This window comes from Dama dama, chromosome 20 (assembly GCF_033118175.1).
Source record: "Dama dama isolate Ldn47 chromosome 20, ASM3311817v1, whole genome shotgun sequence".
NCBI lineage: Eukaryota > Metazoa > Chordata > Mammalia > Artiodactyla > Cervidae > Dama > Dama dama.
Window position 1 is genome coordinate 39,866,008 of NC_083700.1, and position 144,179 is coordinate 40,010,186.

Consider the following 144,179-nt stretch of genomic DNA (forward strand, 5'->3'; position numbering starts at 1 on the left):
GTTGAGAATTAGTTATTTATCTTGAAAACATATATGTAATTGGTTGTATCTGCTTCATTGTATAAAAGGGAGAGATTTCTTCTGTCTTTGCAACCTCCTAGTGGATTGCCCGGAGAAGGCGAAGGCAATGGCACCCCACTCCAGTACTCTTGCCTGGAAAATCCCATGGATGGAGGAGCCTGGTAGGCTGCAGTCCATGGGGTCGCCAAGAGTCGGACACTACTGAGCGACTTCACTTTCACTTTTCACTTTCATGCATTGGAGAAGGAAATGGTAAACCACTGCAGTGTTCTTCCCTGGAGAATCCTAGGGACGGGGGAGCCTGGTGGGCTGCCGTCTATGGGGTCGCACAGAGTTGGACACGACTGACGCGACTTAGCAGCAGCAGCAATGGACTGCCTGTGATGTACATCAAACTCTGGTTTAATGCTTATTCAGTAATAAAATTGCTTCCTTTCTTTTCTACCTTTGTGAAGAAACTTCTAGGCAGGAAGAATATTTTGTTTTTAATATATCCCCCCAAAAGGGCAAGGGCAGAAACAAAGAAAATAGTTAAGAAATCAATGTGATACTCTAGCAGATAAGTAATGGAGGCTGGCAGCACCTGTAGCAGTACCGAAATGTGAGTCCCTTCTAAACCATTCTAAACCCATCTCATCCAGGCTAAAAATGAAAGTTCTTAAAAAAAAAAAACAAACAAAAAAAAACCTACAGCACTCATTATTTAAGTTTCTTTTCTCCCTTCCCCCTCCTCCCTTCTCTATGACCTCATCTCCCCACTCTGTCAGTCATCTGCTCTAGGGTTCCTTGCCCACACCAAGCATTCTGTACTGCAGTCTTATGTGCTGTCTTCTGTTTTCTGTCTCTGCAGTTCTTCTTCCCCACATCCCTGCAGAGCTGTTCCTCTGCTTTCTTCCCTCTTTATCACTTTCTCAGTAAGGCCTTTTGTGACCAGCTTGGGTAGCCCGCTACTTTTCTCCCCCTTATTTCCTATCCTTCTATGCACTACACCTATTTATTTTTCTTAGCAATTAACCACCATTTAACTAGCAATGTTAATTTTTTTGTCAGTGCTCCCTTTTCCTGATGGTGGGAGCTTGGTATTTTTTGCAACTAACAATATGTGGCCAAAGTTATTCTTTCTCTTATTCTTTCATTCATTTAACTAAAATGTATCTAGTTCTTTGTTATCTGCCAGATATGAACTTAGACTCTAGCAGAAATCAAAATAAATAATACTGATACTATTCATCACATCTCAGACTGCATGACTTTTAATTCTTCTAGCTTCTCAATCAGTGTGCAAGATGCAGAGACAATTTATTCAACTTTATGTGGATTTTTGGAGTATTTTTGTTGTAGCCACGCATTCTGGGAAACAAATTCACTCAGAAGGACAAGGCAGATAGTGAAGTTCAGTTTATTACACTGGTGGGCCCAAGGCAGAGTCTCCTCTTAGCCAAGGACCCCAACCAGTTTTTGTGAAAACCTTACATATCCTAAGTGTATGTGCCCAAACCCACCTCCTCAAATTCTCTGAAACTAGTCTGAACAAAGGAAAAGAAAGATACAATCAAAGTTAACCTGTGATTCATATGCCTGAAGCCTAGGTAGTTAACAGTGGGCAATTATCAATAGGCCTGTGGTCATACCCCAATAAGCATAACAGAATTTATGATTCTATTTGGTTACACAGATAATCAGGGTATTCTTTTAGGCCAGGGAGAGTCTAGGTATGAACCCTGGGGCTCTTCCACCTGGGGGGTCTGGTTTTCCAGTTGGTATGTCGTTTCCATAGATACTGGGCATATAGCTCAGTCCACAGTCCGGCCCAAGATGGAGTTCTGCTTTCAAGATGGAGTCTGTTCTGTCTGTTTCTTCCTTCATTTTCTTTTATAGGTTATCAACTCAAAGAAAAATTTCAATATGAACAGCATAATAAATACTAAGGTATATGAAACCATATACATATGACAATAAAAATGACAATAATATTAAAATAATGAAATAAGATCTAAAAGTCAGTTTATTAAAATTTGCATTCTTGCTGTTTATATAGTATTTTTGGTAATATTTCTTCTTGATGTAGAGAGAGAGATGAAAGAGAAAAGAAGAGAAACTAAAATATCTGGCATTTTTCCCAAGATAGGAAAAAAACAGGAATAATTTGTAATTTCCAATTTAAGTCTCAAACTTTCTAACTAATATTTCAGAGATGAATCGTAGGAAGGATATGTGTACTAAAATTTTAAAGGGGTGAGGGGAATTTGTGCCCATTATTTGGAATTCAGAAGAGTCTGAGTTTTATCTAAATGTTAAATCCCATTAAAATGAATACTAATAAGAATATTAAGTCAGCCTCATTGAAACCAATTGCTATCCAAGAACTACTTGAGCATTTTGTTTAGCATAATGATCATTCCAGAGTTTCTGTGAACACGCTTTTGATTGGTGACAATCCAACAAAACTGAACTTTTTCAAACAAGGCAGTTTAATATTTTCAGAACAGGGAAACGAAAATGACCAAGTTTTTTTCACCGACTTCTGCACCAACACTGGGATCAGTTCTTGGCAGGTTGAATTGTGCCACACATAAGGGAGTGATTTTTTTTTTTTTTTTTAATCTTCCTAGCTAGTTTTTATTCTATGAGCATAAAACATTAAGAAATATGAACTCTAAACAAAAAAGGAAGTAAACATCTGTGTAGGTGTGTGAGTGCATTATCATTGCCAAGTCCTGTCAGACCCTTTGCAACCCCATGAACTGCAGACTTCCAGGCTCCTCTATCCATGGAATTCTCCAGGCAAGAATACTGGAATGGGTTGCCATTTTCTCCTCCAGGAGATCTACCTGATCAGGGATCAAATCCGTGTCTCTTTGGTCCCCTACACTGGCAATAGATTGTTTAACACTGAGCTGCCTGGGAATCCCAAACATCTACCTCAGTTCATTCAGTTCAGTTCAGTCGCTCAGTTGTGTCTGACTCTTTGCAACCCAATGAATCGCAGCTCGCCAGGCCTCCCTGTCCAAGACCAACTCCCGGAGTTTACTCAAACCCATGTCCATCGAGTCAGTGATGCCATCCAAACATCTCATCCTCTGTCGTCCCCCTCTCCTCCTGCCCCCAATCCGTCCCAGTATCAGGATCTTTTCCAATGAGTCAATTCCTCGCATCAGGTGGCCAAAGTACTGGAGTTTCAGCTTCAGCATCAGTCCTTCCAAAGAAAACCCAGGACTGATCTCCTTTAGGATGGACGGGGTGGATCTCCTTGCAGTCCAAGGGACTCTCAAGAGTCTTCTGCAATACCATAGTACAAAAGCATCAATTCTTCGGTGCTCAGCTTTCTTCACATTCCAACTCTCACATCCATACATGACCACTGGAAAAACCACAGGCTTGACCAGACGGACCTTTGTTGGCAAAGTAATGTCTCTGTTTTTTAATATGCTATCCAGGTTGATCATAACTTTCCTTCCAAGGAGTAAGTGTCTTTTAATTTCATGACTGCAATCACCATCTGCAGTGATTTTGGAGCCCAAAAAACTGAAGTCTGACACTGTTTCCACTGTCTCCCCATCTATTTCCCATGAGGTGATGGGGCCAGATGCCATGATCTTAGTTTTCTGAATGTTGAGCTTTAAGCCAACTTTTTCACTCTCCTCTTTCACTTTCATCAAGAGGTTTTTTAGTTCCTCTTCACTTTCTGCCATAAGGGTGGTGTCATCTGCATATCTGAGGTTATTGATATTTCTCCCGGCAATCTTGATTCCAGCTTGTGCTTCTTCCAGCCCAGTGTTTCTTATGATGTACTCTGCATATAAGTTAAATAAGCAGGGTGACAATATACAGCCTTGACGTACTCCTTTTCCTATTTGGAACCAGTCTGTTGTTCCATGTCCAGTTCTAACTGTTGCTTTCTGACCTGCATACAGGTTTCTCAGGAGGCAGGTCAGGTGGTCTGGTATTCCCATCTCTTTCAGAATTTTCCATAGTTTTTTGTGATTCACACAGTCGAACGCTTTGGCATAGTCAATAAAGCAGAAATAGATGTTTTTCTGGAACTCTCTTGCTTTTTCGATGATCTAGTGGATATTGGCAATTTGATCTCTGGTTCCTCTGCCTTTTCTAAAACCAGCTTGAACATCTGGAAGTTCACAATTGCTGAAGCCTGGTTTGGAGAATTTTGAACATTACTTTACCACCGTGTGAGATGAGTGCAATTGTGTGATAGTTTGAGCATTCTTTCAGATTGCCTTTTTTTGGGATTGGAATGAAAACTGACCTTTTCCAGTCCTGTGGCCACTGCTGAGTTTTCTAAATTTGCTGGCATATTGACTGCACCACTTTCACGGCATCATCTTTCAGGATTTGAAATAGCTCAACTGGAATTCTACCACCTCCACTAGCTTTGTTCGTAGTGATGCTTTGTAAGGCCCACTTGACTTCACATTCCAGGATGTCTGCCTCTAGGTGAGTGATCACTCCATCGTGATTATCTGGGTCATGAAGATCTTTTTTGTACAGTTCTTCTGTGTATCCTTGCCACCTCTTCTTAATATCTTCTGCTTTTGTTAGATCCATACCATTTCTGTCCTTTATCGATCCCATCTTTGCATGAAATGTTCCCTTGGTATCTCTTATTTTCTTGAAGAGATCTCTAGCATTTCACATTCTGTTGTTTTCCTCTATTTCTTTGCACTTATCGCTGAGGAAGGCTTTCTTATCTCTCCTTGCCATTCTTTGGAACTCTGCATTCAAATAGGAATATCTTTCCTTTTCTCCTTTGCTTTTCCCTTCTCTTCTTTTCACAGCTATTTATAAGGCCTCCTCAGATGACCATTTTGCCTTTTTTTTCAAGACAGTGGATGGTCTTGATCACTGTCTCCTGTACAATGTCACGAACCTCCATCCATAGTTCATCAGGCTCTCTGTCTATCAGATCTAGTCCCTTAAATCTATTTCTCACTTCCACTGTATAGTCATAAGAGATTTGATTTTAGGTCATACCTGAATGGTCTAGTGGTTTTCCCTACTTTCTTCAGTTTAAGTCTGAATTTGGCAATAAGGAGTTCTTTATCTGAACCACAGTCAGCTCCTGATCTTGTTTTTGCTGACTGTATAGAGCTTCTCCTTCTTTGGCTGCAAAGAATATAATCAATCTGATTTCAGTGTTGACCATCTGGTGATGTCCATGTGTAGAGTCTTTTCTTGTGTTGTTGGAAGAGGGTGTTTGCCATGACCAGTGCGTTCTCTTGGCACAACTCTATTAGCCTTTGCCCTGCTTCATTCTATACTCCAAAGCCAAATTTGCCTGTTACTCCATATGTTTCTTGACTTCCTACTTTTGCCTTCCAGTCCCCTATAATGAAAAGGACATCTTTTTTGGCTGTTAGTTCTAAAAGGTCTTGTAGGTCTTCATAGAGCCCTTCAACTTCAGCTTCTTCAGCGTTACTGGTTGGGGCATAGGCTTGGATTACCGTGATATTGATTGGTTTGCCTTGGAAACAAAGAGAGATCATTCTATCATTTTTGAGATTGCATCCAAGTACTGCATTTCAGACCCTTTTGTTCACCATCATGGCTACTCCATTTCTTCTAAGGGATTCCTGACAGAATGTGGTCCGCTGGAGAAGAAAATGGCAAATCACCTCAATATTCTTGCCTTGAGAACCCCATGAACAGTATGAAAAGGCCAAATGATAGAATACAGAAAGAGGAACTCCCCAGGTCGGTAGGTGCCCAATATGCTACTGGAGATCAGTGGAGAAATAACTCCAGAAAAAATGAAGGGATGGAGCCAAAGCAAAAACAATACCCAGTTGTAGATGTGGCTGGTGATAGAAGAAAGGTCTGATGCTGTAAAGAGCAATATTGCATAGGAACCTGAAATGTTAGGTCCATGAATCAAGGCAAGTTGGAAGTGGTCAAACAGGAGATGGCAAGAGTGAATGTTGACATTCTAGGAATCAGTGAACATCTCCCTAGCTAAAGCCAAATGGTAAATAATTCAAAAATGCCATTTTGACCTAGGAAAATCCCCCAGTGAGGAAATTAGTTTGAGTTCCTAAATTATGTAGAAGGGCTGTCTACGCTAGTTGAATTCATTCAATGATTGTTCAACTTCGTGACTTTATGTTGATAGAGCTAAAATAAGTCCTTCAGTTAAGGGCAACAGTTTGTAATAGAAAGAAATCAGTATTTGAAATTAGAATAATTATGTCCTTGGTTTCTAGACATGTAAACATAGGCAAGTGAGGTAACATTAAACTGAGTCTCTCTTCCTGCTCAAACTTGAAATAATGATAACACTTCCTACAGTGTAACACTGTTAGTATGTGTCATATGAGATGGTGCAATCATAAGAACCTTGAAAATAGTAACCTATGGTTAAAATTGAAGCATATTAATATTCAAATTATTGAAACATTGATTTTAAAGTATCAAATAAGTTTATGAATGCACATATAATTTTCTACTTTTTATTTGGCCTCTAGGGATGCCATAATAATCTATAAAATCATTTAAAATGTTGCAATAACTCAAGTAACAAAAACACCCATTCTTTTTAGAAAAAAGAACCAGGTAAGTGAAGGTCAGGTAATTGAAGGTCAGTGTTGATAGGAACTAAGCATGAATTATTAACAACAGATAGCTAATGCCTACATCCTAGTTTATGATAAACTCATGTGGAAAATTAATAAGTAATATATTATAAACTTAGCACTTATTGATCATGAATGTATTATCATCTTGTCATGCCCTTGTTTAAGGGACTGACAAAGTAAACTCTCTGCCTTAGGAAGAGGGATATATTGAAGAAGGTAGAAGCCATATTCACACTCCTCACCTCATTCATTTATTCAATAAAATATTTATTGAGTTCCTCTTTGTGGTAAGACAAGAGGAAACCCTAATAGAAGGTTTTATGCCTGAAAATAATGAAAAATGGGAAAAATGTGGAAGATGCATTTGTATGTATGCATTCATTCAGTAAAAATTGATTGAATCTGGGACCATTCCAGTCAAAAGAGACACAGAAATAAATAAGATAAGCGTTATTCTTGCCATCTCAGAATTTACAAAGTGATCATTAAACAATTATTTACAGTAAAGAAAGATGATTGTTGTGACTAAGAAAAGCAGAATAATATGGGAACATAAACCTAAACTTAGTCAGTGAAGTCAAAGACAAGAACTGAAGTGTGATTCACCTGAAGTGTGATTAGGTAATGTGGGAGGGAAGAGTGTCCTCAGAAGAGAACACTTGTGCAAATTTTGAAGGAAGGTCTCCCCTTTCCCCGCCCAACTAAGAAACTTTCTTCATTAAATGTCACCCTAGCACCTTGCACTTCCTTAACACTCTACATATTTGCAATTATTTATTTTAATGCCTATGTTATCAATCATTTTCTAATTTCTGTAAGGGGAGGGAAAGTGCCTCATTTATCACTGTATCCCACCTCTTAGGGCAGGGGTGGTTATTTCAAGGAGCTTGATAAATAAAAACTAAATAAAATTTAGTTAATGAAAGAAGTTTAGTGAAGCTAGATGTGAGAACACTAAAAGTAGTTTGGGGAGAAATGAGATTGGAAATATGGCCAAAGGCCAGATCTTTATTCTAATTTATGGGAAAGCCATTAAACTATTTTATGAAGAGCTGATTACAGTTGTGAGTTCTGGAAGATTACTCTGGCTAGAGAATAAAGAAAAGTTTGGAGAAAATCTCACCAGCAGAAAAAGACACCAGTTAGGAGATTTGTAATACTTCTTGTGATTGATGACGGTGACCTGGTTTAAGCTGTAATGGTAAATATGAAGAGTAGTGAGTGGACTCTGGAAATATTTAGAATGCAAAAAAAAAAAAAAAAAAAAAAGGCCAAAGATATAGATATCCTTACTTCAATTCTGCCTTTGTCAGTTTATTTATACCACAAAAATAAACTGAATATCTAATACAAACACAATTGTGAAGACATAAACCCACAGACATACTAATAAACTATTATAATTTCATAATATAAATGCCATAACAGAATAAGTACCAAAAACAAATAAAAAAGAAGCATAAGGAAACTAACATTTATTCAGCAAATATTGATTGATATCCATCATGTACCAAGTACCATATCTGAACCTGCCTTCAAGAAATTTATAGTAACATGAGAAACTCAGATTGGAATAATAGTTAAAAGATTAAAAACAGCTAGCACTTACTGAGTTCTTATTCCAAGTCAGTCACAAGGTTAAATACATTTCTTGCTTTATCTTGTTCATCCCTCCTGACAAGCCCATGATAACAATGATTATTCTTACTGTCTCCTTTGCTGGTTTATCTTCTTTTCCACTATTGTTTAAGATCAAATGTACTAGGACTCAGCCTTTGGTCCTTTTCTCTTGTCTATCTATACTTATACCCAAGGTGATCTTATTCTTTCCAGTGATTTAAATACTTCTATGTGCTGTGACTCCCACATGTGTATCTGCTACTCAGACCTTTTGCCCAAATTCCAAACTTTTGTATCAGCTACCTACTGGGTATCTTCTCATATGGCCAAAAGGAAGTGATAATACTGTCCCAAACCTGCTTCATTATCAAGCTTTCCCATTTCAGTGGATGGTACTGTCCCCTTAAAGTGACTTTGGGTCATCTTTGATCCCTCTCTTACCGTTATACTTTACATGCAATCTTGTCAGGGATTCCTATAGTTGAGTCTTCAAACGATACTCAGAATCTTACTGTTTTTCACATCCTGCATGCTTCAGCCTTGATCTGAACCACTATTATTTCTTACCTTAAAAACAATTAATAGCTTCCTAGTTGGAATCTTAACCTTCATCTACCATTTCTTCCTTCATTTTATAGTCCATTCACACCAGAAAAACACTATAGCTTCACTTTCTTCAGAAAAAAGCCACAGCCTTCTGAATGGCTTATGTACAGGATCAAATAGTGTCTTCCAAAAGTGTATGTCTGTTTATAACCACAGAATGTGATCTTACTTGGAAAATATCTTTGCAGATAAAATCAAGATAAGGTAAAATCATAGTGTTTTAGAGTGAACTCTAATCCAATGATTTGTATCATAAAAAGAAGGAAACTTGGACACAAAAACACACATGGAGAATACCATGTGACTATGGAGGCAGAGACTAGAGTGATATAGTGATAAACCAAAGAATGTCAAGGATAAAGACTGTTGGCAACCATCAGAAGCTAGGAAGAGGCAGAGGATTCTTCCCTCCATCCGTGAAAGAAAGCATGGTCCTGCTAACACATCCATTTTGCAATTCTAGTCTTCAGAACTGTGAGAGATTAAATTTTGTGTTGTTTTAAGCTTTAAATTTTGTGTTGTGTTGTTTAAATTACCTGATCAGAGGTAATTTGTGATGGTAACTGTGGGAACTAATACAACTTAGAAGGCCCTGTGTGATCTTCACTCCCCATCCTCCAACCACATCTCTCACTGCTTTTCCTCTTGCTTACTCTATTCTAGTCACCCAGCCTCACTACTTACTTCTTACACAGAATAGGCATCATGGTGCCATAGGTCAATTGCACTGCCTGACATATCCTCCTGGAATGCTTTTCTATTAAGTGTCTGGACAGATAACTCCTTTATCTCTTTCAAGCCACTGACCAGCCAGAAGGCTTTTGATGAAACTTATTTCATCACCTTCTTTTATTTATTTTTGAAATTTATTTTATTGAAATATAGTTGATTTACAATGCTGCATTAGATTCTGCTGTACAGCAAAGTGATTCAGATACACACACACACACACACACACACACATATATATATATATATATATATATATATATACACATAAAAGAAGGAAATGGCAACCCACTCCAGTATTCTTGCCTGAAGAATTCCATGGACAGAGGAGCCTGGTGGGCTACAGTCCATGGGGTTGCAGAGTTAGACACTACTGAGCAACTAATAAACATAAGTATATATATACATATGTGTGGTAGTTATATATATATATATATATATATATATATGGCTTCCCGGTGGCTCAGACAGTAAAGAATCTGCAGGCAATGCAGGAGACTCAGATTCAATCCCTGGACTAAGAAAATGCCCTGGAAAAAGGAATGGCTACCCACTCCAGTATTCTTGTCTAGAGAATTCTATAGACAGGGGAGCCTGGTGGGTTACAGTCCATTGAGTCACAAAGAGTCAGACATGACTGAGCAACTAACACTTTCACTGTTTTCATGTGTGTGTGTGTGTATATATATATTTATATACACACAATATACATTCACTTTCATATTGTTTTCCATTATGATTTATCACTAGATTTGAATATAGTTTCCTGTGCTCTATAGTAGGACTTTGTTGGTTCTCTATTCTATATATAATAGTTTGCATCTGTTAATCTCAAACTCCTAATCTATTCCTACCCCACAACCACCTTGGCAACTACAAGTTTGTTCTTTATGTCTGTGAGTCTGTTTCCATTTCACAGATAAGTTCATTTGTATCATATTTTAGATTACACATATAAGTGACATTATGTGGTTTTAATATTTCTGTATCTGACTTACTTCACTTAGTATGATAATCTCTAGGTCCATCCATGTTGCTGCAAATGGTATTACATCATTCTTTTTTATGGCTAAGTAGGAGCTAATAGTATTATGTACCATATCTTGTTTATCTATTCATCTGTTGATGGACATTTAGGTTGTCTCCATGTCTTGACTATTGTGAATAGTGCTGCCAAGAACATAGTATATATATATATATATATATATATATTTTTTTTAATTGTACTTTTGTATGGATATATGCCCAGGTTTCCCAGGTGGCTCAGTGCTTAAAGAACCTGCCTGCAATACAGGAGACACAGGAGACACAAGTTCTATCCCTGGGTTGGGAAGATCCATTGGAGAAGAGCATGGCAACCCACTCCAGTATTCTTGCCTGGAGAATTCCATGGATGGAGGAACTTGGTGGGCTACAGTCCATAGGGTTGCAAAGAGTTAGACACAACTGAAGTGACTAAGCATGTACACATGGATATATGCCCAGGAGTGAGATTGCTGGGTCAGACGGCAACTCTCTTTTTAACTTTTTGAGGATTCTCCATACTGCTTTCCATAGTGACTGCACCAATTTACATTCCCACTAATAGTATAAGAAGGTTCCTTTTCCTCCACATGCTCTCCAGTATTTGTCATTTGTAGACTTTTTAATGATAGCCATTTTGACCAGTTGACCAATTTATTTTATTTTATCCTGTGTGTTTTTATTTTATTTAAATTGGGGTATAGTTGGTTTACAATACTGTGTTAGTATCTGCTGTACAATGTGTCCAACTCTTTGCAACCCCATGGGCTTTACAGTCCATGGAATTCTGCAGGCCAGAATACTGGAATAGGTAGCTGTTCCCTTCTCCAGGGGATCTTCCCAACTCAGGGATCGAACCCAGGGCTCCAACATTGCAGGTGGATTATTTACCAGCTGAGCCAACAGGGAAGCCCAAGAATACTGAAGTGGGTAGCCTATCTGTTCTCCAGTGAATCTTCCTGACCCAGGAATCAAACTGGGGTCTCCTACATTGCAGGTGGATTCTTTACCAACTGAACAATGACATGTGAAATGTTGGACTGGATGAATCACAAGCTTAAATCAAGATTGCCAGGAGAAATAAAACAACACCAGATATGTAGAGGATACCACTCTAATGGCAGAAAGCAAAGAGAAACTAAAGAGCCTCTTGATGAAGGTGAAAGAGGAGAGTGAAAAACCTGGCCTAAAATGCATCATTCAAAAAACTGAGATCATCGCCTTCAGTCCCAAAACTTCAGGACAAATAGATGGGGGAAAAGTGGAAACTGTGACAGATTTTATATTCTTGAGTTCCAAAATCACTGCAGATGTTGACCACAACCACAAAATTAGAAGACACATGCTCCTTGGAAGAAAAGCTATGACCAGCCTAGCAGAGTATTAAAAAACAGAGACATCACTTTGCTGACAAAGGCCTGGTTTTCCAGTAGTCGTGTACAGATGTGATGTGGGAGTTGGGCCATAAAGAAGGCTGAGTGCCAAAGAATTGATACTTTCAAATTGTGGTGCTGGAGAAGACTCTTGAGAGTCCCTTGGACAGCAAGGAGATCAAGTCAGTCAATACTAAAGGAAATCAACCCTAAGTATTTATTGGAAGGACTGATACTAATGCTGAAGCTCCAACACTTTGGCCACTTGATGTGAAGAACCAACTCATTGGAAAAGACCTTAATGCAGGAAAGACTAAGGGCAGGAGGAGGAGGAGTTGGAGATGACGAGATGGTTAGATAGTATCACAGACGCAGTGGATGTGAATTTGAGGAAACTCCAGGAGATAGTGAAGGACAGAGAAGCCAGATATGCTGTAGTCCATGGGGTCACAAACAGTCAAACATGACTTAGCCACTGGACAACAATATTTTCTCCAGTAGTTCACATTTCGTATTATAATAGTTAAACCATGCCATAAATCCTTTCCAACTAACTAATCTCCTAATGAGTAGTGTATGCACGCTCAGTTGCTTCTGTTATGTACGACTCTTTGCTACGCTATGGACTATAGCCTGCCAGGCTCCTCTGTCCATGATTCTCCAGGCAAGAATACTGCAGTGGGTTACCATGCCCTTCTCCAGGGGATCTCCCGGGTTCAGGGATAGAACACACATCTCCTGTGTCTTCTGCATTGCAGGTGGATTCTTTACTGCTGAGCCACCAGGGAAGCCCCCTAATGATAAACATTATTCTAAATACTACTTTCTAAGTACAACAATATTAAAACCTTAAGTCCATTAACTATTTAAAAAATAAATCTTCCCCATTTTGACAAGATTATGGAAGTTTATTAGCAACTTTTTTGTTTTATCATCTCCAATCTAATTAAAAAAACACCAAGAAAGAAGCAGTGAAACATGGAACAGTGCAGAATACAATATTCCACTGGGAAAAATAAGGTATAGTCTTCTGATAGAAGAGATAAAAATATTGAATAAATGATCAAATACTGAACAAAGAAACAACTAAAACATATCAAATAGATATATTTGTTTAAATGAGAAAACTAGGGACAGCATATAGAGCAGTCCCCCTTATCTATGATTTTCTTGCTTTCAGTTTCCCTCAGTCAATCACAGTTTGAAAATATTAAATTAAAAAATCCAGAAATAAGCAATGCATAACTTTTAAATTGCACCATCCAGCTCCATCCAGCCCAGGATGTGAATCATTCCTTTGTCAAGTGCTTCCTGCCCATTAGTCACTTAGTAGCTACCTTAGTTATCATATCAACCGTCAAGTTACAAAAGTGCTTATGTCCAAGTAAATCTTACTTTAATAATGGTACCAAAGCACAGGATTAATGATGCTGGCAATTCGCATATGCCAAAGAGAAGACATAAAATTCTTTTAAGTAAAAAGAACAAAGTTCTTAATTTAGGTTTGCTAAGATCTACAATAAGAATAAATTTTCTATTTGTGAAATAGTGAAAAAGTAAAAATGAAATTGGTACTAGTTTTGCTGTGGTACCTCAAACTGCAAAAATTGTGGTCAGTGCATAAGTTCTTGGTTAAGGTGAAAAAGGCATTAAACTTGTACAATAAGATATTTTGAGAGAGAGAGAGAGAGACCACATAGTTTTATTAGCATATATTGTTATAATTTTCTATTTTATTGTTATTGTTTTAATCTCATACTGTGCCTTAGACTTTGTCATAGGTATGTATGCATGCATAGGAAAAAGCATGAATACATAGGGTATGGTACTATCTGTCTCTGGTTTCAGATAGCCACTGTGGGTCTTGGAAATGATCCCCCATGGATAAAGAGGCACCACTGTAACAATAGAATTTAAAAATGGGAATTGGAGTAACAGTCTTAAAAAAAAACATTTAGGAAACTTGCAATAGCAGCAAAAATCACTACAAGGAAGCAATTTAAAATAAAAACTTGTAGTTTGCCTAACTTAGATCTACTTTATCCTTTAATTAATTACATGCTCTTCAAAATGATAAAATAATGTTCTCAGAGTACCCAAATAATTGAGTGCTCTTGAATTACATGGAATAAGAAGATTACATTTTTTATTATTTTACCCTCTTCTGAAATTGGTGTAATGCTTGTAAAAAGATATTCACTTGACAGTTCTAAACATGTAAGCCCTCCATTAACCCAGAAAGCAAGTATGGAATGCAAAGGAGATTCCAACAGTTTTGCATCAGCTCTGTGCATGCTAAATGCAGTTCCTTTTGGACCACTTGTAAAGTGAGAGGCTCATTCAGTTCAGAGACCATTCAGCCCTTTTTCCATTGCTAGTATATTCAGGGAGGAAGCTAATTAACCATAAATTTGTTAAATTATTTCAGCTCAGAGAGACTCTCCAGAGACGTGTTCCTTAGTATAATGGTGAATTTATTTTAAGTGTGATGTTGGCTGAAGAATATTAACTTGCTTCACCCAAGTTAATAAAATAAATTGACTATTTATCAGCCCAGTATTCTTATTTAACCTTAAATGACATATCTCTATTTCCATGGTAGATGACTTCATTTTCTATAATCTATGTATGACCTAAACATATGGTATAGGAAAAAGAGGCACTCTAACCTGAAAGCTGTTGTTCAAGTAAGTGTCTATTTAAAAAAATTACATATTTAAAAGTTTTACACTTAACATCCATGAACTACTATAGAGACCTGAAAAATGCAATACATATTTGACAATGATATCAAAGAAGATATTGCATATTTTATAAGCCTTATTTAAAAATATTTAATATAAAAAAGACAATTTTGATTAGATAAGCACCAAATCCATTACACATTAATATTTCCCAGCACAATGTTCCCAGATTTTAAAACATGTCCTTGAGACACAGTTTACACTGCTATTAGTAAGGCACAGACTGTGGGAAATTTCATAAAACTTGGGGATGGAGATTCACAGATAAGAAAATTACTCCATGGTATCAAGTTCCATTTATCATTTCAATCCATGCCAGTTTTACAAAATTTATGACCCAGAGAAATTAAAATTAGGAAAAAAAATTTCCATTAGGATATAGTGGTATTAGGAAAAGTTATACAAGATTTAAAAATCAAAAGAGAGTATAGCATGCCCTTTCAACATTGTATGAGGGATTCTTTAATTATTTAAGAAAGTTTATCTGTGTTGACTTTTATTTTTAGACTCTTCATTTAGAGCATAACCATTCAGAATTACAGGTTAACTTGTGGATTTATGTCTGATAGAAAAAAAAATCCCAAGGATTATGCTTTTATTGCCATTAGGAAATAAAGTAGTTAAACTTTTAATTGCATTTTAACACTATTTTTGTTCAAAATGTCTACAGATTGACAGCTTCTCAATATGATTTTGTTCTACCCTTTAATCTTAGTTGTTACATCATGAATTAATAATTTGAATAAGACTGTTAACATGTGTCTTTTTTTAAGAATCATATTTTAACTACTTGAAAATTTTATTCTGGAAATTAAGTAGAACTTTCAGAATAAAGAGACTTGAGTTCTACCTTTCCCTAATCATCTTTCTAGTTGCATGATCCTGAGCAAGCTGCTTAATTGTTGAATCTCAATTTCCTTATTATCTTAGAGAATATAATATAAACCAAAATAATGCACAAAGCACAGGATTTAACACAAGTAGAAAATAAACTATAGCAAATTATCAATATTTTGATACTTCAAATTTTATACCTTATACCAGAACTTCCAAACTTTGAAGAACTTTATATCATCTTCGCAGTTTGCCACATTTAATTTCTTTACAATTATATATTTTAAGTATAATAATATTTTAGAAGATTAATCTCTATATTACTACCATAAATGGAAACTAACATCAAAAAATAATCAGACCAAGATCAATAAGGACACAGAAGACTTGAGCAACACCAAGAGAACCATTGGACCTAACACATGTACAGAACACTCTATCCAGTAATAGCAGAGGGCATATTTCCCTCAAGTGCACATAATACCTTCTCCAGGATAGAACATATGTTAGGCCACAAAACCAGTTTTAATAAATGATGAAGTACTAAAATTTCATTAAGTATATTTTCCAATCACAATGGAATAAAATTAGAAATAAACAGCAGAATAAAATTGGGAAATCCAATATGTGGAAATTAAATAATACACTCTTAACAGAGACTAATTCAATTTGTTAATTAAATAAAATAAATTAAAATAATTTAAATAAAATTAAAATTAAAAATAATTTAAGACAGTTGAAAATGAAAAACAAACTCATCCCAAAACTTATGGGATGCAGAGAAAGCAGTGCTAAGAGGAAAATTTATAACTGTTAATGCTTATATTAAAAAGGGAGAGCAATCTTGAATCAAAAACTTAACCCTACTTCTTAAAGAAGATAAAGAAAAACAAAGTAAATTGAAAGCTAACTGAAGGAAGTAAATGGTAAAGATTAGAGCAGAGATAAAATATAGAATGAGAAACGATAGATCAATAAAGTCAAGAGTTGATTCTTTGAAATGATCAACAAAATAGACAAATCTTTAGCTAGATTAAGGTATGAAAAAGAGAAACTCAAGTAATATCATAAATGAGCAAGAGTACATTACTATTGATTTGAAAGACATAAAAAGGAGTATTTGAGAGTATTTATGAACAATTTTTGGAGAAGGCAATGGCACCCCACTCCAGTACTCTTGCCTGGAAAATCCCATGGACAGAGGAGCCTGGTAGGATGCAGTCCATGGGGTCGCTAAGAGTCGGACATGACTGAGTGACTTCACTTTCACTTTTCACTTTCATGCATTGGAGAAGGAAATGGCAACCCACTCCAGTGTTCTTGCCTGGAGAATCCCAGGGATGGTGGAGCCTGGCGGGCTGCCATCTATGGGGTCGCACAGAGTAGGACATGACTGAAGCGACTTAGCAGCAGCAGCAGCAGCAGCATGGACAATTTTATGCCAATAAATTGCACAACCTAGATGAAATGGATCCATTACTAGAAAAACAATCTACCAAGACTGAATCATGAAGGAAAAGAAAATATGTAATCAGTAATCAGTAATCAAAACCTTCCAATAAAGAAAAGCTGAGGACCAGACAGCTTCACTCACAGATTCTTCCAAATATCTAAAAATTACCACAAATCAAAGTTGGAGGTCTCACACTTCCCAATTTCAGGATTTACCACAAAGCTACAGTAATAAAGAAGTGTAATATTGGCCTAAAGACAGACATATATACCAATGGAGTAGAATAGGGAGCCCAGAAGTACAACCCTCACAGATATGGTCAAGTGATTTTCAACAAGGTATCTAAAATAATTCAAGGGGGGAAAAGGCAGTCTTTTCAACTCAAGTTTGGAAAAATTAGATTTCCATATGCAAACATGAAGTTGGACTCTTACCTTACACCACATATAAAAATTTAACTCAAAATGGATCAGAGGCCTAAATATAGGACCTAAAACTATAAAACTCTCATTAAAAAAAAACATAGGACAGAAGCTTCATGCCAGTGGATTTGGCAATGGTTTCTTTGATATGACACTACAAGCACAGGTAACAAAGGAAAAAAACAGATAAACTGGGCAACATCAGAATTAAAAATTTCTGCACACAGCAGCAGCAGCATCAGCAGCACATAAAAGTACATAATCAACAGGGTGAAAAGGCAATCCACAGAACAGGAGAAAAGATTTGCAAATCATATATCTATTAAGGGGTTAATATTGAGAATATATAAAACACTCTTAAAACTCAACAACAAAACACAAATAGCATGATTCAAAAATGAGCAAAGGTTTTGAATAAACATTTCTCCAAAGATACACAAATGGTCAACAAGTGTAAAAAAAGATGTTCAACACCCTAATTATTAGTAAATTGCTAATCAAAACCACATTGAGATATCATTCCACATCCATTGGGTTGACCATCATCCAAAAACCTGAAAAATAACAAGTGTTGGCAAAATTTGGACTTGGAGAACTTGGAGCCCTTATGTACTGCTGATTGGCATGTAAAATGATACAACTGCAATGGAAAATGGTCTGACAATTTCTCAAAAACTTAAAAATGAAATTATCATGTGATCTAACAATTCAGTCTGATTATATACCCTAAAGAAATGAAAGCAGGAACTTAATTACAAAACTTCACTTAATATGCTCATAGTGTCTTCTACCACATGTTAGTTAAAGAAAAACATTTTATGGTGAATACAAAAAATCGGTACAAACTTGGTTATTACTGGTAAAGATTAACTATGTATCATACATATAAAATAGGCAGTTCAGTTCAGTTCAGTTGCACAATTGTGTCCGACTCTTTGCTACCCCATGGACTGCAGCACGCCAGGCCTCCGTGTCCATTACCAATTCCTGGAGTTTACTCAAACTCATGTCTATTGAGTTGGTGATGCCATCCAACCATCTCATCCTCTGTCATTCCCTTCTCCTCCCACCTTCAATCGTTCCCATCATCAGGGTCTTTTCAAATGAGTGAATTCTTCACATGAGGTGGCCAAAGTACTGGAGTTTCAGCTTCATCATCAGTCCTTCCAATGAATATTCAGGACTGATTTCCTTCAGGATTGACTTCTTGAAGCTCCTTGCAGCCTAAGAGACTCTCAAGAGTCTTCTCCAGCACCACAGTTCAAAAGCATCAATCCTTTGGTGCTCAGCTTTATTTATAGTCCAACTCTCACATCCATACATGACTACTGGGAAAACCATAGCTCTGACTAGATGGACCTTTGTTGGCAAAGCAGTCTCTGCTTTTTAATATGCTGTCTAGGTTGGTCATGGGATTCCCTGGTAGCTCAGACAGTAAAGCGTTTGCCTACAGTGCGGGAGACCCGGGTTCAATCCCTGGGTCAGGAAGATCCCCTGGAGAAGGAAATGGCAACTCACTCCAGTATTCTTGCCTGGAAAATCCCACGGACTGAGGATCCTAGTAGGCTATAGACAATGGGGTCGCAAAGAGTCGGACACGACTGAGCGACTTCACTTCACTTCACTTCAGGTTGGTCATAACTCTTCTTCCAAGGAGCAAGCAAGGAGCAATAGGCAGTACCAAAATCTAAAATCTATATAACAATTTTTAAACTATATAAAATGCCTTTACTTATAAAGGGATTGCATTGTTATTGGGCATTATATTAAAACATACAGCCTGAGTAGAGGTTTTGAGTCAGATAAATGGGAGCACAAATCCAAGTTCTGCTATGTCTCTTATCATAATTCAGTGCAAGTAACTTAACATGGCTTCAGTTTCCTGGCTTGTAAGTAAGGGGAATGGTCTCTACCTTCAATAAGCTGTTTATCTGTTCTTATATGCATTCATTTTTTAAAAATCATTCAACACATTTTTTGATTGCTTGCAGTATGCCAAGCCTCATTCCTGCCATGGGACTATAGGAATGCTGTCATGGACTTTGGAATGAGACCACTAGGAAATTACTAAACAAAGAAATTTGTAATGTATCAGGCAGTAATCACTGCCTGAAAAAAGAAAGAAAGAAAAAAAAAAACCACAGAAATTTTAAAAAGTACTTGGGGCATTGCACTATTTCAGATCACAACAAACTGTGGAAAATTCTTAAATAGATGGGAACACCAGACCACTTGACTTGCCTCCTGAGAAATCTGTATGCAGGTCAAGAAGAACAGTTAGAACTGGACATGGAACAACAGATTGGCTCCAAACTGGGAAGAAATACATCAAGGCTGTATATTGTCACCCTGCTTATTTAACTTATATGCAGAGTACATTATGAGAAATGCTGGGCTGGATGAAGCACAAGCTGGAATCAAGATTGCCAGGAGAAATATCAATAACCTCAGATATGCAGATGACACCACACTTATGACAGAAAGTAAAGAAGAACTAAAGAACCTCTTGAAAGTGAAAAAGTTGGCTTAAAACTCAACATTCAGAAAACTAAGATCATGGCATCTGGTCCCATCACTTCATGGCAGATAGATGGGGAAACAGTGACAGACTTTATTTTCTTGGGCTCCAAAATCACTGCAGATGGTGACTGCAGCCATGAAATTAAAAGACGCTTGCTCCTTGGAACAAAAGCATATTAAAAAGCAGAGACATTACTTTGCCAACAATGGTCCATCTAGTCAAGGCTATGGTTTTTCCAGTAGTCATGTATGGATGTGAGAGTTGGACTATAAAGAAAACTGAGCTCAGAAGAATTGATGCTTTTGAACTGTGGTGTTGGAGAAGACTCTTGATAGTCCCTTGGACTGCAAGAGGATCCAACTAGTCCATCCTAAAGGAGATCAATCCTGGGTGTTCATTGGAAGGACTGATGCTGAAGCTGAAACTCCAATACTTTGGCCACCTGATGCGGAGAGCTGACTCATTTGAAAAGACCCTGATGCTGGGAGAGATTGAGGGCTGGAGGAAAAGGGGACGACAGAGGATGAGATGGTTGGATGGCATCACCAACACAATGGACATGGGTTTGGGTGGATTCTGGGAGTTGGTAATGGACAGGGAGTCCTAGCGTACTGCAATTCATGGGATCGCAAAGAGTCAGACACGACTGAGTGACAGAACTGACTGATAAGGCTTATGTTCTGTTGAAGGCTGAATTAACAACCTCTCAAATCTCCAAACATTACTTTGTGTGTCAAAAGAGGTTTTTCAGATGAGATTATGTTAATGATTTTGAGATGGGGAGATTATTCATGATTAGTTGGGCAGGGCCAATTAATCAGAAAGATTCTTTTAGGAGGAATTCAGGGGGAGTCAGTGTGAGGAAGAAGACCATGTAGTTATAGGAGCAGAAAGTGAAAATGCTATGTAATGCAGGACCAAAATTCAAGGAATAAAGAAAACCTTTAGAAGCTGGAAAAAGTAAAGAAATGGATTAACCCCTAGAGCTTCCAGGAGAAAAAACAAAGAACAAAACAACAACAAACCAGCAACACAAAAAAGACCCAGCTCTACCATCGTTTCGAGATTAGACCAATAAGACTCATTTCATTCTTTTAATCTCAAGAACAGTAAGCAAATAAATGTGTGCTTCTTTAAGCCAGGAAATTTGTAGTAATTTGGTAATAGCAGCATTAAGAAACTACAGTGTAGTCTAAGCAATTAAAAGTTTAGAGGGGATGGAAGAAGATAGGAAAGACTGGGTTTAGACCCGCATTTGGAAAATCAAGTAGTCTATTTTTGAACATACTACATTTGAGATGACTTTCAGATATCAAAGTAGAGATGTCAAGTAAGATGTTAAATATATCTACAGTATAGGATAATGCTCTTGCTGGATAAATAAATTTGGAAGTAGTTAGCATATATGTTTGGTATTAAATCCTTGGGTCTGAGAAAAATCACCTAGGCTATGAGTATAGTTGGAAAAAATGTATCGAAATGCCAAAACCAGAGATTCTTTAAAGCTTGGAGACAGAAAACAGGATAATTCAGAAAACAGTAGCTAAAGACGTGGAACAAAAGGCTAGTGTTCTGAAAACCAGGTGAGGAAAATATTTTAAGGAAAAGTGAATAATTAGCTGTGTCAAATACTGCTGATAGATTAAAGAAAGGGCTGAAAATTGACCACTGAATTTAGCAACATGGTGCTCACTGATAAATTTGATAAGAACCAAAGCTGTGTATTTTTAGTTAAAGCTGTTCTGGTGAAGGTAAGGAGCAAAGATAAATTAGTTTGGGCTCAGGAGAAAACAGGACAGAGAAAATGGAGGTATTAGTTGGAATACAGTATTGTTGAATGTGCAAAAGGGAATGGAATCAAGTTTACAAGTCAAGGAATGTAGCTTAGGTAAGAACATGGGAAGTTCATGTGTTGTGAGAATTAGTGAGCTAATACAAGTGGAAAGCCCATATATTTGCAAAAACTAGTTGCTCGGTGAAATGTATTATTATTAATATTATAATGTTATTAACATATCTAGTAATCTGTGAAAACCCAAAAGAGTGGGACTGGGTGGGAGGGAGGTTCAAGAAGGAGGGGGTATATGTATACCTATGACTGATTCATGTTGATATATGACATAAACCAATACAATATTGTAAAGCAATTATCCTCCAATTAAATATAAATAAATTTAAATTAAAAAAGTAATCCTTCCCATAATAATGAGTTACATCAGTGTTGTGTCTATTTTACAAATAGATGATAATTTAAGTTAGATGGGTGTCCTAGGTGCACTATACAAACTCACTTTCCAATATACTTTACAGTGTGGGCAGAGTGGCATAATGGAAATATTATTTGTCATGAAATACAGAGAACTTGGATTTGAGAAATATTTTTGTCAATTACTAGTAATATGGTTTTAATAACTCAATTATTACTTCACTTCTTCATGTACAAAATAGCTAATGATGTCTCTCCTACACAACATTGCTAAGGGGACTAAAGATCCTGAACATGAAAAATTTTTGTAACTGCTTGACAGTTATAAAAAGATATCATAAAACTGGGACAAATCTCTTTCTCTGAGAACTATCCTTAGAGGAAATAAGTCTGGAGTTTGACTTTTATTAAAGACTGAAAGCTGCAAACAGATAGAGAAAGTGATTCAAATATAAGAGACATCATGAAAGCAATTATTTGACATTCGAAAGAAAACTGTATCTATGGATGAGACAGAAGGAAAAGTAACATAGAAAGGCATGAAAAGCCAAACCTAGATCTATATTTTTAATATTTGAGAAATGCAGAGATGGAGGAGCAGACAGTAATTGTGATAGAAATGTCATTCCTGAAATATTAGTGTTACATATGTTATAGTAATATGGGTAAAAGAAACCAAGGGCCAAGTAACATGATAATAAATTCAAAAAGGATGGGGTACATTATAGAAGTTCAGTCAGCTATCAATCACATTGACAATTATTTAAATTGTCACTAGAAAATGCTATATCTCAGTGTCTTAATTAACATTCTTCCTTTGGTGATCTCACTTCCTAGTACTTTAAATATTCCCAAAAGACAGAAAAACATGAGACACAGCAGGCCTCTCCCCAGCCCCCAACCCCAAAACACAAACATCATACAACAGAAAGGCATGGATCTTCTAAAGGTCTGTATCAGAAATTTTGCTAATGGTACCAACCACAGTGTTACTGTGAGGATCAAAAGGTGAGATCCTGTGACATAGGTTAGCATAATGGTTGTTTTGTAGTAAGAACTCAATAAAAGTAGACTATGGTGAATTGAAAGCGTTTCCCCTAAAGTCAGGAACAAGACAAGGGTGCCCACTCTCACCTTTACTATTCAACATAATTTTGGAAGTTTTGGCCCCAGCAATCAGAGCAGAAAAAGAAATAAAAAGAATCCAGATTGAAAAAGAAGAAGTAAAACTCTCACTGTTTGCAGAAGACATGATCCTATACATAGAAAACCCTAAAGATCCACCAGAAAATTGCTAGAGGTAATTAATGAATATAGTAAAGTTTCAGGATATAAAATCAACACACAGAAATCCCTTGCATTCCTATACACTAACAATGACAAAATAGAAAGAGAAATTAAGGAAACAATTCCATTTACCATTGCAACGAAAATATTAAAATACTTAGGAATATATCTACCTAAAGGGGCCACAGCCGAGAGGATCTACCCGACATCCAGTGTCAGGGGCGGCGGCCAAGAGGAGCTACCCCAGGTCTGAAGTCGGGGGGGTGGGTGAGAGGAGCCACCCCACTTCCGATGTCAGGGGCAATGGCAGAGAGGAGCAACCCAACCTCCAAGGAGCAGCGGCTGTGCAGGCATAGGCGGGCCAAGAGAAGCTATTCCACGTTCAAGGTCAGGAGGGGCAACCTCGTTCAAGGTAAGGAGCAGCAGCTGCGCTTTACTGAAGCAGCCGTGAAGAGACACCCCAATTCCAAGGTAAGAGACACTTAAGTAAGATGGTAGGTGTTGCAAGAGGGCATCAGATGGCAGACACACTGAAACCATAATCACAGAAACTAGCCAATCTGATCACATGGACCACAGCCTTGTCTAACTCAATGAAACTAAGCCATGCCGTGTGGGGCCACCCAAGACAGATGGGTCATGGTGGAGAGGTCTAACAGAATGTGGTACACTGGAGAAGGGAATGGCAAACCACTTCAGTATTCTTGATTGAAAACCCCATGAACAGTATGAAAAGGCAAAATGATAGGATACAGAAAGAGGAACTCCCCAGGTCGGTAGGTGCACATTATGCTACTGAAGATCAGTGGAGAAATAACTCCAGAAAAAATGAAGGGATGGAGCCAAAGCAAAAACAATACCCAGTTTTGGATGTGACTGGTGATAGAAGCAAGGTCACATGCTATAAGAGCAATATTGCATAGGAACCTGGAATGTTAGGTCCATGAATCAAGGCAAATTGGAAGTGATCAAACAGGAGATGGCAAGAGTGAACATCGAAATTCTAGGAATCATGGAACTAAAATGGACTGGAATGGGTGAATTTAACAGATGACCATTATATCTACTACTGTGGGCAGGAATCCCTTAAAAGAAATTGAGTAGCCATCATGGTGAACAAAAGAGTCCAAAATGCAGTACTTGGATGCAATCTAAAAAACGACAGAATGATCTCTGTTCGTTTCCAAGACAAACCATTCAATATCATGGTAATCCAAGCCTATGCCCCAACCAGTAACACTGAAGAAGCTGAAATTGAACAGTTCTATCAAGACCTACAGACCCTTTAGAACTAACACCCAAAAAGATGTCCTTTTCATTATAGGGGACTGGGATGCAAAAGTAGGAAGTCAAGAAACACGTGGAGTAACAGGCAAATTTGGCCTTGGAATACGGAATAAAGAAGGGCAAAGGCTAATAGAATTTTGCCAAGAGAACGCACTGGTCATAGCAAACACCTTCTTCCAACAACACAAGAGAAGACTCTACACATGGTCATCACCAGATGGTCAACACCGAAATCAGACTGATTATATTCTTTGTAGCCAAAGATGGAGAAGCTCTGTACAGTCAGCAAAAACAACCGGGAGCTGACTGTGGCTCAGATCATGAACTCCTTATTGCCAAATTCAGAATTAAATTGAGTAAAGTAGGGAAAACAACTAGACCATTCAGGTATGACCTAAATCAAATCCCTTACGATTATACAGTGGAAGTGAGAAATAGATTTAAGAGACTAGATCTGATAATCAGAGTGCCTGATGAACTATGGACGAAGGTTCATGACACTGTACAGGAGACAGGGATGAAGACCATCCCCAAGGAAAAGAAATGCAAAAAGCAAAATGGCTGTCTGGGGAGGCCTTAAAAATAGCTATGAAAAGAAGAGAAGTGAAAAGCAAAGGAGAAAAGGAAAGATAGACCCATTTGAATGCAGAGTTCCAAGAATAGCAAGGAGAGATAAGAAAGCCTTCCTCAGCGATCAGTGCAAAGAAATAGAGGAAAACAATAGAATGGGAAAGACTAGAGATCACTTCAAGAAAATTAGAGACACCAAGTGAACATTTCATGCAGAGCTGGGATTGAAAAAGGACAGAAATGGTATGGACCTAACAGAAGCAGAAGATATTAAAGAGGTGGCAAGAATACACAGAAGTGTACAAAAAAGAACTTCATGACCCAGATAATCATGATGGTGTGATCAGTCACCTAGAGCCAGACATTCTGGAATGTGAAATCAAGTGGGCCTTGGAAAGCATCACTATGAACAAAGCTAGTGGAGGTGATGGAATTCCAGTTGAGCTATTTCAAATGCTGAAAGATGATGTTGTGAAAGTGCTGCACTCAATATGCCAGCAAATTTGGAAAACTCAGCAGTGGCCACAGAACTGGAAAATGTCAGTTTTCATTCCAATCCCAAAGAAAGGCAATGCCAAAAAATGCTCAAACTACTGCACAATTGCACTCATCTCACACTCTAGTAAAGTAATGCTCAAAATTCTCCAAGTCAGGCTTCAACAATATGTGAACCATGAACTTCCAGATGTTCAAGATGATTTTAGAAAAGGCAGAGGAATCAGAGGTCAAATTGCCAACATCTGCTGGATCATCAAAAAAGCAAGCGATTTCCAGAAAAACATCTATTTCTGCTATTGACTATGCCAAAGCCTTTGACTGTGTGAATCACAATAAACTGTGGAAAATTCTGAAAGAGATGGGAATACCAGACCACCTGACCTGCCTCTTGAGAAACCTATATGCAGGTCAGGAAGCAACAGTTAGAACAGGACATGGAACAACAGACTGGTTCCAAATAGAAAAAGGAGTACATCAAGGCTGTATATTGTCACCCTGTTTATTTAATTTATATGCAGAGTACATCATGAGAAACGCTGGGCTGGAAGAAGCACAAGCTGGAATCAAGATTGCCGGGAGAAATAGCAATAACCTCAGATACGCAGATGACACCACCCTTATGGCAGAAAGTGAAGAGGAATTAAAAAACCACTTGATGAAAGTGAAAGAGGAGAGTGAAAAAGTTGGCTTAAAGCTCAACATTTAGAAAACTAAGATCACGGTATCTGGTTCCATCACTTTATGGGAAACAGATGGGAAAACAGTGGAAACAGTGTCAGACTTTATTTTTGGGGGCTCCAAAATCACTGCAGATGGTGATTGCAGCCATGAAATTGAAAGACGCTTACTCCTTGGAAGGAAAGTGATGACCAACCAAGACAGCATGTTAAAAAGCAGAGCCATTACTTTGCCAACAAAGGTCCCTCTAGTGAAGGTTATGGGTTTCCTGTGGTCATGTATGGATGTGAGAGTTGGACTGTGAAGAAAGCTGAGCACCAAAAAATTGATGCTTTTGAACTGTGGTGTTGGAGAAGACTCTTGAGAGTCCCTTGGACTGCAAGGAGATCCAACCAGTCCGTCCTGAAGGAGATCAGTCCTGGGTGTTCATTGGAAGGACTGATGTTGAAGCTGAAACTCCAATACTTTGGCCACCTCATGGGAAGAGTTGACACATTGGAAGAGACCCTGATGCTGGGAGGGTTTGGGGGCAGGAGGAGAATGAGACGACAGAGGATGATATGGCTGCATGGCATCATCAACTCGATGGACATGAGTTTGGGTAAACTCCGGGAGTTGGTGATGGACAGAAAGGCCTGACGTGCTGCGATTTATGGGGTCACAAAATGTCAGACACGAATGAGTTACTGAATGAACTGAACTGAAAGAAGCAAAATACCTATATATAGAATACTATAATACACTGGTGAAAGAAATCAAAGAGGACAGAAATAGATGGAGAAATATACTGTCCTCATGGATTGGAAGAATCAATAGAGTGAAAATGAGTATACTACCCAAAGCAATCTATAGATTCAATGCAATTCCTATCAAGCTACCAACAGTATTTTTCACAGAACTAGAACAAATAATTTCACAATTTGTATGGAAATACAAAAAACCTCGAATAGCCAAAGCAAACTTGAGAAAGAAAAGTGAAACTGGAGGAATCAACCTGCCTGACTTCTGGCTCTAATACAAAGCCACAGTCATCAAGACAGTATGGTACTGGCACAATGACAGAAATATAGATCAGTGGAACAAAATAGAAAGCCCAGAGATTAATCCACACACCATGGACACCTTATCTTTGACAAAAGAGGCAAGAATATACAATGGAGAAAAGACAATCTCTTTAACAAATGGTGCTGGGAAAACAGGTCAATGATTTGTAAAAAAATGAAACTAGAACACTTTCTAACACCATACACAAAAATAAAATAAAAATCAATTAGAAATCTAAACATAAGGCCAGAAACTATAAAACTCCTAGAGAAGAACATAAGCAAAACATTCTCCGACATAAATCACAGCAGGATCGTCTATGACCCACCTCCCAGAATATTGGAAATAAAAGCAAAAATAAACAAATGGGACCTAATGAAACTTAAAAGCTTTTGCACTACAAAGGAAACTATAAGCAAGGTGAAAAGACAGCCTTCAGAATGGGAGAAAATAATAGCAAACAAAGCAACAGACAAAGAATTAATCTCAAAAATATACAAGCAACACCTACAGCTCAATTCCAGAGAAATAAACGGCCCAATAAAAAAATGGGCCAAAGAACTAAACAGATATTTCTCCAAAGAAGACATACAGATGGCTAACAAATACATGAAAATATGCTCAACATCACTCATTATCAGAGAAATGCAAATCAAAACCACAATGAGGTACCATTTCACGCCAGTCAGAATGGCTGCTATCCAAAAGTCTACAAGCAATAAATGCTGGAGAGGGTGTGGAGAAAAGGGAACCCTCTTACACTGTTGGTGGGAATGCAAACTAGTACAACCACTATGGAGAACAGTGTGGAGATTCCTTTAAAAACTGGAAATAGAACTGCCATATGACCCAGCAATCCCACTGCTGGGCATCCACACTGAGGAAACCAGAATTGAAAGAGACATGTGTACCCCAGTCTTCATCACAGCACTGTTTATGATAGCCAGGACATGGAAGCAACCTATATGTCCATCAGCAGATAAATGGATAAGAAAGCTGTGGTACATATGCACAATGGAATATTACTCAGCCGTTAAAAAGAATACATTTGAATCAGTTCTAATCAGGTGGATGAAACTGGAGCCTATTATACAGAGTGAAGTAAGCCAGAAAGAAAAACACCAATACAGTATACTAATGCATATATATGGAATTTAGAAAGATGGTAATGATAACCCTGTATGCAAGACAGCAAAAGAGACACAGATGTACAGAACAGTCTTTTGGACTCTGCGGGAGAGGGCGAGGGTGGGATGGTTTGGGAGAATGGCACTGAAACATGTGTATTATCATATGTGAAATGGATCTCCAGTCCAAGTTCGATGCATGATACAGGGTGCTTGGGGCTGGTGCACTGGGATGACCCAGAGGGATGGGATGGGGAGGGAGGTGGGAAGGGGATTCAGGATGGGGAACAAATGTATATCCGTGGCAGATTCATATCAATGTATGGCAAAACCAATACAATATTGTAAAGTAATTAGCCTCCCAAAAAAAAAAAAAAAAAGTAGACCATGACTATTATTATCAAGATATATTGTTTTCTTGAAATAGATTTTTACTTCTCTCAAAAATAGTAATAGTTTTGGGCCTAGACATGTTTTATTAATATGGGAATGTAATTTGATGCCTGTCTGTTTCATCATTATATTTTGGGGTTGAACATATTTTTTAATTTCCCTCACTTCCACAAATAAAAGTTTCATATATGTCCTGCTTGTGGTAATATGCTGTTAAAGCTATAACTATTGCATTGTGTCAATAGTATTCTATAATTTTGAGAGTGTTGTATGTACCATCTGATGTGAGTATATTTCATTAACAAATATTATTCTAAATTTTGGAGACTTGGATGCAAAAGTAAGTCTTCTTTAAAAGAGTTTTAACTGTTCTGATAGCTTATATTAATTATTTCCCCAGGTACTTAAATTAATTCATTTGTGGTAACTGCTATGAAATTTTTTTCTTACTGTGTTAAGTATCTCAGTTGTGTTCCTCAGTGTATTATAAATAAGTGAAAACTTTTCTTCTAGAAATGACCCTAGAAAATGATTGAGAAATTCCCATCAGAAGAGAAAAAAAAAAAAAAAAAGCATGAAACAGATCACAATTACTAAAAACAAATTTAAGGATGCTGAAAAATTACTAAAGTCAGACAACAACTTGAGGAGTGTTTACTAGAAAAAGAAATTCTTTATCCACTGGATAAAAAATTGAGTCCAGTGACATTCTTGCATAGAGATGTTCCCACCTCATCGGTTTGGTTGGTGAAATCACCTTTTTACCTGCTTCAGGTAGGGGACTTGTATCAGAGTGGCTAGAAGAGCAAGTAGAAATTCACAGGGAATTCTCTTGGAAGCAAGAAAATTAGAGAAGAACTAGACAATAAACTCTTCTAATAGTATTGGCTAGCAGCTGAACTAAGAGTGTACAAGAGATCCCAGGGTGATCAGGGAAACTGAAAGCCTGCACAGAGTGTGAACTTTGCAAATAATCCTCAATTCACATAGAACTGGGATCGTAGAAATGAAAAACTTCCTGACTGGAGGTACCTGAGTATAATTTCTGTTAGAATCATTGACTAATCTATAAACTATACAGACGCTGAGATACTACAAGAAAATCAAGCTTAAAAAAATTGAGCAGAGACATCAGTACTCACATGCCATGATAAACACATATTTCACAATGTGAGTGCAATTACAAACAGAATGGTCTTCAGGAAAACAGAGAGAGTCCAGAATGGCTATAATGTATTATCTATCATGCATAATTATCAGCCATGCTCTTTACAGACTACATGAAGAAACAGAAAACTGTGAACAGTAATCAAGAGTTTATTTATTTATTTATTTATTTTTAATTTTTATTTTTATTTTTTTTTATTAGTTGGAGGCCAATCACTTCACAACATTTCAGTGGGTTTTGTCATACATTGATATGAATCAGCCATGGATTTACATGTATTCCCCATCCCAATCCCCGCTCCCACCTCCCTCTCCACCTGATTCCTCTGGGTCTTCCCAGTGCACCAGGCCAGAGCACTTGTCTCATGCATCCCACCTGGGCTGGTGATCTGTTTCACCATAGACAGTATACAGGCTGTTCTTTTGAAATATCCCACCCTCACCTTCTCCCACAGAGTTCAAAAGTCTGTTCTGTACATCTGTGTCTCTTTTTCTGTTTTGCATATAGGGTTATCGTTACTATCTTTCTAAATTCCATATATATGTGTTAGTATGCTGTAATGTTCTTTATCTTTCTGGCTTACTTCACTCTGTATAAGGGGCTCCAGCTTCATCCATCTCATTAGGACTGGTTCAAATGTATTCTTTTTAATGGCTGAGTAATATTCCATGGTGTATATGTACCACAGCTTCCTTATCCATTCGTCTGCTGATGGGCATCTAGGTTGCTTCCATGTCCTGGCTATTATAAACAGTGCTGCGATGAACATTGGGGTGCACGTGTCTCTTTCAGATCTGGTTTCCTCAGTGTGTATGCCCAGAAGTGGGATTGCTGGGTCATATGGCAGTTCTATTTCCAGTTTTTTAAGAAATCTCCACACTGTTTTCCATAGCGGCTATACTAGTTTGCAATCCCACCAACAGTGTAAGAGGAAAAAATAGCCAATAGAAACTGACTTCAAGTACGTTCAGATGTGGGTTTCCCAGGTGGCCAAGTGGTATAGAACCAATGCAGCAGACCTGGGTACAATCCCTGGATTGGGAAGATCTCCTGGAGGAGGACAAGGCAACCCACTCCAGTATTTTGCCTGTATAATCCCTATGGACAGAGGAGCCTGGTGGGCCACAGTCCACAGGGTTGTAGAGTTGAATATGACTGAAGCAACTTAGCATGCACACACGTGGGTTCAGATGTGAGATTTAGAGACTTTGAAGGAATAATTCCTTTATTCAAAGAATTAAAGGAATACATATTCAAATAATCAAATTACTAAATTATTTCAAATAATTAAATATGTTAAGAATAATTGAAATGATCAAATCAATAAAGAATCTTAGTGGAATGATAAGGAATCTTATTGAACAATAAGGAATCTTAATGAAAATTCTAGGACTGAAAAAGGTAATAGTGAAAATTAAAACTTCTCTGATCAACAGCAGATTTACAATGTCAGAAGAATTAGTGAACTTGAAGATAAAGGTCTTCAAATCCAAAGAAAGGAGAAAAATACTTTGAAAAAAGTGAACAGATATTTGGAGGTATGTAGGACAATAGCCAGAGAAGGCAATGGCACCCCACTCCAATACTCTTGCCTGGAAAATCTCATGGTTGGAGGAGCCTCGTAGGCTGCGGTCCATGGGGTCGCTAAGAGTCGGACACGACTGAGCGATTTCATTTTCCCTTTTCACTTTCATGCATTGGAGAAGGAAATGGCACCCCCCTCCAGTGTTCTTGCCTGGAGAATCCCAGGGGCGGGGAGCTTGGTGGGCTGCCGTCTACGGGGTCACACAGAGTCGGACACGACTGAAGCGACTTAGCAGTAGCAGCAGCAGGACGATAGCAAGTATTACAAAATGTGCATAATTGGAGTTCCAGGAGAAAAAGAGAAATATAAAGGGTCAGAAAAATGTTTGAAGTAATAGGGACCCCAAACTCAAAATTTGACCAGGAATATTAACTTACAGATCCAATAGCCTCAAAGAACCTTCAGTTAGTATAAGTGAAAAGGGAACCACACCTAGATGCATCAAGGTCTAACAGCTGAAAGCTAACAGCAGAGATAAATCTTGAAAGTTGTATCACATACATCATGATGATACAATTAATGGCTGATTTCTTGTCAGATACAACGGAGACACAAGGACACTGAAATAACACAATCAGACTGCCCAGGGGACAAGACCTACTAATTAAGAATTTAATAGATAGTGAAATTCTCTTTTATAAATGAATGTGGAATAAAATTATTTCTAATTAATAAAAATTGAGATAATGCTAACACAAGTGTACTGCAAAAAGTATTTATAGAAGTCCATCAGATTGAAAGAGAATGCCACCAGATTGTAATTCAAGTCAATGGCAGGAATGAAGAACAGTAGAAATATTATAAGACAACACTAGGAATGTTATAATGTACATAAATATAATACAAATAAAATATTTTTGTGTATATTATTCATCTATAAATTTCTTTACAAACATTTATTACTGAAGTAAAAACTGTAGCATTGTGTTACTAAGCATATAACATAAACATGTAATGTATATGACAAAAATATAACAAAGGAGGATGTGGTACAAAATTTTTATATTTTATGAAAAGCAAGTTAGTAAAACTTGAAGTGCCTTTGACAAACACTAAAATAATACTGCAAATAAATTGAATGTGATGTTCATTATGTGACTGTATACATTGGGCAAAACTCAACTAGTGGTACTTTTAAAAATAGATTTTTTGTATGTAAATTATTTCAATGAAGCTGACTTTCAAAGAAGTAATTGGGAGATTGGGGTTGACATATATACACTATTTATACTATGCATAAAATAAATAACTAATGAAAACCTTTTGTATAGCACAGGGAACTCGCATCAGTACTCTGTGGTGATCTAAATGGAAAGAAAATCCAAAAAGAAGAGTATATATGTATACATATAGCTGATTCACTTTATTATATAGCAGAAATTAACACATCTTGTAAAGCACCTATGCTCTAATAAAAATTTTTAAAAAGAGGGAGAAAAAAGAGGAGCAAAAAAAGCTTTCTCAGAGTTTTCTGTGAACCAGGATGTCTTTTTTAAATAAGAACAATCATAGGAGCAACTCAAAATTGCCTGAAGTTTGGGAAAATTTAGAAAGCTGTGAATGTTAAACATTTTCACAACAGTAAAAAAGAAAATGTTTTCTTTCCATACTGAACTGCATACTAAAAAATAGGAAGTTAAAGAAAGAAAAAGCATTTTAAAAAATTAATGGGTGAAATTTGGGAATCCAATCTAGGCAAATAAAATATATCTCTAATTCATCTAATATCAGAATGTCCTGAACATTTTCTTTTTTTTACTGAACACATAATTTATATGAAGTATGATGGCAAAAGATTGTCAAAAAGCATCAAGGAGAGTGACAATGCTAACACTTTGACCTCTGTGATAGCACTGAAGATTTTAATCTGACACTACAGCTTTCACATATAAATCTGAATTTAGCAACAGTTCAAATTAAATAATTTAGGAAATGGAATGCTTTTTAAAGCAGCATTTCCCAAAAGCAGCACTCATGGCTTTGTTACAGTGAATCACCAAATGGTAAAAATGTCAAGCTCTCTCCATGAGTGCATCTTTCCTCGACCTGGTAAGGTATTCATAGCACAGATTTTTTTCAGAGATATTTTATTGTTTTTCTACTTTTCATCAGGGTTGGGTTGCCATGGCAATAAAGTAGGCTATCCTGCTGGATTTCACCTTTGCTGTCTTGCTTCATATGGTTCTCTCTCCTCAGAGCAAACATGGTGGATGCAGCACACATACAGATGTCTGATTTCGTATTTCCTCCTTGAGTGTGCTTGGCAGCTACTCTCCTGAGACAGCTGAAGCAGCACTTCACAGACTGGCATTCATCCTTCTCTCTAATGGCTACCATCATATGTCTCACTTGTTTTGTGATCTCTCTTTTAAAAAGGACACAGCTTCTCTTGAAAGATTTCTTTTTCCCGTTGAAAACAGAAGACTTTTAACATTTCAATTAACTTGGCTGTCAGATCAGTATGCCCTTGTTTAATACATGCTCTGTTTAAAGGTACCATCATTAAGTTATAAAAAAAATCAAAAGAGCATATAGGCTTGTCACAAATACAGGTAGCCTGTTATTTAGTGTATAAACACACTAACTTTCAGTCTCTTTCTATTTATTGGGTTAGCCAAGAAGCTTAGTCAGGTTTTTCTGCAATATCATATGGGAAAGTCTGAATGAAATTTTTGGCCAACCCAATATTTGTAGCAATTAACAAATTTTTCCAACTATCTAAACGTCAAAGTGATTCCTGACAAAGGATGCATTCGTTTTTGAAGTGGACTTTCCTCCCTGACAATTTTTTCCCTTATTTTCTATCTATTTCTGATTTCTCAAGTTCAGTTCTACCATGTTTATTTGTATTTAACAGCCAGTGGTGCCCAATAGAATTTACTCATCAGGTGTCTTTTGGTTTGGAATTCTATTTAAATAAAATTTATTAATCCTGTAACTTATAGTTCAAAAATATGATTTTATATATCATTCTTAATATGTGCTTAAGAAAAATTTGCAAGATAAAAGCTTGAAAGTATTTTTAAAGATTTCAGAGTTCTATTTTCTGATTCTCTCTAATTATGTGACTATTGTCAGCCCTATAGGCTTTCTGGGTAGTTCAGCTGGTAAAGAGTCCACCTGCAGTGCTGGAGACCTGGGTTCGATCTGGGGTTGGAAAGATCTCCTGGAGGAGGACATGGCAACCTGCTCCAGTATTCTTGTCTGGAGAATTTCATGGACAGAGGACCTTCATGGGCTACAGTTCATGGGTCTCAAAGAGTCAGACATGGCTAAGTGACTAAGCATAGCATTATCAGTCCTGTCTAGATAATAATATCTACTACATCATTATTACAGATCTCAGATTTTAAATATTTTACTGTTCTAAAATTGATTTCTTATTTTGGTATACATTTTCCCTATCCAGGTGCATAGAATATTCTCCCCATGTTTTTAGATAGTCAACATTGTATATTATTGGACTATAAGACTTTTGCTGGCCTATATGATTTCCTTATCCTCCTTTGTCTATTTCCTTTGCAGAAGCCCTCTGCTCACTTATGTTTCTGAGTGTCTCTCCATTATGGCACCCATTCCCAACTCCAAGAAGTCTATGATCCAAGTTGGTCAAAAATACCATCTACCTGGCCCCTAGTGATTGCTTCATGGATGAGCATATTATCACTTCAGAGCTAGGAAATTCTTAAAGAAAAGATCTCTTCCTGCATGGGAATGTAGATATGAAGTAGTTAGCAGCTATCTTGCTCATAACATGACATTCTCCTCTATGGAATAATGCTAAATAGAGATAAGTTAAGCCAAAAGAGAAAGATATGAAGACAATTTTATGCATATCTGAAACTAGCTTCATACATAAATATTTTATTTACATGTTCTAATATAAGCCATTATTCTAAGTTTGGCTCAAACATCACTTCTTCTGAGGCCTTATCTGCCCACAGTAACTAAAACAGCATCTTTAAGAACCTATCAGTTACTCTTTTACTTCATATTTTCATAATAAGCACAACAAACTGAATTATCTTATTTGAAGTGAAGTGCTGTTTATAGTCTCTTTTCCCCATAAGAATATAAGCTCCATTATGGTACAGCCAAGACCTGGAGCTGACTGTGGCTCCAATAATGAATGCCTTATTGCAAAATTCAGGCTTAAATTGACGAAAGTAGGGAAAACCACTAGATCATTCAGGTATGACTTAAGTCAAATCTCTTATGATTATATAGTGGAGGTGATGGAAAGATTCAAAGGATTTGACCTGGTAGACAAAGTGCCTGGAGAACTATGGATGAAGGTTAATAATACTGTACAGTAGGTGATGACTAAAACCATTCCAAAGCAGAGGAGATGCAAGAAGTCAAAACTGTTGTCTGAGGAGGCCTTACAAAGAGCTGAGATTTAGAAAAGGCAGAGGAACGAGATCAAACTGCCAACATCTGTTGGATCATAGAAAAAGTAAGGGAATTTCAGAAAAAACATCTACTTCTGCTTCATTGACTATGCTAAAGCCTTTGACTGTGTGGATCACAACAAACTGCGGAAAATTCTTAAAGAGATGGGAATACTGGACCACCTTACCTGCCTCATAAGAAACCTGTATGTAGGTCAAGAAGGTACAGTTAGAATGAGACATGGAGCAATGAACTGGTTCAAAATTGGGAAAGGAATATGTCAACGTTGTATACTGTCACTCTGCTTATTTAACTTATATGTAGAGTATATTACATGAAATGCTGAGCTAGATGAATCACAAACTGGAATCAAGGTTACAGGAAGAAGTATCAATAGCCTCAGATATGCAGATGAGCAAATGGCAATGCTTTCTAATGGCAGAAAGCAAAGAAGAACTAAAGAGACTCTTGATGAAGGTGAAAGAGAAGAGGGGAAAAGTTTGCTTAAATCTCAACATTCAAAAAACTAAGATCATGGCATCCAGTCCCATAACTTCATGGCAAATATATGGGGAAAAGTAGAAACCATGACAGATTTTGTGTTCTTGGACTCCAAAATCACTGTGGACAGTGGCTGCAGCCAGGAAATTAAAAGACGCTTGCTCCCTGGAAGCAGTTATGACAAAGCTAGACGTCATATTAAAAAGCAGAGACATCTCTTTGCCAATAAAGGTCCATATATTCAAAGCTAAGTTTCTTCCAGTAGTCATGTATGGATGTGAGAGTTGGACCATAAAGAAGGCTGAGTGCTGAAGAATTGATGCTTTTGGACGGTGGTGCTGGAGAAGACTCTGGAGAGTCCCTTGGACAGTAAGGAGATCAAACCAGTCAATCCTAAGGAAAACCAACCCTGAATATTCATTGGAAGGATTGAAGCTGAAGCTGAAGCTCCAATACTTCTGCCACCTTGTGTGAAGAGCCAACTCACTAGAAAAGACCTTGGTGCTGGGAAAGACTGAGGGCGGGAGGAGAAAGGGGCAACAGAGAAGGACATCGTTTGATGGTATCACTGAGTCAATGGATGGTAATTTGAGCAAATTCTGGGAGATAGCGAAAGACAGAGAAGCCTGATGTGCTGCAGTCTGTAGGGTCACAAAGTGTCTGGCACACCTTAGAGACTGAACTACAACAACAGTGGCAGAATCATTGTCTTGTTCACTGTAATAATTCTAGAGCCTAGCACCATGCCTAGTTTTTAATAAATATTTGTTGAATAGATGAATAAATGAATTAACTAATGAATTAAGTTAGTTTGAGTTCCTGTCAATAGAAACTGAAAGAACCTAAACACACTTTATCTTTCCAGATTATGAAAATAACATAAAAATCTAGATATTAATGATTCTATTTTCTTAATATTTTCTATTTTCACATTTTCATAGCATCTGTCTTATTTCAGGCACTCAAATGGGTTTTCAAAATAGACTAACAGGATTTCTTGCTCCTTAGTCTAATCTTTTGTTTCAGTTTTCACACTGTCACCAGAGTGGTCTTTGTGTGTGTGTGCACACTCAGTCGTTCAATCGTGTCTGACTCTTTATGACCTTCTGCACTGTAGCTCACTAGGCTCCTCTGTCCATGGGATTTCTCAGACAAGAATACTGAGTGGGTTGCCATTTCCTTCTCCAGGGGATCTTCCTGGCCCAGGGATCAAACCTGTGTCTCCTGCATTGGCAGGCAGGTTCTTTACTGCTGAGTCACGTGGGATCTTTAGGAGAAAATTACTGCTATGTGCATATCCCGAGTATCAGAACAACTCCAATGTTGAGGTGCTTTAAACAAGACCACCTCTCTGCTAGCTTTCACAAAATCCATAGGAAAAAATTAAGGGATGCAAGAGCTCCATGTCCTCTAAATAGAATCTTCCCTTCCTCAAATTCTATGTGCCCTTTGACAAGAGTGAATAAGAGAACATAGAACTTTATTATCTTTTCAAGACTCACCCCTTTTTAACCAATTCTCACAAACTTACCTTCACCATTTTTGAAAGCATCGTTTCATTTTGTAGTTTATCTGTTTCAAGCCAGGAATCACAAGACATCTAGAACACTTAATTCAGTCTTTATTTTCTGGATTCTAAACAACATGATGTCTACATGTGGGCAGAGGGGCAACTGTCTTATCCCAACTCCACCTTCAATATTCTTTAAATCAATTTCCTGTTTTATTTTTCTTTTTAGCATCTGTATATTTTATACATTCTCTTTCCCTTTTATGAGGTTTGAATATTAAGTTCCCTTTCATCTCTTCTCAATTTCTGTAATCCTGCCACTAGCTTTCCTGTAACAGTTAAGGGCACCAGTCTGAGGCTGGGCCAACCATGGTATATCATTCTCCTTTCCATAAGAAATGGCTTTGTGTGGTATTCAGTGTAATGATTTTCCAAAGATGCCCATTTCCTAATTCTGGAAATTGGGAATATGTTATGTTATGTGACAGAGGATAATTAAGGTAGTAAGTTCCAGGAGCTGGTGATGGAGAGGGAGGCCTGGCATGCTACAGTCCATGGGGTCGCAGAGTCAAACACGACTTAGTGACTGAACTGAACTGAATATTCATTGCAGCACTATTTACAAAGAAACCTAAATGTCCATCAACAGAAGAGTGTACAAAAAAGATGTAGTACATGTATGAGAAAATGATTCTTAATCACAAGAATATTTTCTAATATAACTCAGATAAAAGAGAGATAAGTGCTGCTTTCATGGTATAAGGCCAGAATACTTATTCATAAGAAATAAAGCCAATGTTACTTTAATCATAGAAATATGATTTTTCAGGGAAACAAAATTATATTCTTGGGAAGGAATTACATCTATGCTTGATTAGATACTTTTGACTTTTGATGGACCAGACTAAAAGTAGCTTTGATAGTAAATCAAATAACTTGTCTTTTTTGTATCTCCACAAATCTGTTCATCCATGACACCACAGCTTATAACTTGTGCATTCACATACACGCACATACACCCACACAAGCATCTTCCTGGATAACCCAGTGGACTGAAATAATCCTTCTCTCTTCATTGGGAAAATATGAAAATACATTGAGGTATTTTTTTTTACAAGAGTTTTCAGTATGTAAGAGAGGGGAAAGTGTTAAAAAGAAATAGTGGTAGGAGGGTAGTGATAGAATAGGGAAGGTTCATAACAGACCCTCTATTGTCATGAGGCCTACACTAGCTACACATTTATACCTTTTGCATTTTGATAAAATAGGAAGCTATCAGGAATATAACATCTTGACCCTCCAAATTCCAAATTTCTTTAATATATAACAAAGCTTCAAAACTATCAGGAGCATATTAAATTCAAAAAAATAAGTTTAAAAACAATGGTAAATCAATATTGTGAAGTATATTCATGTGATTATGCAACAGATGTCCAGAACTTTTCATCTTACAAAATGGAAACATTATACCCACTAAACGATTCTCATTTCCTCCTCCCTGAGTCCCTGACAAACAGCATTCTACTTTATGTTTCAAAAAGTTTGACTATTTTAGATATCATATACTTAAAAATATGATCTCACTTAAACAAGGACTCCAAAAACAGTCAAACTTAGAGAAGCAAAGAGTAGAATGGTGGTTGCTGAGGTAGGAGAGGGGTGAGGGTTGTGGGGAATGCTGGTCGGGAAGTACAAAGTTTTGGTTACACAAATTGAATAAGTTCTGGAAATCTAATCTGCAAAAGTGTGACTGTAATTAATGATACTGTATTGTATAAATGAAATTTGCTAAGAAGATGAATCTTAAGTCTTCCCATCACATACACACAAAGAATGAAATGGGTAATTGCCTGAGGTAATTAAAAAGCAGAGACATTACTTTGTCAACAAATGTTCGTCTAGTCAAGGCTATGGTTTTCCCAGTAGTCATGTATGGATGTGAGAGTTGGACTATAAAAAAAGCTGAGCACAGAAGAATTCATGCTTTTGAACTGTGGTGCTGGAGAAGACTCTTGAGAGTCCCTTGGACTGTAAGGAAATCCAACCAGTCCATCCTAAAGGAGACCAGTCCTGGGTGTTCATTGGAAGGGCTGATGCTGAAGCTGAAACTCCAATACTTTGGCCACCTGATGCAAAGAGTTGACTCATTGGAAAAGACCCTGATGCTGGGAGGGATTGCGGGCAGGAGGAGAAGGGGATGACAGAGGATGAGATGGTTGGATGGCATCACTGACTCAATGGGCATGAATTTGGTTAAACTCCGGGAGTTGGTGATGGACAGGGAGGCCTGGCATGCTGCGGTTCATGGGGTCGCAAAGAGTCAGACATGACTGAGTGACTGAACTGAACTGACGGAATGGATGTTTTAATTACCTTGCTTGTGACGATTATCTCACAGTGTATACACGAATCAAATCATCAAGTTGTATTCTTTGTGTGTGTGAGTGCAGTGTGTGCTAAGTCACTTCAGTCCTATCCAACTCTTTGTGAATCTATGGACCATAGGCCACCAAAGATTCTGTCAATGGGATTCTCCAGATGAGAATACTGGAGTATGGGTTGCCATGACTGCCTTCTCCAGATCTTCCTGACCCAGGGGTCAACCCTGCATTTCTTACATTAGAAAGGGCAGGCCAGTCCTCTACCACTAGTGCCACTAATTTTGTTTTTAATTGTTGATTAGGCCTTAATAAAACTGAAACAAAAATGAGAAAGAATTGGAAGAGAGACCAGAGCTCTCCTTCTCTCCATCATGTGAGGGTGCAACCATCTCCAAACCAAAAAGAGAGCCTTCACCAGGGAGCTGAATCAATTGGCACATTAATCTTAGATTTTCAGCTTCCAGAGCCATGAAAAATACATGTCTGCTATTAAATAAATAAATAAGTAAATACACTATTTAAAAACTCAGCAATGATAGAGGGCTTCACAGGTGGCTCAGTGGAAAAGAAACTGCCTGCCAATGCAGGAGACATGGGTTCAATCCCTGGGTCAGGAAGATCCCCTGGAGAAGGAGCAGCAATAATAGGAGGAGAAGCCCTCTACTCCTTGTAAAGTGAGTGTCAGTAGTACAACTATCACTAGAATGGAGGGCTTCAGGGAGTATCCTGATATAACTGACTGGACATTAAGGGATGATGTGTACCTAAACTACTTGCCAGGGAGCAGCTATAGACACCCTCATTTCAATGGGTTTTACAATTGTCTCCATTCTATCCAAAAAGAATATTTATAGATAAATTCTAAGTTAAGAAAAGAAAGAGAAATAACACCCAGGGACATTGGTTTACATCTTTAACTACCCTAAAGTCTATAAGCTTTTTCCTGGAGGAAAAAAAAAAAAAAAAAAAAAGGACTTCTGTAATGCTTATGTAATGCTGCTTTTAAGTAATTTTAAAATAAAAACTTTGAATTAGTCTTCATGGGATGCCATAACAAAATATCATAGGCTGGGTGATTCAAACAACAAAAATTTATTTCTCACTGTTCTGGAGGCTGGAAGTGAAATATCAAGGTGATATCAGTGTTGGTTTCCAGTAATATTTTACTGCCTTGACTTGTTGCAAGCTTGCTTTTCACCGTGTCGTCATATGGCCTTTGCTCTGTGCATTCACACTCATGGTGTCTTTTCCTCTTCTTACAAGGACACGAGTTCTATTGAATTAGAAGCCCATCCTTATGACCTGATTTAATTCTGAATGTGTCTTTAAAGGTTCTATTTCAAAATACAGTTGTATTGGGGACTAGGACTTCAAATATGAATTTAGGGAAGAATAATTCACTCTATAATAAGCTTCATTTAAAACATAAGTTAAAAATTTAGTTGAAAGTTTTTTAAGTTGAAAGCTTCAAAACTACCTTTAATATGAAGCTAAAAAAAACTCCTAAATGTCAGCTTTAGATTGACATTTAACAGATGTTTTTAAATGTCAAATATTGTCTTGTTCACTAACTTTGGGCTGTTATGAGTGAAGCAATGTGCTAGCCACTTTTGGTTAAATCTTGGAAACAAACTTAGAAAACTAAATTTATGAAGAAGATTTTCAAAAACTGAAATGTTGCACAGGCAGGTGCAGGTGATATGAATTAGCAAATGTAAAGCAGAGACTAGGACCATTATGTGTGAAAATGCCTGAAAGAAAAGGGAAATTTTGAAGTTTAGGAAAAGACAAGTTTAATACATTTTTCTGATGAACAGGCAAGGATAACTTTGCTGAGTTGGTTATTTTCTTTTAACATCAATTGAGACATTATGATAAATTCTTATTTATGCATATGTCATAGTGGGTGACAATCAAGAAAGTCTTATGAAGAATCATAAATTATTGTGTCCCCATCTAAAAAAATCATAAGTGATAATCCTGTGCATAGTGGCACTTAAAAATTTTTATATGTCACTTTCTACTAAATTTGAACTAAATTATATTGATTTGTGTTAATCAACAGACTCATATAATACTATTGACACAGATAATATTGATTACATAAATTTCATACTAATGCCTGTAGACTGAATTTTCCCACTAGAATGTAAAAGCCAAGAGAACAAGAATATTTCTCTGTTTTAATTTTATTTGTAGTTGCTATATCCAAGTGCTTAAATCAGCATATAACACATTTAAGGTGCTTACTGCATATTTGTTGAGTGGAGTATTTATTTAAGTTACACATAAGTACTATTGGTAATAAGATTTTATTACATTGTAAATATCATCCCAAAAGAAATTAGTAGAACATCAAGCAATGATCTAACAGTGACATGGCACATGTCAATGAAAGAAAAAGAAATATCAGGAGAGAAGGAAAAGACAAAAGGTAAAACTGAGGGAAAAAAATGGAAAAAAATCAGTAGCATCAAATAACGAGATGGAGACTTCTTTGTAAAAAGCAGTATATTGTGGGAGACAAGGTAAGGTGTTAGGAAAGCAGCCTGATGTTGCGACAGATATCTCCCCAATATAGCTCTTGTGCCTTGTTTTGGTTATTAGTTCCTATCTTGGAAAATTTTGTAAGACTTTTCTCTGCCTTGAAACAAGTAGAAAAATGACATGATTCATATATAGCCATGTTCCTGGAGCTTAATATCTAGAAGGAAAGTAGTGAAATTTCATTGAAGAAGTGAGGGGAAAGTCAAATTTCTTTTGATAGGATTTAACCAAATAATCCCATCAATGCAAACCGACATTCACTCATCTATTCATTCATTCAGTTCAATTGCTCAGTCATATCCCACTCTTTGCGACCCCATGAACTGCAGCACACCAGGCCTCCCTGTTCATCACCACCTCTCGGAGTTTACCCAAACTCATGTCCATTGAGTCGGTGATGCCATCTAACCAACTCATCCTCTGCCATCCCCTTCTCCCCCTGCCTTCGATCTTTCCAACATCAAGGTCTTCTCAAATGAGTCAGCTCTTCTCATCAGGTGGTCAAAATATTGGAGTTTCAGCTTTAACATCAGTCCTTCCAATGAACACCCAGGACCGATTTCCCTTAGGATGGACTGGTTGGATCTCCTTGCAGTCCAAGGGACTCTCAAGTCTTCTCCAACACCACTGTTCAAAAACATCAATTCTTTGGTGCTCAGCCCTGTTTATAGTCCAACTCTCACATCCATACATGACCACTGGAAAAACCATTGCCTTGACTAGACAGACCTTTGTTGACCAAGTAATGTCTCTGTTTTTTAATATGCTCTCTAGGTTGGTCATAACTTTCCTTCCAAGGAGTAAGCGTCTTTTAATTTCATGGCTGCAATCACCATCTGCAGTGATTTTGGAGCCCCCAAAAATAAAGTCAGCCACTGTTTCCCCATCTATTTGCCATGAAGTGATGGGACCAGATGCCAGGATCTTAGTTTTCTGAATGTTGAGCTTTAAGCCAGTATTTTCACTCTCTTTCACTTTCATCGGGAAGCTCTTTAGTTCTTCTTCACTTTCTACCCTAAGGGTGGTGTCATCTGTATATCTGAGGTTATTGATATTTCTCCCGGCACTCTTGATTCCAGCTTGGGCTTCATCCAGTCCATCATTTCTCATGATGTATCCTGCATGTAAGTTAAATAAGCAGGGTGACAATATACAGCCTTGATGTACTCCTTTTCCTACTTGGAACGAGTCTGTTGTTCTATGTCCATTTCTAACTGTTTCTTCCTGACCTGCATACAGGGTTCTCAAGAGGCAGGTCAGGTGGTCTGGTATTCCCATCTCTTTCAGGATTTTCCAGTTTATTGTGATCCACATAGTCAAAGGCTTTGGCATAGTCAATAAAGCAAAAATAGATGTTTCTTCTGGAACTCTCTTGCTTTTTTGATGATCCAGCGATGTTGGCAATCTGATCTCTGGTTCCTCTGCCTTTTCTAAAACCATCTTGAACATCCGGAAGTTCATGGTTCACGTATTGCTGAATCCTGGCATGGAGAATTTTGAGCATTACTTTACTGGCTTGTGTACATTAATCATTTAAAATTTTACATTACAGACACATGCTGCTATTTTATATTTTACTACCCAAGGCAATAGACATTTATCCTATATTAATATCATAATTACTATTAATAATCAAAATATGCACACTGAAGATAAGTTGCAGACTCACTGAGTATCTAGCAAGCCTGTTTTCTCCATGATTTATCTTGCAACCTGCACTATGTCTCATAATGCTATCATCCTGCTCAGCTGCCTGCCTGAACTACTAGACAATTCCATGGTGCAGCAGTCTTGCCTGTTTGTCCCCACTGTAGAACCTGTCATGGAAAAGTGATCATCACAAATTGCATTCTTAATAACTATGTTGGGTTTCCCAGGTGGGCTAGTGAGAAAGAATCTGCCTGCCAATGTGGGAGACCTAAGAAATGCCAGTTCCATCCCAGAGTTGGGAAGATCCCCAGAGGGAGCATGAAAATCCATTCTAGTATTCTTGCTTGGAGAGTCCCATGGACAGAGGAGGCTGAGGGGCTACAGTTCATAGGGTCGCAAAGATTCGGAAACAACTGAAGAGACTTGGCACTCACACATATGATAGCTTTGTGGCCAAGGAATTGACTGACCATTTTGAGAGTTCTGCTTCATGCTAATGCTGTAGCAAGACTGTGAATGGTCAAAACAATCATGCCTTTTCTTGGGGTATCAGTGAGTCATAAAGAATCAATTGCGTGGCTTAAAGAATCAAAAGAAAATGTAAGAATATTAGAATATGAACATGGATTCTATTATCTCTGCAGATAATAAATATGGAGTTGCTGCCAGGTTATTAGGACTGCCATTGCATTCATGAGTAGCATTTTGCTCTTATGCAGCTAAGATCAAAGTTTTACTCCTTTGTATATTTAAAGAATTCATGATTTACTGAGATTATATGAGTGTGCCTGTGGTCCCTATGACTTGAAAGATTAATAATTAAGATTAACAAATATCAAGTGTTTTATTTAGCTTAGTGTGAAAATGAAAGTGGCTCAGTCATGTCCAACTGTTTGTGACCCCATGGACTATAGAGTCCATGGAATTCTCCAGGCCAAAATACTGGAGTAGGTAGCTGTTCCCTACTCCAGGGGATCTTACTGACCCAGATATCGAACCCAGGTCTCCCGCATTGCAGGCAGATTTTTTACCAGCTGAGTCATCAGTGAAGCCCTAGTTTCTTTTATTGTTATTTTATTAAAATAAAAATCATTTATTTGATGCCATTTTAGGCTGTATGTGTCTGCTCAAGACTTAGTCTTGTCATATAAATATAATATTACCTTGAAACTTCTTTGCTGTAATAAAATAGTTCTTGTACTCTTACTGGCAAGATAAGTGTTTGATATGCTTGTAACTAATTATAGAACAGTGCTTCTAGTAAGACATGGTAAGATATTAGAAATTCTTCTATATAAATAACATGATAGGTTTCTAAAGGTGGACTTCAGATATTAAAAGCTTTTAAAATGCCATTAAACATCAGATTTATGCTTTGGGATTGCTCAATGGATGAGCTATTTTACTACAAAATGATTTTGATACTCCAGTAATTTACTCTTCACCCACTCCTTGGAGCAGATGCTTCCATAATTCACAATACAGTAAACAATGCAACAGAGAATATCTTGAGTAATTTCAGTCTATGCTGTTCTTTCAGAATGACTTTTAATTGCTAGTGGCTAACATTTATTGATTAAATTTATAGGTATGAAACCATATATCCTTAATATATAATAACACATTTCAATATAAGAATAACAGGATATAGTTTTTTTTTACTAGTTAGTATGTATAGTATTGATACATGCTTATCTCATTTAATACTCACATGTTGTAGAAGCAGTTGTTATTGGCTCCATTTTACAGTCATTTTAATAAATACTTTGAGAAAAATGTCATACCTTCAGTTATTGGTAAACTTGGAATTCAAATGCATCTGATTCTAAAGCCTTGTTCTTAATTACTATTTTTACTATTACTATACTACCCACCCTAAAGCTTTTAAAATACTTCAGGGTTCATAAAAAGAACATTTGTGTATTAAATCCCTTTAAAAAATATTTACTTTTGGGATTATTCTATGCTACTTTTCATTCAAGCAGTGATTACCTGCATGATTGAAACTATTTAGAATTTTTTAGCTTCTACTAACTTTTCCCTAATGTAATAAATTCAGTTTTATATTCTTCAGAGCACTAGCTCTTTAAAAATTTTCTCAAAATGTCCTGAAATCTAGAAGTTTGAAAAAAATTTTGATAATATACCACTTCCTAAATATTCACAATGTACATGGTTTTAAAAATCAAAGGATCTTATAGTAAAAAAATATTTAATTTTGTTTATCTCAGCTTTCCAACTTTATTTTTGTTGAAATTTATTTAATATCTTGAAATTGTTAGATAATATTTTCTTAGATGTAATAACAAATATGTATTAAATTTGTTTATTTAAGGGTGAAAAGGAAGGAAAAGAAAGCCTTAGGATAGTTACCCATGTAAAATGTAATTTTCTAAAAATGCATAGTTACTTATTTTCAAATGGCGATATATGTAACTTCTCTATTAAGACTTCATGTGATGAATGACGTATGGATATAAAATAGTTATTACTCCTCTTTTAAAATCGCATTTTCTCCTCCTTATCTAAAATGACATGGATGTGAGGTGACCACGTGAGTTAAATTACCAAAGGCATTATATACCATAAGTGGAATCGAGTGTTATTAAACAAACCCATAAAGATATTTTGCTCTGCACTCTCTTACCAGCTCCAGTCTCTCTCTATTGCTTCTCTTCTGCCCTTTCCCAGATCAGTTCATTTCTATGCAAATGCTTGCCTCTCTGTATGGAGGCTATGTGATAAGGAACCAGACTTTTTCTATAGACGGGCTGCTTATTAAGTAATTCATCCATCATTTACTCAAACAGAAAATCTATGACTACCATCATTTATTCATTCACAATGATATTTTCCCACCTGAGGCAAGGACACTATTTTAATTTTGCTTTAGAGCTAGTGAGCACATCTCTGCTCTATTACGGTCAGCAGCACTGCTTTGCATGTAATGTTCCAGGGGCAGTATTCCTTCAAAGATTTCTAAATTTCTTTTCTCCCCATAGAATGCCATTCTTCTTCCACGTTCTCTGATTTGCCCAATCTTAGCCATTTTTTTGAAGATGTAGCTTCCTTGATTGCTGTAACACATTTTTATTCTGTTAATCTATATCAGACCAGCTGACACTTAAGTTCACCTTTGTTTTGTAGTTTTCCTGAAACAGATGATAAATACCTTGACCACAGTTACTACTTCTAACATGTGTTCTAAATACTACAATATTCTCAGCCCATAATAGATATCCATTAAATATTTGCTGATTTGGAATTATTGAGGTTATTAAGAGATAAATTACAGTGGGAGAAGGATTACCTCAGTGAGAGGAAAGAGCCAAAGTAAAATAGTGAAGGTCTGTTAAATTCATTAAGTTACATTATCTCATAAATGTATGACTTCAAAGAATGTGAGAGTTTCTGGTTGTACATTCTATTAGGAGTCTGTGTAAATTCTTGCGATCCTATGGACTACACGCAGCCTGCCAGACTCTTTTGTCCATGGAATTCTCCAGGCAAGGATACTGGAGTGGGTTGCCATGCCCTCCTCCAGGGGATCTTCCTGACCCAGGGATCAGACCCACGTCTCCTGCATTGGCAGGCGGGTTCTTTGCCATCTGGGTGCCTATATTAGGAGCCTGTAAAGTTTCTAAATAGGAGAGGCAGATGAAACATTAAACTATATTTGTATTTCAATCACAGTTCAATCACACAATTCTATACCTTACAAAATACATATATAAAATAAAATATAATATGAAGCCCCATATTAAGAGCCTAGAAAGTTTCTAAATAGGAGGTACAAATGAAATATTAAAATATATTGTATTTCAATCACACAATTCAATGTCTTACAAGAAATAGCCTTCTTTTGTTTTGCATCTCATATTCCAGTATTTATAATTAATGCTACTTTCAAATCAGTTCTTTTTAAAATGATCACAACCTAATTCTTTAAACATCTAAAACAGTGTATCAGGCAGTTTTATTATGTGGTTAATTTTTGGGCTTCCCTGGTGGCTCAGAGGGTAAAGTGTCTGCCTACAATGCAGGAGACCTGAGTTCGATCCCTGGGTCAGGGATCCCCTGGAGAAGGAAATGGCAAACCATTCCAGTATTCTTGCCTGGAAAATCCCATGGACAGAGAAGCCTGGTAGGTTACAGTCCATGGGGTTGCAGAGTCGGACACGACTGAGCAACTTCACTTTAATGGCATATTTTAAAAATAGCAATTTAAACATCTTTTCTGTGTATCCTAAAACTATGTCCAAAGAGATAAATGAATTACAAATCCAGTTAAGTAAGTAGGCATTATTGCTTATTTCTTCCACACATATCAAGCTAGGCATTGGGTATGAAAAAGTAAACATAGAAATATGGTCCCTTCCTTCTGGAGATTATAATTCTGTAGTGAATATATGTAATAAATGATCCCCCATTCCAGAACAAAGATTGCTGATCCCATGGATGGCAACTAAGACACCAAATAAATAAATAAATATTAAAACATAAAAATAAATAATCAATCAAGGAAGAAGAAGGCAATAAAAAAAGTAATATATAAACAGAAAAAAGAACAAGAAAAAGTAATAGCCAGTCAACAATATGATTACAAACTATAATAAAGCCAATGAAAGGAGAGTGAAGTGCTAAAAGATTAAATAGGGAGAACCTGCTTTGGATTTTTTTTTTTCTTAAGAGACATTTTAAGAGGCACCATTTAAGCTAAGACTGAAAAGATAAGAAAGAACCATTTTATGAATGAAGGAACATTCCAAACTGAAGGGAGAGAAGAATCATGTTAAAGAGAATCTAAATCAGGAAAGGATTTTTAGTATATAAAGCAAAGGGGAATAAAGAACAGAATAAGGCTAGAGAAACTGGCAGAAGCCAAATTTTACGAGGATAATGGGCTAGGATAAGTACAATAGGAGCCATTAAAACTTCTGAACAGGGAAAGAATGATGTTAGTTTAAGTTTTAAAAAGAGAACTAGTTGCTGTGTGGAGAGTATTAGAAAGGAACAAGTACAGAAATATTTCATTTTCTTGAATACTTTCTCCATATGGAGAGGGTTCCCAGTGATAGTCATAAGACCTTATACTTCAGATTCAGGTTCCATAAATCAAATTTCAGACAAAAGCCAATTAACCTCTTCCAGTTCTGCCTCTGCTTTAGCACTCAGTTGATACCTCACATGATGGGCAACAGTAGAGTAGAACTCTTGTTTCCCTAAATTGTATTCTTTCTTGATTTTTGTAATATCACCCTTTACTCAATTATCCTCATACTTTTGTATATTTCTATTCTTTATCCTGTAAGTACCCTTTGCTGACACCTTAAATATTGCTGTTTGTCCACCTCAACCCACTTTTGCCATTTTCATTCTCAGGGTCTGTTTTTCTCTGAGTATATGCATCTGTTTTCATGGCTTTAAATTTTCTTAGATTTATTCATTGAAATACTGCCAAGTACCAGGAACTATTCTGGGCATTATGGATATAATCAACTAAGCATTCATTTAAATCTATCTGTCCATGTACCTATCTCAAATCTATCTATCTACTTATCTATCTAATCTTTTCATCTATTGATGCTTTTCAAATATATATCTCCAGCTGAAAACTATCTCATAAGAGGTTCTGTCCACTGGGTTTCAGGCTCAGATATCCAACTTTTTGTTAAGTTTGCCTAAACATCACATAGATACTGTTTAACTCAAAATACCCAAACAAAAATTTTCTTTTCTCTTACACTTGCTCTTCCTTAACATTTTCCATCTCAGCAGTTGGTACAGCCAACTATTTAGACCCCAAGAAGACATTTTTCTTTCCTCCCTCTCTTTCACTCTTCAGTCAGTCTCCAATATTTTAAATCCAAATTAATTCTGAAGTTAATTCAAGCCTCCATCATCTATTGCTGTTCTATTGCTATAGTTTCCAGAATTGTGTCTTGGATTCCAATTTCTTTTCCTTTAATCAGACTTTTACATCACTCAAGAAGGCTCTGTCTAAAAGGCAAATCTTACTACTCTATTCCTCTTAAAACTATTATCTCATCATAATAATCAAGTAACTTAGCATGACATAGTTGTCTGGCCACCACCTCACCCTCTTCTCTACCTCTAGTCTTATTTCTTGCCAACTGCCCTCAGGCATTTCATGTTCAATATTTTCTCTTAACTTTGCCTGATCTTTGGACTTTTTGCTTTCCATCAGCCATTCTCTATCTGAAGAACAATTTAACATGCTTTAAGGCAGATTCTTCTAAGAAGGCTTTTTTGAAACTGAGTTTGGATTAGATGCTTCTCCTTTGTGCATCTATTTATGTATCCATTCATTTGTTCACTTATAACATCCTTTACTTACTCTTCTGTCTGCTTGTACTTGACACATGCCCATATGTTATTTTTCTTGATAGGACTTGTGGGCCATGAGAGGGAAGAAATCATGTCTTATTTATATTCCGCTTTCTAGCACTAATTTAGTGCCTTATACAACACATGTTTATTTAGTGAGTGAATAATTTACATCGTCTCTTTCACACTTAAATAGTTCAAATATCCATACACACTTTATTATAATGATAATGATATATTTGAATTGCACCTTTAAATTTATGAAATACTTTTACATTTATCCTGTTTGATCCAAATCACTCTATACAAAGCATTAATAGGTTTTTATATTCTCATTTTTAATCACAGGGAAAGTTGAAGTTCAGAGAGATTTATTCAAGGTCAAGCAGCTACTGATGGAACAATCACTCAGAACATAAATTCTTCCAACAGACCACACTGCCTACCTGTTGGAGTGGGGACACCTCCTCCTTGATTCCCTTTTTCTGAAATGCACTAGACACATTACATAACCCAGGAGAGACTAACCTGGTGAACGCAGACAATTCTGTTCAAGTGAACCTGACCTTTCCCCCTTGAGCTCCAGACCTGTATTTCTAGCTACCTGCTTAATATCTCTCTCCTTAGATGTGCCATACAACTTCAAAAGCAACATGTCTAAATTAAAATATGTCTTTGCACTGCTCCCACACTCTGCCTCCCACCCAAACTAGTTTGTCCTTCATATTTCATGATTTCTGTCAATGCTATTTTGTCTTCAGGATTTGGAAATTAATATTACAGCTGTATCTAGCTATTCCTCTCTTGAAAATAAGCCTCTTTACTGATAAATTGTCATTATTTATTGAAAATCTGCCAGATTATCATTCATCCCTTCAGGGCCTTACTGAACAGAGACATTTTAGAGAATTAAATATGGCATGCTGAAAATAGTACTCTCCCCCTGGCATAATTAGATTTAGGCATAAAAATATTTCAGTGACAACCTAAACTGATAAAAGGTGAAAATCTCTAACAATGAAGAGATTATTTTCATTATTTCAATGACCTCTCAAGTGAAAAGTATGCTACTTTTATGTTTCATCTTGCTCTTATTTCAGTTAATTTACTTTATAATGATGAGGACAATAATGCAATCTTGTTTATTTCTATTTATTCCTATTTTTTATCCATGTCTGTCAGTTTTTTAGCTAAATTAATGGAACCAAGGCAAAAGAGATTCCCTTCTGGATTTACCAAGTTTTGTAGTGGTGAGGTCCGTTCTTATGTAATTATTAAAACAAAATATCTTTCAAAATCCAGAAAGCATGAACTAAGTTCAAGATACAAACCAAGTAACTTACTCAGTGTGTGCGTGCTAAGTTGCTTCAGTTCGTGTCCCACTCTTTGTGACCCTATAGACCATAGCTCGCCAGACTCCTCTGTCAGTAGGATTTCCCGGGCAAGAAAACAGTAGTTAGTTGCCTTGCCCTCCTCCAAGGGATCTTCCCAAACCAGGGAGGAACCCATGTCTCTTCTGTCTCCTGCGTCAGCAGGCAGGTTCTTTACCACTAGCGCTACCTACGAAGCCCAACCTACTCAGTAAGGCACACCTAAAATATATTGTGTAAGTAAAGTCATAAATTATATTAATCAAATTGTTTTTATTTGGTCTTTCAATTAGATTTTAGAAATAAAATAGGAAAATTATCCTAGCGGCTAAAATTGAAAAGAGAAAACTGAAGATCCTATGGCAGGGTTTCTAACGACCTTGGTTGGATAGATATTGTAATGTAGCATACAGATACCAGTGCATGGAAGAACTTGTTGCCCCAACTGTTGGGAGGGCTGTCATTGACAGGTTTTAGCCATCAATCCCTTCAGAGATTTCCTAGCTGCATGGTGGCCTACATCCAGTGCTTTCTAGGAAACTGGCTGTCAATTTAACTGATCAATAACAGGAGGGCCTGGCTCCTAACAGAACTGAAAGGCCATTCTAGTTCCTGAGTGATTACTCCAATATGATTTTGATTACCTGAAGCTTTGTTGGTTCTGCACCACAGCTCATCTTCTCCTTCCCAATCTTGTATCCTCACCTTCCTTTTCATAGGTATTGCTTCCTAGCAAATAGCCTGCATGCTAAACTGTTGGTTTCCTCCATCCCAACTCAACTTGGAACACAGGCTCCAAGGAATTTGTCTGAGTCTTCAGGAATTAACTGAGTCTTCTCAGTTAAACATACACTTTAAATTTTGTAAGTATAAGTGAGTTTTCCTGTTTCACATATACTTACACATATATTTCCTAGGTTGCCTTTGTATAAAAAAATATAAGTACCATTGTTCTAGTGTATTGAAGATCATCCAGTTACTAAGAAAAGATGAAATGTGACTAGTTTTAGCCTTTGAATTAATTCTAACAAATTTTGCACAATGACTAATGCACACATATCACCCATTCAATATCTCTCACATTATGAATGGGCAAAAATGAAAATAAATCAATGAATGCTTAAAAGGCAAAAAGAACCCTGCTAGGATAAAAAGAAAAATGATAAACCTTGAAAAAACAGATGACTATTTTTTGTGACCAGGAGACTCTTTCAGGCCATCCTTTTTATTTTTATAATTTTTTAAAGGATAGATGAAAAAATGCCAAGGTAATGATACCCTCTGAAAAAAATTTTTTAAAGGATTGTGATGCACTTTTGAAATTGTGTATGTGAGCTCTTGCCTAGAGTCCTGCTGAATCTTTTTTCAAATTCATAAAGAAAGTCTCTCAGGATATTTCACAGTGTGAGTATACACAGCCTCCTTTCCCTGACAGGTCATTATTGAATATCGTGCTGGGTTTGAGTACAGGGCTGGTGAGTGGCTTCTCTCCCTGCTTCTTCTGTAAATGTATGAGGGGTTCAAGCTTTGGAATCTTAAATGTCCATGAGAGCTCAAAAGGTACCTGGTGATTGATTTGCACTACAGGACAGAGCTGACACAAGAATTGCAGTTGAGTTCAGCAGGATTGCAATCAGAGTCCTTGGCAAAAGTCACAAAGTATGAGTTAGACCATCATGTGGCTGTGACCACCTGCTGCAGGATTTTATGACTCATTACTGGGTAAGACTTTTGTGCTTCCCTTTTTAAATTTTGTAATTAAAAGCAATTTCTTCAAAAGGAAAAGTTTAACAGCAAAAGAACATATCAACCAAGTTCTGACTAAAGAATGGAAACCAACAGTGGGTAAGTGAAACTCTAAGGAGGCATATGCTGCATGTCTAATTAGTTCACAGCCTTCTAAGTTGAGATATATCATAGGAGGGATTCTGTTTAGACCAAAGCTTCTTCCTTTTAATAATGGTATATTTTTCAATCATTAAAATATTAAAGTCCTAGAAAATGTTACAACACACTGTTCATGGTTCACTTTATATAGTTAAGCAATCTCTGGGGAAAATAGGTTTTAAATTCACATTGTTTTAAGAACATTTCCTTCCTATTAAGCTCATTGTAAGAAAAATTTAGAATACAAAAAATATAAAGAAGTGAATGAAAATCACTTAGAACTTTACTACACAAGAAAGTACAACCTAGACTATTGAAAATGTACTAGTAGACCCTGAGGTAGCCTAAGTCCATTAAAAATATTATAAAAAGTAAAGGAAATTTTGAATTGTTGAAAGCTAACAAAAATTTAGGTTGACTAAATTTTAAAGTAAATCAACCACATTTTTCAGAGTTACCTCATATTATTTTTGTTTGTTTGCTTTATTGTTGTTGTTTAGTCACTAAGTCACATCTGCCTTTTGTGACCACCTAGAATGTAGCCCACCAATTTCCTCTGTCCTTGGGATTTTCCAGGCAAGAATACTGAATTACTGAAGTAAGTTGCCATTTCCTTTGCCAGGGAATTTTTGCAACCCAGGGATTGAAACTGTGTCTCCTGCACTGGCAAGTGAATTCTTTTCCACTGAGCCACCAGGGAATCACTTTGTTTATTTAATAGCAGCAAACATAGGTACGTAAATAAAGTTGCTTCAGAGAAATGATTTAAACTGAAACCAAAGCTAATCATAACCAGATAATATAAATTATTCTAAGGGCTTTGGTGCAAACATTCAAATTCAAAATCAAACTCTACTGACATTTCAGTCACATTTGAAGTTTATTAAAATCTTTATAGAGCTTAGCTACATTTACTGGTAATATCTATTGCCAAGTTTTGGTCCTTAATATTGGTCTGGAGAGGGGAAAATATGAGAACTCCCTGCACAAAGCTAAATCTTGAAAAATTATATTCAAACCTTCTATCCCTGATAGTTGTGTGTTTCATTCCTAATATTGAAAGTAATTTTGTGGAATTATTTTTTTAATTTTAGTTTTGCTTTTTACCCTCATGGGTGGTTTTTATTTACACAAATGAATATCCTGAGGTTTAATCTTTAAAAAAAAAATCAACTAATTAAATTTATAATTATAAAAACTTAGTTCATTTTTATGTTTTTAAGTTTAAAGTTTATTTTCAAACTCAGTTTATTTACTTTATTCTACTTAAAAGACTAGCAAATTCTCAAATTATTTTAAAGTTCTTTCAATAATTCCTAGCCCCATTTAAGCTTAGTTATAAACATTTTAGTATTTTGAACCACAGTTAAATTTTTAAAACTTACTTTCTTATATTTTCATTTTCTTGCTACAATTTCCCAACAATGCTTTTTATGAAGCTAATAAGGTACATTTATAAATTAGAATTCTCTTAAATATTATTTTTAAAAAACTAGTCAGGTTTCAACAGCAACCAAAAAAGTACAAGTCTAAAATGACTGGTTCATTAGACATCTTAGTATGAAAATAAAGGGTTTTAAAATGAAAGAACATAGTTGACCCTCTGTGATTCTAGTTTTCCAATTCTCTTCAACACTAAAGGGACAAATAGCAAATATGCACCTAATTTTTACTAAAGAATATCAATACTATGAGTTTTAGCTCTTAGATGTTTTCTTATTTTAAGAAAGATTTTAAGCCTTTCTGGAATTGAAGAAAATGCTTTGCCTAATTTCCTCTATTATTCCTCAAATTTCAGAGGTTAACTTTTTAGACCTACCGTGTTTACATATCAACATTTCATCCATGTCCCTGGATTATCAAAATTATGGCTCCCACCTGGCTTGAACTCTTGTTTGAATTTTGTATTTCTTTTATCTCTGGAGGGCCAGCATGTAGAACTTGGCCTGTGAGGTCACAGGTTGTTGTTCTCTTGCTCAGTCACGTCCCACTGTTTGCAACCCCATGAACTGCAGCACATCAGGCTTCCTTGTCCTTCATCATCTCCTGGAGCTTGCTCCAACTCATGTCCACTGAGTCAGTGATACCACCCAACCATCTCATCCTCTGTCATCCCCTTCTCTTCCTGATTTCAATCTTTCCCAGCATCAGTGCCTTGCAGTAAGCAAAATAAGCTGGATAGCAGAGTCAGGTCTATTCCCGGGCCCAGCCCAAATTGAAAAAATGAATGAAGGCCCATCAGAATCTTGCCAAGTATGGGGATGCAGAGTCCATCCCTGGGTGGCAAAGGCTGGCTCTTGGCTTTCTTCTCCCCTCAGTCAACCACTCCAGGGACAGCTTATTGATGAAGTCTGACAAAGGGGAAGAAAACCAACGACATACCTCTGGAGATAAGTGAATACATTTGCTCCCCAAGAGCAAATTTTTTCCATTTGAATGGAAGGAAGCTGTGTTATTTCATACATTTCCTGAGAGTACACAACTCTTGGGATAGTAAAATTATATTTGGCTCAGTTTGAGATATTTCTTTGTTTTCTACTAGGATTAATGTACAATGTGTTTCCCCAGAAACCACTATTTCTCACTTCCCTGACCCTGATACTATAGGAAACAAGATAACAAAAGATGACTGTCAGGATAGCCTTGCCTAAAACAGTCCATACTGAGTTTCTCTCTTGTTCGAATAGACTACAAATTCAACACAGGTAACTTCTAGGAGGCATGTGGACCCAAAGAGGATAATAATATTGTTTTTTAATTACGTTTGAGATTCTTAGAGTTTGGGTTGGCTAATTTCTGGGAATTTTTTGACCTTGAATTGTGATAAATTATCATGAGAATTAGATACAATATTGATCCAATGGCACCAGCAGAATACATAAAACTAGGGTTACAGCTTTTGGAAAGCCTCTTATTAAAGGCTTCTTATTATCATCATCTTCTAAAATAGCATCTCACTTGCATATTAATAAAGAAATAGTCCTTACAAATATGCTTCCTCCCATTTTTCTTGAAACATGTGTCTCTTTTGGTATATCTTTCATCTATTTTTGATAGTGTACAGATAAATATTCTCTTTTACCAGAAAAAACAGATAGCCCAGGCTTAATGATAAATAGCAACTGACAACCCATCTCTGGGTAAAAGAGACTCCATGGAGTTGGAACTAATTTGGAAAATATACACCCCTTTTAACAAAGGGCCCACCATACAGCTCTAGACACCTCTTTTCATGTTGGAATACAAACTCAGCATTGTCAAAGATTTGGATCTTTATGTAAAATCGCCCCATTTTAAATCAATAGTTCAAATTTTTGAAAAACTATATTCAGGTTAAACCAAACACATCAGTAAGATTTAGTGAAACTAGTTTGCTATCGAGTATCTTTGGATTCAGTGTTCCACCACCTTTATAACATGCGTTATCTTAATGCCAGGAGGGCCTACTTGCCTGAGTTTGTCAAATTCTGTAGTAGTCATTTCCCTTATGGGCTTCCCTGATGGTTCAGCAGGTAAGGAATCTGCCTGCAGTGCAAGAAACACAGCAGATGTGGGTCCAATCCTGGATCAGGAAGATCCCCTGGAGATGGAAATGGCAACCATTCCAGCATTCTTGCCTGAAAAATCCCAAGAACAGAGGGGCCTGGTGAGTTACAGTCCAAGTGGTCACAAAGAGTCAGACATAATTGAGTGACTAAGCACACACATGCATTTTTCTATGTTGGGAGTTCAGTTTCCATGCTTTTTCTGCTAAAACTCAAGCCTTCTCTCAGCTAGTGTAGTAAATCATTATAAGCAAATATAAATAATCTTATACCTCATTATCAATAATTGGAAAGTTCTTCCCTCATTCTCTGATTGATTAATTTTAATTTCCCTTCCTTCAGTGTCAAATGTCACCTCCTCTGTAAAGGGTTTCTGAATCAACATTAAGAAATGTCCTTCTTTCCACACTCAGATACTCTATATATCACCTTAAACATAGTATATTTCTATGAAACTAATATGCCCTGATCAGCATACTAGTCCAGGGAGGAATAAAAGCATGAGGAGCAGACCTGAGCTCAACATCATCTTGGAACCAAACCAGTTTCAACTCAGGCAAGATAAGATTACTCCAACAAATCTGCAGAAAGTTGACTGAGGAAAATTATTTTACATTTCTGGGTAATTTGCTATGCAACAGAATTATGGCAATAACTAACTAGTATATCTTATCACAATGGCTAAGTGATCTTTTGACAGCATTGTGCTTCTGGATATAGTAACAATAAAAGAAAAGTCTAATTTTCAGAGAAGACCAAAAAGGAGGCTAAATATAGTTTCCTCTTAATAATTTTACTTGAAACTATTCTGAGAAGAAATACCTGCTCATTTTGATTAAACATATAAATAATCCTTTAAGTTCATGAGGACTTATTGCTCTGAAAAGAGTATTTGCAATTAAAGAAAATCTGACAATCATTACTCACTTTCCAGACTGAACAAACACCTCTAAAAGTATGTAATTTCATACATTCAATACATATTTTTGACCCCCATACAAACACTAAATGTAAAATGAAATAAAGGGATGCAGAACTATTTTGTTGTGGGGTATTAAAGAGGTCATGAGTTCAGTTAAAAAATGTTCTTGACTAGATGTTGAATATGCTTTGGCTATATGAATTGAAAGCACAGAATGTGACTGGATATCTTTAGCAGTCAAGTAGCAGCTGAAAGCAAGCATTAGATATCATCCTTCAGGAAGAATCTATAAAGGAGAGGAAGATAAACCTGAGGATAAAACCCTGGATAACACTAATATTTAAACATAGGGCAAAGGTAAGTGAATGCATAAACAAGAATGAGGACTGCCAGAGAAATAAAAGGAAATTATGGAATAATTAGTGTCATGAAAACCAAAGAAGGAAAGAATTTCAATTAGGAATAGTCAACAGTGTCAAATATTTAAGAGAGCATGGCTATAAAAGGTCAAACTTTCACTAATTTGGAATTAGAAATTCATAGATGGTTTCATAATCAAAATTTCAGAAGAAATAAAGTTAACAAGTGATATTACAGTGTGTTGAAGACTGAATGGATTGTTTAACAGAAAAACTTCCCCTGGAGGTGGCTTTTCTGTAAGTTTGACTATGAATGGAACTGGGATTAAAATGCATGCATCTGACTTCTGCTTTACCCTCACTTATTCATAAATATTCTATTGAGCTACCTTTAATGTCTTGATACATACTTACAATTTTTGTTTCTATACTTTTAAAAAGAATTTTTATATAGTTAATAGTAAGAAGGGCAATGCCAAAGAATGTTCAAACTACCACACAATTGCACTCATTTCACATGCTAGCGAAGTACTGCTCAAAATTCTTTAAGCTAGGCTTTAACAGCACATGAACTGAGAACTTCCAGATGTACAAGCTGGATTTAGAAAATGCAGAGGTCTGAGAGATCAAATTGCCAATATCCATTGGATCATAGAGAAAGCAAGGGAATTCCAAGAAACATCTACTTCTGCTTCATTGACTGCATGAGCCTTTGACTGTGTGGTTCACAACATCTGTGGAAAATTCTTAAACAGATGGGAATACAAGACCACCTTATCTACCTCCTGAGAAACCTGTATGCAGGTCCAGAAGCAACAGTTAGAATGAGACATGGAGCAACAGACTGGTTCAAAATTGGGAAAGGAATACATCAAGGCTGTGTATTGTCAATCTGCTTATTCAACTTATACACAGAGTACATCATGTGAAATGTCAGGCGGGATGAATCACAAGCTGGAATCAAGATTTGTGAGAGAAATATCAATAACCATGGGTACACAGATGACACCACCCTAATGGCAGAAAATTAAGAGGAACTAAAGAGCCTCTTGATGAAGGTGATAGAGGAGAGTGAAAAAACTGGCTTAAAAGTCAACATTCAAAAAAACTAAGATCATGGCATCCAGTTCCATCTCTTCATGACAAATAGATGGGGAAACAATGGGAACAGTGACAGACTTTATTTTGGGGGGCTCCAAAATCATTGCAGACAGTAACTGCAGCCATGAAATTAAAAGATGCTTGCTCCTTGGAAGAAAAGCTATGACCAACCTAGACAGCATGTTAAAAAGCAGAGACATCACTTTGCTGACAAAGATTCATATAGTCAAAGCTATGATTTTTCCAGTAGTCATGTATGGATGTGAGTGTTGGACCATAAAGAGGGCTGTATGACAAAGAATTGATGCTTCAAACTACAGTGCTGGAGAAGACTCTTGAGAGTCCCTTGGACTACAAGGAGATAAATCCAGTCAATCCTAAAGGAAATCAACTCTGAATATTCCTTGGAAGGACATTTGCTGCAGCTCAAGTTCCAATACTTTGGCCACCTGATGCTTAGAGCTGACTAATTGGAAAAGACCCTGATGCTGGCAAAAATTGAGGGCAGGAGGAGAAGGGGATGACAGAGGATGAGATGGCTGGATGACATCATTGACTCAATGGACTTGAGTTTGAATAAACTCCAGAAGACAGTGAAGGACAGGAAAATTTGGCTTGTTGCAGTCCATGGAGTCACAAATAATCAGGCAGGACTGAGCAACTGAACACATCAATCCATTTTCCAGTACCATTTGTTAAAAAGATTATCCTTTCTCCATTGTGTATTTTTGGCACTCTTATCAAAGGTCAGTCAACCATGTATGCATGAATTAACTTCTGGACTGTCTATTCTATTTCATTGGTCTGTATGTCTTTCTTTATGCTAATGCCATACTATTTCAGTTTATATAGCTCGAAATCAGGAAATGTGATGTCTCCAGCTTTGCTCTTCTTTTTAAGATTTTGTTTGCTCTTCAGAATCTTTGTGGTTCCATATGAAGTTCAGGATTTTTTTTCTATTTCTGTTAAAAAAAAAAAAACTACCATTGGGATTTTAATAGGGAGTGAATTAAATCTGGACCACTGAATAGTATGGACATTTCAACAATATTGTTTTATATTCCTTGAATACAAGTCTCATTCCATTTTTGAATCTTCTTTAACTTCTTTCTTCAATGTTTTGTGCTTTTCAAGTCTTTATTGATACTTCCTTAAGTTCATCCCTAAGCATTATTCTTTTTGGTGGTATTGTTAATGAAATTGTTTTCCTAGTTTCTTTTACAGAGGGTTCATTTTTATCCATAATATACTACTGATTTTTGTATGTTGATTTTGTATGCTGCAACTTGACTGAATTAGTTTATTAGTTCTAACCTTTTCTGTATGTGTGCAGTCTTTAGGTTTTTCTATGTAACAGCATGTCATCTGCAAACAGGGGCAATTTTACTTCTTCCCTTACAACTTAGGTTCATTTTGTCTTCTTGTTTTTTTTCTGTCTGGGACTTCTATGCTGAATAGAAGTGTCAACAGTGGTCATCTGATCTTAGAGAAAAAGTTTTCAGTTTTTCACCATTGTTTATAATATTAGCTGTAAGTTTTTCATATATGAACTTTATTAATAGAGCAGTTTAAAAGAACACTTAGAATACTTAGAAAAAAGAGAAAATTTGAAATTCTCCTAAATAACCCTCTGATTATTAGTCATTTAACAACAATGCATACATTTTAACCCCAAAATAGAATCAATCATTGTATGACAATCTATTTTGTCTTTTTCAAACCCAAAGACAAAAGCAAGATTTTAAAACACAGATAAGAGGCACCGGTCCTAATTTAACTAAAAATGGAAATGAAAACTGTGCTCTGCAAAAGGTCTTATATTACAAAGTTACTAACTGGTGAAAATATGAAAGTAAGCAGTTTCTGGCATCATTCATTTCAGTTTAATACTATATTAGTTAAATATTCCTTATAAAATCTTTTAGGTAGAATTTTCTTTTTGTAAGCATTGATGGCTGTGTCCATTTTCTATTGCTTTATAAACCAATTACCACAAACTTAGCCACTTAAAAACATACTTTTATTATCTCACATTTTCTGTGGGTCAAGAGTCAGGGTTCAACTGAGCCCTCTGTTTAGGGTCTTATGAAGCTACAATCCAGGTGTACGCAGGGGCTGCAGTCTCATCAGATGCTCAAGTGAAAGTCTGTTTTCAACATACCTACAAAGATTAAATCATATTATTTTTGATTAGTTATGGTTTTTAGGAATTTATAAAAATCTTCTTTTTTATTAAATATTACATTTAATATTTTACATTTAATTTAAATATTTTTATATTTACATTTAATTTAAATATTTAAAAATAATTTAAATATTACAATTATTATTATTGTTAATGAGAGAGAAACAACAAAAGCATCATGCTCAAAATCACTTAACTCTGAATTTGTATGTCTTTGCTTCTTTATTTCATCATCTTATTTTTAGTCATTAAAGTTTTGTCACCACTTTATATTCTCAGTCTAATTTCCTATTCTGCTTTGAAGTTATTCAAGGGATGTAATTTCCACTGCTTCTTGCAAGACTATTTGGCACTGTGAACCTCATGCGTAGGAATTTTTCTCCTTATTCTGCCTGCTTTTCCCTTTGCTCTGTTTCATTTCATCACACCTCGGCACCTTCCTGCAATACCATATTGCAGGCTTTTATCTAATTTTCAATGCACTGTCATCTGCTCATCTTTTTTTAGTTCTACTGCTTATCAAGCAGTTCTTTCCCATTGAATCACTTTGCTTTGGCATCTATGTGCCAGGTGTATGGTACTAACTTGCAATGCTGCCAGATGAATCTTGTTTAATTTCCTTTTTAACCTTGCTTTAAATTTGTAGAAGAGCATGTGTTCAAAATGCATTGAACAGCGGGAGTAAAACACCTTTTTTTGTGGAGAAAAATAGAAAGCACATATAGGGCCTATTTTATTTATACATAAACATAGTGTTGCTCTTCTACAGGTGGTTGTCTGCAGGTGATTACCAAGAGGAAAGCACTAGAAAGTAATGGAAATTAACGCACTCAGCACAGCAGGAAACATTTAGCCTTTTAGATATACTTTAGGAAGAATCTCTTAATGGATGGGCTTGTAAAATGTGATTCTGAACAGCAAAACAAAAGCTAGCATTGTGGTATTGAGTCAATATCCCACTTGATGCACCCAAATCCTGAAATCTAAGAGTTCAATTCAGTTCAGTTTCTCAGCTGTGTCAGACTCTTCGAGGCCCCATGGACTGCAGCACGCCAGGCTTCCCCAATCATCACCAACTCCCAGAGCTTGCTCAAACTCATGTCCATCAAGTCAGTGATGCCATCCAACCATCTCATCCTCTGTCATCCCCTTTTCCTCCTGCCTTCAATCTTTCCAGGCATCAGGGTCTTTTCCAATGAGTCAGCTCTTCACATCAGGTGGCCAAAGTATTGAAGTTTCAGCTTCAGCCTCAGTCCTTCCAATGGATATTCAGGACTGATTTCCTTTAGGATGAACTGGTTTGATCTCCTTTCAGCCCAAGGGACTCTCAAGAGTTTTCTCCAACACCACAGTTCAAAAGCATCAATTCTTTGGCGCTCAGCTTTCTTTATAGTCCAACTCTCACATCCATACATGACCACTGGAAAAACCATAGCTTTGACTAGATGGACCTTAATGTCTCTGCTTTTTAATATGCTGTCTAGGTTGGTCATAGCTTTTCTTCCAAGGAGCAAGCATCTTTTAACTTCACGACTGAAGTCACCATCTGCAGTAATTTTGGAGCCCAAGAAAATAAAGTCTCGCACTGTTTCCATTGTTTCCCCATCTATTTGCTGTGAAGTGATGGGATCATATGCCATGATCTTCATTTTTTGAATGCTGAGTTTTAACAGGCATCTAACAGACATAGCTCTAACAGACATCTAACAGAAATCTAACAGACATAACTCTCCTAAAAATCACAAAACTCTTTTTATAAATTTCCAAAAACAGGGAAGAGTATTCTCTGGAAGAATGAGAAATTTTTCTCTGTGTTTTCATCTGAAATGTAATATTAGCCTTAGAGATATGCCTTTATTCATACCCATTTGAATAGGTTAAACATTTAACAATACATAGCTATCTGATATTAATTCTTTTTGTTTAAACCTGAATATTTTTAAAGTTGACAATAATAACAAGAACTAAATCACATCTTCTTTTTTGTAAAGTCAAGAGTTTAAATATAATGCCTTGTGCCAAAAATCAGATAAAGGGGTCAAAATAGAAAAAAAAAAAATATATATATATAGTGTGTATGTTTTCTCTAGTGCCTGTTAATAATATCAAGTATGTTATCATCAATTTGGTTAGGAATATGTTATAGTAAATTGAAATCTAATAGATTTCCATCCAAGAAAATAAATGCTCTCTGTCATGACTTTGGCTAGTTTATCTAGATCGTTTAAATACTTCCTGTGACTCAGATTCCCTTACTTCACAAGGGTGTTTCTTATAGTGTTAAGTTGTTCTATTTTTATGTCTTATAGATGTTTTCTTTTTATAGAGAATAAGCTTTCTTCTTTAAAGATTTGTTGAGCCTAATTTCAGCTTAGAACTATTAGTTATATATCTATTTCTTACACATTACCTTTCTACAAATGTTTAAAAATTATTTTAACAAAAGAAATGTTCAAGTTAAATGTGTAAAATTTTCTCCAGTAATTTCTAATACACTCTTCTGTGTGCAATCTGGCTGGACAGTACCCCGATTATATAAGTAGAGCTTAAAATCATGCACAGCTGCATAAGCTAAGTTTATATAGACATTCTGTTCTGTTCTCGTCCATCAACTAAAACCTTATTTTACTTTCTGATATAAAGCTCTCAAGATAGTCTTTTTATTATGAAATTTATATTTGACATTTTTATAACCTTTGTGCTGAGTTTATTGATTTATTAGTTGTATAACTACTAGGGCCAAGTACTACCCTAGGTGCTGGAGATGTATTGCTGAACATAGACACTCTGATCACAATGACCATAACAACCCTAGAAACAGTTAGACATTAATAAAACCATCACAACAATAAATGTATAAGAGATAAATGCTCAAATGAGAAAATCTAGTTTATTGCATACATTTATAGTTATTTTTTGTTTTTGTTAGATTTGTTCCATGCATCCACTTTGAGGATATTTTTGAATCTACATTATTTTATCCAATACATTAGTTTTCCTCTTAGCTTTGTGTCATCTGAAATGTTAATAAGCATATGCATTCCCATATGTCTTTAGACAAATCACTTACTCATGTTTAGTTAAGTAAAGATAATCACTTTATTTGAAAAATAAAATCAGTTTGAGAATTAGTTTTCATATCTCATTAAACTAAGATAATCACATTGTCCCAGCTTTCAACACAAGTCTATGATGAGGATCAGATGAGATATTTTACCTGAAAGCTCTTTGTCAACTATAAAATGCTACACAATTATTATTGCTACAGGCATTATTATTATTCATATGAATTAATACACCAAAACCTAAAGATCCTCATTTACATAATTAAAGCTTGCATTTTTTGCCTAATCAGTTGAAATGTACCCAGTTGTGTTTGTATTTGGTCCAAGTTTCTCCATTTTGTTTTTAAAGATATTGTGGCAGAAAGTGAAGTGGCTTGCTGAAATCAAGGTATAAAATGTATACATTTCCCTGAATTTTCCATTTCATTGCTTTATCAATCATTCAGTTTCTTGGTTAATTAAAACCAATACACATCATTTTTTACTTCTTTTTTCACACTCTTCCCAGCAGTATCACAACTTGTCAAAGAATCAATGGGAAAAATGCCTGCCAGCTTTTAACTTACTCCACTTTCTCTTTTCAATTTTCGGTACTTTAATGTTTTTAAATTTTTTATGCAAATAGATAAGCACAGAACACTTTTCTCCTTTTTAGACTGTTAAATCTTGTTTTCAATTTCAAAGATAATTTCTTTTTATCTTCATTTAATAGTGACTGCAGGTGAATTTTTCTTAAAGAGCAAGAGGTATGGTATCACACTGAGAAGATATGAGGATTAAACACAGCTTTTAAATAAACTTTTATCTGTCTAGTTTTTTCTCCTGGAAAAGGTAAGTTACATAGAGTGATTTTATCAATTTTTAATGAAAATGTATTTCTGACTTATCCTATAGCACCTACCATAACAATTAACTCAAAAAATTAGCATTATTTGCTAATGATCATCCCTTGGAGTGCAACAAATACAAAAGAAACTAAAATGTATTTTGACAAATGTCAAAGCTCTGTTGTCATTGCCTCCCTCAAAACTAAAACTATAACGTTAACTGGAAAGTGCTGCTTTAGCTGTGAAAGTGTTAGCTGCTCAGTCATGTCTGACTCTTTGCCACCCATGGATTATAGCCCTCCAGACCCCTCTGTCCATGGAATTCTCCAGGGAAGAATACTGGAATGGGTTTCTGTTCCCTTCTCCAGGAGCAAACAAGTGTCTCCTACATTGGCAGGTGAGTTCTGTACTGTCTGAAACCCAAGGGAAGCTCTTTTAGTTGGAGAGTATCAAATTACTCTAGATAAGTAAATGAACCAGTCAAAACTTTGTAAACTAACAACAAATTCCAAATTCCATATTTTATGTAAATTGACATTTGGTGAATTTTTATTGTAGTGTGGCTTGTATGTGTATACACACAATTATATTTAATGTTTCACATGCAATTTTACCACTAGTTTAAAAATTCATTCGCTCATTCTCCTCCTAAATATATACTGATGGCCTACAATGCTCCACATACTATGTTAGGCATTTAGGAATGTAGCAGAAAACAAACTAGAGAGCAAATAAATAAAACTCCCTGCGCTGATGGAGCTTACATTCCATCAGAGAGACACAGATAATTGTAAATTAACAAAATTAGTTAGAAAATATACATATTCAAAAGTGATCAATTCAGTAAAGAAAAATAGAGCAGGTTGAGGAGGTAGAGAGTGCATGAAGTGGGAAGGAGCAGGTTGTAATTTTAGTTATGACAGGATAAAGGAAGATCACCACTGACCTCATTAAGAAAGTTACATTTGAGCAAAACCTTAAAGAAAGTGAGACAGTTAGCAACATGGATGATAGGAAGCAGCTAGAGCAGAGGCCCTAAGGCAGGGGCATCTTTCTCTTGAGGAGAGAGAGGAGTATGACAAGCATGCAGTGGAATGGGGAGCAGTAGAGGTGGGGTTAGAGACTTACCTGGGGAGTAAAGTCACAAAAGTCCTTTTAGAACATTGCAAGAACTTTGGCTTTTACTCTGAGGGGTATGGGGAGTCATCAAGGAATAGTTATAAACAAGGGATAGATTCATTTTTATTTCTACTGCAAAGGATTACTCTGCCTGAAAACAAATTTAAGTGGATAAAGGTAGATATAGGAGCACAATATTACAGCCCATTGCAATAATTCTAAAGATAAAGGGTGGTGACTTATAGTACAATAAAACCAGTAGTGAGGGGGGTCAAGAAGTAACCATGGTCTAAGTGTTCTAAAATAATTCAAATACAGTAAAAAGTAAAAAATAGTAGTATAATGAACCTCATATATCCATAACTGATAAAAAAGAATTATCAAGATTTAGTCATGTTTTCTTTATCTCTCTTTATCAATTTCTTCCTTGCAAAGTATTTTAGAGCAATTCCTAAATATCTCATAATTCCACCCCCACCAAGTGATTTAATATGTATTCCCAAAGCTAGAGTTATCAGGACTAGCAAAAGTGATGATATTCCTTAGTATCCTCTAATATCATAATGAGGTTTCTAAAATCAAACTTATTTGGTTGTTTTAAAATATATTTATATAGTTGCTCTCTTGAAATCAAGATCTAAATAAGTTTCTTACATGGCTTTTTATTTTATTGTGTCTCTTAGATCTCATTATTGTAGAGTAGATGCCGCAACTTACTTTAAGTGAGTCTCTAGTAGAAAGCATATAGTTGGATCATACTTTTAAAAAATTTATTCTGCAAATTTCTACCTTTTAATTGGACAGTTTAATCCATTTAAAGTAATTAGAGAAAAGGAAGAATTTCTGCCTTGTTGTTATTTGTTTTGGATGTGTCTTTGCCATTGTTTTCCAATTCCTCCATTAGTGCCTTATTTGTGTTTATTTGATTCTTTGTAGTATACAATTTTTATTCTGTTTTTGTTTCCTTTTCTTTTTGTTAGTTATGTTCTTATTGGTTTCTCTGGGGACTATAATTAATCTTTTAAGCAAAGAAAGGGTTAATGAATGGAAAAGTTAAAGGTTAACAGAGATTTTTAACTGTAGGTTTTATTTTAGGTCAAGTTATACATTCACATAATTCAAACAGCTAAATAATTCCAAAGCTTTCACATAAATGTAATTGTCCCCTGCATATATATCACCCCTCTGTTTTTCAACATTCAGAAACCTTAGAATCAATTATTTTAGCTGATTTTTTTGGTTTCCTCTTGACTTGTGTTTGCATTTGCCTCCTTTGTCTACCTTGGGTTATCTCTCTCCACTATTTTCATTATTCCTCTTTTCTTTCCTTTATCTCTCCTCCATGTCTTTTTAATCTTAGTATTTTCCTTTTTAAAAACAAACAAACAAACTAAGCCCAGTGGAGAACTTCCCAGGTAGCTCAGTTGGTAGAGAATCTGCCTGTAGTGCAGGAGACCCCAGTTCCATTCCTGGGTCAGGAAGATCTGCTGGAGAGCAGATAGGCTACCCAGTCCAGTATTCCCAGGCTTCCCTTGTGGCTCATCTGGTAATGAATCCGCCTGCAATGTGGAAGACCTGGGTTTGATCCCTAGGTTGGGAAGATCCCTCAAAGAAGAAGGACAGCTACCCACTCCTGTATTCTGGCCTGGAGAATTCCATCCATGGGGTCACAAAGAGTTGGACATGACTGAGAGACTTTCACTTCACTTTACTTCACTCCCCTACTTTCTTTTCCTTTTCCATTTCCTTTTCATCTTCTTCATTCTTCTTCTTTCTATGTCCTATCTCTATGCTCTTTCTCTCTCTCAGATATGGCCAAAGTATTAAAACGTTATATATGTTGCACTTCTTTAAAAAAGATTTTCAGGCCGGATTTTTATATTTGAGTCAAGTTAGCCAAACAATTATAGTTTTCTTTCTAAGGAGGAAAAACTGGGTTTTTTGAATGTCACGTTAATGTTATTTGGTTTCTTTTCACCATCAATATTATTTGATAGAAATAATAAATACATGATACAAATAGAATATATTTTTAATTAGCTTAAAGATTTCTGAGAATAAGAGGCCTATTTTACTTAATAAGTGTTTCCTTGAGGTCAACTACTCTGCCTTATTCATCTATTACTGCAGTAACTAATATTGTTCCTGGTAGGTATCAGCTACTCAAGACTTTTATATAACTGTTTTCATAATCTTCCTAGTGAGTGTGAGCAGAGCACAGTGCTAGCACCCTGACAAGCTCTGGATGTGTTAATTTAAACAATTATAACATTACTTTTCTTTGCATTTGACTGTCTTCTATGGCCAACTTTTATCTTCAAAATAAATTTATATTTAAAAAACACCGCCATTAAGCTATATGGTATATGTTGTTCTTATGCTCCACAGCATACTTGATAGGGCAGTCACATTTACGTAGTAAAATATGTGAGAGATCCTTATGCTACACTCAAGGGCTAGGAAAAGTGGTTATAAAATAGTGTGATAAGTGCTAGAAGGAACAAAGAAGAAAGGCACTCAATTTTCTGGTGGAGTCTTCAGTAGTTTCAGAGAAGTGGTGACTTTGAGTCTAAAAGTGTGAATGGTGAGAGTCATTTCAATGAGTCCTGATACTCAACAGAATCCTTATAACAAACAGTTGTAAGATAAAGTCATAAGTTTTAGTGAAACAAGTAATATATTAAAAAATACTCCCTACTGTATTTGAGTGTATGGTGTAAAGAATATGAACAGCAGGAAACATGCCATCTAGATACAAGAACAATTTGAACAATTTAAACAATTCAAACTGAGCCCACTCAATCTGGAAACATTTAATTCAGAATCTTCACATAATTTCCTTTTGTTTAAACCATTATTAAGAAATATCCACCAGCTTATCACATGTGAATTTTAAGCCTCAGTGGCATTCGGTTTGACACAGGCATATCACTTCTGGGATTATATTAATTTAAGGAGTAGTACCTGTTAGTGAGCATATGATTGCCCACAACGCAGAAGGATTTATTCTTATTATTGATTTGTTGGCAAATATATTGGATGAAAATCCCCTGATATTGCTGGTAGCTATGCAATCCAAATTTTATTGGATTTGTGAGCCATTTTCCTCTGTGTTTAAACTTGTGATATCTTTCTATAAATAGAAAAAACTCAGTTGTTAACTACAAAAGAACATCTACTATTATTCAGGTGTACCCTAGGCTTGTGTCTCTGATGATCACTTATAACAGGTGTTTTGGCTCTTTTTAAATTTCGTTTTGTCTTTTCCAAACTAGTCAATAGAAGATAAAGTATAAAGTGATTACAACTTATCTAAGTAAAGATAATCCCTTGACCTCCTGAAGATCAAGAGTAACATAGTAGCCTTCATTATTTTTAGGCAAATTATAAAATTTTCTTTCCAAGATACATTGGTGTCTTTGAAAACAAGGTAATTGGATAAAAATTTACTGTACATTTAATTTCAAACAAGAGCAAATATGTGTATGTGCACGCTAAGTCACTATGAATATTTAATATGCCATAGTATATTTAGGCTAATTTTACCTCCAGAACAGTCAAATCCTCATAAAATTTGTTTTAGCAAATCCTGTAATATTCATTTTTATAGCCCACTGCTAATGCGTAGCATCTGATATTCCACCCTTAGTGGTAGAATTTTTATTCAAAATTAATGGCCCAAAGTTGTCAAAACTTAAAGCTGCTAGCATTTACAATTTGGTGATCATGGTATTAGAAATAGAATTTACTTAACCTTTGAGGTGTCCTTGGACGTATAGATTAAGTCCACAGAAATGTCAATCCTTGGACCTCATGAGAAAATACTGTATTTCAGGGTGAACCAATAACTTCAAAAAAGAAAAGAAAACATACCACAGCACAATAACAATGGTTGCACCTTTTAAAGAGGAAAATTATATACATATGTATATTTTACATTACTTTCTAGTGGCATGTTTTAACAATTAATGGCGGTGGTAGCAATTTTTCCTCCAGCCTAGATTTGTTTTTCTATTTCACTACTACATCCCTTTAGGCATCAGAAGACAGAAACTTGAGAATAGGAGGAGTATCTAGCATGGCAAGTGACTTCAGTGGTCATTGAGAAAGTAGGAACTTGAATATTTGAGGCCATGGACTCAAGCACACAAAAATAGAAGACAAGAAAATGAGATGTAGCCATAACTATACACTTGTGTATATTTTCAAGTATATTTCTAAACATGCAGCAACATTTCAAATATTTAAAATGGTATATATGCAATCCATTTTCCCCTGGTTGTATTTAAGCTAAAATAAAGCACTGGTTTAGGTACTTGTCCCAGTTCTACCACCATATGCCTATGTAAGTCTTAACAAGTAATTGAACCTCTCTGACTCTTAGGTTACTCAGGCTCAATTCAACTTGGTGAATATGAATCGCTTTCATTTTAGGTGTCAGTCCTCGTGTTCAACACTGAGAGCCCAAAGATGAAAATTGCTTCTACTTGAGTTACTGCAATTCCCAATGCCAATCTTAAACCACTCAATAATTTCTTGATTATCCACATTGCTCCAAAGTGATCTCTTTATACTATAAATTTTCTCAAAGTTTTTTAAATGTTTCAGTAACACCATGTGGCTCTCATAAAAAATCTTTCAGTTCCCTAGAAAGGTATACCATTTTTATGGTGTGTCTTTCTTTGCTTCTCTGTACCCATTTTTTAATTCCTTCTCACTAAATCTCACCAATAATAATCACCTTCTGCTCAGAAATACTTTCCCTATTTTCTGTTTTGTTCTTTTTGTAGTATGTGTACTTCTTTCGACCTAAATCAGCATCTTTGATCTCTTCTGCTTATTCCTAACTTCTGTTAATCCTTTGTACTTCAGTACTTAAGTCTCTCTTCCTTCAGACAAAAGCCTCCTCTGATCCCACTGATACATGGTGGAATTTATCATGTGATATCTTAAATCTATTTATGAATCAGCTCATCAACTACACTAAAGATTCCAGACTATTTACTGAATGTGAATTATTGAATCAGATTGCCTAGTTTCAAATTTAACAGTCACAGTACTGTGTAATATCAGGCAAGTTATTTAACCTCCTCCATCTTCAGTTGTTTTTTGTGTCAAATGGGAATTGATTATTAGTACCTAGCTCTTGGAAATGTTATGAGGGTTAGAAAACAAACCTAAAACTAAATACAGAAAAAATTAAAATCAAATCAATGCATGTAAAATGCTACACCCAGAGCCTGACATATTATAAGTGAAGTGAAAATCTCTCAGTTGTGTCTAACTCTTTGGAACCCCATGGACTATAGTCCATGGAATTCTCTAAGCCAGAATACTGGAGTGGGTAGTGTTTCCCTTCTCCAGGGGATCTTCCCAACCCAGGGGAGCATAGAGTAGAACATATCAGGTAGGTCAGGAGGGAGGGTTTAGGTTCAACTGGACTTCCTGAAAGAAGAGCTCTGTGGAGATGAAAGTGACAAGCAGTTAGCATAATGTAAAATGTGGTCTTACATTTCAGGACTTCCCTTACAAGAAGAAAACTCCCTGGTGGCGATATTTTCTTATTTGGAAGTGTTATGTTTGTAAAACACTATTAACAGAGTATTAGTGGAAAAAAGTTTCAGTGCAGAACATAAGAACAATTTAGTCTATTCTTACCAAGTATTTTTGGGCTTCTGGTTGGACTTCTATGCATTGATATCCCTGCAAAAAAGATGACCGTATCTTCCACACTCACCAAGCACTAGACTTTAAAGCATTATTTGGAATTTTCTTTATACAGTCTTTCTTAATGTGTGTTTTCCCTTTAAACTATTCTCAGACAAAACCAGAACTAGAAATTGAAAGAATCAAATTTTTTCCATTTCTTATTATTTCAAAATCAAACAAATTTTCATCATGGGGAAATAGGTAGTCTTGCTTATTTTTTAGATATGAAAGACAGTTCTATGAAGGTAGACCTGATTAAATCCATTTTATTTTTGTTATCTATGTTATTGTTGGTTTTACTAGGAAAGAAGATTTCATTACTTAAAAATGTTTTCTTTTATTTGCATGTCACATAATAATAGTATTAATTGGCATTCTATAGTCTCCAAAGAATTAAGAAATCCAGTTTTAATTTACCATAACTCTAGATTAGTAGTAGTAGAGCTGTGGTCTATTGAAGGAAACAAGTAGGTAATTCATTAAAAGCTACTTTACTATAGAAAGCAGCAAATGAATTGTCAAAATAACTACCTAGCATTTTTTCCTATTTGGTTAATTTGTGACTATGGCACTCTCAACTCCTGAATTTTATTATCTCCTTAGCCACAGTGAAAGATACAAAAGTTATTAGAAATTACCTCTTAGATATTAAAAGTTCTGATAATATTTTCTAGCTACACTGTTTCGAGAAAGTTTATCTTTCCACTTATTTGTGGCCTTCTTTTTGTTTTTTTCAGGAAAAAAAAAAACAAACTAGTTTTTCTTTCCACAGGTATGGAACATTTCTCATTAAGAATAATCCTAAGCCTATTGTACTTTATATTAGCAGATTTTAATATAAAGTTGTTTGAAACTAGATATTTTTATCAGGAGATCCAAGAAAAAATTAAGAGGGCAAATCTTCCTGAAGCATCGGTTTATCAAGCATAATCTATAAGATTTATTTTATATTAAAATTGGATATATTAGAAAATTCAGAGCCCATATGAAATTTTTCTCATAAAATATAAGGAAAGGTATTTTGTGTTTGTACACTAATTAGCTATTGGTATAAAGTGAATTACTCAAAACTTGAAGCTTAAGTTAACAAACATATATTACCTCACAGTTCCTGAGGGTCAAAATTCTGGGTAGTTCTGGCTCAAGTTTTTCATTGGCTGTAGTCAAGCTGTTGGCCAAGACTCATCATTTAGGGCTTAAGGATCTGCTTCAAAGTTCACTCACACAGATGTTGACAAGAGGCTTCAGTCATCCACCACATAGCCCTGCAGTGTGATGAGAGACATGTCAGCATGAAGGGGAGGTGCCCAAGAAGGAAGTCAGAGTGTCTTATAATGTGTTTCTAAAGTGATACTCATTTTCTTCTGAAGTATTCCATTTCTTACACAGGCCAACCTTGATACAGTGTGAGTGAGAACTAAACAAGAGTGTGAAAACCATGAGGCAGGGATCATCAAAGACCATCTTGGAGATTGGATGCCACAGCCTTGCTTGGTGACTTGAGCATCCTCTGCTACCATATGGAGGACTAAAAGAAGTCTGAGAAGCACTGAACAATGAAATTTTATTTCTGTAGAGTCTTAAGGCATATAAAAAACCTATATTTGTAAATAATTTCACAATTTTTTCAAGGAATACATATTCCTTGACATATATTTTATTTAAAATATATGTATTTAAAATACATATTCCTGCAGTCTTTATTCTTAAGAGGTAAAATTTACTTACTAGAGAATACACACACACACACACATTCTCATTCCAACACTCAAGTAAGTAAATTTTACCTCTAAAGAAGTAAAGACTACACTAATCTGGAGGATGAAATCATTTTGCTGTTTTGACCCCAGCTAAGTTCCAACTTTAATAAAGTCACATGAGTATATCCATTTTGCCACTGGAGCAGCACAACCAATCAACTGATCACAATCAACCTACATCGTAAGAAATAATAAATACTTGCTATTAGAAGTCAGCAAGCTTTTTTGGAGTGTTTTTATCACAGAAATACATAACTGAAACAGACATTGGCAATATGTAAAAGCAGGCTGCTGGCATTAACAAACATAAAGTATCTGGCTCTGGCTTTGGGACTAAGCAGCAAAGGCCTGGCGAGAAGAGTAGTGAAAAATTGCTGTTGGAAACTCAACAACCGTGAACCTAACTTAAGTCCTTATAGAAAATTAATGACAATAGTAAACATCTAAGGCCATGGGCCTAGGAGTCGCTGTCTGTGGTGCAGCCAATCAGCCACCCAGGAATCATTGTCAACAGGGGAGTGAAGTAGAGGAGGTGGTGACCAAAACCATCCTTAAGAAAAAGAAATGCAAGAGAGCAAAGTGGTTGTCTGAGAAGGCCTTATAAACAGCTGAGAAAAGAAGAGAAGTGAAAGGCAAAGGGGAAAGGGAGAGATATACGCAACTGAATGCAGAGCTCCAAGAAGACCAAGGGAGGTAAGAAAGCCTTATTAAGTGAACAATGCAAATAGAGGAAAACAGTAAATTGGGTAAGACTAGAAATCTCTTTAAGAAAACTGGAGATACCAAGGGAACTTTTCATGAAAAGATAGGCACAATAAAGGACAAAAACAGCAAGGACCTAACAGAAGCAGAAGATATTAAGAAAAAGTGGCAAGAACACACAGAAGAACTGTACAAAAAAGTTCTTAATGACCCAGATAACCACGATGGTGTGATTACTGACCTAGAGTCAGACAGCCTAGAGTGTGTAGTCAATTGTGCCTTAGAAAGTATAACTAAGAACAAAGCTAGTGGAGGTGATTCCTCCCAGAATATTGGAAATAGAAGCAAAAATAAACAAATGGGACCTAATGAAACTTAAAAGCTTTTGCACAACAAAGGAAACTATAAGCAAGGTGAAAAGACAGCCTTCAGAATGGGAGAATATAATAGCGAATGAAGAAACAGACAAAAGATTAATCTCAAAAATATACAAGCAGCTCCTGCAGCTCAATTCCAGATAAATAAATGACCTAATCAAAAAATGGGCCAAAGATCTAAATAGACATTTCTCCAAAGAAGACATACAGATGGATAACAAACACATGAAAAGATGCTCAACATCACTCATTATCAGAAAAATGCAAATCAAAACCACAATGAGGTACCATTACACGCCAGTCAGGATGGCTGCTATCCAAAAGTCTACAAGCAATAAATGCTGGAGAGGGTGTGGAGAAAAAGGAACCCTCTTACACTGTTGGTGGGAATGCAAACTAGTACAGCCACTATGGAAAACAGTGTGGAGATTTCTTAAAAAACTGGAAATAGAACTGCCATATGACCCAGCAATCCCACTACTGGGCATACACACTGAGGAAACCAGATCTGAAAGAGACACGTGCACCCCAATGTTCATCGCAGCACTGTTTATAATAGCCAGGACATGGAAGCAACCTAGATGCCCATCAGCAGATGAATGGATAAGGAAGCTGTGGTACATATACACCATGGAATATTACTCAGCCGTTAAAAAGAATACATTTGAATCAGTTCTAATGAGGTGGATGAAACTGGAGCCCATTATACAGAGTGAAGTAAGCCAGAAAGATAAAGACCAATACAGTATACTAATGCATATATATGAAATTTAAAAAGATGGTAACGATAACCCTATATGCAAAACAGAAAAAGAGACACAGATGTACTTTTAGACTCTGTGGGAGAAAGTGAGGGTGGGATGTTCTGAGAGAACAACATTGAAACAAGAATACTGTCAAGAGTGAAACAGATCACCAGCTCAGGTTGGATGCATGATACAAGTGCTCAGGGCTGGTGCACTGGGAAGACACAGAGGGATGGGATGGGGAGGGAGGCAGGAGGGGGGAATCGGGATGGGGAACACATGTAAATCCGTGGCTGATTCATGTCAATGTATGGCAAAAACCACTACAATATTGTAAAGTAATTAGCCTCCAAATAATAAAAATAAATGGGGCAAGAAAAAATAGTGCCAGCCTTCCACTGAACTGGGACTCAGCTTCACTGTCTTTTTCCACTCAGACCTCCAAGCAGTACTCCCAACCAACTTGTGAAACACAGACTTAACCTCCTCATCATTCCCAGTGCAGAGGAATGAGCACCAAGCCTGGAGTCAGGATACCTGGGCCTTAATTTTGCTTTTGTGTTTGTCTTGCCTGGAAAATCCCATGATCAGAGGAGTCTGGTGGGCTACAGTCCATGGGGTTGCAAAGAGTCGGACAAGACTGAGCAACTGAGCATTCATGCATGTAGACAATGTATTTAGCCTCTTAAAGTCTCACTTTTGCACCTGTTAAAGTGAATTCTTATTCCTATGTCACATATTTGCTAGGAGGACTAAGTGAAGTAATGTGTGAAAGGACTTAGCCTAGTGTCTGGTATAGGTAGGCATCAACCAATGTTTTTAATGAATTGTTTGCTTTCAAATGCCAATACTGCCCTTTCTTTCTTTCTGGGTGTGCTGGGTCTTCATTATTGCTTGGGCTTTCTCTAGTTGCAGCCATCAGGGTTTACTCTATTTGTGGTACATGGGCTTCTCATTGTGGTGGTTTCTCTTGTTGCAGAACAAGGACTCTGGGGCAAGTGGGCATCAGCAGCTGCAGCACACGGGCTTAGTTACCTGGAAGCATGTGGAATCTTGCCGGACCAGGGATCAAACTTGTGTCCCCTGCATTGGCAGGCAGATTATTAACCACTGGACCACCAGGGAGATCTGACATCAATAAATGTTTTTGTAAAAAAAAAAAGCTAGTGGAGGTGATGGAATTCCAGCTGAGCTATTTCAAATCCTAAAAGATGATGCTGTGAAAGTGCTGCATCATTATGCCAGCAAATTTGGAAAACTTAGCAGTGGCCACAGGACTGAAAAAGGTCAGTTTTCATTCCAGTCCCAAGAAGGCAATGCCAAAGAATGTTTAAATTACCATACGACTGCACTCATTTCTCATGCTAACAAGATTATGCTCAAAATCCTTCAAGCTAGGCTTCAGCACTATGTGAACTGAGAACTTCCTGTGTACAAGCTGGATTTAGAAAAGGCAGAGGAAGCAGAGATCAAATTACCAACATACTCTGGAGCAAAGAAAAAACAAGGGAATCCCCAAAACATCTACTTTGCTTCATTGACTACACTAAAGGCTTTGCCAGCATGGATTACAACCAACTGTGGAATATTCTTAAAGAGATGGGAATATCAGACCACCTTACCTGCCTCCTGAGAAACCAGTATGCAGGACAAGAAGCAACACTCAGAGCTGGACATGGAACAACTGACTGGTTCCAAATTGGGAAAGGAGTACATCAAGGCTGTATATTGCTACCCTGCTTATTTAACATCTAGGCAGAGTACATCATGCAAAATGCTGGGCTGGATGAATCACAAGCTGGAATCAAGGTTGCTGGGAGAAATATCAATAACTTCAGATATGTAGATGCTACCACTTTAATGGCAGGAAGTGAAGAGGCACTAAAGAGCCTTTTGATGAATGTGAAAGAGGAGAGTGAAAAAGCTGGCTTAAAATTCAACATTCAAAAAACTAAGATCATGGCATCCAGTCCCATCACTTCATGACAAATAGATGGGGAAAATGTGGAAACAGTGTCAGATTTCATTTTCTTGGGCTCCAAAATCAATGCAGACAGTGACTGCAGCCACAAAATTAAAATATGGTTGCTTTTAGAGCTCCTTAGGGTTTCCCTTATGGTTCAGCTGGTAAAGAATCCACCTGCAATGTGGGAGACCTGGGTTCAATCCCTAGGTTGGGAAGATCCCCTGGAGAAGGGAAAGACTACCCACTCCAGTATTCTGGCCTGGAGAATTCCAAGGGGTATTTGCAAAGAGTTGGACACGACTGAGCAACATCTATTTTGCTCCTTAAAAGAATAGCTATGACAAACCTAGTTCAGTTCAATTCAGTCTCTCAGTCATGTCCAACACTTTGTGACCCCATGAACTGCAGCACGGCAAGCATCCCTGTTCATCACCAACTTCCAGAGCTTGCTAGGACTCATGTGTTTTGAGTCGGTGATGCCATCCAACCATCTAATCCTCTGTCATCCCCTTCTCCTCCTGCCTTCAATCTTTCCCAGCATCAGGGTCTTTTCTAATAAGTCAGTTCTTCCCATTGGCGCTTCAGCTTCAGTATCAGTCCTTACAATGAATATTCAGGGTTGATTTCCTTTAGGACTGGTTTAATCTCCTTGCCATCCAAGGGATGCTCAAGAGTCTTCTCCAACACCACAGTTCAAAAGCATCAATTCTTTGGCACTCAGTTTTCTTTATGGTCCAACTCTCACATCCATACATGACCACAGGAAAATCATAGCTTTGACTATATGGACCTTTGTCAGTAAATTAATGACTCTGCCTTTTAATATGTTGTATATGTTGGTCATAGCTTTTCTTCCAAGGAGTAAGTGTCTTTTAATTTCATGGCTGCAATCAGCATCTGCAGTGATTTTGGAACACAAGGAAATTAAGTCTGTCACTGTTTTTATTGTTTCTCCACCTATTTGCCATGAAGTGATGATGATTGAAGCCATGAAATTAAAAGACGCTTACTCCTTGGAAGGAAAGTTATGACCAACCTAGACAACATATTAAAAAGCAGAGACATTACTTTGCCAACAAAGGTTCATCTAGTTAAGGCTATGGTTTTTCCAGTAGTCATGTTTGGATGTGAGAGTTGGACTATAAAGAAAGCTGAGCACCAAAGAATTGATGCTTTTGAACTGTGGTGTTGGAGAAGACTCTTGAGAGTCCTTTGGACTGCAAGGAGATCCAACCAGTCCATCCTAAAGGAAATCAGTCCTGGGTGTTCATTGGAAGGACTGATATTGAAGCTGAAACTCCAATATTTTGACCACCTGATGCGAAGAGCTGACTCATTTGAAAAAACGCTGATGTTGGGAAAGATTGAGGGCAGGAGGAGAAGGGGACGACAGAGCATGAGATGGTTAGATGGCATCACCGACTCAATGGACATGAGTTTGGGTAAACTCCGGGAGTTGGTGATGGACAGGGAGGCCTGGCGTGCTGCAGTTCATGGGGTCGCCAAGAGTCAGACACGACTGAGCGACTGAACTGAACTGAATTGATGGGACTGGATGTCATGATCTTCCTTTTTTGAATATTGAGTTTTAAGCCAGCCTTTTCAAACTCTCCTCTTTCACGTTCATCAACAGGCTCTTTACTTCTTTCACGTTCATCAACAGGCTCTTTACTTCCTCTTTGCTTTCTGCCATAAGAGTGGTGCCATCTGCATATCTGCAGTTATTGATGTTTCTCCCAGGAATCTTGATTCTAGCTTGTACTTCATCCAGCCTGGCATTTCACATGATGTACTCTGCATAGAAGTTAAATAAGCAGAGTGACAATATACAGCCTTAACATTCTCCTTTCCCAATTTGGAACCAGTCTACTATTCTATTCTATTCTACCAGTCTACTGTTGCTTTCTGAATTGCATACAGATTTCTAAGCAGGTAGGTAAAGTGGTCTGGTATTTCCATCTCTTTGAGAAATTTTTCTATAGCTTGTTGTGATCCACAGGGCCAAAAGTTTGGCATAGTCAAAGAAATAGAAGTAGACTTTTTTTTTTTTAATTCTCTATGACGAACCTAGACTTTGTATTAAAAAACAGAAACATCGCTTTGCTAACAAAGATCCATACAGTCAAAGCTATGGTTTTTCCAGTAGTCATGTATGGATGTGAGAGTTGATCATAATGAAGGCTAAGTGCTGAAATGCTGCTTTTGAACTGCTACTGGGGAAGCCTCTTGAAAGTTTCTTGGACAGCAAGGAGTTCAAAGCAGTCAATCTTAAAGGAAATCAACCCTGACTGTTCATTGGAAGACTGGTGCTGATACTGAAGCTTCAATACTCTAGCCACTTGATGCAAAGAGCTGACTCATTGGATAAGACCCTGATACTGGGAAAGATTGAGGGCAAAAGGAGAAGGGGGTGCCAGAGGCTGAAATGGTTGGACGGCATTATTGACTCAATGGACATGAGTTTAGGCAAACTCACTTAGATAGTGAAGAACAGGAAGCCTGGCGTCATGCAGTTCATGAGATCACAAAGAGTCAGACATGACTTAGCAACTGAACAACAACATCGTATAACAATAGTGACCTTGGTAACTTCTAAGATAAAACATCTTCCTAATGACCTTGCGATTCTGGCTTAGGAGATTTTCAGACAGGATGTTGAAAGTGCCAATTGGCTTCTTATAGTTACCCAAGATGGACTTCCCTGGTAGCTCAGCTGGTAAAGAATCTGCCAGCAATGCAGGAGACCCTGGTTCAATTCCTGGGTTTGGAAGATCCCCTGGAAAAGAGGCAGGCTCCACACTCCAGTATTTTTGGTTTCCATGGTGGCTCCATGGTAAAGACTCCACCTGCAATGCAAGAAACCTGGGTTTGATCCCTGGCTTGGGACAATACCCTGGAGGAGGGCATGGCAACCCCCTGCAGTATTCTTCCCTGGAGAATCCCCATGGTCAGAGGAGCCTGGTGGACTGCAGTCCATGGGGTCACAGAGTCGGACTGAGCAAGTAAGCACAGCATAGTGCAATGCCTAAGATATGGTTTTATAGGAAAGAGATGAATGGAAGAAGAAACTGGTTTCAAGCAGAGCTTAATGAAATGATTTCTAACAGAAAACTGGCTGAGTTAGAATATAAAATTGATTTTCATGCCCAGCTTCTCCAGTGGATAAAAAGTTTTCAATTAAGAAAAGATCAGAAGTGAAAATGAAATCCAGGGTACTAATAGTAAAATGTGGCTTCCAAGTAAAGATCAAATCAAGGCTATGACTGTAAGACCTTTTGCTAGAACCTAAGAAATACTGAATGTGTCACTTCTCAGACATTCTTAGCCAGACCAAAGGCTCCTAAGCATGTTAAGAATGTTGTCTCAATGCACACCAATCCATATTTCAAAGTAGAAAGAGGTCTGTCTTGAAAAATATGTCCCTGAGTCTTTTGTTTAATGGCATGTACTTTAATTACTATGTAGACAGTCCTCACAATTTTCACTTAAAATTTTAGTATAGAAAACATACCAGCTTAGACTAAAAGGGACAGAAACAGTTAAATAATTTGGGCTATCAACTTTCTACAGCAGGAAACTACCTGAGAAACATACTAAACTACAAGAAAAGGTAGTTGTTTACTAAAAAGAAGGGCAGAGGGAGCCATTTCCAAACAGAAGAAAGGGGCGTAATCCAGAAACTTTCCCTGCCCCTGGAGCAGGGAAACCAGTGGCATGTACCTGACTGGATTCCAGAATTTCTATGTGTTTCTACTTCCTGTGTCTAGCATGACCATCTTCTTTCTATCTCACCATTTTATGAACATGTATAGAGGGCTGGCTGGAAATTTAACCTCCCAGTTTATAGGTCTCTGCACCCAACAACTGAACCCAAGTAACTGCACCTAAGGGATCACACTGAGCATTATTTAGATGTGGGCTCTTGAACTTCACTTGTGGCTCAGATGGTGAAAAATCTGCCTACAATGCAGGAGACCTGGGTTCAGTCCCTGGGTCAGGAAAACCTCATGGAGAAGGAAATAGCTACCCACTCCAGTATTCTCACCTGGAAAATCCTATGGACAGAGAAGCCTGCTGGGCTACAGAGTTGGACTTGATTGAGCAGCAGCAGCAGTGGCAGCATAGCCTTGAACTTCAGGGTTAGGTCTGATGATGTAATGGGATGAGATGTCTGAATCTTGGGAAGACCATGAATTTATTTTACATGTAAGAGGAACAGATCATCAGGGATCAGAGAAATTATGGTAAAATGTTAAGTAAGCCTCAGCTCCCAAATGTTGCAGCCCTTGTGTGGTCCCTTTCCACATTGAACCTAGGCTTGGTTCTGTGACTTGCTTTGTTTAATGGGACATTTGCAAATGTGATGAAAGCAGAGGATTGATAAGCATTTGTGTATTGTTGCTTGTCCTTTTGGAATGTTCCTACTAGGAATTTAGTCACCCAGCTACATAGGTAGTATAGAGCAGACTGATGAATCATTAGAGATCACATGGAGATAAGCCCTAAAGAATGAGAAACCAACTTGGACCTTCCAGCCCAGACATACACTGGCTTAACACAGCCACATGAATTATATCAGCTATATCACATGGAGCAGTAAAACTACCCAGATGAGTCCAGCAACACACAGGTGGTCATAAATGATTAATTTGTGTTTAGTCTTAAGATTTTGGAGTGGCTTGTTACTGCGCAATAGATAACTGAAACAGAAAGAATCTTAAAATGGAAGTCTTGTTATTTTCCAATATATTACTCTAAATTATTAATAATTAAAGAAGTAAAACGGAACTTCCCTGGTGATCCAGTCGTTAAGAATCTGCCTTGCAGTGTAGGGGACAGAGATCCCACATGCCACATGGCAACTAATCTCAGGGGCCATAGCTACTGAGCTTGTATACTTCAAGGAAGGATCCTGCATGATGCAACAAAATATCACATGCCACAATTAAGACCTGATGCAGCAAATAAAAGAAATAAATAAATAAAAACTTTTTAGGAAAAAAGAAGCAAAATTAGGCAAGTTCTTTTTTTTTTTTTTTTTTTCTTTTCCTGCTAAGGTTTAAGAGAGTACAAGTGCAATTCCTAATGCTCTAAGCATAACTTTTCTACATAAAAAAATTAATTGACAAATGGAATCTTTGACATGCAATTTTTTGCTAGATTCACAGTTGAATTTAAACCTATTTACCTAATAAAGGTGATCATCACAATACTAACAGTTGTGAGACAATGCTAGTTAATTAACAAAATGTGTTGAGAATCCTGCAAAAATAAAAAAACAAAAAACAAAAAAAACAGTGCCTGACTAATAACTTTAATCATTTTCAGTTTAAATTGTATCAACTTATGAAATCTCATTAGAAATTTATTATAATTTTTTTGTTTGAAAATTCTAAGTGTAACAAAACTCAATGTTGAAAATGATACTAAAAAGCCAAAACAATCACATATTTTAGAATTTATATCAATTTCCTTTTAAGAATATTAAAAATATTAAAAGCTATTTACTTTGATCTTATATTATCAGATGGACACTTGATCTTATGTAAATTCAGTTTTAACAAAAGAGTTATTTGAACCGTTCTAGTTTATCGGTCGATCTAGTTGAATAATAGATCCCAGAAAATATAAGATTCTGTCAGAAAAATATATCAGTTCAGTAAAAAAAAAAATCCCTGGAAAATTTCATTTCAAAAATCTTTAAAATAATGTGACCATCCAAAGAGGTGATTCAGAGAATGTTTGGTACACATTCTGAAGTGTAAAACTCTACGGTTTCTGATAAAAACTTGCTTAAATAAAAACATATTCAAGATTTTACATTTTTAAAGTTAATCTTTATAAAAACAAGCATTTAAAAGTATTAATAAAATATTATGGTGGCTGTCACTGATATAAACATTTGAATTGCCTATTGTTACTTTCCAAAAAATTTAGTTGACCTTAAATTTACTCTCGCAGGAGGGTCGAGAGGAGCTACTCCACATGTAGGTTCAGGAAGGGCAGCCATGAGGAGATGTGCCTCCTCCAAGGTAAGGAGCAGCGGCTGCGCTTTGCTGGAGCAGCCGTAAAAAGACAACCCACATCCAAGGTAAGAGAAACCCAAGTAAGACGATAGGTGTTGTGGGAGGGCATCAGAGGGCAGACACACTGAAACCATAATCACAGAAAACTAGCCAGTCTGATCACAGGACCACAGCCTTTTCTAACTCAATGAAACTAAGCCATGCCGTGTGGGGCCACCCAAGACGGATGGGTCATGGTGGAGAGGTCTGACAGAGTGTGGTCCACTGGAGAAAGGAATGGCAAAACACTTCAGTATTCTTGCCTTGAGATCCCTATGAACAGTATGAAAAGGCCAAATGATAGGACACTGAAAGAGGAACTCCCCAGGTCAGTAGGTGCCCACTATGCTAGTGGAGATCAGTGGAGAAATAACTCCAGAAATAATGAAGGGATGGAGTCAAAGCAAAAACAATACACTGTTGTGGGTGTGACTGGAGACAGAAGCAAGGTCCAATGCTATAAGAGCAATATTGCATAGGAACCTGGAATGTTAGGTCCATGAATCAAGGCAAATTGGAAGTGGTCAAACAGGAGATGGCAAGAGTGAACATCTACATGCTAGGAATCAGCAAACTAAAATGGACTGGAATGGGTGAATTTAACTCAGATGACCATTATATCTACTACTGTGGGCAGGAATCCCTTAGAAGAAATGGAGTAGCCATCATGGTCAACAAAAGAGTCCGAAATGCAGTACTTGGATGCAATCTCAAAAATGACAGAATAATTTCTGTTCCTTTTCAAGGCAAACCATTCAATATCATGGTAATCCAAGCCTATGCCCCAACCAGTAATGATGAGGAAGTGGAAGTTAAATGGTTCTTTGAAGATCTATAGGACATTTTAGAACTAACACCCAAAAAAGATGTCCTTTTCATAATAGGGGACTGGAATGCAAAAGTAGGAAGTCAAGAGATACCTGGAGTAACAGGCAAATTTGGCCTTGGAGTATAGAATGAAGCAGGGCAAAGCTAATAGAGTTTTGCCAAGAGAACGCACTGGTCATAGCAAACACCCTCTTCCAACAAACAAGAGAAGACTCTACACATGGACATCACCAGATTCAGACTGATTATATTCTTTGCAGCCAAAGATGGAGAAGCTCTATACAGTCAGCAAAAACGAAACCAGAAGTTGACTGTGGCTCAGATCTTGAACTCCTTATTGCCAAACTCAGTCTTAAATTGAAGAAAGTAGGGAAAACCACTAGACCATTCAGGTATAACCTAAATCAAATCCCCTATGATTATACAGTGGAAGTGAGAAATAGATTTAAGGGACTAGATCTGATAGACAGAGTGCCTGATGAACTATGGATGGAGGTTTGTGACATTGTATAGGAGACAGGGATCAAGACCATCCCCATGGAAAAGAAATGCAAAAAGGCAAAATGGTTGTCTGAGGAGACCTTATAAATAGCTGTGAAAAGAAGAGAAGTGAAAAGCAAAGGAGAAAAGGAAAGATATTCCCGTTTGAATGCAGAGATCCAAAGAATAGCAAGGAGAGATAAGAAAGCTTTCCTCATCGAACAATGCAAAGAAATAGAGGAAAACAACAGAATGGGAAAGACTAGATATTTCTTCAAGAAAATTAGAGATACCAAGGGAACACTTCATGCAAAGCTGGGTTCAATAAAGGACAGAAATGGTATGGCCCTAACAGAAGCAGAAAATATTAAGAAGAGGTGGCAAAAATACACAGAAGAACTGTACAAAAAAGATCTTCATGACCCAGATAATCACGATGGAGTGATCACTCACCTAGAGGCAGACATCCTGGGATGTGAAGTCAAGTAGGCCTTAGAAAGCATCACTATGAACAAAGCTAGTGGAGGTGACAGAATTTCAGTTGAACTATTTCAAATCCTGAAAGATGATGCTGTGAAAGGGCTACACTCAATATGCCAGCAAATTTGGAAAACTCAGCAGTGATCACAGGACTGGAAAATGTCAGTTTTCATTCCAATCCCAAAGAAAGGCAATCCCAAAGAATGCTCAAACTACCGCACAGTTGCACTCATCTCACACGCTAGTAAAGTAATGCTCAAAATTCTCCAAGCCAGGCTTCAACAGTATGTGAACCGTGAACTTCCAGATGTTCAAGCTGGTTTTAGAAAAGGCAGAGGAACCAGAGATCAAATTGCCAACATCTGCTGGATCATCAAAAAAAGCAAGAGAATTACAGAAAAACATCTGTTTCTGCTTTATTGACTATGCCAAAGCCTTTGACTGTGTGGATCACAGTAAACTGTGGAAAATTCTGAAAAAGACGGGAATACCAGAGCACCTGATCTGCCTCTTGAAAAACCTGTATGCGGGTCAGGAAGCAACAATTAGAACTGGACATGGAACAACAGACTGGTTCCAAATAGGAAAAGGAGGATGTCAAGGCTGTATATTGTCACCCTGCTTATTTAACTTATATGCAGAGTACATCATGAGAAACGCTGGGCTGGAAGAAACACAAACTGGAATCAAGACTGCTGGGAGAAATATCAATAACCTCAGATATGCAGATGACACCAACCTTATGGCAGAAAGTTAAGGGGAACTAAAAAGCCTCTTGATGCAAGTGAAAGAAGAGAGTGAAAAAGTTGGCTTAAAACTCAACATTCGGAAAACTAAGATCATGGCATCTGGTCCCATCACTTCACGGGAAATAGATGGGGTAACAGTGGAAACCATGCCAGACTTTGTTTTTGGGGGCTCCAAAATAACTGCAGATGGTGACTGCAGCCATGAAATTAAAAGACGCTTACTCCTCAGAAGGAAAGTGATGACCAACCTAGATAGCATATTAAAAAGCAGAGCCATTACTTTGCCAACAAAGGTCCATCTACTCAAGGCTATGGTTTTTCCAGTGGTCATGTATGGATGTTAGAGTTGGACTGTGAAGAAGGCTGAGCACCGAAGAATTGATACTTTTGAACTGTGGTGTTGGAGAAGACTCTCGAGAGTCCCTTGGACTGCAAGGAGATCCAACCAGTCCATCCTGAAGATCAGTCCTGGGTGTTCATTGGAAGGACTGATGCTGAAGCTGAAACTTCAATACTTTGGCTACCTCATGTGAAGTGTTGACTAATTGGAAAAGACCCTGATGCTGGGAGGGATTGAGGGCAGGAGGAGAAGGGAACGACAGAGGATGAGATGGCTGGATGGCGTCACTGACTCGATGGGCATGAGTTTGGATAAATTCCGGGAGTTGGTGGTGGACAGGGAAGCCTGGCATGCTACGATTCATGGGGTCACAAAGAGTCAGACACGACTGAGCAACTGAACTGAACTGAACTGAAATTTACTTTTTATTACAACTAATTTTTAAAAATAATATGTAAATAAAAATCATGAAACAGACAAGAACAGAATTTCTTGAAAAATCTGAATCTGGACAATCCGAATCTGAAAAAACATATCAACAGATATGCTAAGTATATATCTGAATGCTTTAAATTTTTGATACATACAGATGTCTGAATTCTCATCTCCAAATTGAGAATAACATTACCTTGTCTGTAATTACTTATGCTAGCTAATGTGAAAGGAGACATGAAAGAGCTTTGTATAACACAAAAGTTCATTGTTCTTAAAAACTAAAATGTTATTACTATTATATATGATGAAACTTTTTAGTGACTATTTCAGAAATGTGACTTGTTTGAATATTTTACAGGCCTCTTATATATCTCTGCATACCTCAAGGTAGTAAGCAAATCATTTTCTCTCATGTGGCAGTTTACCTTATTTTTAGAAAAGAGGGAGGCACTATTCAGTAGAAAAAGAAGAATCAGACCCTTTAATGACAAATAGCTCTGACGCATTAATCCTGGGGAAGTTTATAACACTTTTGAAACTTCATTTCACATACATAAGAAAGGAACGCAGAAATCATAAATATAAAGCATATCCAGCACCTGCTACAGAGTATGTACTCACTCAACAGTTGTAAACACGTCTTCATTTGCCCTTCTGCATGAGATTTTGAGGTTCAATTTCATTATTGTTGTCTTTAATTGTATTTTGAAGTTAAAAGATGTGTGTAGCTCATTCAGGTGGAGATGTTAGCCTCAAGAAAGTAACATTGTAGATTTCTTTAAATATCTTAATATATTTGCAGATCATCAATTCAACTCCTAGCAGTTCTTCAGGACTCAACAAATTTCCTCTTAGCATTCCCTAAGGCCTAAGGTTATGTTAAGTATCTCTTTTAATATTCTCATATAATCGTCACATAATTATGGGTTTATTCTCCTAAGAACACTTTTTTATGCTGCACTGTAGTTGAGTCCTACAGTAAAAAGGGAACCCTCTTACACTGTTGGTGGGAATGCAAACTAGTACAGCCACTATGGAAAACAGTGTGGAGATTTCTTAAAAAACTCGAAATAGAACTGCCATATGACCCAGCAATCCCACTTCTGGGCATACACACTGAGGAAACCAGATCTGAAAGACACACGTGCACCCCAATGTTCATCGCAGCACTGTTTATAATAGCCAGGACATGGAAGCAACCTAGATGCCCATCAGCAGATGAATGGATAAGGAAGCTGTGGTACATATACACCATGGAATATTACTCAGCCATTAAAAAGAATTCATTTGAATCAGTTCTAAAGAGGTGGATGAAACTGGAGCCCATTATACAGAGTGAAGTAAGCCAGAAAGATAAAGGACATTACAGCATACTAACACATATATATGGAATTTAGAAAGATGGTAACGATAACCCTATATGCAAAGCAGAAAAAGAGACACAGAAGTACAGAACAGACTTTTGAACTCTGTGGGAGAAGGTGAGGGTGGGATGTTTCGAAAGAACAGCATGTATATTATCTATGGTGAAACAGATCACCAGCCCAGGTGGGATGCATGAGACAAGTGCTCGGGCCTGGTGTACTGGGAAGACCCAGAGGAATCAGGTGGAGAGGGAGGTGGGAGGGGGGATCGGGATGGGGAATACGTGTAACTCTATGGCTGATTTATATCAATGTATGACAAAACCTACTGAAATGTTGTGAAGTAATTAGCCTCCAACTAATAAAAAAGAAAAATAAAAAAGAAAAAAAAAAAAAAGAATCCATCTTCCAATGCAGAGGATGTGGGTTCCATCCCTGGTCAGGGAACTAAGATCCCATATGCAACTCCCACAGACCACAACTATTGAGCCCATGTGCTGCAATGCAAGATCCTGAATGCTACTGCTAAGAACCAACACAGACAGAAAATAAATTAAAAAATAAATAAATAAATAAATAAAATCAATTTTAATTTCTATATATTTGTTAACATGACTACTACTAACATTTGGAAATATGTGTATAGTTCATATTATATTTCTATTGGATATCACTGATCTGGCTAGATTAAATGAAAATAGCTTGTTTTTTAATTTTGTTGGTTGAGAGAGAGAAAACTCTTTAATTATCCATTTTGTCTTGTGAGTATAAATACAGGATGAAATCCTGTAGTTCTTTCTAATTCTAACGTTTGACAAAAAAATAAATAATTATGTTTTTAAGCTGTACTAAGTCTAAAAGAGAAAGCTGTCCAATCAAGATATTTTTATAATTATACTGTCCAGCCTGGTAGACATTTCTCAGAGTCTTACTCTGAATTTTTCTCCTAATTTCTAGTCCAAGCTGATATCAGTAACTAGTTCAGTTCAGTTCAGTTCAGTCATTCAGTTGTGTCCAACTCTTTGCAACTCCATGGACTGCAGTACATATATAGAAAATGAAGGGAAAGGAAAAGCTCTTCCTTACATAAGAATTACAGTTAATAAATGTAGAAGAGTTAGAAAAATTACAACTGGTAAATCATTATAATGATAATTTATTCAGGCAGGAATGAATAATTAGTGAATACTAAAAATGATTGGGTAAAATTTTGCCGAGGACAAAGATATTTAAATTGGTGTAAATGTGGCAAAATACTTCCTCATTACGAAGGGAAAACTAGTAATTTTACAATGGAGAATCCCAGCAAAACATCGCCTTACCCAAGTGATTGAACATAATATCACCAGTAATGCAAGAGATCAATATCATGTTGTTATGATGCAACACACAATGACCTCTTTGCCAAAATGCAAAAATTGAATTTAATCATGAGAAAATATCAGCTAACCCCAAATTAGAAACACTACAAAAGAACTGGCTTGTCTCATGCATCCAACCTGGACTGGCGATCTGTTTCACACTTGATAATATACATGTTTTGATGCTGTTCTCTCAGATCATCCCACCCTCGCCTTCTCCCATAGAGTCCAAAAGTCTGTTCTATACATCTGTGTCTCTTTTTCTGTCTTGCATATAGGGTTATCGTTACCATCTTTCTAAATTCCATATATATGCGTTAGTATACTGTATTGGTCTTTATCTTTCTGGCTTACTTCACTCTGTATAATGGGCTCCAGTTTCATCCATCTCATTAGAACTGATTCAAATGAATTCTTTTTAATGGCTGAATAATATTCCATTCATGGCTGATTCATGTCAATGTATGGCAAAAACCACTATTATATTGTAAAGTAATTAGCCTCCGACTGATAAAAATAAATGGGAAAAAAAAAAAAAAAAGAACTGGCTTGTACTCTTCAAAATCTTAGAAGTCAGCAAAGGCAAGAGAAGGCTGAGGAACTATTGAAAAAACCCAAGAGACATCTCAACTATATGCAGTATGTGATCCTGGAGTAGATCCTGAATAGGGAGAAAAACCTTAATATTTCTTTCTTTGGCTATGAAATGTGCTATTGAGATAACTGTTGAAATGTGAAGTCTGTGAATTTGTTGATAGTATTGTATCAGTGTTGATTTTCAGATTTAATTAACTGTGATTCCATACAATGGTATATGTGATCAGGAAATACTGAAGCATGCAAGAATAATGGCTAAAATAGCAATTTCCTCTCAATTGGTTCAGATGAAAAATACACACACACCATACACATATACAAAATTATATATAAGCATGCATGTATACAGACACAGGATCAAGAATGATCAGGCAAATAAGGTAAGTTAAAAATTTCACATTGTTCATGGGTGAATTCTTTGTTCTATTTCTGCATCTCATCTCTAAGTCAAAAATTATTTCACATTAAAAAGTTTTTAAAACACTTAAGTCACATCCAAGGTAAGCCTTGGGAAAGTGCTGGTAATTCCTTCTTTGGGCTAAGAGAGGAGCCATCTTTGGATGGACAGGAAGCATCTAATGATATTCAATATTCTGAAAAGTAATAGAACCACTCACTTACTTTGCTTAAGCTCCTGCAATGTCCTTAGCTCTATTCTTGTCTGATCATATGCAAAGGTGGGGGAAAAACTGCGTTTAAAATGCTTTTTGTTTGAGCTAAAAAAATGACAGAAAGTCCTACTGAGTTTTGCTTTTTGATTAGCCCATCAGTTCAAACATGAGGAGCTGTTTCCAAGGTAAACAGTGAGCTCCACAGTTATCCTCACTTCCTTAGTGTTGCCACCTGTGCTTTGCAGGGCTTCTCCAAACCCTTTCCCATCTTTTGAAAAGCTTTGTGGGGCATGGAATGACTGTGTAAGCACTCTTGGGAGACTGTCTTTTGCTTACTTTTAGATTTTGCAATTCTGGAACTGTTTTACCTCTATAAAGTCCCTTCATGCAGAGCTTTTCTAAACTCTGAACCAAATACACAGTTATTTTAAATTTATCTTCAAAACAATCTTTCTTTGATATGATTCCATGACCATAGAATAAACTTGCATCTGGAAATAGAAAATAAATTAATGAGCAAATAAAGTTACCAACATAACCCCACTAAGCCTATACTACCTGTAATTTTAAACCAATGAAAATCTTTTCTGAGCCCCTTTGAAAATAATTCACATTTTGTTATTAAACTATTTTACTCAAAATGCTTCTCAATTTTCAGTATTAAGACAAAAGAAACTTATGAAAACTTTGGACATACATTAAATTTTAATAATACAACAAGAATGTCCAGAACTGATTCTAAGTTAAATAATACAAAAAAACAGTGTCCAAAAGAGTTTTGAAAAGATAATAAAAGCAGTGTCTGAAGACCATTTCTGACCTCCACTAGCCTTGTGATGATAAACAAAACATTTGAAACTCAAACATAAAATAAATAAGTGGAAACAGATTTAATACTTTGATTCATTGGCAAATGCAATTTGAAGAGTCTTAAACTTCTGAAAAATACAATGTTTTAATTCTAATTTATATTTTTAAGGCTCTAACTATTTTAAATGATAAATTCCTAAGAGATTTTATACCAGGACTTTTCCTGAGCTTTGCTATTCAAAAAAAATGACTAATTATCAAACTACATTATGTTAGTGACACAAATAGAATGTTGCAATATGTTGTACATATAAAATTTAGTAGAAAAAATGCAGATGACTTGCAGCTTCATTCTGGAAGTATACAATATTCCCAGTGACCTATTTACTAAATAAAACTCTTCTACTGTGATGTTCTCTGTATTGCACAGAATACTATAAACATACAGAAAATGTCCTTCATTTCTAATTCATTTGAATCACCTTTTCCTCACCTTTATTCAACAGGGAAAACAAAAATTCAAATCTCTTTAGTAATAATGTTATTCCTTAATAGACATAAAGCTAGTTTTGACATTTTTAGCCCATCAAGGACAAGAACAAATGAGTGTTACAGAATTAAAAGAGATTGCCAATACTGTATTGCTTCTCCCTAAAAGCAGAACAAAGAAATCAGGTTTCATTTTCAAAGGGAGTAATTTCTTATTCTCGGAGATTTTTAAATTACTAAAATTTTTATTTTAAGATTAATGAAAAAGCAGAGAAATACTGGACAAATGAAGGAACAAACTAGAAACACAGAAGTCCAAATACATAAAGAGGAAATAGGCAAACTACCTGAAAAAGAATTCAGAATAATGATAGTAAAGATGATCAAAAAACTTGAAAACAGAATGGAGAAAATGCAATAATCAATTAACAAAGACTTGGAAGAATTAAAGAATAAATATACAGAGACAAACAACACAAATACTGAAGTTAAAAATACTCTAGAAGGAATCAATAGCAGAATATATGAAGCAGAAGAACAAATCAGTGAGCTGGAAAAAACAATGGTGGAAATAATTTCTGAAGAGCAGAATAAAGTAAAAAGAATGAAAAGAACTGACGATAGTCTCAGAGACTTCTGGGACAATATCAAACGCACCAACATTCGAAATATAGGGGTCCCCATATGTAAAATAGACAGCCAATGGGGATTTGCTGTGTGTCTCAGGAAACCCAAAGAGGTGCCCTATATCAACCTAGAGGAGTGGATGGGGAGGGAGGTGGAAGGGAGAGTCAAAAGAGAGGGGACATACGTATACGTATACCTATAGCTGATTCATGTTGAGGTTTGACAGAAAACAGCAAAATTCTATAAAGCAATTATCCTTCAATAAAAAATAAATTAAAAAAGAATGCCTCATAAATAGCTTTTTTCACTTGGCATAATTCTGTGGAAGGTTATCTAGGCTATCACCTGTATCAACAGATTATTCCTTCTTATTGGTGAGTAATATTCCATAGCATGGATGTATAACAATTCATTTAACTGTTCACTAGTTGGAAAATCTGGGTTGTTTCTAGTTTTGGGCCATTAGGATTAAAATTGATATAAACATTTGTGTACAGCTTTTGTGTGAACATGTAATTTCTCTAGGATAATGTCTAGGAGTGCTATTGCTGGATTATATGGTAGCTGCATTTTTTTTGTTTTATAATAAACTAACAAGAAAAATTTCTCAAGAATGGTGGTACTATTTTATGTTCTCATCAGCAATACATGACTAATCCAGTTTTTCTGTATCATCACCATCATTTGGTACTGTCACTATTTTTTATCTTTGTCATTTTGTAGACATGTGGACATATCTACTTGTGGTTTTAATGTGCATTTCCATAATGGATAATGATGTTGAACTCTTTCCATGTGCTTATTTACCCTCTGTGTAACCTCTTTTGTGAAATTTCTCTTCATGCCTTTTGCCCATTTTTCAATTGGAGGTTTTTTTTTCTTTTTGTACTCTTGAGTTTTATGTTTATTTATTCTATGTAATAGTCATTCATTGGATATGTAGTTTGTAAATATTTTCTCTCATTCTGTAGTTCCTTTTTCATTCTCTTAACAAAGTCTTTCCAGAGCAAAACTCTGATTAAAATGAAGCCCAATTTATCAAATTTTGTTTTCACAAAAATGTGTTTTTTATATTATGTTTAAGTCTCTATGTCTAACCCTGAGCCTGAAAACATGCTCCTAATACTGTTCCGGTCCCATCACTTCATTACAGATAAATGGGGAAACAGTGGCTGACTTTATTTTTCTGGGCTCCAAAAATCACTGCAGATGGTGATTGCAGCAATGAAATTAAAAGATGCTTACTCCTTGGAAGGAAAGTTATGGTCAACCTAAGTGAAGTCGCTCAGCCGTGTCCAACTCCTTGCGACCCCATGGACTGTATCTCACCAGGCTCCTCCGTCCATGGGATTCTCCAGGCAAATATACTGGAGTGGGTTGCCATTTTTTTCTCCAATGACCAACCTAGACAGCAGATTAAAAATCAGAGACATTACTTTGCCAACAAAGGTCCGTCTAGTCAAGGCTATGGTTCTTCCAGTGGTCATGTATGGATATGAGAGTTGGACTATAAAGCAAGCTGAGTGCTAAAAAATTGCTGCTTTTGAACTGTGGTGTTGGAGAAGACTCTTGAGAGTCCCTTGGACTGCAAGGAGATCCAACCAGTCCATCCTAAAGGGAGATCAGTCCTGGGTGTTCATTGGAAGGACTGATGTTTAAGCTGAAACTCCAGTACTTTGGCCACCTGATGCGGAGAGCTGACTCCTTGGAAAAGACCCTGATGCTGGGAAAGATTGAGGGCAGGAGGAGAAGGGGATGACAGAGGATGAGATGGTTGGATGGTGTCATCCACTCGATGGACATGGGTTTGGGTGGACTCCGGGAGTTGGTGATGGACAGAGAGGCCTGGCATGCTGCACTTCATGGGGTTGCAAAGAATCGGACACGACTGAGCGACTGATCTGAACTGAACTGAATACTTTTCTAAAAGTTTTATAGTTTTTTGTTTAGGTCTTTGATACATCTTGAGACATCTTTCTTTGTTTTCTTCCTTCCTTCCTTCCCTTTCCTGCCTTCCCTTTCTTTCTTTCCCCCTTCCTTCCTACCTACCTTCTTTTCGACCTACATTCCTATCTTTCTTTCTTCCTGGCTTTTCTTTCTTTCCTTTCTTGTTCTTTCTTTTATCTGTGGTTTTTTAATTGCTTTAGCACATATTATGTTCTAAACATTTATGCAAGTTAAAAAAATTGTGACTAGTATTGTATTCTTAATTTTGTTGACCATTTATTCATTATTGGCTGTTGTTCAGTCATAAGTCATGTCTGACTGCTTGTGACCCCATGAACTGCAGCATGCCAGACTTCTCTGTCCTTCACTGTTTCTTGGAGTTTATTCAAACTCATGTCCATTGAGTCAGTGATTCCTTCCAGCCATCACTGTTAGTAGAAAGAAATATAACTGATTTTTGTATGTTTATCTTAATTTCAGTGGCCTTGCTGAATTCATTATTTATAGAAGATGTTTTGGTAGATTCCTTGGAATCTCCTATGTAAATAAACATAGTCATCTGCAAATAAGAACAAATTTCTTCCTTTATGATCTATAATGTCTTTTCTTCTCTTGGTTTATTGAAATGGCTACAACCTTTGGCCCCATGTTGGATGAAAATAGTGAGAGTGGGCATCCTTGCCTTGTTTCTGATTTTAAGTGTAAAATGTTTTGTCTTTCACCATTCAGCATATTAGTTGTGAACTGTCACTAAATCAAGTTGAAGAATTTTCCTTTTATTCATGTTTTCTAAAATATTTTTTATCATGAGTGGGTTTTGAGTTTTGTCAACTGGCTTTTCTGCACTGATTTTTCTTTTTTAGCCCCTTTAATATGTTGTATTACAGTGCTTGATTTTTAAATGTTAAGCCAGCCTTGCAACCTTAAAATAAATCCCACTTTGCCATCCCAAACTCTCTAACTATCTTTTTGCCCTCTTCATCCCCCATGGCTATATTTTTTTTTTATTTTATTTTATTTTTTTAATTATTATTATTATTTTTATTAGTTGGAGGCTAATTACTTCACAACATTTCAGTGGGTTTTGTCATACATTGGTATGAATCAGCCATGGATTTACACGTATTCACAGATAACAAACAAAGATCTACTGTATAGCATGTGGAACTCTGTTCAATGTTATGTGGCAGCCTGGATGGGAGGGGAGTTTGGGGAAAATGAATATATCTTTATGATGTATATGTATGGCTGAATTCCTTCCCCGTTCACCTGAAACTATCACAGTATTGTTAATCAGCTATAGTTCAATAGAAAATAGAAATTTAAATAAATTTAAAAAAAGAACAAATGGTCAAATAAAAGCATATTACCTCTAAAAAAACTCCCACTCAGTCATCATAGACAATGACTTTTATATATTACTAAATACTATTTGCTAATACACTATTAAGAGCTTTTGCATGTATATTAATGAGAAATGCAGGTTTGTGGTTCTATTTTTGTACTCTTTTTGTTTGGTTTTGATAGGGTAATATGATGTCAAAAAAATGAATTGGGAACTATTCACTTTTTTGGGGAAGAGAGTATGTAGAAACAATGTTAGTTTTCCTTTAAATATTTGTTAGCTTTTTTTTTAAGATTCTACATATAAGCAATGTCAAATGATGTTTGTCTTTCTATGTCTGACTTCACTCAGAATGACAGTTTCTAGGTCCATCTATTTCACTGCAAATGGCATTGTTTTGTTCTTTATGGTTGAGTAGTATATGTGGAATCCAAAAAAGGGCACAAATAAACTTATTTACAAAACAGAAGTAGAGTCACAGATGCATAAAACAAACTCATGGTTGCCAGGGGATAAGGGAGTGGGAGGAATAAATTGGAAATTTGCGGATTGACATATCCACACTACTATATATAAAATAGATAACTAGGAAGGACCTACTGTAGAGCACAGGGAACTCAATACTCTGTAATGTATACACAATTTCACATATAACTTATATATGAAAAAAATATTTAAAAAAGAGTGGATATATGCATATATATTACTGATTCACTTTGCTGTACACCTGAAACTAACACAACATTGTAAATCAACTCTACTCCAATAGACATTTTTGTATACACAAGATGTGTTTACTTTCTATTATTTTTATGCATAGATTCTTATCCATCCATCCTTTTAGTTAATTTACATTTTAAAACAAAAATGCTATTCATTAGCTTACTAATATATATATAAAAATATATAGAAAGCCTAAATTAGAAAATTATGAGATTGACCAACTATATTATCTCCCTAGCTATCCTATGTTATCTCCTATCTCCCTAGTATAACAACTATGTTATACTTCGCTACACACTTTAGTAGTTTTTATATTAGGGTTTACTTAACTTGATTCTTGGCTTAGTGTCTGTCAAGATTTAAGATTCAAGATTCAAGATTTAAAATTGTGCTAACAATGATTTTGTGTATTTGGACAGAACAGTCATATTTTCTTTATGGACTCCTTAGAGCAATCCTGAAGAAGGTAAAAATGAGTGAAAGCTGAGGTACCTTAATATTACACAGTTTGCGGAGGCTCCTTCATGTTAAATTACTCGCTTATTAGTGGTAGAGCTGGATCAAGATTTTAATTCTAGAATCCTGTTCAATACTCCTGATGTCAGTAAGATCATAAGCGAAATTATCCATACGTTTTTGTTTGGAGTTCATTTATTTGGCGCCTGCTTTGTTTGTTTGGCATTGTGTTGGTTAATAATGTGTTGGTGCATTGTTGCACACTTGATAAAAGAGTAACTATTCTGCTATATGTATATGCTGCTATTTGGTAGAGTATGATAAAAATGTCAGTTAGTTGAAGTGGGTTGATTGTATAGTTCTCAGTGTTCTATAGCTTTACTGATCTTGCTGTTTTCTTGTTCTATCAATTAGAGAAAAGTACTGGAATGTCTTTGAGGAGGAAATGACAATCCACTCCAGTATTCTTGTCAGGAAAGCCCCATGGATAAAGGACCTTGGAGGGCTACAGTCCAGGAGGTTTCAAAGAGTCAGACCTGACTGAGTATATACACACACACACACACACACACACACACTGAAATGTCTATAATCGTGCATTTGTAAGTTTATCCTTTTAGGTCATTTATTTATTTATGCTTCATGTATTTAAAATTCTATTACTGGGTTCAGGTTATATCTTCTAATGAGTTGATAGTTCAGTTACTGTAATGTCTCCCTTTATCATTGGTAACATTCCTGATATTAATATATACCAACTCCAACTTTCTTACGATTAGTGTTTCCATCATATATTATTTTCTACCTTTTTATTCTTAACCTGTTTTTATCATTGCGTTTAAAATTGATTCCCTGTAAATAGCATGTAGTTGGTTTTTACTTTTTCAAAGGGCAGAGCAGAAATAAATGAAAAATAAATGAAGGAGACAATAGCAAAAATCAATAAAACTAAAAGATGGTTCTTTGAGAAGATAAACAATATTGACAATTAGTCAGACTAATCAAGAAAAAAAGGGAGAAGACTCAAATCAATAAAATGGAAATGAAAAAGGAGGAGAATTACAACAGACAATGGAGAAATGTAATACAAAGGATCATAAGAGACTACAGTGAGCAACTATATGCCAAAAAAGTGGACAACTGGAAGAAATGGACAAATTCTTAGAAAAGTACAACCTTCCAAGACTGAACTAGAAAGAAATAGAAAATATGAACAGAGCAATCACAAGCACTGAAATTAAAACTATGATAAAAAATCTTCCAACAACCAAAGTCTAGGGCCAGATGGCTTCACAGGCAAATTCTCCCAAACATTTAGAGAAGAGTAACACCTATCATGGTTGAACTCTTTCAGAAAATTGCAGAAGGAAAACTCCCAAATTCATTCTACAAGGTGACCATCACCCTAATTTATTTTTAAACGGAGGATAGTCACTTTACAATGTTGTGTTGGTTTCTGCCTTACTACAATGTGAATGTTATAAGTAAACATATATCCTTTCCCTCTTGAGCCTCCCGCCCACCCTCCCCTGCTATCTCTCTAAGTCATCACAGAGCACCAGCTGAGCTCCCTGTGTTATATAGCAGTTTCTCAACTATTTTATACATCGTAGTGTATTTCTGTCAGTGCTACTCTCTCAATTTGTCCCATCCTCTCCTTCTTCCACTGTGTCCACAAGTCCTTTCTCTATTTCTGCATCTCTATTCCTCCCTGAAAATAGGTTTATCAGTACCATTTTTCTAGATTCCATATGTATGTGTTAGTAAACATCTTTTTTTTTTCTCTTTCTGATTTGTTCACATTGTATGACAGAATCTAGGTAGGGTTCTCCAGTGAAATCATCTGGTCCTGGAGATTTTTTTAGGGAATTTTATAATTATAAATTCAATTTCCTTAATAGCTATCAGGCTATCGAAATTACCTATTTCATATTTGGTGAGTTATAAATTGTGTTTTTCAAAAACAAGTCTACGTTGCCTAAGTTGTCAAACAGAGTTGTTTATGCTGCTGTTCAGTCGCTAAGTCAGGTCTGACTCTTTGCGACTCCAAGGACTGCAACATGTCAGGCTCTCCTGTCCTTCTCTATCTCCCAAATTTTGCTCAAGCTCAGGTCCATTGACTTGGTGACGCCATTTAATAATCTCAGAAGTGCCACCCCCTCCTCCCTTTGCCTTCAGTCTTTCCCAGCATCAGGGTCTTTTCCAATGAGTCTTCTCATCACATCAAGTAGCCAAAGTATTGGAGCTTCAACTTCAGCATCAGTTCATGTAATAAATATTCAAGTTTGATTTCCTTTAGGATTGACTGGTTTAATGTCCTTGCTGTCTAAGGGACTCTCAAGAGTCTTCACCAGCACCACAATTCAAAACCATCAATTCTTCAGGCTCAACCTTCTTTATGGTCTAACTGTCACATTTTTACATGACTACTGGATAAACCATAGCTTTGACTATATGGACCTACGCCATGAAGTGATAAAACTGGATGCCACAATCTTAGTTTTTGAATGGTGAGTTTTAAGCCAGCTTTTTCACTCTCCTTTCACCCTCATCAAGACTCTCTCTAGTTCCTCTTCACTATCTTCCATTAGAGTGGCAGTTTATAGCACTCCCTTATCCTATCCTTTGGTTGCCTGCAGGATCTGTTTCATTCATCATTCCTTTTTTTTTTTTTTCCATCATTCCTGATATTAGTAATTTGTGTCTTTTGTCTCATTGTCAGCATTGTTATAATTTCTCAATTTTATTAATATTTTTATAAACTAGCTCTTTAGTTAATTTAGTTAATGACTTTGGCTTCTTTTATATTTATTATTTTCTTCCTTTTGCTGGATTTCAGTTTATTTAGCTCTTCTCTTTTTCTAGATTCTTGAAGTGGACATTTATATTATTGAATTGAGAATTTTACCTCTCAGCACTCAGTTTTGTCCCACAATTTTTGATGAATTTTATTTTTCTTTTCATTCAGTTCAAGGTATTTTTAAATTTTCCTTGAGACTTCCATTTCAACCCATGATTTATTAAATGTTTCATTTCCAAATAATTGTACATTTCTCTGTTATCTCTCTGTCATTCTAGTTTGACTCCATTGAGTTCAGAGAATACACTCTATAATTTAAACAATTTTAAATTTGTTGAGGTTTATTTTGTGGATGAGGATATGATCAACTTTCCATAGACATTTACAAAGAATGTATATTTTGTTGCTGTTTGGGTGCTCTACAAATGTTGATTTGAATGTGTTGCGTGGTGATGGTGGTATTGATTTTTTTCTATATTCTTTCTGATATTCTATTTATTTTATAAGTCCAGTTTACAAATATAGTCATAATTTGTCTATTTCTCTTTCAGTTATCAGTTTTTGCTTCACATACTTTTTCAGATCTGTTGCTTGATGCATACACCCTTAAAATTACAGGTCCTCTTGTTTGGCATTCTTATTACATAATGATCTTGTCTGTCTCTAGAAACTTACCTTGCTCTTGTGTTTACTTTATTTGATATAAATATAACCACTCCTGCTTTCTTTTAATTAAATGTTTGCATAAAATATCTTTATTTTTTAAAACACTCTTAAATTTGAAATGATTTTCTTATAGACAAAACAGAGTGCTTTTTAATCTATTCTGTCAATCTATGCTCTTCCTAGTCATCATTCACCACCCTAAACCCCAGCAACTTCTGATCTTTTGATCAGTCTATTGTATCATTGTTTCTATTTTTGTATACATTTGGAAACTTTTTTGTACTGAAATTAAAGAAATAAAGAGGAAAAATATAGTATCTACATTGAAGACATATTTTGTTTATCAGAGCCTGTACACTTGATGAATACTAAGTAAATAACATAACATAAAATAAAATATCTATATGCTCAAAATATTTCTTTTGGTATCTTAAGGTTAAACTTTATAAATTGGGGGTGGGGGCTATGTTGAGATTGTTAACGCCTATATGATAAACCTGGAACTTAAAAATGTGAAATATCAGCAATGAGAAACAAACTCTGTTTTTACATAAAAATTTCTCTTGTTCCTTAGTTTAATTTACACTCCCATAATTTTTAAGGGTGGGGAATATCAGTATGACAACACAGTTAAGATATATTTAATACAAAATGAAATTGTCTGTTTTTGGTTTCTTCTCTTATTAAAGTTTCATATTAATGGCCTGTCATCCTAAAATATATGTTTAAAAATGACACGCTATAGATTTGAACTTTGGATAAACTCACATTATGGGACATTTTATTATTTATTTATAGTTTTTCCTGCCCTTCCAAAGTGACAAACTTCCTTCAGGCATATTTAGGAATTTTGAAAGAGGTATATATTAGAAACTAGAACCTGATCAATCATATAATTTAAAGCTCTCATTTTACAGGTAAAATCATTTCGTTCCCATAGAGGATGTATATGTGATTGTCTGCTTGACATCCTCTCCCTCAAATTTCCTGGGAACTACATTTCACCTGTTTCATCCACATGATTTCTATTTTGATCTTCTTCATTCATTTTCAGTTTACCCCTGACCACAGCTGATTGTTCTAGAAGTTGGTATCTTTACAAAGATTGTTAGAGATTGATAAGGTCTAAGTTTAAAATTGTTGGCAGTTTTGCCTTCTATCATTTAGGAAAAAACTCATTGGCAACAAGAGAAAAAGCTAAAACTGATGGGGAGAAACAGAGATGAGAGACACCTCAGGACTCAAGTCTCCAACCCCTGAACCTCTACCCAAACCTTGTTTATTCAAATAAATACCCCAACATCCTCCAAATAAACTTCCTCTTTTCCTTTGGCTAATTTATTAATAAGTAAATGTCACTGCAACATAAAGAACCCCAATTAACAGTGCTATGAAGATTAAATAACTTATCCAAAGCTTAAAAACCAGTTCAAATTTGCTTTGGAACCCAATATTCTCTCAGCCTAGTAATAGGAACTAATAAATTCTTATTGGAATCAGACTGCAATATATCATGTTTTTTTTTTTTCATTTGTCACACATTTCATATATATTTATGACATTATTTTGCACTATCTTTAGTAGAAGTTTGCCTCAAGTAATAAAATATGCTGTGTGCTATATTTGTGAAGTGAACTGAAAGTCACTCAGTCACATCCGACACTTTGCTACCCCATGGACAATACAGTCCATGGAATTCTTCAGGCCAGAATACTGGAATGGGTAGCCTTTCTCTTCTCCAGGGGATCTTCTCAAGCCAGGGACTGAACCCAGGTCTCCCGCATTGCAGACAGATTCTTTACCAGCTGAGCCACAAGGGAAGCCCAAGAATACTGGAGCGGGTAGCTTTTCCCTTCTCCAGTGGATCTTCCCAAATGAGCAATCAAACCAGGGTCTCCTGTATTGCAGACAGATGCTTTACTAACTGAGCTATCAGGGAAGATATATTTGTAAATTCTAACAAAATTGGGCATTTCTTAAAGTGGAAATAACATTATGTCTCGGATTTGTTTTAAAATACTGTAGCACAAAAAATGGGGGGCGGCAATATATAAAACAAGATTAGCAAAACAACAATTACTGTTAAAGCTGAGACATGACTAAGTGAAATTCATTATACAATTTGCTCTTTTTAGTGCATGCTGGAAAAATTTCATTATACAAAATTATAAGAAAAAGTATAATTATAGGTTCTCATTAAATACTGGCAATCTCTAGCCGCCCCCCCCTCCAGTCCCCCCCCCCCCCCAATAGCTCAATTTGGGGAAAAAATAGGAAGAAATGAGAATAATCAAGAAAGGTAGGGGTCATACTTGCTAACTCTGGTACATCTGCTTTCTGAATTACGAGTGATAGAAGAAATTTTAAAGCTCAAATCTCTGAATAACTAGTTCCAAATTCTATCCACTTTTCTCATATCTTTCACCATTTGACCATTTCGTCATTTGGAAATTAAATCTTTTTTTAATTTTAATTTTTTTTTTGCATTTTATTGCAGTTTCACTTTTTGACTCACTCTTTTATAGTGAATGAAATGAAATGAAATAGCATAGGAAATGCAAACGTTTTACTTGTAAAAATGGGATTATCACTTTTACTTTGGTATCTTTTAAGTTTACAGGTTTTCTCAGCTTCTTTGTTGTAGCTAAATTTAAATGAAACTAGGGTTCTCATACTGTATTCACTGGGGGAAAATATGTACAAATGCATATACAGTATATTTTCTTTGTTCTTCAGTGTTTTCTTTTGCCTTTTAAAAAATGGAAATAAAACCCCAAATGCTAATTGTAGGTTTCAATCTAGGATATAATTTAAAGATCCACCATTCAGATCATCTGACTGAATAGCAGACTATATTGATTTTATTGATTTCTATATTATTTTTTGTTCTGTATACATGTTAAGTAAATGTGTATTGCTTTTATAATTAGAAAAAATATATTAAAATTTAAGATTTCTGCAGTGTATTCTAATCTGGGTAGCAAGATCATTTTCTTTGGGATAGAAAATAATCCAAACAGAGCTGAGATGAAATGAATCATTATAGAAAGGACAGAAATTCACCTTTCTTCAAGGAGAGAAAAGGCAAAATTCAATGGAAGCTCATAAGAATGACCACGTAAGGCCAATTGAAGAATTCCTCAAATGTCCATGATAAAAGAAACTAATAACTTTATATAAAAAGAACTTTTTTATACAAAACTCTGTAAAAATTACACAAATATGTAGACACACACATATAAGTATGTATATACATATATCTACAATGAGGAAATTATGTTTTATGTATCTGTATAACACAAGCATATTTGAAAGATATGCAAGGCTATTTGTTACTTAGGATAGGAACAAGGTGAGAAGGTAAATAAAAGTAAAGAGTTGGTTGAAAAGAGAAGGACAGAAATAGAGAAAAGAAATAAGAACAAAATAAGCAGTTTTATAAAACAACATTTATATATGACTCCACTTATGCAAATTTACATATTTGTGTATATGTTGACAGAATCTTGCTAAAAAATGATCACTCCATCTTTAACAGTGGTGTTGTTTGTTGATGGAACTTCACTAGTTTTTATTGTCTTTTTGTTTTGTTTTTAAAGTTAGCATTTCACATGTATATAATAAAATTACATTATTTTCATTTTCTAAAAACAAAGCACATGGAGTGAAGTCAGAATATCTGGATCCTTATCCCAGCTCATTGCATGTATTAGACAAACTGGCATATCAGGCTGACTACTGAATCTAACTCTTCCAGTTTTCTCTTCAGTAAAATAGAAATAATAAATAGTATATCATCGACATGGGGTCAGTGAGAAAATTGAAATAATTCACATATGTATCAGTACTGCATGCTGAAAGTAATCAGTAAATATTAACTATTATCATTATTTTAAGATGGAAAAGAATTTTTGTTAAGTGAGAAAAGCCGAGTAGAGGTGGCTGCATGTGGTGATGTGCTAGTATGTGTCAGGCATTAAGGTAGAGATTAGTTAGTTATTCAGACTGGTCTTCATGATTGTATTAGTTTTCTGTTGCTGCATAATAAATTACCCAAACCATTGGCTTAACACATTGCCCATTCTGTTCACCACAATTAGGTAGGTGAAGAGTTCAAAACAGTGAGGTTGGACTCTCTGCTCAGCATTTCAAATCAAAGCCAAAATTAAGATTTTAGTCAACCTTCATGTTCACCTGGAGTTCAGGGTTCTCTTCCAAGCTTATGTGGCTGTGGCCGGATTTAGTTTCTTGCTGTAATGGGACAGAGGTCCCCTTTTCCTTGCTGGATCAGCAAATGACCCCTCTAAACTCCTAGAGGGTTCTCACATTCCTTGCACACAGCTCACTTCATCTTCAAAGCCAGCAATAGAGAACCTTCCTAACATCAAAATCTTTCTTCAGGAAGAACTCAGTTCCTCTTAAACGCTCACTTGATAGATCCGATCTCAGATAACTTTGCTTTTGTGCCATAAGGGCTTCCCAGGTGATGCTTGTGGTAAAGAATCCATCTGCCAATGCAGGAGACTTAAAAGATGTGGGTTCGATCCCTGGGTCTGGAAGATCCTCTGAAAGAGGAAATGGCAACCCATTTCAGTATTCTTGCATGGAGAATCCCATGGACAGAGGAGCCTGGCAGGATATAGTCCACAGGGTCACACAGAGTTGGACAGGACTGAAGTGACATAAAAGATAACCTGATCATGAGAGTAACTATCTCATTATATCTATAAAATCTTTGTGCAGAGAAAGAGGAGCTTGGGGGGCTGTGTCAGAATTTGACCTAACACAAGGATGTTTCATTATCTTAGACTATTTTATTTATGAAAGTCAGATATTCAGATTGTCTATTCTAGTAATTTTTTTGTGGGATCTACACCATTTAGTAAGGTTTGGTTTGGGTTTTATTAGCCTAATGGCAGTCTTTTGAGAGTACACTTGGTTACACTGACTATGTCAGTTTACTATGAGAGATATGTGGGAGAAAAGGTAGTTACTTCTGTCTAAGCTTAATTGTATGCCTTATATGTTGGATTACATTATCATCATTTAGGACTACATAATGTGGTACTCAAGTTCCAACAATAATCTCAAGAAACAGCAATTTTCCATAAGTCAACATAATTTTACTTCTATATGTTCTTCCTTCTCTTTTCACTTCTTCCACAAAAAAAAAAGATGCAAATGAAGAGGGGCAATTTTAAAAGATAAATATATATTAACAATGACAAATATAAGCCTAGTATATAGAAGTGAAAGTAAAATGCCACACATGGCTTGAAAATAAAATAATTTTACCTTCTGGAATTTAAATACTGTATAATCAGAGCAGAGATATGTCCTTGTAAAATAAACTAAGGAACATTATTTTTCCCTTCATTATTTGATACTCTTTAAACATTTTAACATCTCAAATCTGGATCACGTTACAATTGATGGATACATTTAAAGTAAATTATGTCTTTTCAGAAAAAAAGAACAGTTAATATATTGATAGAAAGCCTTACAATAAATAGAGAGAATACTAAATAACTCCTAGCCAGCAAGACTAAAGTATTAACATAATTAAAGAAAAAAGTGCCATTTAACGAACTCTCTGCCTCACTTCATTTGTACCTTTCTGCTCTCAGCCCCATGGAGAACTATGAATGTGGCACTCAGCCAGCTATTCCCAGGAGGCAGACATGCCTCAATCTGAGAAGCTTAAATTGGTTAAATTATCATTCTGAAAATAACATTGTCTTCAGTAAGAAGATTGAATAAGAAGACAATGTTTGTCCAAGACTAAAGTCAGACCTAAAATATGACAACTTTACCAAGTAAATGCCCCTCAGCAAGTCCCCCTGGTGACCACAGCCCAAATATTCTGACTCCTCAAATTTGACATATTTCTTATATGTTCTGTGCTACATATTCATTATAGAAAATGATACCGAACATCCAAAAATTTTAATCAGTTAGGTAAAGCCAGGTTTCGGGCTTTGTCTAGCAATAGCACTCCAAATTCTTGTTTAATAAATATTTACTATAGGTTTATTATGATGAAAAAAGTAATTGTATATCTAAATCCATAATGTATGAAAATTCACTCATTTATTGAACAAATATTTATTGAGAGACCTATTATGTGTTAAGTGTCTCAAACACTGAGGAAGCGAGAGTAAACAAATCAGTTATCTGCTCCCATGGAATTGGTAGTCTAATGAGGGAGACAGACAACACACAAGTCTAAATCTGCCCTGTCAGGACACTGGGAGTTAAGAGGAAGGAGGAGTGAATACTCAAGGAAGGGGCCCTCTGCTAAAATGACATTAATGGAGGAATCTCTTACTGGAGTGATTTATGTTGTTTGGTCTCATTTTCTTTTCTTCTTCCTCTTTCTACTTCTTATTTCCAAGTAAGTGAAAATGAGAATATTCAGAGAATTGACTTATTGCAAACTAACTTCAGAGGATATACCTAAAGAATGGCATCCTGTCTATGATGCTAGCAAGACCAAACCAAGTATTAAATCCAGAGACAAACACACAATCTGTTTATCTATGGCAAGCAGGTTCATTCAAAGTTTGAGATGTAACTTACTTATTCCTTAAGAACGTAAAACTTGCTGAGTTTAAAGCTGTTGTGCTATTCTTTCTAAAACTGTACTTTTAAACAACTTCTATCTCTCTTGGTAACTTCAGGCAGAAAGGTTGTTTTTAACATTATTCCTTTCTCTTTAAACTTGTGAAGGTGACTGTTTGCCTTTAGCAAACGTTTATTCTTATTAGTCTTTCCAGCCTGCTTAATGAGCATCACCTCTCACCATTTGGCTTCTGTAGCTCAGATACTTTATTCTGAAAGTGCTGCTTTCATGTGAAAAATGATACTCTGTAGCTGTAACTATAGCTATAGAAATCATATGTACAGTGAAAATAAGTCTAAATGAGTATTTCTCACAGAGAATGTAAGAGTACATAATGGTATTTTATTCTGTTTTTATTTCAACTTTGTGCATATGAGATGTACTTTGGTAGTAAGCTCTAATATACTGCCTTCTTTTCAAAATACCAATTCAGAAATTTGAATTTTTCTCTTTCCTAGAAATAATGTAATTACTAACTTTATGGAAAAAAAGTTGATTGTCACACCCTAATAACAACATCAATGAAATTGATTATTTTCTTAACAAATTAAAAAGAGAAACACAGAAGTATTATGGCCTGAAATATGTCTGTCTGCTTACTTTTGTCCCCTAGGAGCATTAGATTAAATTAGTATGTCTAAATTCAAAGTCAGCTGTTAGAGACTGGGAACTTCACAAACCTAGATGGGAAAAAAAAAAAAAGCCTGGGAAAATTATAGCCAATAGGCAACACTAATTACAGATATTACTCTAAAAGTTTATCTGCGATTTAAGTTCTTTAAGGTAGTATGAGGTATTTTCAAAACATTTAAAACATTTTAAAAGATCATCCCAAAAAAGAGAAAGCATAGGTATAGCTTCATATTTGAAACAGCAGTGCCACCTTGTGACAAGCTACTTCAAAATAATTCTGTCCCTTGTTTCCTTATGCCTAACCAATTCTATTTACTTATGCCATATAATGATAGATGAGAAAAATAATGCACTTCGATTTCCTTCAGTCAGTTCAGTTGCTCAATCATGTCTGAATCTTTGCCACCCCATGGACTGCAGCATGCCAGGCCACCCTGTCGATCACCAACTCCTGGAGTGTACTCAAACTCATGTCCATTGAGTTGGTGATGCTATCCAACCATCTGTCCTCCCCTTCTCCTCCCACATTAAATCTTTCCCAGCATCAGGGTCTTTTCAAATGAGTCAGTTCTTTGCATCAAGTGGCCAAAGTATTGGAGTTTCAGCTTCAGCATCAGTCCTTTCACTGACTATTCAGGACTGATTTCCTTTAGGATGGAGTGGCTGGGTCTCCTTGCAGTCCAAGGGACTCTCAAGAGTCTTCTCCAACACCACAGTTCAAAAGCATCCCTTCTTCAGTGCTCAGCTTTCTTTATAGTCCAACACTCACATCCATACATGACTACTGGAAAAACCATAGCTTTGACTAGATGGACCTTTGTTGGCAAAGTAATATCTCTGCTATTTAATATGCTGCCTAGGTTGGTCATAACTTTTCTTTCAAGAAGCAAGTATCTTTTAATTTCATGGCTGCAGTCATCATCTGCAGTGATTTTGGAGCTCCAAAAATAAAGTCTGTCACTGTTTCCATTGTTTCCCCATCTATTTGCCATGAAGTGATGGGACCAGATGCCATGATCTTTGTTTTTTGAAAGTTGAGTTTTAAGTCAATATTTCACTCTTCTGTTTCACTTTCACCAAGAGGCTCTTTAGTTCCTCTTCACTTTCTGCCATAAGGGTGGTGTCATCTACATATCCGAGGTTATTGATATTTCTCCTGGAAATCTTGATTCCAGCTTGTGTTTCAACCAGTCCAGCATTTCTCATGATGTACTATGCATATAAGTTCAACAAACAGGGTGACAATATACAGCCTTAATGTACCCCTTTCCCTATTTGAAACCAGTCTATTGTTCCATGTCCAGTTCTAACTGTTGCTTCTTGACCTGCCTACAGATTTCTCAGGAAGCAGGTCAGGTGGTCTAGTATCCCCATCTCTTGAAGAGCTTTACACAGTTTGCTGTGATCCACACAGTCAAAGGCTTTGACATAGTCAATGAAGCAGATGTTTTTCTGGAACTCTCTTGCTTTTTTGATGATCCAACGGATGTTGGCAATTTGATCTCTGGTTCCTCTGCCTTCCCTAAATCCAGCTTGAACATCTGGAAGTTCATGGTTCATGTACTGTTGAAGCCTGGCTTGGAGAATTTTGAGAATTACTTTGCTAGCATGTGAGATGAGTGTAATGATGTAGTAGTTTAACATTCTTTGGGATTGCCTTTCTTAGGGATTGGAATGAAAACTGACCTTTTCCAGTCCTGTGGCCACTGCTGAGTTTTCCAAATTTGTTGGCATATTGAGTGCAGCACTTTCACAGCATCATCTTTCAGGATTTGAAATAGCTCAACTGGAATTCCATCACCTCCACTAGTTTTGTTCGTAGAGATGCTTCCTAAGGCCCAGTTGACTTCACATTCCAGGATGTCTGGCTCTAGGTGAGTGATCACACCATCATGGTTATCTGGGTCATGAAGATCTTTTTGAATAGTTCTTCTGTGTATTCTTGCCACTTCTTCTTAATATCTTCTGCCTCTTTTAGGTTCATACCATTTATGTCCTTTATTGTGCCCATATTTTCATGAAAAGTTCACTTGGTATCTCTAATTTTCTTGAAGAAAACTCTAGTCTTTCCCATATTTGTTTTCCTCTATTTCTTTTCATTGATCACTGAAGAATGCTTTCTTATCTCTTCTTGCTATTCTTTGGAACTCTGCATTCAAATGAGTATATCTCTTCTTTTTTTTTTTTTGTAAGGTTATAGTGTATTGAAAATGAAAATTAAGGAGTAGTAGAGGGGTACTAGAGGACTTTAAAAGAAATAAGAGTGGGCATACACACTGAGGAAACCAGATCTGAAAGAGACACGTGCACCCCAATGTTCATCGCAGCACTGTTTATAATAGCCAGGACATGGAAGCAACCCAGATGCCCATCAGCAGATGAATGGATAAGGAAGCTGTGGTACATATACACCATGGAATATTACTCAGCCATTAAAAAGAATTCATTTGAACCAGTCCTAATGAGATGGATGAAGCTGGAGCCCATTATACAGAGTGAAGTAAGCCAGAAAGATAAAGAACATTACAGCATACTGACACATGTATATGGAATTTAGAAAGGTGATAACGATAACCCTATATGCAGAACAGAAAAAGAGACACAGAAATACAGAACAGACTTTTGAACTTTGTGGGAGAATGTGAGGGTGGGATATTTCAAAAGAACAGCATGTATACTATCTATGGTGAAACAGATCACCAGCCCAGGTGGGATGCACGAGACAAGTGCTCCGGCCTGGTGCACTGGGAAGACCCAGAGGAATCGGGTGGAGAGGGAGGTGGGAGGGGGGATCGGGATTGGGAATACATGTAAATCCATGGCTGATTCATATCAATGTATGACAAAACCCACTGGAAAAAAAAAAATAATAATAATAAAAATTAAAAAAAAAATAAAAGTAAATAGAAAAAAAAATAAAATAAAATACAGAAGAAAGGGAAAAAAAATTAAAAAAAAAAAATGAGTATATCTTTCCTTATCTCCTTTACCTTTCGCTTCTCTTCTTTTCATAGCTGTTTGTAAGGCCTTCCCAGACAACCATTTTGCCATTTTGCAAATTCCTTAGGACACTTTAAAGTCACTTATTTAAGGAAAGTGTCTATTTTTCTTTTTAAGTAATTATCAGACTAACAATTATCAACATTTTTATGCAGTCCTATATTAAAACATTTTTCTAGGCTAATTTAAATAAAAATGTGAAAAAGATCAATAGAATGAAATTCCTTTTGTGCTGGAGGCCTACACTAAACAAACACTTTAGAAACTTTTTAATGATTTCCTCTGTATTTTTTTCCTCCAGATGAAGAAATTGCTATATTTAAAGGGAGATTTTTAAATCTACTGAATAATTAAGTTATTATATAACACAATCTATGCTCCTAATTGTGCTTAGTTGCTCATTTCTATCTGACTCTTAGCAACATGATGGACTATAACCTGCCAGGCTCCTCTGTCCATGGGATTCTCCAGGCAAAAATACTTGAGGGGGTTGCCATTCCTTTCTCCAGGGGCTCTTCCTGAACCCAGGGATTGAATCTGGTCTCCTGCACTGCAGGCAGATTCTTCACCATATGAGCCATGAGGGAGGTCCAACATGATCCATAAGGGTCTACAAACTACAATGAGGTTTAGTGCATATGGCTTAATACAAACCAACAATTAGTATTGAATGTCTACTGACAATAAAGGGATAGCAGGCACATTTATCTTCCTGGTGTGCAACTTAGAGTTAATAGCAAGAAAAATTGCCCATTTCCCTGCCCTAAGATCCAGCTTCATTACACTCCTGCCTGTGGGGCTAGGCTAGACTACTCTGGAGCTGGACTAATCTTACTTTTGGAACACTAAAGAGAAACAAAAAAGAAGCAAAATAATGAAAACTACTGCTAGTTCCTATCTTCCTACCCTAGTCAAAAGTATTATAATTTAATCTTTTTCTACAATATCTAATTTGGTAACCAAAAAAGCAAATCAGTAAAAGGATAGGAAAATTGGTCAAAAACTTTTTTTCTTTAAATTCTAAGCTCTTTGAACACTGAACATTTTCTTGTTCTCTGTGATCCTGTAAGGCTTAGCAATGACAAATAGCCATTCAATTATTTTTTTAAAATTCTTTTATCAATACTCTTAATCCTAATATATTTCAAAATTCTTTTTTTTTTTTAGAGAGCAACCAATTTTTTTTTGTTTTTGTTTTTAATTTTTTTTTTTCCATTTACTTTTACTAGTTGGAGGAGTCATTTTATGGACTGGCAAATGAAATTTAGCATTAACCTGAAAGATAACTATGTCTTTTCAAAATTCTTGGAGTCATTTTATGGACTGGCAAATGAAATTTAGCATTAACTTGAAAGATAACTGTCTTTTATTTTTTTAATTGGAGGAAAATAGCTTTACATGTTGTGTTGTTTTCCACCATACAACAAGAATCAGTCATAATTATGTATTTTTTCCCCTCCCTCATGAGTCTCCTTCCTCTCCCCCTAGATAACTGGGTCTTATCCTCTAAATAATTATTTTATAGAAAATAGATACATTTTAGACATTCAGTAGTTTTGCAACTCATATTTAATTATAATTTTAAAATAATCTAAGAGGATATTTCCCCTCTAAAGACTGCTATAAATATGACATCTTCTCTGAATCCACTGATATTTTAATACAGAAAATTAAAGAGAAGTGTGTTTTTCCCTTAGGCTAATCTACTGAAAATGTGCAGACATTTTGCCCATATTGAAAAACACTTATTCTTGCATAGAAGTTCAATTTGTTCTCTTCCCTTGATTTTCTGGGTTCTCTTCCACATGTCACTGCTACCTTAAAAAAAAGAAAAGTATTTTATTTCAATACTTTAACCTCGCCATCTCTCTCTGTAATTTGTATATATACTCAATATACATATATTATATTTATATAAATATAAGTACATGCACAGATTCACATGCTTTCCCACCAAATTCTCAGTTGTAGAGCTTACTTACTAGTCATTGTTTACCAACATGTTTACTATGTTGTGGACTTCCCTGGTAGCTCAGATGGTAAAGTGTCTGCCTATAAAGCAGGAGACCTGGGTTCAATCCCTGGGTTTGGAAGATCCTCTGGAGAAGGAAATGGCAACCCACTCCAGTACTCTTGCCTGGAAAGTCCCATGGATGGAGGAGCGAGGCAGGTTACAGTCCATGGGGTCGCAAAGAGTCGGACACTACTGAGTGACGTCACTTTCACTTACTATGTTACTTAGAAAGTAGCTTTCATTTTCTGGCAGAGGTTGAAGCAACTTTATGAAAGACTACTTTTAATTATAAAAGGTGTTTAATATGCAACCATGGATCTAAAGTATAATTTCATTAACATATTCTAAAAGTTAGTCTGGTTGTTGGTGATGAATATTTACGTTTTTTAGCTGGTTAAAATTGTGTTGACATGCAGAGGTAACAGAAGATAAGATCTCTTTGGATTCCATTGCATAACAGGATCACTTTAGGTGACAAAGCAGATGGTCAGCAATGTGTAAACAGAGCACTGATTTAACCAGATAGATTACAGCATTGGTATAACTCAGATGTATTTGAGACTCACTCTCATCATTTAACTCTGCCTATATCAATTCCTCCCATTCCCTGATACATAATAATAGTTTTCATAGAAAAATAACTAATAATTAAAAGTTTATTTATGCTATGATCATTACTACATACTATTTTATATACCAATGTTCTTAGCATTATAAATATGCTCAGAATTATTCATTTTAATTTCATTTACTTTAATCTTACATTGGATATGTTTATTTGACTCAATCATAGGTAATATATATGACACCATATTCTTTTATGTAACTGGTCATGCAAAAATAGTATTCAAGAGTAAAGAATACAGTTGTATTGTTTTGTTCAGTTTTTTTCTCTTTCTGTTGCTACATTTGGTATGATCTTTACCCTGAAAAAATATATGAGGATTACATGTGACACATCTGATTGCTCATGGCTAAATTTTGAAATAGAAATGTAAAATCTTTGTTAATTTTGAAGTGCTAAGTAAATATTTCTCCAATTCTTCTTTTAAAACACATTAAAAATAAGCTGTAGTTTTAACCTTATTTTAAAAAATTTTATACATTGTCCATTCACATTTGAAGTTTTATATTGACAGAAGTAGAGCTAGATATTAAATAAATATACTTTTTGTTATAAATGAAAACAAATTTTAAAAAACTGACAAATTATGGGGAAATCTAAATTGAAATTATTTTGAAGAGCCCTAATTTTTCATCCTTCATATTCATTCTTCCTCTCTACCCAGTTTGTATATCTATATATTTCCTGCTTATGGCTCATAATTGTCTTTTTTGGTCAAGAGAGAAAGTGGTTCATCAACGTTCAAATTTCCAGGGGAAATTTTTTTTTATTTTTTTTACAAACTGTGTTGTGAGGAATTTCTTTTTTAATCTTTCTCATTTCTACTTAATCTAGCCTAAGGGAAAAACACAATTACTCTTTAATTTTTTGTGTTAAAATACCAGTGGATTTAGAAAAGGAGTTATATTTAGCAGTCTTTAGGGAGGAAATATCCTCTTAGATTATTTTAAAATTACAATTAGACATGAATTACAAAGCAGCTGAACATCTGAAAAATATCTGTTTGCTGTAAAAGAATTATTTAGAGGAAAAGACCCAGTTATCCATTGGGTTAATGCTCAGTTTCATACTACGGGATTCCCTTGTAGCTCAGTCGGTAAAGAATCTGCCTGCAATGCAAGAGACCCAGGTTTGATTTCTGGATTGGGAAGATCCCCTGGAGAAGGAAATGGCAACCCACTCCAGTATTCTTGTCTGGAGAATCCCCACGAACAGAGGAGCCTGGCTGGCTACAGTCCATGGGGTCTCAAGAGTCAGAAACGACTTAGCGACTAAACCACCACCAGGGTAATAAAAGGACTCCAAGAATTTTGAAATATATTAGGATTAAGAGAATTGATGAAAGAATTTTAAAATTAATTTAATGAATATTTATTATTGTTAAGCCTCCATGGGGTCATAGAGAACAATATGTTTGGTTTCCAAGGAACTTGATATTTTAAAAAGTTTTTTGACCAATTTTCCTATCCGTTATTCTTACTGACTGCTTTTTTTTTGATTACCAAATTAGATAATGTAGACAAAGATTAAATTACAATACTGTTGACTGGAGTGAGGAAGACTAAAACTAGCCACAGTCTTCACTGTACTGAAATCATCTAAAATTCAATACATAATATTGAAAACTCTAATTGATCTCTCTGCCCCTTAATAAAAATATCTCGCTATGAAATAAATTCAACCCTGAAAACTCAACTCTTTCTTTTTAATTCAGTTCTATCTGTAACAAATAGCTACAATTTACTTTCTTTCTGTGTGAGTTCAGACAGTTTATTTGAATATATCAAATGTTCAAATCTATATTAGCCACCTGGTTTAGTTTCTAAGTTGTATCTGACTCTTTTACGATCACATGGACTGCAGCCCGCCAGGCTCCTCTGTCCATGGGAGTTCTCAGGCAAGAATAGATTGGGTTGCCATTTCCTTCTCCAGGGGACCATCCTAACACAGGGACTGAAACCAAGTCTTCTGCATTGCAGACAGTCTTCTGCATTGCAGGCAGATTCTTTACTGCTGAGCCACCAGGGAAGCCCATCTATATCTAGGCAAACCACTTCCATCTACACTAACCACTAATGTGTCCAGGTAATAGCAAATAAGAAATTTTGAAAGTCATTGTTGTTGTTGTTCAGTCACCCAGTCATGTCCAACTCTGCGACCCCAGGGACTGCAGCAAGCCAAGCCTCCTTGTCCCTCACCATCTTCCAGAGTTTGCCCAAGTTCAGGTTCATTGCATCAGTGATACCATCCAGCCGTCTCATCTGCTGATGCCCTCTTTTCCTTCTCCCCTCGATGTTTCCCAACATCAAGGACTTTTCCAATGAGTTGGCTCTAATAGATGACCAAAATACTGGAACTTCAACTTCAGCATCAGTCCTTCCAGTGAATATTCAGAGTTGATCTCCCTTAAGATTGATTGATTTGATCTTGCTGTCCAAGAGACTTTCAGGAGTCTTCTCCAGCACCACAGTTCAAAGGCATCAGTTCTTTGGTGTTCTGCTTTCTTTATGGTCCAGCTTTCACAACTGTATGTGACCACTGGGAAGACCATAACCTTGACTATTTGGACCTTTGTCGGCAGAGTAATGTCTCTGCTTTTCAATACATTGTCTGGGTTTACCATCACTTTCCTGTGAAGAAGCAATCGTCTTCTGATTTCATGGCTGCAGTCACCGTCTGCAGTGATTTTGGAGCCCAAGAAGAGGAAATCTGTCACTACTTCCACCTTTTCCCCTTCTATATGCCATGCAGTAATGGAGCCAGATGCCATGATCTTAGTTTTTTTTTAATGTTTAATCTTAAGCCGGCTCTTTCACTTTCCTCCTTCACTCTCGTCAAGAGTCTCTTTAGTTCCTCTTCACTTTCTGCCATAAGAGTGGTATTATCTGCATATCTGAGGCTGTTGATGTTTCTCCCACCTATCTTGATTCCAGCTGGTAACTCATCAAGCCCAGTATTTCTCATGATGTGCTCAGTGTATAGGTTAAGCAAACAGGGTGACAGCAGACAGCCTTTTCATACTCCTTTTCGATCTTGAACCACTAAGTTGTTCTATACAGAGTTCTAACTGTTGCTTCTTGACCCCCATACAGGTTTCTCAAGAGACAGGTAAGATGGTTTGGTATTTCCATCTCTTTAAGAGCTTTCCAGTTTGTCATGATCCACACAGTCAAAGGCTTTAGCATAGTTGACGAAACAGAGAGAAATGTTTTTCTGAAATTCCCGTTCTTTCTCTATAATCCAGCGAATGTTGGCAATTTGATCTCTAGTTCCTCTGTTCTAAACCCAGTTTGGACATCTGGAAGTTCTTGGTTCACATAATGCTGAAGCTTAGTATGCCAGATTTTTTTTTTTTCATTTATTTTTACTAGTTGGAGGCTAATTACTTTTTCGAAACAAGTAGCATGCCAGATTTTAAGCATGACTTTACTACATGGGAGATGAGTGCAACTGTCTGATGGTTAGCACATTCCTTGATACTACCCTTCTTGGGAATTGGGATGAGGATTGATCTTTTCCAATCCTGTAGCCACTGCTGGGTCTTTCAGATTTGCTGACATAATGAATGCAAAACCATGATGGCAATCTCCTTTAGGGATTTGAATAGTTCTGCTGGAATTTCATTGCATCCACTAGCTTTATTAATAGCAGTGCTTCTTAATGCCCACTGGACTTCACACTCCAGAATGTCTGGCTCTGGGTGACTACACACCATCATAGTAATCTGATTCATTAAGATATTTTTTATACAGTTTTTCTGTGTATTCTTTCCATCTCTTGATCTCATCAGCATCTACTAGATCTCTACCATTTTTATCATTTACTGTGCCCATCTTTGGGCAGAATGCTTCCTTGACATTTCCAATTTTCCTTAAGAAATCTCTAGTCTTTCCCCTTTTGTTGTTTTCTTCTATTATTGAACACTGCTCACCAAAGAAGGCCTTCTTGTCTCTTCTAGATATTCTTTGAAACTCTACATTTAATTGGATGTACTTTTCCCTCTCTCCCTTGCTTTTTGCCTCACTTTGTTCTGCTATTCATAAAGCCTCCTCAGATAGCCACTTTGATTTCTTGCTTTTCTTTTTCTTTGGGGTGGTTTTGTTCACCATCTCCTTCACAACATTATGGATATCTGTCCATAGTTCTTCAGGCACAACTGTTATCTAGATCTAGTCCCTTGAATTTGTTCACTGTCTCTACTGTGAATTCACATGGGATTTGATTCAAGTCAGACCTGACTAGCTTATTGTTTTTCCTGGTTTTCTTTAGTTTAAGCCTGAATGTTACTATGAGAAGCCGATGATCTGAGTCACAGTCAGCTCCAGGTCTTGTTTTTGCTGATTGCATACAGCTTCTCCCTCTTTGGCTACAAAGAATGTAATCAGTTTGATTTCTGTATTGACCATTTGGTGATATTTACAGGTAAAGCCATCTCTTGTGTTGTTGAAAAAGAGTATTTACTATGATGAGTGAATTCTCTTGGCAGAAATTTTGAAAGTCATATTTATTGTAATTGGATGTGTTCATGGCACAGCAGCAAATCTCTTACAGTTGTTATAAACCATACAGAACCACTTCCTTGTGATAGTTTGTTGAACATTTAATGGGAAATCAGAGAACCTAAGCTATCTATTTCAATTCAGCTAGCAATTCTGTGAAGCTTAACATCTAAAAGCACAACATTGTAAAACAACTATATTCCAACAAAAATTAATTTTAAAAAATCTAAATGCTACAGTACCATCAAAATTTTTCACAGTTAAATTAAAGTATATAAAAACTACCTTGCTTTCAAACACTAATCTCCTTGTAAACATACATTTCTTTTACAAAATCATGTACACTCTATAATGACCGCATTATGTATATTTTCTTCAAAATGTTTTTATATTCTGATCCAGTTTAAACTTTAGATTTCAAATAACATGGTTATTTGAAATTGTTTATCCTCCCCATATGATTCTCAGAGAGGTGTCCAGTTGCACCACTCTAAGGATACTACAAAGGTCATCAATGGCAAGGTAACCAATTGTCTATCCAACACTTCTGCCCCTGTATGCTTCCTGTGACTCTTTCCCTTATTTCAGTTCTTTTGTTTTTATTACACTAAGACCCAGTTCTCCATACTGATTTCTCATCCTTCTTAAAATTCCTTCTTCCAAACTTTCACTGTTTCCATTCCCATCTTTTCCATTGCTTTTTTCTTCTTTTTCTTACCTTCATTTCATCTCTTTTCACTTTATAAATTTAAGAAAAACTCCACATGAGGCCTCAACTACCATTTGTATGTTGAAGACTCCAATACATACAGCAAAGATTTTTCTAATAAAGCCTGAATCTGTATGGTCAGTTGTGCACTGAACAAAACTACCTAGAAACTCATGTGTTCAAATCTGAATTGTCATCTTTATCCCATTTCATTCTCCTCCAATTCTTTACTCCTTTTCAATTCTTTTTCAACTCTTCTCCAGTTTTTCTCCATTCATATTCACCATGTTCTCTGTTTTAGTGATGGCACCATCTTTCTTCTAAAATAAATAAGAAATTTTAGAGACTATTCTGTTATCATTCTTCTTCAACATCTATATTATCTTAATCAGGAAACATTCTTAATTCTACTTCCTGAACACTATAAGGACTATTTTCTTAATTTCTATATTCACAATACTGCCTGTATTCAGTTTCTCCGCATCTGTCACTAGCAACATCTTGACTAGTTTCCCAACCTCATCAAAATCATCTCCCTCACTAAAAGCACACTTTCTTCTCTTTTCTTTTTCACAATAGTACCTTGTTATAGTAAATACATAGAAAACATAATAGACTCTCCAGAACCAACACAAATAAAGTGATATTCTCTTCTTCTTGCTCATATATTACCACACATTTAACAGTGAGTGTTTACCTAATCAGATGTCATGTAATTGGTGACAGAGACACAAACACTAGTTTCTCTGGGAGCATGCCTAATTTCTAAAACTGTGGCGTATAATTCTTCCATATTTATCCTTCACTTTCATACTCTAAGCATTCCACTCTTTTGCATTTTACAAACATCCCTATCAGAGTAACACTTGCTTCATAAAATGAGCTCAAAAGTATTCCTGGGAAAGAGTTTGAGAAAGACCAGTATACTTCTTTTAGTGTTTAGTGGAATTCACCAGTAAAGTCATCTGGTCCTGAGCTTAGATTTTCTATTTATTTTTTATCCAGTCTTGATAGATTGTATGTTTCTAGAAATGTATTACTTTCTTCTAGGTTATCTAATTTCTTGGCATATAATTGCTCATACCAGTCTCTTGTGACCCTTTTTATTTTATGGTATCAGTTGTAAAATCTTCTCTTTTATTTCTGCTTTTATTTGTATTCTCTCCTTTTTCTTAGTTATTTTAGATAAAAGCTTGTGATTTTGTTTATCTTTTCAAAAACCCAGCTTAGTTTCATTGATCTTTCTATTCTTTTTCTAGTCTCTATGGCATTTATTTTTGTTCTAATCTTTATTGTTTTATTCCTTCTTCCTACTTTGAATTGAATTTTTCCTGCTTTTCCAGTTCCTTGAGGCATGAGGCTAAATTGTTTATTTGCTATATTTATTCTTTCTTAATGTAGGCAATTATTACTATACTTTTCCCTGAGAATTGCTTTTGCTGTATCCTGTGTTTGGTATGTTATATGCCATTCTCATCTGATTTTTGCATTGAGGTAACATTGGTTTATATATAAAGTTTCATATGCACAACATTATATTTCTACATATATATATACTCTCCAATATGATCACCACCAAAAATTTATTTTCCATCTATCACCATACAGTTGATCCCATTTATGCATTTCACCCTCAACCCTAACTCTCTCTATATCTACATGATTGTTGTTGGTTTCTTTGTTCATATGCTTTCTTTTGCAATTCATGAGCAAAGAATATCTATGCATGTATTTGTGTCTTTTTCTATTCGTTTCAACAATGTCTATAGTTTTCAGTGTTTAAGTCTTTGCACCCCCTTGGACTGTAGCCCACCAGGCCCCTCTGTCCATGGAATTCTCCAGGAAATAATACTGGCATGGCTAGCCATTCCCTTATCCAGGGAATCTTCCTGACCCAGGGATCAAACTTGAGTCTCCTGCACTGTAGGCAGATTCTTCATCACTGAGCCTCTATTTCTTCCCACTTCAGTCTTGGAAGATTGTGTGGTTCTAAGAATATGTCCATTTCTTCTAGGTTGTCTATTTGCTAATTTTATTTATCAGAGCCTTTTCTCTTTTTTTCTTATTGAATCTAGCTAACAGTTTGTTGGCTGTTATCTTCAAAGAACCAGCTCTTAGCTTTTTTGATTTCTTTTTTTTTTTTTTTTAGTCTCAATATCAATTACTTACGATTTGATCTTTATTACTTCCTTCCTTCTTCTAACTCTGGGCTTCATTGTTCTTCTTTTTCTAGTTCCTTTAGGGGTAGGGTTAGATTGTTTATTTGAGATTTTTCTTACTTCTTGAAGAAGGCCTGCCTTGCTATAAAACTTCCCTCTCAATACTACTTTTTCTATATTCCATCAATTTCGGTATGCCATATTTTAATTTGTCTTCAGGTAATTTCCAATTTCCACCTTGATTTTATTTTCATTGATCCAAAGTTTATTCAGTATCATGTTCAGTATCCACATATTTATGATTTTTCTAGTTTTCTTCTTATAGTTAATTTCTAGTTTCATTCCATTTTCATAGGAAATGATGTTTGATATGATTTCAGTTTTGTTAAATTTATTGAGACTTATTTTGTGTCAAATATATTGTCTGTCCTTCAGAAAGTTCCATGTGAACTCCAAAAATGTGTACTCTGCTGTATTTGAATGGAATGTTCTGTATAAATCTATCAGATCCATCTAGTCTAATGTTTCATTTAAAGCTGTTTGCTTGTTAAGTTCTGTCTGGATGATCTGTTCAATGATGTAAGTAGGGTGTTAAAGTTCCCTACTAATAGCATTGAAACAAGTATATTATCAAGGGTGAAGCAGATCGCCAGCCCAGGTTGGATGCATGAGACAAGTGCTCAAGGCTGGTGCACTGGGAAGACCCAGAGGGATGGGATGGGGAGGGAGCCGGGAGGGGGGATCGGGATGGGGAACACATGTAAACCCATGGCTGATTCATGTCAGTGTATGGCAAAAACCACTACAATACTGTAAGGTAATTAACCTCCAACTAATAAAAATAAATGAAAAAAAAAAAAAGCAAAAAAATAAATAAATAAAGTCCCCTACTATCATTGTATTACCATCAATTTCTCTCCTTAGGTATGTTAATAATTTTTTTAATATATCTGTACTCCTGTGTTAGGTACATATATTAATTGTTGTTATATATCTCTTGGTGATTCATCCCCTTTATTTTTTCATACTGTCCATATTGTCTCTTATTACCTTTTTTGATTAGAAGTATATTTTGTCTGATATGAGTATAGCTACACTAACTTTCTTTCAGGTGCTATTTGTTTGGAATATTATCTTCCATCCCTTCACTTTTAGCCTATGTTTGTTTTCAATGATAAATTGTGTCTCCTGGAAGCAGCATATGTTGGGTTGTGTTTTTCAATCTGTCTGGCCACTTTGTGTCTTTTGATCTCCAAATATGATCCATTTACATTTAAGGTGATTATTGACAGGTGAGGACATACATTAGTATCTAATGAAGAACTACATTTTTTCAATTACTCATCACATAATTCATTAAAGCCTGTTTTGTGTCAGCATGTTTGGTGCTAAATACTTAATGTATGCTTAGATGTAAATAAGTACTTGAATAATTAAGAAGATTTTTCCTCCTAACATTTTATGAGCGTTTGTCAAATTACATATTTATTAAAATAGATAAAACACTTATTTTATTAAAATATTTACAAATATTTTATATATTTTTACAAAATAGATAAATATTTATTTTATTAAATACTTATTTTTTAAAATAGATAAAATACTACTAATGCAGTAATAAATTTTGAAAACATTTTTCTAAACTGCCCAAGATATCTCCCACCTTTAGAATGCTTGCCAGTGCTTCATTTAAACTTTTTCCTCCAAAATCTCTGGAATAGAGAGTGCAGCCTTGCCTGACCTGTAAATGGGCTCACTTTCCCAATATATTGAACATATATTCTTGTGTTTGTTAACTGTCCCTAACATACTTGTTCATACTTGCACAGTATTCATCTTTAAGCAACAAAATCTAGGACAGGGATGATAGGAAGATTCACCCTAATTGGCAGCATGTCAGCACTTTTCTAGGAGACAAGCAATGATTGAACTTGATGGCAATAAGAACACAGACATACCTGACCTAGCAGCACGTAAAGTATTCACATAGCACAGCTGATTTAACTCCATGACCAGCCAATATTCTCAGCATAAATCTTTTTTCTTCTCAAACTAAACCTATCATGTTTAAAGTTTAAAACATGCATTAAAATACATATTTGACTTTAATAACCTAACAAGGATGAACTAAATGACATAAACCCATTCCAAAATGTAATATGACTTCAATTAATTTGGTGGAAGATAGAAGATATAGAACAACAGCACCTTCTTGGACATACTTTAATTTGCACCTAAACTAGATTTCAGAGTAATCCTTGGCATGCGGAATGGTCTAGGTCCTACACGAATATCTCCATATTGGCTTGTGCACCTACTTCTACTTCAAATACAAGATGATGTAAGATCTGAGACATGTGAGAAAGAGAGAAAACAAAATCCTTACAAAGATAATTCTAAAAGTCCTGAACTTTTACTCTCCTGTGTAGATGTCAGTCATTTCTGAAAGTTGGGAGAGATTAGAGCCAGACATACAAAAGGAGAAGTTCAAGACAGTGAACCTGATTTTCCCCATAGCCCAAAGGAAATAAAAAACACGGAACAGATAAACTCTAACACAGAATTTCTGCCTGGACACAGCTCATTCCTAAAGATCAAGCCCATCAAGTCTACTTTTTCTAGGAGTGCCTATTTCTTCAAAGCGCCATAGTGCAGACCTCTAACACTCATTATCCAACTCTGTCTGCCATGTTGGTCGAGCTGTACAATGTGTTTCTCATACAGACCAAAGCAGAACTGCCTAGGTTTTAACCTGAGATGGATCAGGCAAATTACACATATGCTTGTGGCTTCAGGAACAGAAAATAGGAAAAAAAAAAAAAAATGAAGAAAACTTGTATTTATATTTTCAAAACATTGAATTGAAAGTGAAAGTGAAGTTGCTCAGTCATGTCCGTCTCTTTGTGACCCCCATGGACTGTAGCCTACCAGGCTTCTCTATCCATGGGATTTTCCAGGCAAGAATACTGGAGTGGGTTCCCACTTCCTTCTCCAGGGGATCTGCCGACCCAGCGATTGAACCCGGGTCTCCCACATTGCAGGCAGATGCTTTACCCTCTGAGCCACCAGGGAAGCCACACTGAATTATCATAATACAAAACTCAGAACTTTGTTAGAATTCTTTGCATTAGAAGAAAAATTAGTATTTTTTTTGTTTCTTTTTTAAAACTATTATTAAAAAGGAGTGTTGGTTCTAAATGGTTTCAGTAATTAGTGACTACTGGAGAAGGAAATGGCATCCCACTCCAGTATTCTTGCCTGGAAAATCCCATGGATGGAGGAGCCTGGTAGGCTACAGTCCATGGGGTCGCAAAGAGTCGGACACGACTGAGCAACTTCACTCACTAAGTTTGAATCTAGCACTGGTTTTGGCTTGGCGCTCTAATTCAAGTGACCACTGATGTTTAGAAATCCATGTGAAGTGAAAAGTAAGATTTACTTTTTTCTAGGAAAAAAGTTTCTATCTTGTCTCTCTCCTCTGTGTTGTATACATTGTTTTGGTTTCCAAATTTAGCACTATAATACATCCCTCTCATATGCACATTTTCTGTTTCCCATCTTCCCAATATGGTTTCATTAATAAAACCCAAGTTTATTGCTATTAATATTATGTCTATGTAAACACTTTTCATTCTGAGTCAAGCACTATGACAACATTCCATTATTTTTCTTAGACAAGAGTTTTTACTTTTCCAAAAGTTATTTTTTTATTTATTTTTACCTGCCTGGTATTCTTCAAACACCTATATAATTTTCTTCTTTCTGGTTTTAATTCCTCATTTCTGTGGCATTCTTCAAATACCTGATTATGTCTGCCAAAACTTCTAACAGCTCTCTGAAATGCTTATCAGTCAATGCTTTTCAAATTATTAACAGGGTCAAAATTTTAACTTTATTTTATTTTTCTAAAAAGACTTTTTTCACAAAAATCCCACTAATGAACTAATTTAATATTTTCTGGAGTCTGCTTGAGCCCTACACTCTTGGAAATTTCTTGTTATTATATTAAGAATTTCTCTAGTCTCTCTTCTATCTTGTATTCTCTCTATTTCAGAAAACTTATTTTCCTCTTTCTGGGTTTAACTCCTCATTTCTACAAAAAAAAAAGCATATAGCAATTAGATATTTTTGGATTTTTTTTTAACCTATGATAAACATCGATGAAAGTTAAAGTGTTAGTCACTCCGTCATGTCCAACTCTTTGTGACCCATGGACTATAGCCCACCAGGCCTCTCCGTTCGTGGAATTCTCCAGGCAAGAATACTGGAATGGGTTGCCATTTCCTTCCTCAGGGGATCTTCTGACCCAGGGATCAAACCCGTGTGTCCTGCCTGTATTGCAGGCAGATTCTTTACTGTCTGAGCCAGCAGGAAAGCCCAAATACCTATTCTCTCCCACAAATCATAGCTGATGGTATGGATGGCCACAAAATTCTAAGTTGTAAATCACTTTCCTCAGGATTTTAAAGAGATTTTTTTACTCTGTTCAAGCTTTCAGTTATTGTTAATCAGTTCAGTGCAGTGGCTCAGTCATGTCTGACTGTTTGTGACCCCATGAATCACAGCACGCCAGGCCTCCCTGTCCATCACCAACTCCTGGAGTTCACCCAAACCCATGTCCATTGAGTCAGTGATGCCATCCAACCATCTCATCCTCTGTCATCCCCTTCTCCTCCTGCCCTCAGTCTTTCCCAGCATCAGGATCTTCTCAGATGAGTCAGCTGTTCGAATCAGGTGGCCAAAGTACTGGAGTTTCAGCTTCAACATCAGTCCCACCAATGAACACCCAGGACTGATCTCCTTTAGGATGGACTGGTTAGATCTCCTCACAGTCCAAAGGACTCTCAAGAGTCTTCTCCAACACCACAGTTCAAAAGCGTCAATTCTTCTATGCTCAGTTTTCTTTATAGTCCAAATCTCACATCCATACATGACCACTGGAAAAACCATAGTCTTGGCTAGATGGATCTTTGTTGACAAAGTAATGTCTCTGTTTTTCAAAATGCTGTCTACGTTGGTCATAACATTCCTTCCAAGGAGTAAGTGTCTTTTAATTTCATGGCTGCAATCACCATCTGCAGTGATTTTGGAGCCCAGAAAACTAAAATCAGCCACTGTTTCCACTGTTTCCCCATCTATTTGCCATGAAGTGATGGGGCCGAATGCCATGATATTAGTTTTCTGAATGTTGAGCTTTAAGCCAACTTTTTCACTCTTCTCTTTCACTTTATCAAGAGGCTCTTTAGTTCTTCTTCATTTTCTGCCATAAGGGTGGTGTCATCTGCATATCTGAGGTTATTGATATTTCTCTTGGCAATCTTGATTCCAACTTGTGCTTCTTCCAATCCAGAGTTTCTCATGATGTACTCTGCATATAAGTTAAATAAGCAGAGTGACAACATACAGCCTTGACATACTTTTTCCTATTTGGAACCAGTCTGTTGTTCCATGTCCAGTTCTAACTGTTGCTTCCTTATGTGCATACAGATTTCTCAAGAGGCAGGTCAGGTGGTCTGGTATTCCCATCTCCTTCAGAATTGTCCACAGTTTATTGTGATCCACAGAGTCAAAGGCTTTGGCATAGTCACTAAAGCAGAAATAGATGTTTTTTTCTGGAACTCTCTTGCTTTTTAGATGATCCTTTGGATGTTGGCAATTTGATCTCTGGTTCTTCTGCCTTTTCTAAAACCAGCTTGAACATCTAAGTTTTCTATATAGCTAATATTGGGCTTCCCTGATAACTTAGAATGGAAAGAATCTGCCTGCAATGCGGGAGACCTGGGTTCAATCCCTGGGTTGGGAAGATCCCCTGGAGGAGGGCATGGCAACCCACTCCAGTATTCTTGCCTAGAGAATCCCCATGGACAGAGGAACTTGGCAGGCTGCAGTCCATGGGGTCACAGAGTTGGACCTGACTGAACGACTAAGCACAGCACACAGCTAATATTAATTTATCTCTTCCTGTATACCATCTTCTGTATTAGCCTGTTTATTTCTCAAAACAAATGTATGGAAATGTATTATTATCCCTAATGACAGATGAGGAAATTGAGGTCTAAAGAAATCAAGAAGATTGTCTCAGGTTACTTAGCAAATAAATTGTTTTGTTAAAATCTGAATCCACACTCTACTAACTGTCTTGTATTGACCCTTAGGTACTAAATTTATTCTGATTCACCATATGCAAACTAGTCATTCTCTTTCTCTGGAAGTTTTTAGAATCACCTTTTCCCCTTTAATTTTCTGAAATATTACTATATGCATTGCTTCCAACATTTCATTTTTATTCTACATATTCATATCCTGAGCTCATAATTGCCTCCTTCCTGTTTACTGTATAGTGTCTTCAAAAAAGATCTTTATTATAACTAGAGGTTGAAATTCCTAGTATTCCAGCATCATCCATTTATAATAATTTCAAGGATACAGTCAATCAAGATATTCAGACAAAACAGAGAAAGGCCTGAAATACTGACAGCAGCCCTTCAGTCCCCATATTTCTACACTGGGAATTAGTATCTAGCTGAGAACAGTAGATCAGATTTTGTAACTAGGATTTACCTCAGACTATAGGAGCAGTTAAGGTATAAAAAAAAATTCCATTTATATCTCAGAGAACTGTATAACTTACAAGATATACACCATGCATCATAGATTCTAGGTTCTATTTATTATAACCATTAGCCAGGATCACTCTCTCTCTATATATATAAAGGGCGTTTCAGAGGTAAATTTTCTTCCCCCAGCCAATACCAATAGTTCATTTTCCCAGAAGTACACATGTCAATGAGAGTAGATCAGGTCACTTGTCTTCTATTCTTTCTCCCCAGGGCATCTGACAGTAAGGAGAATGAATAGACTGCAGGTTAACTGCTTTAATTACTTCTTTACACTCCTGATAGGATTTTAAATAACTATCAAGCTTATCAGCAAACATGCTACTTGGTAATACTTGCAGCTGTTACTAACCTCTTCTGGAAAATACAGGTCTTCTTTGTGGCTTTTCTGCTCTCACAGTAAAGGATAGGGTTTTTGTACAGTTTCAAGGCTCACCACATCATGATAGCTCACTGTTCAAATAAAGGAGTATTTGATTAGAACTTTAAGGTCAGAGACTTCCATATTTCTAAGCGGTTTGGCCATGCACAAAGTCTGTTGGTACTATTTCCTCTATAGATGAGTCCAAATTCCACTCTACTGAAAATTTTTATGCTAGACATTATAGTTTATTACTTGGGCTGGAAATCTCAGTTTTATTAGAGATGAAGGGGATTATTACCTACAGCTTTTGCTCTTATTACTTTCTCATTTCATTAAGGAGGTTTTGGAGTAGAAATAACTTTACTCTGTGATCTTCAAATGTAAGAAAATGAAAAAATTTTAAAGACCTTATACCGCTATAATGAAAGCTTTTATGATTTGAAGAAGCTTCTTAAAACAAAATTTGCTTCAAACTCATGGTTTTCATGTTGTTTGAAAGAATCCACTTAAAAAAATTTAGAATTAACAAAGACCCTATATAAACTTAGAAAATATGCAAAAAGTTTTTGAAAACCAAGTTGTTAAATTTTGTGATAATTGTTTTGGATTCTGGAAGTATATAATTGATACTGGTAAACATAAGAGTTAAAAAAAGAAAAGCAAAACTAAGATTTATTTTCAGCTATTTTAAATCAGTAACTACAGTGTTAACTTATATATGTAGCAATAAGGAACTTAATTAATTTCAAGAACACACCAAAAAATATTGTATTCTACTATATGGTTCTTCTTTTTTCCATGTTTTAGGTTAGCCTTTTGTACTGTGAATTAACAAGAGAATCAGATGCAAAACTTTCTGAGGGTATAGAGAATTAATAGTTCTACTAAATGATAGGTCTTCCATAGCAAAAGCCATACCTTATCTCTTTATCCCTCATAATTATCATCCTACCTTGCTGGTGGTAGTTAAGTCTTCAAGAGGGTGTGCACTGTACTTATGTCAGTAATGTGATGAAAATATTTAAACAATATATTTTATTGACACATTTTCCAATTAATTAGTATATGTCAGTTAAAATACTGGCACTTTCTTCATAAGCACCATCTCATTCATTTCTAAGAAATCTAAAGATTCTTTTAAATGAATTAAAAGACAACAAGTTATTCTCTATTAGAAGGAGAATAGCAAAACTTCAGCAAAATAACACTTGGCAATAAAAAGATATATCTCAGTCAAATTAAATTATAGAGAGTATTAACATTGATAGAATATAATTTCCTAAGATAAATGGTACAGAATTCCTAAAGTAACTCCTGGTTCTTATAAAATGTACTACCAGGAAACAGAGGTTCCATTTTACATCTCATTGCATCTGCACCAAGGAATCACCTTTAACAAAGTCCCAACATCCTTCTTCAATTTGAATATGACATTTTATTCTCAGGTTAATAGATATTAAGAATATGTACAATCATAGAATATCAACTATATCAAGACACTAAATATATAGAAGGTAATTCTTTGGCTTCTATTCCATTAGGACACCATCCCAGGCCCCAAATCTGACCAGATACAAGGTCTTTAGAGTCATTCAGTCTCCTACTACACCACAGATTATCCGAGCAAGCTTCTCAGTTGTACCTGAATATTCTTCCAGACTTATTTCCTCTTTCACAGGATTTCACAGCAATAAAACACTGGAAACTAATAGGTTCTATCATACAAAGCAGTGTCACTGTGAAAGACTTTGGGTTCAGATAAGAACAGTTATTAAATGCTAATAATAATCACAGTACTGAAGTAAAGCATATTTCAAAATATAAGCATTGATGCATCTAAATTGTACTGCTAACCTTGTCAATACATAAGGGTAACTAAGTGAAGCAACAAGTCAATTCTCAGTAGAATTATTCATATGTAGGCAGGGTAGGGGGCTTGGAGCAGTGTTAGGTGCCTGAGTAAGTTCAAAGTGACAATTCCAGACAGTAAAATTAGGAGACAAAGAATAGATGGGATATTTGAAATAATTCTAACAGCTATATAATTTCTAACTCTGAATAATGGAACCATTGAGAATTCTAAAGTGTTTCTACTTGGCTACAGGGTATGTTCCATTCTATTTTGCTGTTAAGTTTCTATGATCTTAATCTGCAGTATATATTTGTTGTTCTAAGAATAAGAGAAGACTATGGAGTTGTTACAAATAGCTTTGAAACAAAGAGAAGTGAAAAGCAAAGGAGAAAAGGAAAGATATTCCCATCTGAATGCAGAGTTTCAAAAAAATAGCCAGGAGAGATAAGAAAGTCTTCCTCGGCGATCAATGCAAAGAAATAGAGGAAAACAACAGAGTGGGAAAGACTAGAGATTTCTTCAAGAAAATTAGAGATACCAAGGGAACATTTCATGCAAAGGTGGGTTCAATAAGGACAGAAATGGTATGGACCTAACAGAAGCAGAAGATATTAAGAGGTGGCAAGAATACACAGAAGAACTGTACCAAAAAGATCTTCATGACCCAGATAATCACAATGGTGTGATCATTCACTTAAAGCCAGACATCCTGGAATGTGAAGTCAAGTGGGCCTTAGAAAGCATCACTATGAACAAAGCTAATGGAGGTGATGGAATTCCAGTTGAGTTATTTCAAATCTAAAACATGATGCTGTGAAAGTGCTGTACTCAATATGCCAGCAAACTTGGAAAGCTCAGCAGTGGCCACAGGACTGGAAAAGGTCAGTTTTCATTCCAATCCCTAAGAAAGGCAATCCCTAAGAATGCTCAAACTACCGCACAATTGCACTCATCTCACACGCTAGTAAAGTAATGCTCAAAATTCTCCAAGCCAGGCCTCAGCAATATGTGAACCGAGAACTTCCAGATGTTCAAGCTGGTTTTAGAAAAGGCAGAGGAACCGGAGATCAAATTGCCAATATCCACTGGATCATTGAAAAAGCAAGAGAGTTCCAGAAAAACATCCATTTCTGCTTTATTGTACACCAAAGCCTTCAACTGTGTGGACCACAATAAACTGTGGACAATTCTGAAGGAGATGGGAACACCAGACTACCTGACCTGCCTCTTGAGAAACCTGTATGCAGGTCAGGAAGCAACAGTTAGAACTGGACATGGACCAACAGACTGGTTCCAAATAGGAAAAGGAGTATGTCAAGGCTGTATGTTGTCACCCTGCTGATTTAACTTCTATGCAGAGTACATCATGAGAAACCCTGGGCTGGAAGAAGCACAATTTGGAATCAAAATTGCTGGGAGAAATATCAATAACCTCAAATATGCAGATGACACCACCCTTATGGCAGAAAGTGAAGAGGAACTAAAAAGCCTCTTGATGAAAGTGAAAGAGGAGAGTGGAAAAAGTTGGCTTAAAGCTCAACATTCAGAAAACTAAGACCATGACATCTGGTCCCATTACCTCATGGAAAATAGAAGGGGAGACAGTGGAAACAGTGACAGACTTTATTTTTGGGGACTCCAAAATCACTGCAGATGGTGATGGCAGCCATGAAATTAAAAGACGCTTACTCCTTGGAAGGAAAGTTATGACCAACCTAGACAACATATTAAAAAGCAGAGACATTACTTTGTCAACAAAGATCTGTCTGGTCAAGGCTATGGTTTTTCCAGTGGTCATGTATGGATGTGAGAGTTGAACTGTGATGAAAGCTGAGTGCCGAAAAATTGATGCTTTTGAACTGTGGTGTTGGAGAAGACTCTTGAGAGTCCCTTGGACTGCAAGGGAGTCCAACCAATCCATCCTAAAAGAGATCAGTCCTGGCTGTTCATTGGAAGGACTGATGCTGAAGCTGAAACTCCAGTACTTTGGCCATGCAAAGAGTTGACTCATTGGAAAAGACCCTGATGCTGGGAGGGATTGGGGGCAGGAGGAGAAGGGGATGACAGAGGATGAGATGGCTGGATGGCATCACCGACTCGATGGACATGAGTTTGAGTAAACTCCGGGAGTTGGTGATGGACAGGGAGGCCTGGCGTGCTGCAATTCATGGGGTCGCAAAGAGTCGCACACAACTGAGCAACTGAATGGAACTGAACTGAACTGATGGAGTTTTATCTTGGAATTCAGCCTATAAATTTAATGTCCATAAAAAATCCATGAGTCCAGTACACCCAGTCAGAAATGCATTGTGGTAGAATATGCAACATTGTCAGAAGCTGTAATGCAGATAAAAGTCAACCACAAAAAAGAACTGAGAGAGATAAGACCTCTCTCTTTCCCCCCAAATTAGGAAATGTTGAAAAAATAACTCACGAGGAGATAAAGGCAAAACTTGATCAAACAGTTAAAGGAAAGGAGTGAGTCTGAGTACTATAATGCTTCTGTCTCTCAGCTGGTTTTTGGTCAAGTTCCCACATTTTGATTGCTAAAGCCTGGATAAGAAAAATATGCATATAAACTGAAATTCTTCAAGATATATTTGAATTTAGAGGCAACACTGATTTGAGACTTAAGACAACATAGTGTTGCAGGAAAGAGATTCTTCCCAAATAAAACAAGACTTTGGCACATCAAGAACTCTATTAATGGCTTTGACCTGGAAGCGTAGCTTCAACAACATGGTCTTTTCACAAGGAGAATTATTAGCAGCAGAGAAAGGATTGGTGGTCTACATTAGTCAAAAGGTAATTTCACATGGTAGCTTAAAAGGCCTCTAGGAAGCCATAAGGTAAAGGAGGAAAGCAGCAAGTTCCCACACATTTCAGAAGAATACAGTCATGTTTGAGATATGGCATCACATCTTCCAGATAGAGAATCTATAACAATTTGAGGGCAAGCTGTCAGTGTCATAGGAAATAAATGTAGTCAGAGTTTCAGACATACCATGAAACACATGAATCTTGGGACACATCTCCACTGAGCCCAGGGAGTTAACTGAGGAAACAAAGATACAGGTTAAAGAACCCATTATATTCACCAAATCTGCATTTTCAGGAGAAATAACAAATGAGTTGATTATGAGTTCATGATATGGTGATATATTAAAATTTCATGGAAGTTGATGACCCTTGAAATGAGGGGTCATGTGTGTGCCAGCAAAGTGATATGGTGAGTCCAGAAAAGATAATTTTGGAGAGACTGCAAGAGCAAAAAGAAGCATAGGTATTAGTTTGAGTGCTTGGATTTTGAGTGACAAAAACAATCAAGAAAAATGTGTTACCTTGATGACTGAGAAGTAAGGGATACAGATAGCTTTGGACTGGAATTAAAAGCTCAAGAAACCTCAAGACTTTTCTGTCTCTATCTCTTGGCTCTGCATTCCAATTTCTTGGCTTAATTCTCAAACAGGTTTACCCCACCCAGTGGCAAAGCTTTTGAATGCAGTGTGTTCAAAGCTTACTTTCCACCACACTGGCAAACTCAGAGAAAAATGTAAGCATCTTTTTCCCAACAGGTTAAGCCAGAGACTCAAGACTGAACCCTCGATTGGTCTGATTTGATTATAAACCCAGCTCTGAGCCAAACATTATGACAAGGGAATGGAATGCCCTGACTGTTTCCGCATAGATCACATGCTACCCCTGCAGGTGAGAAATAAGGCTAATTGTGCCTTACAGGATGCATGAAACATGGTCTCTGTGTGGTTCATTAACAGGAAAGCTATGTACTGTTATCAATAAAGGAGTGAGAGAGTCATTTCTTAGGCAGGTTGATAAAAAGTCTAGGGGTCCCCAAGGAGAGAGGGGTCTGGAATTCTCAAGGAGGAAGAAAGGACAAACTTTTTGTTCTTCTACATTCCTTAGGATTATATAACAATAAAGTATCTTGCCTGAGGACAGTCTCTGGATTAAACCTTCTGGCTAATTCTGTTATCTTAAAAAGTAAATTATGGGAGTAGGTCTGGTGAGGTCTTTACAACTTCCAGACTTTCTTTGGATTCATTGAAGAGTATATAACTCCATTGCTAAGACTAGCAAGCAGATACTCTTTCTACCCCCTTCTGATGTCTATGTCAGAAGCTTTCTCTATCTCTTCTATACTTTAATAGAACTTTATTACACAAAAGCTCTGAGCGATCAAGCCTCGTCTCTGGCCCCGGATTGAGTTCTTCTCCTCCGGAGGCCAAGAATCCTGGCGTCTTTTCGAGGTTCAGCAACAACCTTTCAGGAGCAGATGTTTTACAGGGATAAACAATAAATATTCATCACATGCACATGTTGAAATCTCCTAATTCATGTGGATAATATCTTAGAAGATATTTTCACTAAAAGTTATTGCTAATTGTAATAACTAATTACAAAGGAAACTATATAATCTTAGAATTATGGTAGTGGGAAGGGTGCATGTACACGTATGTTGTCCTATACATTGCTAATTTAGTATACCATATGTGTCCTGAAATAACCAGGATAAAATCTGAGTTTGGTTTTTGCTTGTACTTGCCTTTAATATTTTTTATTTGGGTTAATATTTTAAATTCTGTAGTTTTTCAATGTTAAGGAAATATACACCCATGTGTTTCATCATATGACTGCGATTCCTCCTAATAAAGTACATAGAGCATAGTTTCTCACTCTGTTGGTAATACTTCTTACTCAAAAGTCACTAAAAGAACTCTTGGGCTTATACATAAGTCTTCCTTTAACCAATGGAATGTTTTCAGAATGAAGCAAGCAAAGGCTTTATGTGTTCTTTCATGATTAGACTTGGTCCCTGTATTTTTCCCTTGCACCATGAAAATAACATACCTTGGGTAGCTACTGACTGAAGAAAATGGATCAGACATCACTTCAACTCACAGCCTGAAGTCAAGCCCAGGTAAACTGTAGCATAAATCAGAGCTGTCAAGTAACCTGCAAGAAAAATTAGCATTTGTTGTTTTAAATTCCTGAGATTTTGAGGTCCTTGATTTTGCAGCATTTTTGCAGGTAAAAGAGTAAATATGCAATATTTATAGTACTTCTGAGTTACATGTCACTAATTTTCAGCATAATATATCATAAAATCATGCTGTTAAAACTAGTAAGAAATTTTGACATGGTACAGATTATTTCATAATATTCTTTAAAAGAATTTAATTTTTATTAAACATCTCAAAAACATTTCTCAAACAAAGCATTGAAATTAAACATAAAAATATAGCATTTTAAGATTTTTTCCTGTACTTAAGTTTAAAAGCAACATATTATGCTCCTATGGATCTTTTTAAGATATCCTGGACAAGGAGGGAGAAAGTGAGGACAGGCAATCCAGCCCTCCAAGATCCCACTGTAACTCCAAGAGAGAAGCCTCTCATTATGATATTTTTACACATTGATATTCCACATAAGATTGTAATTTTAGGAGGGTCAGGGAAAGAAGATTCTTCTGATAAATTAAAAAAATTGTAACTTTTGACCACATGGTCATCTTCCCAAGAAAATTACAAATTTCCCCTTTACTCCTAAGAGTAATTTATGTATACACAAATTAAACCCACATATTAGTAGCTAAAAAATAAATTTTATGCTAAATTACACATTATAAAGGAAATATCCTTTTTTTCTTCAGCCCATGTGATCACATTATAAAAAGTGTCTTTCCTATCACCCTTTAACCATGCCATTACCAGAATATGTTCCATGTTAGATAGATAGATAAAAGTTGCTCAGTTGTGTCCATCTCTTTGCAACCCATGGACTATACAGTCCATGGAATTCTCTAGGCCAGAATACTGGAGTGGGTAGCCTTTCTCTTCTCCAGGGGATCTTCCCAACGCAGGGATCAAATACAGGTCTCCCGCATTGCAGGCAGATTCTTTACCAGCTGAGACACAATGGAAGTCCATTACCAGACTATGTCCCATGTTAGATAGATAGATAGAATAAGTCCCATGTTAAATGTTGTCAACTTAAAAGATCCAAGCTTCATGTAAAGGGTACTCTTGAAAAAGGAAATGAGATAGTCTATCATTTTGCACTTTTAAGAGTTTATACCTGTGGAATATTACTGCTAAATAGAAAATAAACATACTCTCATGCAACTTTTCAGCAGATGTGTAAGTAGAAATTATTAGTACAGATTTTGTCACTCAGAGAATTCTTTAGTCTTAAGTGGAAAATTATAGAATAGGCAGTGACTGATATTCAGTGGTTTGAACACTGCTCAAAGTCTACTTACAAGTCTTCCCCAATATGATATTACTACCAATGCAGTCACACCTCTGAGTTAAGACATTATTTCCAGGAAATTTTTAAAATAACTATTAAAATAATTCAGCTAATATAAATGCTATTAAGCCATTAACATCTATAAAATTTTTGTGGTAATAAAAGGGATAGATTTGATCCTCTTTGAAGATTCATTTCACCTTGTCTTTTGGTAGGTTATTAAGATTGACTCCACAGGTCTGAGTGAGCCCAGTGGAAGAACAGGTAATACCAGAGGCTGAATTCATAAGCCAACTTTTCTAAGAAAGTCACTTATTTGTTGTTCCCTCCTCATATTTGTGTCATTTGTGGGAATGTCAGTCTCTGTCTACTGAAGCACTTTCAGTGGGCACCCAGTCCACATGTGCTAGCTAAAGCACAACTCTCTGTGGAATAATGAAAGCTCTGAGGCATTATATCTGTTTGTAACATTTCCCAGCAAATACTCTTTTACATTTATTATAATGAAGTTGTGGGTTTCCCAGGTGGCACTAGCGGTAAAGAAACTGCTTGCCAGTGCAGGAGACATGAGACATGGGTTCAGTCCCTGGGTTGGGAAGAGCCTCTGGAGGAGGGTATGGCAACCCACTCCAGTATTCTTGCCTAGAGAATCACATGGACAGAGGAGCCTGGTAGACTACGGTCTACAAGGTTGTAAAGAGTCAGACATGACTGAAATGACTTAGCACACACGCAGGCAAAGTGAAATTGTATCTCTTTTGAATGACAGACATTACTTTTTGAGATTAGTTAACAATAAGAAAAAAAAGTTCTAATGGAAGAACTTGGGAGAGTAAAATTATAAAATCATGGGATGCTATTCTTGTGAGATCTCCCTGACCAAATATTGCATATGGGTAGGAAGGTTCTGAAAAGGAGAGAAAAGCAAAGGCAATCATGGGCCATGGATTGGAATTCCAGGGGTTCCAAAGAAAATGAACTATTAGAGAGAGCTCTGAATATTTATTAAAATGTCACTAGCAAGGAATAGTCAAAATATATAGAAAGAAACTGTAATTGAGGGTCTTTATTTTTTCATATTTTTTTTCTTCTTTAAAATTGTTGATTTTAACACAAAATACTTATTACCCTCCTAAAACACCAAGGACCAAAAAAGAGATTTTTTCCTTACTCATTTTTTTTTTTCTTTTTGTAAGGAATAACTACATTTTCAGAATGCTTTGACTTCTCTGCCACTTCACTCACTAAAGGAGTGGATAGTCTTTTTGATTAATTTGGAAGGAAACATTGGACACATGTAGCCTAGCTCCTTCTCTTTCTCTTGGCAGTGATTTATATGTTGATAAAGATACTCTGCATTTTTCTTCTGGAGAAGCTCTGCCTGTCCAAGGGAAGCCTGCTCCAGTTCAGGCTGTTGAGTATAAATGTCTGTCTAACTCTTAGGTTCACTATTAAGACTGCTAATTGCCTCTCATAAAAACTATCTGAGGTCCAGGGAACTCTTCAGGCAGGAATACTGGAGGGGGTATAGCCACCATTTCTTTCTCCAGGGGATCTTCCCGACCCCAGTATCAAACCTGTCTCATGCGTTGCAGGTAGATTCTTTACTGCCTACTCATCCGGGAAGCCCTCTCTTACATTATTAGCTTTTAAATAAAGATAATATTTTGATTTCTATCTTCCTTACACTTTTGTTTGCTTTTTCAGTAAATTTCACCCTAGGACCTGAGATAATGTACTATTTATTGGACACCTTTAAGCCTGCACAATAAAAATGTTCCCATATAGTAACTCTAAAGTTAAACCTCTATAAAATAAAGCTATATTTTTACAGAAAATAGTCTCTATATCAGAAAAAAATATAGTTAGATATTAGTCCTTTTTATTTTTCTTCTGCTTTTTGGCTGTTTTTTTTTTTTTGACAAAAAAAATAGATACAATTTTTTTCACTGATTTGGTAATTTTAGAATATAAGGCAGAAAATACTTTATACCAAATAATGCTCTTCCTCCTCAAAAACTTTTAAAGTTTATTCTCATTGTAGCAGAATTTTGCTGGATGTAAGTCTTTATTTTAATTTTTTTAATGTGTTCATGCTCATTATGATATAGGAAAATATTTTATAGCTGAAGTTTCTTCTACAAAGCCACCAATATTATTATAACCATTAACTTCTGGGAGATTGAGGGTTAGGGTTAGAGTTTAAAGTGTTTAAAAATTTATAGCATGCTTGAGGTTTTATTGGAATGACAGTTAAATCAAGGGATAGTTCTATTATTTCCATCCCCACTGATATAAAAATAGTAAGTAGGATGTTGGCTGTCATTTAAAATCAGTTATTTCAACACATGACAACAGAAGCCTGGAATGAGGACTGATAAATATATGTTTATGCAAATCTGAAATGATTCACAGATTGGCAGACTTATGTGCTAGTGAACTACAGTAAAATTCAGTTTATTTAAACTACACAGATGGGGTCAGGTGGGAGGAAAGAAGTAAACCATAAATGTAATATAAGCTAAAACTAAATGAATGAATTCTGTATTACTATCAGTATAAGAAATGATAGTTTCTAGAATTTTCCTCATGGTAACATATGATTATTTTTCATAGTGATAGCCTATATAGTTAGAAATGCCATTGCTGGTATCAATATATCAAATCTAATAGGGAAGCTTTGATAGGAAATATATTTGTATGTAGTTAGTCTCTTTCTACTTATTCAAACTATTTCCTACTAGTATCCCATGGATCTCCCTCTTTAGCTTCACTATTTTGAAGATAAAAAATAACAGATGATGCTGTTTTATGTGAGGAGATAGGGCAAGTAGTTAAGAGAAAGGGGGGAAAAATCAAGGAAATACTTCAGCTTTCTAAGTGAGTGGTGAAACATAGCAGTAACAAAAGCTTTGCTGAAGACAAAAATTGAAGGTCACATTTTGGATATGTTAGGTATGAGATGTCTGTGAAATACTGAATTAGAGATATGAAGCATCTGTTGTAACAACAACATCATCACAACAGTCCCAAGAAAAGATCTGGTTTGCAGATATAGGCCTCCATGCTAAAGAATGTGTTTTAAACCCATGGAAACAATTGCAGTCACTTAGAGAGAGGATACAGAAAGAAGAAAATTCAATCCAAATGAGATTGTAGGCCAAACAGAAGCCAAGTCAACAAAATAAAATCTGAAAAAGAGTAATTAGTGAGAGAAGGAAAACAAAGGAAGAGTAGAATCACAGAGACCAAAGGAAAAGAAGATGTGAGATTGTCTCTCCATATTGAGTAGTGTTGTGAAATAGAAAAAGATGAGGACAGTGAAGTACATTGCATGAGTAACATAAATATTTTTTATTATGTTGACGAGTAGATTAAATGAAGTGATGATGGACACTGAAGAGTAAGGAGATGAAAAATGACTAGTGTTGAGGATGTTGAGACTGTGTGATGAAAATTCCAAAGTTTGACTAGAAAGAGAAAAATTGAGGTCATGAATTTTTTCTTAGTTGAAAGATTCTAATATGATATATGTAATCTGAGGGGACTAACATGTCAATAAAAGAAAGACTGCTAAATCAGAAGAGAAATATAATCTAAGCAGTAAAGTCCTCAAAAAGGTAAAAAGGGAGGGAGAGGACTTTGGTAAAATGCACTTTGTTCATTATGACAGGAGGAAAGAAGAGAAAGATCAGGCCAAGTATAGATAGATTTGTGAGTAAAAAGAGGAGAGCATTTCCAAGTTATGGCTTCTATTTTCTTATTCAACTATGAAAATAAAACACCTGATAGTTATAAGACATAGCTGAGAGCTTTAATAAATCCCACATTGAGAGTCAAGGTGAAGAAGAATAAACAGCTAAAGGATCAGAAAAAAAAAAAACAAAACAACTTAGTATAGGGAGTCATGAGAGCGCTATGAAAACATCCATCCATATTAGGGATTAAGACATGGAACAAAAGTCATACAACATCATCATGCTAAAGCTATTGGAAAGAGAAATAATGAAATGAATACAGAGAAAGTAGGAGAAGATTCCTGTGAGCAGACATCCTGGAATGTGAAGTCAAGTGGGCCTTAGAAAGCATCACTATGAACAAAGCTAATGGAGGTGATGGAATTCCAGTTGAGTTATTTCAAATCTAAAACATGATGCTGTGAAAGTGCTGTACTCAATATGCCAGCAAACTTGGAAAGCTCAGCAGTGGCCACAGGACTGGAAAAGGTCAGTTTTCATTCCAATCCCTAAGAAAGGCAATCCCTAAGAATGCTCAAACTACCGCACAATTGCACTCATCTCACACGCTAGTAAAGTAATGCTCAAAATTCTCCAAGCCAGGCCTCAGCAATATGTGAACCGAGAACTTCCAGATGTTCAAGCTGGTTTTAGAAAAGGCAGAAGAACCAGAGATCAAATTGCCAATATTCGCTGGATCATCGAAAAAGCAAGAGAGTTCCAGAAAAACATCCATTTCTGCTTTATTGTACACCAAAGCCTTCGACTGTGTGGATCATAATAAACTGTGGACAATTCTGAAGGAGATGGGAATACCAGACTACCCGACCTGCCTCTTGAGAAACCTGTATGCAGGTCAGGAAGCAACAGTTAGAACTGGACATGGACCAACAGACTGGTTCCAAATAGGAAAAGGAGTATGTCAAGGCTGTATGTTGTCACCCTGCTGATTTAACTTCTATGCAGAGTACATCATGAGAAACCCTGGGCTGGAAGAAGCACAATTTGGAATCAAAATTGCTGGGAGAAATATCAATAACCTCAAATATGCAGATGACACCACCCTTATGGCAGAAAGTGAAGAGGAACTAAAAAGCCTCTTGATGAAAGTGAAAGAGCAGAGTGACAAAGTTGGCTTAAAGATCAACATTCAGAAAACTAAGATCATGGCCTCTGGTCCCATCACCTCATGGGAAATAGATGGGGAGACAGTGGAAACAGTGACAGACTTTATTTTTGGGGCTCCAAAATCACTGCAGATGGTGATTGCAGCCATGAACTTAAAAGACGCTTACTCCTTGGAAGGAAAGTTATGACCAACCTAGATAGTATATTAAAAAGCAGAGACATTACTTTTCCAACAAATGTCCGTCTGGTCAAGGCTATAGTTTTTCCAGTGGTCATGTATGGATGTGAGAGTTGGACTGTGAAGAAAGCTGAGTGCCAAAGAATTGATGCTTTTGAACTGTGGTGTTGGAGAAGACTCTTGAGAGTCCCTTGGACTGCAAGGGAGTCCAACCAGTCCATCCTAAAGGAGGTAAGTCCTGGCTGTTCATTGGAAGGACTGATGCTGAAGTTGAAACTCCAATCATTTGGCCACCTCATGCGAAGAGTTGACTCATTGGAAAAGACCCTGATGCTGGGAGGGATTGGGGGCAGGAGAAGGGGATGACAGAAGATGAGATGGCTGTATGGCATCACCGACTCGATGGGCATGAGTTTGAGTAAACTCCGGGAGTTGGTGATGGACAGGGAGGCCTGGCATGCTGTGATTCATGGGATTGCAAAGAGTCGGACATGACTGAGCGACTGAACTGAACTGAACTACATAATTTAATTTTCTTTTATTTTTTAACTCATTAACTATGATAGGGCCTTTTATATTGTAAAAAAATATACAAATGTTATGACTTTGTATGTGAACCATTATTAAATTAGCTACCCTTAACTGTTAGAAACACCTTATGTAAGAAATATAAACCTGGATTAGAGATATGTAGCTGGGCAACTGTATTAACAGTAAGAAACAAATTTTTCATCATGCTTTTCTGAGTTCTGAGAAATTCCTTTGACAAACAGCTTAAAGAGAATCTTCTAAAATGTAACAAAATGTTGATTGCAATTACAATTGTTAAGTATATGTGTTTTTATGTTTTTTTGAGTTTCACAGTTTGAATACTTCTTATAATTTTACCAAAAATTAATGAATTATGAGAAGTTATATATTACATACATAGAAGAAACAAAACACATTTTATTTCTCTGGGTGTATGTATTTAATTCAATTCAAATTTTATAATTTAGAATCAGCATGAATTGCAATAAATGGATCTTCAGCAGAATTACTAATAGAAAAATGAGCTTTGCCATCATTGGAAACACTGATTCGAATCCCTGTACAACTGTTACCACTTTTATCTCCAGAAATAACATCACAATATGTACCAGCAGGAAGACCAGTTTGCAAAGTTTGAGATAATGCACTGTAAAAATAAAATTTAAGATTTAATATGAATTCAACACAATTAAAAGCAAGAATACAGACTCTCTTAAATAGTTTAACTGTGTGCTATAGAACTTTAAGCAGTCAAGGTGTTGATGAAAATAAAATTCAAACATAGATTTCTCCAATGGTTGTAACTAGTTTTCTCAGGGTCAACAAAATTCTTATAGAAGATTTAGGAATTTCCTAGTCAATAGTAAATATTATATAAAAAATAAAGTTGAAGAGTATCAGTGAAGATTTGCATGACCTGCTTCACTTAGAGAAAATAATTTTAAATTACTTTAAATGTATCCTCATCTGAACTTAAGAAAATACTGATTATTTTCAAGAACTTAAAGTTGGTTATTTCCTCAAAAATCTTTTTTTTCAAGAGGTTAAAATAAATTTGGGCTGGAGATAAAAATAATCTTGCATTTCTATAAAGAAGTATATAATTTTAAAATATAAAGCTGTCTCATAAATATGTTTCTTCCCTCTCCCTGACAGCTCAATTGATAAAGAATCTGCCCACACTACAGAAGATGTGGGAGACACAGGTTTGATGCCTGGGTCAGGAAGATCGCCTGGACAAGAAAATGGCAATCCACTCTGGTATTCTTGCCTATAAAATCTCATGGACAGAGGAGCTTGGCATGCTACCATCAATAGGGTCGC

The 144,179-nt window shown here is 36.2% G+C and overlaps 1 protein-coding gene across 1 annotated transcript in view; it reads right to left on the bottom strand.

Annotated features, from left to right (window-relative positions):
- Positions 1-143,312: 143,312 nt before the first annotated feature.
- LOC133040221 (alpha-amylase 2B) overlaps positions 143,313-144,179 on the bottom strand; it is a 13,471-nt gene continuing 12,604 nt past the window's right edge. The window contains exon 10 of the mRNA XM_061119973.1: positions 143,313-143,502. Within this exon, the coding sequence (XP_060975956.1) occupies positions 143,313-143,502 (190 nt within the window). The remainder of the gene's footprint in view (positions 143,503-144,179) is intronic.